Source organism: Equus przewalskii, chromosome 13, assembly GCF_037783145.1.
Source record: "Equus przewalskii isolate Varuska chromosome 13, EquPr2, whole genome shotgun sequence".
NCBI lineage: Eukaryota > Metazoa > Chordata > Mammalia > Perissodactyla > Equidae > Equus > Equus przewalskii.
In genome coordinates this window covers 55666895-55785000 of record NC_091843.1, presented here as the reverse complement: position 1 = coordinate 55785000, position 118106 = coordinate 55666895, and the positions used below count along the sequence as shown (strand labels likewise).

Sequence of the window (118106 nt, the reverse complement as noted above, 5' to 3'; positions counted from 1 at the left end):
GTTCTGTTACTCCATTTTACTTTTTCTTGCCTTAGGAGTCTGGAATCCTTCAAAGAATTGTCCAGAGGGTGGTAAGACCAATGATTGACTAGCTTCATATCTGTGACAATCCCCATCTAACAGTGACCTAAATCCAGAGGCCCCTGCCTGCTTAGCAGCTTACAATTCTGGCAGCCTGACTTGTGGTAGGTTATACAGAGAGCAATAGAAAGAGCTTCTGGAACTCCCTCAGCTTACATGGGTCAGAATGGCTATAATAACTAAAACAAAGAACAACAAATGTTGAAGAGGCTCTGGAGAAAAGGGAGCACTCATACACTACTGGTGGGAATGCAAATTGGTGCAGCCACTATGGAAAACAGTATGGAAATTTCTCAAAAGATTTAAAAATAGAACTACCATATGATCCAGCTTCCCCACTACTGGGTATGTATCCAAAGAACTTGAAATCAATGATCCAAAGAGATTTATGCACCCCTATGTTCATTGCAGCATTATTCACAGTAGCTGAGACGTGGAAGCAGCTCAAGTGCCCATCAACTGACAAATGAATAAAAAAGATGTGGTATATGTATACAATGGAATACTACTCAGCCATAAAAAAGACAAAATTATCCCATTTGCAACAACATGGATGGACCTTGAGAGTATGATGTTAAGCAAAATAAGCCAGACAAAGACAAACACTGCATGATTTCACTCATGTGGAAGACAAAAAATACATGGATAAAGAGAAGAGATTAGTGGTTACCAGAGGGGAGGGCAGTTGGAGGGTGTGCAAAAGGGACAGAGGAGCACATATGTATAGTGATGGATAAAAATTAGACTACTGGGGGTGAGCGCGATGAAGTGTATTCAGGAACTGATAAACAATAATGTACACCCAAAATTACACAATGTTATAAACCATTATAATCCCAATAAAATTACTTAAAAAAAAGGGAAAAAAAATAGGCATGCCAAAGCATAAACATAAGCAACAAAAGTAAATAGTGACACAAGATACAAAGGTGAAATTTCATCTGGGTAGCATATAAAAGGCTTGGATTATTGTTTTAGCTTAGGATATCTGAACAGCAGAGATTTTGGGTGGAATAGTTCTTTTCGTGAGGGGCTGTCCTGTACATTGTAGGATATTCAGCAGTATCCCTGGCCTCTACCAACTAGAAACCAGTAGCAGCCCCTGCAAAGCTGTCACAAACAAAAATGTCTCCAAACATTGTCAAATAGGGGAGGGGGCACCAAAAGCACCCCCAGTTGAGAATCACTGCTTTTGCTGATCTGAATGGCAACTAGATCTTCTGAGCAGCTCAGTAAAAAAGTTTCTTTCTGGGGCCGGCCCCAGGATGGAGTGGTTAAGGTCGAGCTCTGCTTTCACGGCCCAGGATTTCGCTGGTTCGGATCCTGGGCACGGACATGGCACCGCTCATCAGGCCATGCTGAGGTGGCATCCCACGCAGCCCAACCAGAAGGATCTACAAATAGAATATACAACTATGGGGGGTGGGGGGGAGATTGGCAACAGATGTTAGCTCAGGGCCAGTCTTTAAAAAAAAAAAAAAGAAAAACATTTTTAAAAAGTTTATTTCTAATTTTCTAGTGAATGTTTTCCTGATGACTGATCTATGTCCCAGAATGACTCTTTCAGTGAGATGTCAAACATTTCACATAATAGTATTTTCCAGTTTATTTATTATTAACGTAAGCATGACTAAACTGATATACTATTTTGCAACTTCTTTTGAGTGACATTAATGACTTGGAAATATTTTCCCTTTTAATAAAATATTTAATTGCTGAATCATTTGGTGTGATTTTATTACTTTGAAACTCTTTGTATGGTAGCCAACCTCTATTTCTTTAATGAAATTAGAGAAATGGAATTAAATACTCATGTCCACATACACTTTTCAGTGGAATTTCTTATATAAAATTGAGGAGAGGGAAACCTCTAACATGAATTTGAAGTAGTTCTGTTACTCCTTTGATTTTATTTTTTCTTGCCTTAGGAGTCTGGAATCCTTCAAAGAATTGTCCAGGGGCTGGTAAGACCAATGATTGATTAGCTTCTTATCTGTGACAATCCCCATCTAACCGTGACCTAAACCCAGAGACCCCTGCCAGCTCAGCAGCTCACAGTTCTGGCAGCCTGACTTGTGGTAGGTTATGCGGAGAGCAATAGAAAGAGCTTCTCCTCCCTCAGCTCTACTCAGGATCTTCTGGGAGTGATGCATGTGGCCATAATTATATTTAAACGTGACTGTTCTGTTTCTGAAGAAAGCAAATCAAACCTGTAATCAGGAAACTGGTCCGCAGATTACAGCACAACCACGTGCGTGAGCCTGGAAGACAAGTCTCCTTGCTCTTCTCTGAGGGTTTTTTTTGTTGTTGTTAATGTGATTAATTTCAGTTCAAGGAGCAGGGAACATCACATTTTCCAGGAGAATCATCTTGGTTTACCCCGTCTCTCAACTCAGGTGGAAGGGTTTCCTCAATCGGAAGGGAGATACAGTTCAAAGCAGGAAAGCGAAGACCGTTTTATGACTCCGACGGAAAAACTCTCTTCGTTCTGAAAAAACCGAAGGCGTCTAAAGACAGGATACGCTCAAATAAATCTTCAGCCAGCAACAGGATCTGTAACCAACCTGTCCTGCCTCTTCCCCAGCGCCCGCTGAGTGCTTGCAACCCTGTTCCCAGTTCACCCAGCGGGCGCGTGCGGAGTCGGCCCTCGGCTCGCGGGCGGGGGAAGGCTCCCAGGGCGCCCGCTAAATAGCAAACAGATGCCGGACACGCCGGAGATCTCACGGACCAGGGCACCGCCGCGGAGACGAGTTCCAGCCCGGAGGCTTCCAAGGGAAAAGGCTGGCGGCCGCCAGACTGTCTTAGTCTCTTTGCTTGAAACGGGCTAGTTTTGAAAGCAGGGCGACCTTTTTCCCCGGGCAGGGGTGCAGAGAGGCAGATCCGGCTCCAGGACTGGAAACCGCATCCCAGCTGCCGAGGAGCTAAGTGGCGGCTTCCCGCCTGGCCCCTTCCCGAGGTAAAGCGGCCGTTTCCTTTCCTGCACCGGGGAGACCCAGACGCCACGCTCCCTGGCTTTATGTCGCCCCCTCCTCGAGCCCCACTTCCCAATCTCTGAAAGGCTCCAGGACTCACGACCTTGTTTCCCTCCTCGCGCTTGCTGCCTGGGTCGCGTGAGTCCCGAGCTTCTTCGGGAATTTAAGGCCAAAGGTTTGGCTCTGAAAGTTAGTTTTGACTGCGCCGCTGTCCCTCCCAGGGTCATTTCAGAGCGCGCCCCCAAAAGTCCTGGTGCTTAAGCCCCCACCGCACCCCCTAAAGCACGAATCCCCGGGGTGGTGGCCAGCAGGTGTGCTGCCGGCAGCTCATCACGGCAGTCGAGGAGCTGAGGATGCTCTGTACCTGCCTCTTTTCCGACAACACTTGAAACCGCCCCGGGGCACACCCAACACATCCCATGAATCCAAATATCCCTGACACAGGTGTCCGAATTCGAGTTTGGTCCGACCCTCCCCTCCCCGCGGCGACGCGGGGAGCCTCTTCTGCAAGGTCTTTTCCTTCGGACCCGAAGGGGCGCGCGCTTCGGTGCGCTGGGTCCACCTCTTCCCTAGGCTCGGGCGGGGGCGGGGGTGGGTAGGCAGGGACCTGGATCTGATTAGCTGGGAGCGGGAAAGCCGTGGGCCCAACTGCTCTCTCCTGTCTGCCGGGTTCCTCGAGGAGGAGGAGGAGGGACGGTACAAAAGAGGAGGGGCAGGGGTCCCATGCCTGAGCGCCCGGGCCTGTGGTTTGAACCGCCGCCGCCGTCACCGGGCTCTCACCTCGCCCCCGCCCCAGGCCCCAGCCATGGGGCCCCCTTCCAGCTCCGGCTTCTACGTGAGCCGCGCCGTAGCCGTGCTGCTGGCCGGGCTGGCTGCCGCGCTCCTGCTGGCGCTGGCGGTGCTGGCAGCCCTGTACGGCCAGTGCGCGCGCGACCCGTCGTCGGAGATGCAGCACCGCGGGGGCCCGGGCGCCGCGCCGGTCCCGCCCCGCAAGCAGAAGGAGCAGCCGCCGACCCCGAAACCTGGCCCCGCTCGTAAGCCGGCGGTGGCGGCCACCCCAAGCGACTGGCGGCCCCCAGGACCCTGGGATCAGCTGCGCCTGCCTCCCTGGCTCGTGCCGCTGCACTATGAGCTGGAGCTGTGGCCCCGGCTGCAACCAGACCAGCTCTCGGCGCCCGCATTGCGTTTCACTGGCCGCGTGAACATCACGGTGCGCTGCATCGTGTCCACCGCGCGGCTGCTGCTGCACAGCCTCCTCCTGGACTGTGACAGCGCCGAGGTGCGAGGTCCTCTGTCCCCAGTCACTGGGGACGCCACCATAGGCCGCGTGCCCGTGAACGACGTGTGGTTCGCGTTGGACATGGAGTACATGGTGCTGGAGCTCGGCGAGGCCCTGCAGCCCGGGAGCCGCTACAAGCTGCAGCTCAGCTTCTCTGGCCCAGTGTACCAGGACACCTGGGAGGGGCTCTTCCTCAATCTCTACACAGACCAGGGTGAGCGCAGGTAAGGGCAGGTTGTGCGGGCCTCCTCAGCCCCCGCGCGGGCTGCGGGTCCACCTGCTTACATGCGTCCAGGTGCGCATCTCCCGCCTTTCCCAAACAGCCTCCAGCCCATCCCTCGCGACGTTTTCTTCCAAAGCCAGAGGGCGAGCGCCTCCTTCCTCTTCTTCCGTCCAGAGATTCTGCTTGGAAGAAAGGCTTCGAGACCATAGTCCTTCCTCTGGCCAGTTTTCAGCCCCATCTCTGCCCATCCAGTTTGTTTCTATAGTTGCCCCTTTTAAGGTCACTCTAAGTTTATCGTCCTTTTCAGAAAGCCCCTGTCTTCTCTAACCTGGAGTTTCTTCACCGCAGTGAACAAATCCCTTGCTACTCAAAGTTTGGTCCGCGGACCAGCAATAGCTGCAATATCTGGGAGCTTGTTACAAATGCAGACTCTTAGGCCCCACTCTCGACCAAGGGAATTAGAATATGCGTCTTATCGAGATCCTCCGGTGATTCACGGGCGTTAAAGTCGGAGCAGCGCCGGCCTATAGCACCCTTGCCCGCTCTGTTTTTCCCTCCTGGAGCGACCCTCAGCGCTCAGCTCTCACCTCTTTCCTCTGGGCTCTGTAATTGCTGCTCTTGCAACAAATAGACTCTCGTTGGGGCTGTTTGTTCTTATACTTTCTTCTTTTTGCTAAGGTTTTCCAAAACTTCAGAATCCCCTTTAATTCATCCTCCTCTCCCACCCCCTGCCTGGGTCCCGCGTCTCTTTTTGCTGGCGAGCAGAGGCATTCCCTTCCCCTCCTGGCTCTTTGAACAGCTCTGCCGAAAAAGTCGGGGGGCGGCGCTTTCAGGATTCCTCCTTTGGGAAAAAAAATAAAAGCGATGACAAGAGACCCCCGCCTCTGAGTTTGCAAGCTCACGTAGCGTACATGTGTTCTCTTTACATTCTTTTGAGATAATGTCTCCCACGTGGAGTGTTTCCAGCTTAAAAATTGCCTCTTTCCACGCTCTGTGATCACATTACTGACCTCGGGCGAGCGCCAGGGAAATGGTTTATGTAGAAGATAACTCTCTTTTCAAACTGGCGATCTCCACTCACGCACTGGTGGAGCATTTGCGGTTTACACAACTGCATGTACTTTGCCCTTTATTATTAGAGAAAATGTTCTCAGATGTTCTCTGAGGGGGGAAAAACACTAAATTACCCACTAAATCATCTCCTTCATTATTTTCAAAACTTCAGGGGGTTTTAAATAAGTTTAATAAACTTCCTTAGTGGATGTGTAATCTGTAACTTTTGTTTTTAAGGACAGTGTGTCTGGTTTTTCTCTTTCAAAAATGCATCAATGCTTGAAAAATAGTTTCGAGAAGTTTCTCATTAGGATGGTGTGTTACTGGATTTATAGGCACTGGAAACATTTTGAAATACTGTGTAGAGTTCAGGGCGCAAGATTTTGGGGAGGAAAAAGAAGACCACTCTCCTTGCACAAATATGGGGTGGTGTATTCTGCTATCAGTCAGTAAATCTTCATCTGCTCACCCTCTTGCTTCTTCCTGTCTTGATGGGGCTGTGGCCCAGACAAACTGCCCCAGCAAACATGGGAAAGCAAAGTCTCTTTCCAGTTTTCTATTGTGCTGGTGATTCTAGAGGTGACTAGAAACCAGCTTTGGAGAACATTAAAACTCAAACAAGCAGAAATCTTAATAAGTCCTGCAGGTGTTGACAGACCAAGGCAGAGCTCCAGAATCGTGGTATCTTAGAGGAGCAGTTGCCTCTAAGTTGTCTTCTAGGTCTCTGCTTCTGAAACCACGAGGAAAAGGAGTCTGCCGCTGCGTTTGAAGCCAGGATCACAAAGAACCTGGTCAAAATGACAACTTGTAGAGGAGCAGATTTTAGAAGCCCCGTAGGCCTGAGTTGGAACCTGAGCCATGTGACTTGAGTCAGTCTCTTCACCTCTCTGAGTTTGTTGTCTCATTCATGAAATAGTCATAGTAAGTGCCAGCCTGTACAGTGTTGTGAGAATTAACCCAGACAGAGGGGACGGTGACTGGTACACAACCTGTGGTACTATCATTAGCTCGGGGTATAATGGTTCGGAGCAGCCTCCTGTTATCTAAATATGGAACCTGCAACATTCCTGGAAGATATGAGTCTAAGAAGATTCCCAGATGGGAAGAAAGGGCCTATTGATTTCACGTTTTTCTCGGGGTGTTTAATACCAGCTGCAAAGGTTGGAACATGTTTAGCTCTCTTCTTTGGTGACCCCTTGTCAGAGTCTGGACAGGCTAATGTTTTTAAATAATTTTACTCAACACTAAGGGAAAAGAAAAAGAAAATCATTCCAGAAAATACAAAGAGCATCAGTGTCTCACATTTCTAAGGTTTAGGTTATGATTTTCTAGCTTCAGAACTTGTTTGGGATGCTTCCCACCTACGCTTGGCCTTTCTCTGCTTAGCACGTGCCATCACCTTCTGCCATATAGAAGCCATCTATGGATGCCTTGGACATGTGCTTCTGTGTGTCAGTGTCTGGCTCCCTCGTTTCATGTGTAGAAAGTTGAGAGCAAGATCCAAATGTTAATGTCCCTCAGAGCAGTGTGTTCTTCATTCCTTGGCATATCACTGTTTCAGGGTTTGCCATATTCACCTATCTCCAGCCATGTTATTTGCTAAAAAAAAGTTACTTGATTTAAACAAAAATATTAAGTAGATTTATTGAAAAGCAGCTCTATCCCATTGTCATAAATGGAAAACCACTTGCAATTTATAGAAAGTAATGGCACTAATTTGATAAAACAAAACAATGTTATTAAGTTCTATCTATATTACTGCCTGCTAAAGGATCTGAAGACTGAATCTGAAGGCTGCTGTCTCTCTGTTAAAAAGAGAAGGTAGAATTAGGTATTCAAGATAACACTGAACTAAGACTTTCTCTTGACCTAATCAGAATGGCTCATAAAATTGGAAAAGGACTGACTTTCTCATGTGTGAGTCAGATCTATATAACAGTGTGTCTGAGGGCGACCAAAAATCTTTCTCCAGCTATACTTTGGAAAATCCTAAATTAGAGTAGTGGTTCACAAACTTTAATGTGCATCAGAATCACCAGAGGAGCATATTAAATATGCAGATTCCTGGGGCACACCCTCAGAAATTCCAGATCAAAACCCTCATGTTCATACCAACATTATTCATCATAAGATAGAAGCAACCCCAGTGTCCATCGATGGATAAACGGATAAACAAATGTGGTATATACATACATTGGAAGATTATTCAGCCTTAAAGAGGAAAGAATTCTGACATATGCTGCTGTATGGATGAATCTTGAGGACTTTATGTAAGGAACCCAGACTAGCCAAATTCATAGGGACAGAGAGTAAACTGATGATTGCTAGGGGCTGAGGGAGTGGGGAGTTTTAGTTTTTCAAGAAGAAATGAGTTCTGGAGATTGGTTGCACAACAGTGTGAATGTACTTAACAGTACTCAACAGTACACGGTTAAGATGGCAAATTTTATGTGTATTTTACCACAATTAAAAATGTAAAAAGAACAGAAAATTTTTAGATCATTGAGTTTTGAGTGGGGTTTGGAAGTTTATATATTTTTAACAGTTGCTTCAGATAATTCTGGTGCCCACAATCAGTGCCCCATTTATTTTTCTATTATTTTGAAATCATTACAGATTCACATAAAGTTGCAAAGATAGTACAGAGAGGTCCCATGTACCCTTCATCCAGTTTCCCAAAATGATTATATCTTACATGATTATAGTACAATATTAAAACCAGGAATTTGACACTGATACTATGTGTGTATATTGTTCTATGTCATTTATTACATGGGTAGATTTGTGTAACCACTACTACTATCAAGATACAGAACTGTTCCATCACCTCAAAGGTCATCTTCATACTTTCCCTTTATACTCATACCACCTCTCCCCCCACCATCCCAAACCCCTGGCAACCACTAACCTGTTCACCATCTCTGTAATTTTGTCATTTTGAGAATGTTATGTAAATGGCATCATATAGTATGTGACCTCTGGAGACTGGTTATTCTCACTCAGGATAATGGCCTTGGGATCCATCCAAGTAGCATGTATCAATAGTTTGACCTTTTTAATTGCTGAGTAGTATTCCATGGTACAGATGTGGAGTTTGTTTAGCTGTTCACCTATTGAGGGACATTTTGGTTGTTTCCAGTTTTGGGCTGTTACAAATCAAGCTTCTGCTAGCAATTATGTATAGATTTTTGTGTGAATGTGAGTTTTTATTTTTCTAGGATAAATCCCCAGGAGTACAATTGCTGGGTGGTATGGTAGTTGCATGTTTAGTTTTTAAGAAATTGCCAAACTGTGTCCCAAAGTGTCTGCACCATTTTCCATTCCCACTAACAATGTACGAGTGAGAGAGTTTCTCTGCACTGTGGACACCATTTGGTATTGTCACTGTTTTTCCTGTTAGCCGTCTGATAGGTGTTTAGTGATTTCTCATTGTGGTTTTAATTTGCATTTCTCTAGTGGCTAATGATGTTGAACATGTTTTCATGCTTATTTGCCATCTGTCTATCAGTTTCAATGAAATGTCTCTTTGTGTCCTGCCCATTTTCTAATTGAATTGTTTGTTATTTTCCTGTTGAGTTCTGGGAGTTCTTTATATATTCTAGATCTAAGTTCATTGTGAAATACATGGCTGACAGATGTGTTCTCCCAGTCTGTAGCTTGTCTTTTCATCTTCTTAATAAGGTCTTTCAGAGAGCAAAAGTTTTTAATTTTAATAAAGTCCTATTTATCAATTTTTTTATAGATCATGCTTTTGGTATCATTTCTAAGAATAATTTTTTAAGGCTTTATTTTTTTAAGAGCAGTTTGGGGTTTACAACAAAATTGAGAGGGAGATACAGAGAGTCCTTGTACACCCCCTGTCCCGACACATGCATAGCCTCCCCCATTATAAAGATCACTCATCATAATGGAACTTTTTTTTCTTTTTTTTTTTACCAAGGATGAACCTATATTAACACATAACAATCACCCAAAGTCCATCGTTTACTTTAGGGTTCACTCTTGAGGTTGTATATTCTATAAGTTTGGACAAAGGTATAATGACATATATATCCATCATTACAATATCATACAGAATATTGTCACTGCCCTAAAAATCCTCTATCTGCCTGTTCATCTCCTCTCTCCCTGCAACCATTAATCTTTTTACTATCTCCATAGTTTTGCCTTTTCTATAATGTCATATAGTTTGAATCATACGGTATGTAGACTTTTCAGATTGGCTTCTTTCACTTAGTAAAATACTTTAAAGTTTCCTCCATGTTTTTTCATGGCTTGATAACTCATTTTTTTTAGGGCCACATAATATTCCATTGTCTGAATATACCACCGTTTATTTATCCATTCACCTACTAAAAGACATCTTGGTTGCTTCCAAATTTGGGGAATTATGGAAAAAACTGCTATAAACTCTGCATTCAGGTTGAGATAAGTTTTCAACTTCTTCAGGTAAATATCAAGGAGCATAATTGCTGGATTGTATGGTAAGTGTATGTTTAGTTTTATAAGAAACCACCAAACTGTCTTCCAAAGTGGCTGTACCATTTTGTATTCCCACCATAATTAATGAGATTTCCTGTTGCTCCACATCCTTGTCAGCACTTGTTGTTGTCAGTGTTCTAGATTCTGGCCCCTCTAATAGACATTTAGTGATGTCTCATTGTTGTTTCAATTTGCATTTCCCTGATGACATATGATGTGGAGCATCATTTCATATGCTTATTTGCTATCTGTATAATTTCTTTGGTGAAGTGTTTGTTGAAGTCTTTGTCCATTTTTTTAATTGAGTTGTTTTCTTATTGTTGAGTTTTAAGAGTTCTTTGTATATTTTGGATAACAGTCCTTTATCAGATGTGTCTTTGCAAACATTTTCTCCCAGTCTGTGGCCTGTCTTCTCATTCCCTTTATATTGTCTTTTATAGAACAGAAGTTTTAAATTTTACTGAAGTACAGCTTATCAGTTATTTCTTTCATGGATCATGTCTTTGGTGTAATATCTAAAAAGACATTACCATACCAAAAGTCATTTAGGTTTTCTCCTGTGTTATCTTCTAGGAGTTTGATAGTTTTGCATTTTACGTTTATGTCTATGATTCATTATGAGTTAATTTTTGTGAAGGTTGTAAGGTCTGGGTCTAGATTATTTTTTCTGTTTTTTTGCTTTGGAAGTTTGGCCCTGAGCTAAACTCTTTTGCCAATCTTCCTCTTTTTGCTTGAGGAAGATTAGCCCTGAGCTAACATCTGTGCCAGTCTTCCTCTACTTTGTATGTGGGTTGCCAGCACAGCATGGCTAATAAGTAGTGTAGGTCTGTGCCCGGGATCCAAACTTGTGAACCTGGGCCACTGAAGCTGAGAGTGCCAAACTTAACCACTACTCCATGGGGCCAGCCCCCTAGATTCATTTTTTTGCATATGGACATCCAGTAGTTCCAGCAACATTTGTTGAAGAGACTATCTTTGCTCTATTGTATTGCCTTTGCTCCTTTGTCAAAGATCAGTTGACTTTATTTATGTATATCTATTTCTGGGCTCTCTATTCTATTCCATTGATCTATTTGTCTATTATTTTATCAATACTACACTGTCTTGATTACTGTAGCTTTATAGTAAGTCTTGAAGTCAGGTATGTCAATCTTCCAAATTTGTTCTTCTCCTTCAATATTGTGTTGGCTATTCTGGGTCTTTTACCTATCACTATGAATCTTCAATGCCGTTTGTTGATATCCACAAAATTAGCTTGCTGTGATTTTAATTGGGATTGCACTGAATCTATAGATCAAGTTGGGAAGAATTGACATCTTGCTAATGTTGAGTCTTCCTATCCATGAACATGGTATATCTCTCCATTTATTTAGTTCTTCTTTGATTTCATTCATCAGAGTTTTCTATTTTTCCTCACATAGATCTTATACATATTTTGTTAGATTTATTACCTAAGTGTTTCATTTTAGGAGTTGCTAATGTAAGTGGTATTGTGTTTTTAATTTCAAATCCCACTTATTCATTGTTAGTATATAGGAAAGCAATTGACTTTTGTATATTAACCTCATATCCTGCAACCTTACTATAGTCACTTATTAGCTCCAGGAATTTTTTTGTCAATTCTTTTGGATTTTCCACGTAGACAGTCATGTCATCTGTGAATAAAGAGTGTTTTATTTCTTCCTTCCCAATCTATACACCTTTCATTTCCTTTTCTTGTGTGAGTTTTGGCAGATTGTGTCTTTGAAGGAATTGGTACATTTTATCAAGATTATCAAATTCATGGGCATAGAGTAGTTCATAATATTTCTTATTATCTTTTTGATGTTCATGGGATCTGTAGAGATGTCCCCTCTTTCATTTCTGATATTGGTATTGATATAGTTGGATTCATTTGTTGTTGTTGTTAGTTCTGTCACTAGATTTTGACCCTGTGTACAGCAGAGCAGAATTCTGGTCTTTTTGCACCCCCTCTCACTTCCAGTGCTGCATCAGACAATGCTCCAATGCTGTTCACAGGGTTTTCATGGCCATTTTTTTCCAAAGTGGGTGATCAGGACCTTCTTCCTAGTCTGTCTTAGTCTGGAAGGTCTTCTGAAACCTGTCTGCAATGGGTGACCCTGCTGGTATTTGAAATACTGGTGGCACAGCTTTCAGCATCACAGCAACATGCAGCCACCACAGTATGACCACCAACAGACTAGGGGTGTGGTTCCCTGACCAGGAAATGAATCTGGACTGTGGCAATGGGAGCACTGAATCTTAACCACTAGATCACCAGGGCTAGCTAGTTGGATTCATGTCTACCATAGTTATTACTATTTCCTATTTGTTACCCTTTTCCTTGTTCCTATTTTTGTCTTCCACTATTTTTCTGCTTTTCTTTACTATACTGAATCTTCCAATCCATAAATACAGAATGTCTGTCCGTTTATTTAGATTTTTGATTTATTTCCTCAGTGTTTTATACCTGTTTTGTTAGATTTACACCTAAGTATTTAATTTTGTTTGAGCAATTGTAAATGGTGGGTTTTGTTTTCGTTTTCGTTTTTTTTTTTTTTTTTTTTTTTGGAGGGAAAGATTCATCCTGAGCTAACATCTGTTGCCAATCTTCCTCTTTGTTTCTTTCTTCTCCCCAAAGCCCCAGTGCATGTTGTATATCCTAGTTGTAAGTTCTTCTAGTTCTTCTTATGTGAGCTGCTGCCACAGCATGGCAACTGACAGACAGGTGGTGTGGTTCTGTGCCTGGGAAGCACACCTGGGCTGCTGAGGTGGTGAGAGTGCTGAACCTTAATCACTAGACCATCAGAGCTGGCTCAATGGGGTTGTATTTTTAATTTTAATTTTAATGTGTTTGTTGCTATTATATAGAAATACAGAGTTTTTCTGTCTGTCTAGGACTTGCTGATCTCACTAGATCTAGGAGGGTTTTTTGGGTTCCTTGGGGTTTTCTGTGTAGATCATCATGTCATCTTCAAATAGAAACATTTTATTTCTTCCATTCCAATCCATATGCAGTTTCTTTTTTTTTGCCTTATTTTCCTGGATAAAATTTCCAGTACTATTTTGAATAAGAGTAGTAAGAGTAGACATCCCTGACTTTCTCTTGATCTTCGGGGAAAACTTTTTAGCCTTTTACCATTAAGTATGATGTTGAGTGTAGTTTTTTTGTATATATTTTTTATCAAGTTGAAGAAGTTCCCCTCTATTCATGTTCTTTGTGAGAGGTTTTTTTTTTAATTTATGGTGAATGGATGTTGGATTTTGTCAAACACTTTTTCTGCATCAGTTGATATGATCATGTGACTTTTCTTCTTTAGACTGTTAATATGTTGTATTGTATTGATTGATATTTGAATATGAAACCAGCCTAGGGTCCCTCGCTTTGATGAGAGCAGTTTCTGTATAGGAAGGGGGAATAGTGGAAAGCCCTTCCAACATGGAGAGGAAGGCTGGGAAGACAGGGAGAAGCCAAGTGGAGAGAACAGGTGTTTTTACTTTTTACACTCCTCCTTCTGACAGGGTATGACACTAAGACAAATTTTCCTGTGAAAGTAATTTCTTAGGAACTGATCCCAGGAAAAACCAACTGGAGAATGAGGAAGTATGACTGAGAAGGGAAGGAGGCCAAGCTAGGGTATGAGATCAATCAAAGTCCCATGGAGCAGAGTTCTGGAGAGTGTGTGAGGCTTTCCTCCAAATTGTCCCCATCAGGAGCAAGGGAGCAGGAGCATTTGTACTCCTCACATCTGTAATTCATTGATTACAGACTGGCCCTTGGGCCAAGTTAATTCTCAGGCCGTCTTCTCCTTAAGGGTGCAGGCAGTGCAGGTCCACAAGGAGACACAGGTGCTGACTGTTGGACGAGAGAGCAAAAATGATAATGAGATCTGAGAAGATATCACTGACATTACCTGCAACAGGGTAGAATATAATAAAGGGTGGAGGATGCAGCAAAAAATACTGAAAGAGTACATAAGGAAGATGTCAGAGCGGGAGGCTTGTTTTTTCTTTTATGGTCAGCATGGCTCTGCAGCCAGTGTGGCTTCTAATTTGTAGAATAGAAATGGCTTAGGCCATTGGGTCCTAGATAGTGCACATGGTTCCTGTGATTTATCTGAGGCCTCATGGGATCTAGAATTTCCCACATGGGCTGAGGATATTGACTATGGAGCTACAGAGGGGCCACCATGCCAGGGATCAAAGTAACTATTGCAGTGACTGCTGTAGGGTGGTTACCTAAGGTGTACTTCCAAAGGGAGTTGCAGCCAGGACTGGCCATGTGAGCTAGAGCCCAGGTAAGGGTCATGTCATCAGTGGGAACCACTGGGCCTTGACTGTTATGAAGGAATGGTTCACAAGTCATTCCAGTCAAGAGAATGTAGTCACACCAGTCTAGTGAATGCAAGAATTCCTTCAAAAGGTCTCTTTCTTCTCTCCCTTTTGCCCATCTGGCATCTGGGTATAGGAGGAAGCTTCTTAGTTCTCATGTCCTAAGGAAATAAAAGAGCCCTGAAAGGGAATTTGGACTTTGAATTGACTACCCCCTGCTCCCCCCCCCCCCCCCCCACAAATAAGACTGTTTTAAACTCAGTCACAATGAATAACCTTTAATTGGTAAGCTTTTGGGTTTTTCCCTCCACCATCAGTGAGAACATGGGTTCCAGAGTATAGTTAGTTATAAGACAGTTTTCCTTACACATCTGACTTCTGATAAGTAAATGCTGACTAATAACCCCCTACACGTAAAATAAATGTCTCATCCAACATGAATGACTGGAGTTTGTAACAGTCGAATTCATCCAAGGTTTCCAAACAATTGTTATCAAGGACTTCACAAAACATTATACTACAAAACCATATTTTTTACCAGTTGCTTCTGACCTTTGGAACCCATTGCAGATGATACTTATGCTAAAGGCTAGTTACTCAGCTTGTTGAGGGTCGCTTAGTTATCTGATAACAGGGGCACTGAGAAAGTAAAAAAAATGATTTTTTTTCTTGTAAGTACAAGTCACTCAAATGGCCCTGGACTACAGAATGGATAACAAGTTGTCTTTGGCCACTTTAAAAGCACAAGGAGGCTTTTTCTGAAATATCTTTCCCAGGGATAAAATTAGTTACGCCAGTACTGAGAATAGTAGAGGATGATGTTTCACTTGTAACCCTTGAAGATGAGCTTGACCTTTCATGAGACCCTTGTTGGTAGCGCTAATCCCAATTAATAAATATCCCTTGGAATCCCTTTCATTAGGGTGATATTGTACCATTATGAGTTATGAGAATTTTTTTTATATTTACCTCTTAATTAACTGTGTGAAAGACTTATATAAAGTATGGATAGAAGTGAGAAGCGTGGGATCTAACTCCATGAAAAACAATACAAAGTACTAGGGGCTGTCTCCTTTTCTTATTGACATAGTGGATTGAGAAGGTTTAGAATGAGATCTTTTAAGTTTACTGTAAAGAAAATGCCTTCCTTTTGTTTGAAAAACCTAAAGTTTTCAAATCAATATTAGAAATGCCAATCCCTGCCTAAGCTGCCCACAACATTTTTGAGAGACTATCTCTATGTAGGGGCCATGCTCTAATCCAGTGATCTTCTCCCACCTTCCTGTTCCAGCTTTCTTATGATTACTGTTTATACATCTTTTTTTATTCTATTTTTAACTTATATGTGTCTTGATATTAAAAGTGAATTTCTTACCAAAACACAGTGTTAGGTCTTACAGTCTGACAATCTCTGCCCTTTCATTGGGATGTTTAGATTGTTTACATTTGATGTAATTATTAATTTGGTTGGGCTTAGATGTACCATCTTGCTATTTGTTTTCTATTGTCCCATATATTATTTATCCTATTTTTATCTTTTGCCTTTTTTGGATTGAGTAGTTATTAACATTCCATTTAATCTTTTTTTTTTTTAAAGATTGGCACCTGAGCTAACATCTGTTGCCAATCTTCTTTGTTTTTTCTTCTTCTCCATAAAGTCCCCCAGTACATAGTTGTATATTCTAGTTGTAGGTCCTTCTGGTTGTGCTATGTGGGACACTGCCTCAGCATGGTCTGATGAGCGATGCCATGTCCGCACCCAGGATCCAAACTGGTGAAACCCCAGGCCACCAAAGCAGAGCATGCGAACCTAACCACTCAGCCATGGGGCCGGCCCCAACATTCCATTTAATCTTAACTCAGCTAATTAGCTATATCTTTTTGTGTGGGGGAAACAGGGCAGGAGGATTGCTCTAGGATTTACAATGTGCGTCCCTAACTTATCACAGACTACAGTTAAATGATATTATACCACTTCACATATTATATGTGAATCTTAGAACCCTATCCTTCCATTTTCCCTCTCCTTTGTGCTATAGTTGCTACACACTTTACTTCTACATTGGTTATAAACCCTATAATATATTGTTACTGTTTTTGCTTTAAACAATAACTTTTAAATAAATTTTTAACAAGATAAAACCTCTTTTTATTTACTAACATACATACCATCTCCAATGTTCTTCCTTCTTTTGTGTGCATCTAAGTTTCCATGTTGTATTATTTTGCTTCCACCTGAAAGGCTAATATTTCTTCAAGTTCACGTCTACTGTTGATAAATTCTTTCAGCTTCTATTTGTCTAAAAAGTTTCACTTTTCCTTCATTTTTGAAAGATATTTTGGCTGGATATAGAATTCGGTTCTAGGTAGATTTCCCATAAGTATCTTTGCTGTAAACATGTTTGCCACAAGAATTTTTGCCACAGACATTTTTGCTGCATAATTGGTCATAAGGCAATTTTGCTGTAAAAGATAAAATAATGAGTTAACCGTTTTTAGTTTCATTTCTCCATTGACGTCAATCAACCACCTTTGGCAGACTTAATGTATTTCAGCTGATTGTCAGTTTGGTTTTATTTACTTTCCATTGACAAAATTCTTGCAGTACTCCCATTTGTATATTTCCCACATTTCCCATAGAGTTCTGGAACATCTATCAATGGACATGTGACAATATTGCATTTCACAATGCAATTCAAAGCTCAGTTACAAATACGTATCCTAGTATTTGGAAACTGATATGTCTCTTAATGAAGGTAGAAACTTCTTTTGTGAAAAAGAAAAAGTATGATGGATGCCAAATGAGAAGAACAAACCAGGGTGTAGATTCATGGCAATACTGCACACACAATTGATTTTATTTTGTGGATTGTACCTAAGTACTTGTCTTCCAAGTCTTTCATTTATAATATTATACATTTTTTGTCTTCTTTTGATTTGCCTACTTGTAAGATATTTATTTATTTATGACAAAGATGTATGTATATCTTTTCCAGCAAAACTGCCGTAAAATTCAATAAATTCGGTGTTACCAAAAATTACCAAAAGATGGAAATGAAAACAAACTGTCAACCAGTTATTTTACCTTTTTTGGCAAAATTGTTGTATGGCAAATTAGTTATGTAGTGAAAATGTTTGCAGCAAAAATGCTTATGGCAAACATGTTTATGCTTATGGTGAAATGCTTATGGTGAAAATACCAGACAGAATTGAATTCTAGATTAGCAGCTTTATTCTTGTTGTTATTTTTTTCATTTCAGCAGTTCAGAGATGTGATTTTGTTGTCTTCTGGCTTGCACAGTTTCTGAAAAGAAGTCTATGGATTTTAATTTTTGTTCCTCTGTGTGTGATTTGCCTTTTTCTCTGTTTTTGAGACTTTCTCTTTATTACTTGTTTTCAGTGATTTGATTATGATTTGCCTCAGTATGTCGTCATCTGCTCATCCTGTTTGAGGTTTAATGAGCTTCTTGTATCTGTGGGTTTACAGTGTTAATCAAATTTGGAAAAAATTTCAACCATTATTTCTTAAATGTTTTTTTCTGTCCCCTACATTTTCTCCTCTTATTCTGAGACTCTAATTACCTATTAGGCTGCCTGACATTACCTAAAGGTCGCTGACATTCTTTTCATTATTTTTCAGTATTTTTTCATTGTGTATTTTATTTTGGGTAGTTTCTATTGTTTTGTCTTCAATTCCTTTGATATGTTTTCTTCTGCTCCAAGCTGCTTTTAATCTCATCCAGTGAAATTTTTACTTGAGGTATTGCATTTTTATCTCTAAAATTTCTACATTTTTATATCTTTCATTTTATTCCTCATTATGTTAATGTTTTCCTTTATATCCTTGAGCATATTAAGCATATCTGTAACTGTTTTAACACCCTTGTCTGCTAATTTTATCATCTCTGTCAATTTTTGTTTTGTTTGTAACTTCTTTTTCTCCAGGTTATAGTGCACATTTTCTTGCTTCTTTGTATTTCTATTAATTTTTAAACAACTTTATGGAAGTCTAATTGACATACAATACACTGTACATATTTAAAGTGTACAACTCAATAAGTTTTGGCATATGTACACATATGTTGTGGCGAAACCACCACCACAATCAAGATGATAAACGTATCCATCGCCTCCAAAATTTCTTGCACCTCCTTATAATTCTTCCTTTCAACACCATGCTGACACCCTCATCCCCAGGCAACCATGGATCTGCTTTCTATAACTATAGATTAATTTGCATTTCCTAATGTGTTATATGAAGGGTATACTGCAATATGTACTCTTTCATGTGTGACTTTTTTCACTTAGGAGAGTTACTCTGAGATTCATCCTTGTGTATATCAATTCTTTTTTATTGCTGGTAGCATTCCATTGTATGGCTATACCACAATTTGTTTATCCATTCACCTGTTAATGGATGTTTGGTTGTTTCCAGTTTTTGGCTATTATAAACAAAGCTTCTAGAAATATTCATGTACAGGTCTTTATGTGAATTCGTTTCTCACGAGCAAACAACTAGGAGTGGAATGGCTGGATCATATGGTAGGTGAATGTTTAATTTTTTAAGAAACTGAAAAACTGTTTTCCAAAGAGTTTGACCATTTCACATTTTCATCAACAATCCAGGAGAATTCTGGTTGCTTCACATCCTCACCAACACTTGGCATTGCCAGCCTTTTCATTTTAGCCGTTCTAACAGGTGGTTCTCATTGCAGTTTTAATTTGTATTTTCCTAATTATTAATAATATTGTGTATCATTTCCTATGTTTATTTGCCATCCATGTATCTTAGTAAAGTGTCTGTTCAAACCTTTTGCCCACTTTTTCTTGTTTCTTATTGTTGAATTTTGAAAGGGTCTTTTTTCAAATACGTGATTTGCAAATATTTTCTCAGTCTGTGCTTTGTCTTTTTATCCTCTTAACAGTGTCTTTCAAAGAGCACAAGTTTTTCATTTTGGTAAAATCCACTTCATCTAGTTTTCCTTTTATGTATCAGCTATATAGTATTGTATCTGAGAAAGCATTGCTCTGCCAAGCTCACAAAAAAATTTCTCCTATGCCTTTTCTAGTTTTATAGTTTTAGGCTTTATAATTAGATTTATGATCTATTTTGAGTTAATTTTTGTATATGGTGTGAGATACGGGTTGAAGTTCAATTTTTTTTTACATGTGGAAATTGAACTGTTCAGACACCATTTGTTGAAAAGTCTATTCTTTCTCCATTGAATTGTCTTTGCACCTTTGTAAAGAATCAGTTGTTCATCTATATGAGGGGTACATTTTTTGATTTTCTATTCTGTTCTATTGATCTATTTTGCATATCTTTATGCCAGTTCCACGCTGTCTTGATTACTATAGCTTTATAATAAGTCTTGAAATAAGGGAGTATTCATGCACTAACTTTGTTTGCTTTTTCAAAGTTGTTTAGGCTGTTCTGGGTCCTTTGCATTCTCCTATGAATTTTTAGAATTAGCTTGTCAATTTTTACCCCCAAAAAAGTCTACTGAGATTTTGATTGGGATTGTGTTGAACCTATAGAACAATTGGGGGAGAATTCAAATTTTAAAAATATTGAGTCTTCCAACCCATGAATGTGGTATGTCTGTTTATTTATGTCTTCTTTAATTTCTCTTGGTGAGGTTTTATAATTTTTACTGTGCATATTTTACATGTTTTATCAGATTTATCCCTATTTCATTTTTAAAATCTATTATAAATGGTATTTTTTTAATTCCAATTTCCAATTGTTTGTTGCTAGTTTTTGTCTGTTGCTCTTGTATGCTATAACCTTACTAAATTCACTTCTTACTTTTAGCAGCTTTTTTGTTGATTCCTGTTGTGACTTCGTTAAATTAACATTTGTTAAATAGAACACTGGGGTGTTAGATGGTGAGCCATAGTTCAACAAAAGACCACAAGGGAATTAAAATAAAGAAGTTTATTATTCACAGGTCCTGGAGGAAACTGGCATGCCTTGAGGGGTAACATGGGGAGGTCAAAGCAGGGTATAGGATGGAAGTAACAGGACCTGGGGCACATGCCTTTATTAGGGTCTGTGACTGGAGTGCTTTGGGGTTCCTGGGCTAAGGCCAGATTGGGCAATTGGAAGTATTCCTTTTTCTTTAATTTTCTGGAAGAATTTGTATAGAATTGACATTATTTCTTCCTTAAATGCTTGGTTGAGTTTCATCAATGAAGCCACTTGGGCCTGGAACTACTTTGTGAGATGGTTTTTAACTATAATTATATTTCTTTAATAGATATACGGTTATCTGTTAGCTTATCTATTTCTTCATGAGTGGGCTTTGGTAGCTTGAATCTTTCAAGGAACTTGTCCACTTAATCAAAGTTATCAAAGTTGTAAGTATAAAGTTGTTTAAAATATTTCTTTATTATTATTTTAGTATCTGTAGAATCTGTAGTGATGTCACCTCTCTCATTCCTGATTGGTCATTTGTATCTTCTCTCTTTGAGGAGCTGGAGCCTTGGTTCTAGTACCAACCCTGCCACTTACTAGTTCTCTAATTAGTTACATAAACTCCCAGGGCCTCAGCTTTTACATCTATAAATTAAGAGACGGGGCTTTCCAAGGTCTCTTCCACTTCTGATAGTCAATAAACTTGATTAGTCTGCTTAGAGATTTATCTACTTTATTAATCTCTTTATAGAACCAGTTTTTTGTTTCACTGATTTTCTCTATTTTAATTTTTTTATTTCAATGATTCATGCATTATTCTTTATTATTTCCTTTCTTCTTCTTACTTTGGGTGTTGATTTCCTTTTCTTTTTCTATTTTCTTAAGGTGAGTGCAAGGTCATTGATTTAAGATCTTTCTTCTTCTCTAATATAGGCATTTACTGCTATAAATTTTCCACTAACTACTGCTTTAGTGGCATTCCACAAATGATTTTATGTCGTTTTTTCATTTTCATTCTGTTCAAAATACTTTCTAATTTTCCTTTTGATTTCTTCTTTGGTTCATGGGTTATTTAGAACTATACTATTTAGTTTCCAAGTATTTGGGCATTTTCTCATTTTTTATTGAGTGCCTGACATATTTTATGTTGCAAGTGCTGCATTTTGTTATATTGCTTTAGTGAACGCTGGCCTCTTTTGGATAGGCATGTAAGTCATTTGGTGATCCTCTTGATCCTTATTTGATCTCTCGCGGCTTGTATTTAAGCCTTTTGAGAGCGGATCTAAAGTTGCCTTTAATCTAGGGCTACTTTAGCTTGCTATTCAGGCATTGCCCTTTTGATCTCTGTTGAAAAAGCCTTATATTCTGGAGATTTCTAAACTCTGGCTTGTGGAAATTTGAACAACTCCTAGCACTATGTGAGCTCTAGGGATTGTTCAGCTTTCCCCTCCCTGGTAGCTATTCTTTCCCTGACAGCTTTTCTTTGTGTGACTTCATGAAGTGCAGATTAATGTTTGACCAAAGACTGAAGGGGACTTCCATGTAGATTTCTGGATGTCTTTCTCCACCTAGCTACCTCCTCTCTTATACTCTACCCTGCAAATTCTAGTTATCCAGGTCTCCCTAAGCTCCAACCTCTGTGGCCTCAACTCAATGAGGTCACCAAACTCTTTATCAGTTCCGTTTCCCTATGCTGCAGTTCTGAAATTACTTCCAGGTAGGAAGACAGAGTGATCGTAATGTTTACCTTGTTTGTTTCTCTTCTTTTGGGAATCAGAGTCCTGTGCTTCCTGTCATCTAATGTCTGAAAACTGCTTGTTTTATGTATTTTGTCAGGTTTTTTAGTTGTTTTCTGCAGAAGGCTAATTCTGGCCCATGTTACTCCCTCATGGTAGAAAACAGAAGTCTCAATTTCTAGATTTGGTAATGCTGATAATTATAAAGTTAACCCTCAGTCATCTTCACAATATCCAAGTTTGCTTTTAGTATTTACTGTATTATGTACTTCAAAGCAGGCAGCACACTGGAAGGGACCCCAGACTAGGGAGCTGGAACCCTGGTACCAGAACCAGGTACCATCCCTGCCACTTACTAGTTGTCTAGTCAGTTGCATCAACTCCCAGCTTTCACATCTGTAAATTCAGACTGTGGGACTTCCCAAGGTCTCTTCTACTTTTGAAATTCAATGAAAGAATGTATAATCCCATTCTTGTTCAAAGAGTCTTTTAGGAGTGCTTCTTGCATTTCTGATCATACCATTTTCTTTATAAAAGATAAGACAGAATCTGGAGGTATTTAGAGAAATGAAAATAGAAAAATCAAGAGAAGGGAGTGGCTTGCTAGTGTGAAATGGCTGGAGAAAATTAGGATCTTTACTTGGATCAAATTAAGGTGAGAGCAGCGTGATCAAAATCAATCAATTTGTGCAGGTGAAGGAAAAGTGACTAGAGAATTGAGAAAGTCCTCCTTCCATCGCTGTTTATGCTGAGAAATCTGGCACAGTCCTCAGGGTGTGACACACAAGAGAGAAATTTGAGTAATATTAGGAAAGAATTTAGAAGTCTCAAAACAAGGTCAATGAACTCAAGTGCCAGGCACAGGATGATTTTGGTGTCACAGAGAAAAGAGGTCATTTCATTATCCTAGAGAGGTGTTGAACACACATATTTCATGTGGCTGAGCAGTTTTCTCTATGGGATGGTTTTGCTTGTTAAAGATTTAGATCCTATATCTTTTAAAAACAAGTGTAACTAGCATATTGAAAAAGCATACCTCATAGTTCAGTAAAAAAGCAACCACGTTTCTCCCACTGTCTTTTTACAGTTTAGTCTCTGGGGTAATCTTTCCTGCTCCTGCGTGAATACTCTAGCAGCCTACAATTTCCTGCTCATTCTTAGGTGACAGATGATCTATGGTCACTAAGTCACAAACACTGTCCAGATGCAAAAATTAGAAAATTCAGTCCTGTGTGATACTCAAAACTTTAAACTTAATTTACTGGTAAATCTCCCTTTCTCCCCCTCTACCCTCACTTCCCCAAGCTCAGGCTGGCTTCAGGATAGCCTCAGCCTGTAAGGTAAGTGGTAGTGGTCCTTCCGTTTCTCCACCTCATGTTTCTAGTCCTCCACTTCCATTTGAGAGCTGCTGCTTCAACACCCCTGGTGCAGTGCGACTAGAGGAGACAGGGAGTGGTGACTCATAGGGCAGTTCTTACTTGAACCAGTGTTCTTGTCATTTGGTCTCACTCTGGTCTAGCAGATGCCTTTTTACTTCGGGATGTTATTTTCCTGGACTTTTCAGAGTTTTCTCATTATTTCTCTTTCTCCTATAATTCCCTCGACCCTGCAGATGTTTCTCCTATTTCTACATTCTAATGGTCACTTGTGACTCTTTCCTCAGCCCCTAGACATTGAGTTGTGCATCTCCAAGCTCCTCTAGCTTGCTCCAGGTGGCTCTATTGAACAGAACCCAAGACGGTCTCCTTACTGGCTTTTTCTTTGTCTCAGGGCCCACAGCTCTTCCAAGGAACACTCATACGTCCCTTGCCTGGGACTGACGTGGGTGCCAAGGCAGCAGCACTCTTCTAGTTCTGCTAGTCAGTTCTCTTGCCTTTCAGTTTCCTACCTGGCAGGAGTTAGACTCCAGCCAATGTCAACGTCAGCTTCCTCAAGAGTGAGGTGAGCACCAGCCTCTAGGTCTCTCCGCCTCAGGAAACACTTCTACTGCTCTCCAGGGGTCTTCTTGCCCAGCTCAGAGTTAGAAGCTTGCACATGCTCCCAACTCCCTGAGAGTATGACGGCTTGGCAAAATAACACCCCTCCCCCACCAAGAAATCTCTTCTCTGATCTCTTTTGTCTCCATTCCTTGACTCTTCTTCTATGTCCTTGATATAGCTGAGAAGCCCCAGAGGGGCCCACAGGTTCTCAAGCCCGTTTACTTTGAAAATATTCATAACATGGTCTGGCACCTTTCTTTGGAATTTTGCTCCTATTATATTTTGTTGCCTGATGGAAACTTCCATTTTAAGATCCTATTACACAAGTAATAAACAAACATGATTCAGGGGCCAATCTTTAAACCACAGGCCAGTGGTGTAACATCTGTCTTTACTATAGAGATTTTGATTTCTGAGTCTGTTATTATATTTAAAAAATTGGGGGGACAACTCTCCAAGGAGTCTTATTTAATTCTTGACCAGCTATGTTATTTAGCACTTATTAACTAGACCTGTAGGCATACAGAGCTCATAAAATAATTTGGAATGAAATACCTTACTGAGTGGATGGATCCCCAAGGGCATCATGTGCTCTTGACTGCTAAGACCCCTTCCAGCTCAAGAAAGTAGTGAGTCCGTGATTCTCTGGCTATTCAAGAGGACAGGAAGATGGCTTTGCAATACTGAGCCGCTAGGAGACAAAGTCTCCCAAATTAACTCCCTTGCTGGCTGACCACTCTAAACTTCATAGGCACCATAATAGCATGTTTCAGTGAGGTTTGAAGGGAGGAGAGGGCGGTGGATGCTTCTATTTTCTGAAATCAGGATATTCTTACAGGGTTGCTTGAGTCCAAAGCAGAGAGAGATGGGAAATAAATACCAGCCTTTGGTCTCCTGATGTGGCAAAATCAGATCATGCGTGCTGCTTTCTGGCCCAGATCTTTGCAGTTAAGATTGAGTCCAGAAAGGCTGTGTCTTGTAGAGAATTTTCCCTTTTTGTTTGTTTGTATAAACCAGGGAGAGAAATAGTTGAGTGAAATCCAACAGAGTTTCTGTTATTTTTTTCTGGAGACCTGAGTCACGGAATTGGAAGGCCGTGCTCGGTGTTTGATTTGGTAAAGTGGTGACTCTCAAAGCTGATGTCTCTTAGACTTTTTGAACCTGGAGTCCCTTTCAATGAGCACAAAAGTTTCCCACTTCCTTGAAGAGTCTGATTTTCTCCCTCCTCCCCGCCTTGCAACATCCTTGAGATTCATCTGCTTTGTGAAGTCATGGCAGCGGAGAAGATATTACCAAGCTTTACTCTCTTTAGTTTCTGTTACAAAAACAATAGGCATTTTTTGGCTTTCCAAATATATAAGCATGTATTATATAATTGAGTGTGCTTTTTCACTCTACACTACACTTTTTTATGCTAATATATTGCCATGTGTACAAAATGTCCTATAATTTCAGAGGGCTCATAGACGTCCTGAAGGCTGTGCATGAACTTCCAAGGGGACTGTTTCTCCCAAGCCTAGATGACTCAGCCATGGCCACTTCATGGGCTCATTTTTCCATCTGTTGGATGTCTTTATCCCTGTTAGATTGGTTTTAGAGCTGTAAGTGAATTTAGAGATCATCTAGTCCCATCCCTGTACTTTCTAGAAATGGATGTCTGGAGGGTTTAAGCAACTTTCCCAAAGTTGCACCACCGTATTTAGACTGCAGATCCTGAGCAAGAACTCAGGTAACTCATTTCCCTTCTTTCCTCTATCTTGTCAATTGCTTGACTCTTCTCTACTTTATCCTATACTTTTTAAAGATAGCAACCACTACTACAAAACAAACAAATGCCAGTTTAACAAACTCTGAAAAATACTTTGTATTCTTTTGAATATACTAATATCAAGCTGCCTTTATTTTAGAAAATACTTATTTAATTACTATGAACTCATATTTTTGCCAAGTATTATAAACGATACAGAAGAAAAAATACCTAACCCCTAACTTCTGGTAGTTGAAAATTTATGGAGGAGACAAACATGGTTCATATTCAGCTTGTGGTCAACTGTGACTTCTGGGACGGTTTTAAATGCATTTGTAATTAGGGATTTCCAACCCTCCACTGCTACACTGTAACTTATCCCTCTTCGAATTCCTCTCTAGTTCATCTATACCAGGAATGATTTGTGAGGTTGGAAGGAATATAAGAGAATACAAAGGTAATTTATTGGTAAATTTAGTTACTAATAAAATGAAAACTGAAACAGCTGATGAATAAATGAAAAGCAATAGGATATATTGGAGTACATGGGGAAGCCATTTGGTTTAAAACTAACTTGGCCTGACCTTGTTTTTCCAGAAATGCCTGGTATGGCCTGCTGAGCACGCATCGCACATCTGCTTTAAACATTTACAATGTCCCAAAGCCAAGAATGATGCCCTTAAAGATAGGGATGTTGCCTCCCCCGTATCAGCATTTCTTTAAGAATAAGCATTTCTTCCCAGAAACTAAAGATTAATTACTGACCTACTTTAACTCATCTCGTGACCGTTGACCTGCTGACCACCAGCTTGCTGTGCTCACCTTGCGACCACTGACCTGCTGTGCTAGCTAAGCATCTTGTGACAGTAGTAAAAGAGATATTCCTGTCACATGTGTCATATTCCTGCCTTTGTTCCAAGACGGTATACAACCACTCTGTATACCCTACTTCTTCGGAGAGCTCCCTCTCTTGTGGAAAAGTTCTCCTGGGCTATAGCCCTCAAATTGGCTTATCATAAACTCACCCCAATTTTGATTTATAGATTGATTATGGATTATTTGTGCTGATACAGCAATAAAAAGCTGATAGTGTTGTTATTTTCTAAGTGAGGAAACTGAGGCTCAGAAAGAATATGTCACTTGTTCAGAATTGCTCATTTGGTAGTAGATAAAGCAGTCTTGCAGCCAAAGTGGCTGATGTCAGAGCCCACGGGCCTCCTTCAATCCATGCAAGCAATAGTATAATAAAGTGGAAAAAGCAAATAAGACAAAACTGACTTGTTGAAAATTATAGTTTGTTACAGTGAAGTTATGAGCACCTCTGATGAGCTGACTGTCAGAGGTTTGGGCCGTGCTGACTGTTCTGTGTGTCCTTCCTAAAGCTGTGTGAGCCTTTATGTGAGCGGGGGCCCCATCCTGAGGGAGAAGGGATTCACAGAGGTGGGTGATCGATGGGCTGTGCTCTCTCAAGATATCTTTATTGAATTTGCCTTTTATTTATCTAAGAATTGGGCCTGAAGCAAGAATAAATGCATCAGAGACACTAAACCTCAGGACCTTATAAGGAAAAAGGAATTTAGCATTCACAAGTGTCATCTAAAAACAGTTCCTAGGGCACAGAGTCTTGAAAAATGGGATAGTGAGACCACAGGTTTATTTCGAGGAAAAAGTTGTTTGCTAGGACTCAGGCTCTTGTCGGACTTGGGGGATGTGTACAGAGGGTGGACTTGACAATCTCCTTGTTTGCTCGGGGTATTCTTGTCTCTAAGCTTTCCCCTCCAAATCACAGGTACACGGTGGGATGATGTCACTTTTCGTATTTCTCCATGCAGATCGGGGAAGGAGTGGTAGAGATCTGATAAATCTATCCATAGGTAAAGGAAAGTTGTTTATTTCAGTTGGCATGTACCCATGTTGTTTACCCCCAGGGGTGTGCAAAATAAAACTTTTTGTAAGTTTTCAACCAGGAAGAAGAGGGAATATGTGAGAAAAAGATAAAAAATGTCACCATTCTTCAGCTGACCTGCACTTTGGTGGAGGGCAAAAGTAATAAACCATTCGCAAAGAAGTCATCCTGGTTTAAAAGAAACTTGGTTCTCAAAAGCCTGGCAGTGCATATTGGTTATATTTGTTCTTATTTTGTTTGTAAAAGGTTTTAAAGATGTATGAAATAATGAAGTAAATGTCATTTTGTAATTGAAAATTAAATAGTTCTTTCGTATTTTAGATCTTAGAAGATTCGAAGGGGCAGTAAGACTTAAGTGGGAGTGTGTGTAATGGGAGGGTAGCGAGGAAGATGAAGGGAAAACATTCTAGCTCCTTCCTGTATATAATTATGAGCCATAATCGCTCAACCTATTTTTTTTTTTTTTTTGCTTCCATTGGTCTGAGATAAAAATAAATAGATTTTTCCCAAAAATGTATTTCAGGGCACTGTTAGCATCTCATATGGAACCAACATTTGCCAGGTATGTTTTCCCTTGTTTTGATGAGCCAGCTCTGAAGGCAACTTTTAGTATTACAATTATTCATCATTCAAGTTATGTGGCCCTTTCCAACATGCCGAGGCTAGGTAAGTAATGTTTCCTGTCCTCTCACATATATGTATTTTTCTACGTTAATTATATATATATATATGTATATGTATGTATGTATACATATATATCTACATTTACCTCTATAATAGCTTTTAGAGCCAGCCCTGGTGATCTAGTGGTTAAGATTCAGCACTCTCACCGCTGCGACACTGGTTCAATTCCAGGTCAGGGAAAAACACCACCCATCTGTTGGTTGTCATACTGTGGTGGCTGTGTGTTGCTGTGATGCTGAAAGTTCTGCCACTGATATTTCAAATACCAGCAGGGTCACCCATGGTGGACAGGTTTCAGCAGAGCTTGCAGACAAAGACAGACTAGGAAGAAGGTCCTGGCCACCCACTTCCAAAAAATTCGCCATGAAAACCCTATGAATAGCAGCAGAGCATTGTCTGGTACAGTGTTGGAAGGTGAGAGGGTGGTGCAAAAAGACTGGGCAGGGTTCTGCTCTGCTGTACACAGGGTCGCTATGAGTTGCAATCAACATGACAACACTAACAACAGCAACAAAAATAGCTTTTATAGCAGTAGCTTTTCTAGGCAATGTGTTTGTAGCGTATTATCATTAGGGAGAACAGTCACATGGGGTATGTATCAGCAGCCACATCTTGGAGATGGTAAATCCTGATCTTTTGTAGTAGACGCTGGGGCCATTATACTGTTCCTTTACATTGGCAGCCTGTCAGCCCATGAGTTTGGGCTTCAAGTATTGATCATTAGCGATGACAAGCTAGTGGGCTTAGTCTGAATCTGGTGCACAGATGTGTTGTATTTGGTTCACATGACTTTTTTCTTTTGATTGAATTAGTATCCAACTTTTAAAAATTCAGAGATTTCTCATAAAAGTCAAAATTCTTGCATCCTTGGAAACTCAGAACATCTAACAACACTGGGCCTGCAGTTCCTATGTGACAGCAATAGTCACAGCTAAGAAGTGATGGTCAACTTGACGAGTTATTTCAAAGGTAGATATTATTGCTTAGGTTCACAGTAATTTGGACTAAAATCAATTTCCCTAGGTCAGTCTGAAAAAGAAGATGTGAATGGAAGCAAATGGACCGTTACCACCTTCTATACTACACCCCTCATGCCAACTTATTTAGTCGCATTTGTCATATGTGACTGTGACCATGTCAACAGAACCGAAAGGGGCCAGGAGGTGAGTAAGGAAGATTCTGCAGGTGAAGGTACTATTTGGATGGCTGCAGATTGTTCATCCACTCTTTCTGCATCCAGGGGTTATTCCATGTATCCCATCGCCTCCTGGTTCTCGCTCATACTTTTCCCAAGCCCTGTTAAAACCCTTAGTGTGGCTTTGCAGAATGGGACACAACAACTCCCGCTGCAGCTCTATGGAGGGGTCTCTGTGGAAAGGCTGCACATGAAGCCCACTCAACGCAGGTTCTGAGCCCCTCTTCCCGGGCTGTTGCTGCCTTTCAGTGGACAGGAGAGAGTAGGGCCAGCTGTCGCACTAGCACCTTGAAGCTCAGGATTCCCTGCTGTTTACATACCCACACTGTTAATGCAGCCTTGGAGCTGGGCTGGTGCTCAAAGTGTCAGCAATGAGCATGGCACAGGCCCCAAACAACCAAAACGGACACCAGCCGGGACAACTGCTGTGGTCGAAATGGTGCACGCGGGTTAAATGTCACCCCCATCTAGAAGCAGGGCTGCTGAGGTCCGAATCTCGGCATGCAGCACTTCCCCAGAGTGGTATAAAGTAGTGCTCTGTCCTGAAATACCTAGTTTTCACCCAATTATACCCTCATTACATAATAATCCTTTAGAAAATATCAAGGTTATTGTGGCAGCACTTTATATACTGGTTCACTCCCTATACCAGAGTGTGGAGGTAAGTAAGGCCAGTGCCTGAGGCCCAGTTCCTTCTAGTCAGATCGACTTCACGGAGCTGAGGAAAATCAGGCCTTACAGCTGCCTGAAGCTCTCTGCTGGGCTCAAGATCTTCCAGGCTTGTACCATGGACTTGTGGGGACAAGAAAGTTGTGGATGAGCCAAGTCTATCACCAGAGGGAGAATCACTCAAAGGTACTCCTCCTAAGGGTAAATAAATAAAAATGTGTTAGATGCAAACAACAGCTTGTTATTGTCCTCAGCTGTTGGCTTCAGCCCCTGATTTTCCTTATTGAATAATCACTGGTACATCCTTGAATATTCACAGAAAGAACACTGGCCAAGTCAAATGTTCATGACACATTGATAAATCTTCTCAGGCATGATTTGGAAGCACATGCTTTGTACCTGGCAAGAAATGGGCCCAAGAGCTAAGGGGTGACCCAAGGTGACCTGTCAGCATCCACATCTCAAGTGGCTTATTGCTCTCAATCCTGCTGCATTGTGAACAATTCTTATAAAAAGGTCATATCTGTTGCTTCATGAAAGATCACCCTGAAAAGAATGCCAGCTGCCGTAGAAGCAAAGCGGAAATGGAGCATGCCTAAGAAAATGATGTTCTTAGCCAGAAAATAGAATTTTGGGATGAGTTTATCAGTGGAATGTTGCATTTGGCAATGGGTCAGCTCTACAAAGTGAAGGAGTCCACCATATACTCTACAAGGGAACCAGAATGTACTCTTGGAATAGAGTCCAGACTATACAAAAATTGCTCATGAAGTAAGAAATAAAAATTTAGTGAAATTGAATATGTTGTTAATGCAGGGCATGAGGATAAACATAGGAAACATACAACAAGATAGGAAAAAATGTATTTTGAGTAGAATTTAGCACACATGGGTAAAGATATTCATCTCTTAGAGGGTGAGCTCTGCTATGTCTCGGGAGACCTGAGAACACACTGGTGCACCAGGTGGGATTTCAAAGGAAATTTATGGCTGTATCTCCAAAATGTTTCTCACTGGTTTGTGTTCCTTGCTGGCCTGCCAGGGGCCACCTGCCTCTCCTACCCAGCTTGAAATCTCCATTTTTTGCTTCCCGTTTGTCTTATAGAAGGGTAGTTTTATAAACTGAAAATTAACATATGAATGTTAATTGTTATTGCCCTTATTTTCCAAAAGGCTTCAGTTGAAATGCAGACATTATCTTCAATGTGGGGAGAAGTGTCTGATCCATAATGTGTGCTTTGGTTTAGCAGTCTTCCTGTTCCCTCAGCAGTTGGGACTGGAGTTGGGGAGGTAAAGTGTAGTTCAAGGGCAGGGCTGAGGCCTAGGCCTCTCTTTCCCAGGATAATGAGGCCTCTGCAGCATGGGGGCAGCTGACAGCAATGAGATCAAAGCAGCAGGCTTCAAAAACAGATGGTTGCGTTTTGTGAAACGGGAGCATTCCTGAAGACTTCACGTAATTCCAGACAAATTTTCCAGCAAACATAAAAGCAAAGTAAGGTGAACATGTTCTTGGAGTGCAACAGTCTGCAAGTATTGTTCTGCTGCTTTTTGTTTCCTTAGCATTTTCTCTAATGTTTTGCAGAGAGCTCTTTCTCAAATTCATGGTACTCACATCAGAACAATTATTTTCACTCCCTCATCTCTAACTTTCGTTCCAGGGTTATTGAGTTTCATGCATGTTCTTTAGCATTAACACCAGCATCTCCATTTAAAAGTGGTTAGATGGTGGTGTTGTAGCGGATAAAATGATTTCATGGTAAAATAATGATAAATGTTAAAACAACAGCAAGTTAGTCACCAAAATCTCACAAATAAGTTCCCAAGTGCCCAAATAATAGCACCATTACTTTCACTTACAGTACACGGCAGGGATTTCTTTTTACCTAGTAACGTGAAAATGTCATAAACAGAGAATATAATTCACTTAATTTAATAACTGTAAAATCATAAGACGTTTGGTGAACTTTCTAAAATTAGGGAAATTAGCCTTATTTCAAATTTTGAAAATAAGATGGGACTATTAATGTTTTCATTAAGAAACCATTTTAAACTTGTATGATTCAAATTTGCTTCATGTGTTCTGTAGGGGAGGAAGACATTTCCTCTGCCCACTCTAGGTCCTTCTGGCTGGGCTATGAATTAAATCCACGTGAGAGAGAATAACAGGAGAAAATTAAACAAAGGTTTATAACATGTATACATGGGAGAGACACAGGGAAACTGAGCAACTTGCCAAAATGGCCGAGGTTCTCATCTTAAATACCACCCTCAGCTAAAGACAAAGGAGGATGTTGGGGGTTGAGGGAGGCAGTTATGGGAGATTACCAGGAAAGTACAGGAAGCAAGAATAAGGTTATCATGCAGATTTACATCCTTGCCTTCCACATTGATAAGAGTTTCTAGAGATAAGGTCATCCCCCCTTCTTCCTGGTACAGAGGGGGACACCTTTACAGATGGAGATTTCCCTTTCAAATCTAGATGTGTCTTACAAAGGTTAACTTCTACTTTTCAGAGTTTCTCTCATGTCTGCAGTTTTTAAAAGTAACCAGCCCAAAATAATCCTCATGCCAAAGAGACATATCTTGGGGTGGCCAATTCCAATCCCCCACAGTACCATACTGTGTAACCCAACTGCCTGTACAAATCTGTTTTGGCTCATTGGAAATATGTCCTAAAGAGGGAATCAAGGGTCCCAGGTGCCTTTTACTCTGACATAGAGTCTACATTTTCTGAGGAGGTAGATACGACTCCAGGAATTATTTTTGAACTATATTTTGAGTTATACTTGTTATTCTAAAAGATTGAAATAACACACTTTCAGAGAAACCACTGTTCACAACCTAGTGAGTAGCCTTCTGGGGTTTTCTCAGTCCATATACACATTTAAACAGTTTAGTACGTAGCTGCTTCTGAAAAGCAAAGGCTTTGGCTCTAGAGCATCAGGGAATTGGAGCAGGGAGGCTGCCACTTTCCAAAATCATTACTGCTTTTCCTAATCACTGCCTAATTGTTTTGATTTAGATAAGCATCTGGGCCCGGAAAGATGCCATCGCCAATGGATATGCAGACTTTGCTTTGAACATCACAGGTCCCATCTTCTCTTTTCTGGAAGACTTATTTAATATTAGTTACCCTCTTCCAAAAACAGGTGAGGTATTTCCCCTTCCAATGCAATTGGTTTTCTTTTATGGGGCCCTGGGTTGAGGTCAAAAGGTATCCAAATGAGCCTCCAAGGACCCATTGTCACCGTTTAGCTGCTATTTCAGAGTTAGCCCCACTGGCCTCTCATTATTATGTCCCACACCTTCCTGAACACACAGAGGCCCATCTGCTCTTTCTCTGTATGGTGCCATGTGCCCAGCACATGTTCAGAGAGCCCTCAGGCTTTAGATCCCTCCTGGGTAGTCACTGACAGCCTCACATCCTCCAGACCCTACCTTCTTTCTTGCATTCTGTCCTTTACTTTCATAACACAAGTGTGCAATGCAATGTTCTGGATCCTTTTAGCAAGCCTGTGTGAGTTACATCAGTTCCCGTTAGTAAGGTTTTGTTAGTTTTAAAAAAAAATTCTTTAGCCATAAGTCAGTGGATAGGACTTGGCGTCCCATCTGTGAAGGTTCATTTAATAAAATTGGAATCATGAGTGAACTTAATATTATCCTCAATAAACTATGTAAATATCTTATCTCTAATAGATGTGTATGGTACGTCCTTAAAATTGTGGGGCACTCAGCTCAGAAAGTTGTTCAGAGTTTTTTCTCTCTAAACTGAGGGTATCATGTAAATGTATTTTGTTTCTCTGACATGTTAGTTGAAATCTTAGAAAAAGTATGCTCTGCCTATACTGGTAGACGGTGGAAGAAGGTGGGGAGTAAATAAATATGTGGGAGCTCAAGCCTCATGAATTCCAGGAAGCCAAGGGCTCTGCAGCTTGAGCCTTCTGGTTAAGGAGGAATGGGGACTGAAGGAATGGGACCCAGCCTTGGTCCACTCAGAGATCCTGGAGGTGATAGCTGTCATATTGGGAGTTGGAGGCAGCAGGAGCCTAGGCATGGAGACCAAGCTTCTGGCACTTCTGTGGTTGGAGGTTCTCAAGATGACCCATGTGTGGCAAGAAAAGTTCCATTTATCTTTATTTAGATGAGAAGTCCAGAGTTATTCTTGATACTTTGTTCATGAAAGCATCTCCTCCGTGCAGTTAGTCACCTCCTTTTTATGTCTACATCCATCCATTTCTTCCCATCCCCCTAGTTCTCCCTAGTTTGCATCACTAACATCTCTGCCATAACAGCCCTCATCTGGTTTCACCTCTAATCTACTTGCCCCCTCCAATCCATTTTCCACACTGAAGCCAGAGGGATCTTTCCAAAGTAAAGTCTGATCATGTTACTGTCCTCTTTAAAACCTCTTTGTGGCTTCCCATTACCCTGAGGATAAAGTTCAAACTCCATACCCTGTCTTTACAACAGTGCGTCTCTTGCCAATCTCTTGGGGCTTTTGGCAGTCCCTCAGAGTGGGAAGGATGCTCTAGTACTGTCTCTGTCCTATCCTACACTTTCACCTTCCTCTCCTCTTCTTTAGGCTCTGCACATGCGTTTTGCACATCCTGCAATGCCTTTCACCGAACTGGTTGATTCTTGTATTTCTCAACTCAGTGCCACCTCATCCAGGAAGCTTTCCCTGACTCCCTTTCTCATGCTTCCACAGCATCCTGTGCACCCCTGCATTCAAGCCCTTGACCTACTAGATCCTAGTGGTCTTCCCCATTAGGTCAAGGGTAACTTGGGGTCAGGGTCTGGGTTGTCTCTTTGTTTTGTACCCTCAGAGCCTATGACAGCGATTCTCTCATAGTGGTGAATAGTGAACTTTTTTTTGGTGGGGGGAATAAATACATTCAATTAGTTCAGTAATTCCATGTAAATTCTGGCTAAATTATCACCTCCTGGGAGTCAGGGTTGTTTCTGGCATTTTGTTGGTATCCTTCATAGCACCTCAACCAACGTTACTCTATGAACACACACGGGAGGTGCTCAATCAAAATTGTATTTCGATAGAGAGGTGATTAAAATAAGGAGTTTCTTTATTACAGGATGTTTAAGAGACAGATATATTAATGTTTCCTAGTTACTTTAACTCTTGGTTGAGTCACTTAAAAAAATAAAAGCCCCAAAAACCAAACCTTACCTACTAGCATTTCCCACAGATGCGATACTCTTACTCTCAGTGAGTCGAGTGAAAAGCCATTTTGTTTATTTCTCCCATGTTGCTCTTGTAGCTTATCTTCTTGTAGCTTCTCAATGAATTCTAAGTCTTAGAATCTAAACCATGTTTATGTACCTATTGTATAGAACAGCCTTTTTTCTGATGTTGCTTCCATCTTAATTCACTCTGTTTAAAGTCAAAAGTGGACTGAAATATCAAAATATTACAGAGATTGGTAGAGTTGGCTGTTTGAGTTGTTATCAGTTTTGAAAGAATAAGTGGCATGCTGCTTTTAGGAATAAATGTGGGCATGTAAGATTTGCAAGCTTTTAAAATGGCAACTTCCCTTTTAAGTTTTGATTATACTTTTAATTTGTATCAATAGTACAAATTATACATCCAAGCATGATTTGTATTTTTGTAGCAATAAAGCTCAAGTACAGTATAACTCATAAAGCAGTAAAATAATGGCCAGAATCAATGAGAATCTGAGTAAATACTAGTTACCTATGACTTTTCTAGGTGCTCTGTGAATGCAAAAGAAGTAGATGGCTGAGGCTCCGTTCAAGTAGCTGAGTTAGGGAGATAGCTTCTATATGTTAGAAACAAAAGCGAGAAATTACGAAGCAAGAGATAACGTACCAGCTAAGTAAAAGTCTTAAAAGAAAGAGGATTGAGAAGTGGTCATTGGAGTAGCCCAGATATATAAAGAACACCTACAAATAAATAAGAAAAATAAAATAGATAAAACAAATAAAGGATATCTGAATAGATATTTTACAGAAAAGCGAACACGTGGCTAATACGCTTGAGATATTTAACTTCATTAAGTAACCTGAGAAATAAATATCCAAAGCCACAATGAGACACCATTTTATACCTATTCAGTTGTCAAAAAGTAGGCATTCTGACAAATGCCAAGTGTTAGAAAGTGACATTGTCAAAGGGAGTATCAGTTGTTACAACTTTGAAATGTATTTATTATCTTTCAACGTTGATCATTAGAATAACTTAAAACCCAATAATTCCATTTCCAAATATATCCACAAGAGGCATTTGAGCACATATGTACCAGAAGACATGCAAGAGTGTTCATAGCTACACTTTTTACAATAGCTCCAAAATGAAAGCAACCAAAATGGTTATTGATAGGAGAATGGATAAGTTGTGGTTCATTCACACAATGGAAAAGTATATAGCAATGAAAATGAAATGCTTTCTTAAGTTAAAAAAAATACCTAAACAATATCATATCTAAGCATTATGTGTATATATTATAGATATTATAGATATTTTATATCTATAATATATATAAGCAAGGGAATGATAAACACAAAATGTAGTCTAGTGGTGAAACTCTGGAAAAATAGGCTAAAGGATCAGTTGAGAAGGAGCACAGAGAAAGACTACGTCAGCTGTTCTCAAACGTTAGCATGCATTGGAACCCCCTGGAAGGCTTGTTAAAACACAGATTGCTGCTCCTGACCCCTGAGTTTCTGATTTAGTAGGTCTGGGGTTGGTCTCAGAAGTTTCATTTCTAATAAGTTTCCAGGTGGTAGTGATGCTGCTGGTCTGCAAATCACAGTAAGAGTTATTAGTAATATTCTAAATTAGGGGTTGGCAAACTATCAAATCCGGCCCATTGCCCATTTTTGTATGGCCCATGAGCTAAGAATGGTTTTTACATTTTTCAACAGTTGAAAAAGATCAAAAGAAGAATAATATTTTGTGACATATTATATGCTAGAGTTGAAGATGCAACAGAAAACATGTAGCCCACAAAGCCAAAAATATTTACTCTCTGGCCCTTTACAGGAAAAGTTTGCCAACTCCTGTTCTAAAGTATAAGTGCAGATTTATGGGTATTTATACTATTTTAAAATAATGAGTTAATCATTAAAATAAAACTGGGTCATGTGTGAACCAATAATGATGGTTTATCAAGAAACAAGAATTTTGTTTATTCCAATTCTGTGCATCTGAAGTGTACAAAAAAATAATTTTTTAAAAATACTTATCAGGTTATCAGGTTAGTCTGAAATGACTTCTTAGAATTGGGGAGACTGGACCACAAGTATTGGTGGCATTCATAGATTGAGCAGAGGATTTCCTGGGAAACCAAACAGCTTGAGCAGAGAAAGGCTCAGTGGTTGCAGAGAACAACAGTGTTTGTCTTGAGCAGAGCAGAGGAGTTTTTTGTGAGAAAAGTGGGTGGGTTTGTGGGTGGGATGGGTGTGGGTGAAGGAAAAGGAAGGCTAGAAGAATGGGAAACTTAGGCTAAGGCAACTAAATACGCCCAAAGTTAATAGAGCATTAACTGGTGGAGGCCACGTAGTAACCTGGGTAGGCTTTACTACACACTGTCAACTTCAACCATGTGTAAAGTCAACTTAAATTATTGAACATAGCACAGTGTAGAACATTCATTAGGCAAATGTAGCATGGATTATAAGAACAATATTTCTTTCATTAGCAAAAGACCATAGAAACGTTTATTGTTCTTCTAGCTATAAAGGTAATAAATGATCACACGACAGAAAATCGTGGAAAAATAAGGAAAAGCACAAAAAAAGAGAAGAAAAATCTCCTGAAATGCTACTATGCAGAGATAACCAAGGCTAACATTTGGCGTATATTGTCCCAATGTCTGTTTTAGTCCCACTCTCTGTGTTTGTCTATTTTCTTCTTTGTTTTTAACAAAGATGGCACCATAGAGTTGACATTGTTCTTTGAATGGCTTTTTAATTTTTTTAGCTTAACAGCATGTAGCAACATGATCCAGATAACTAAATGTTGTTTTTTATTGCCATTTTTAAGACATAGAATACCTACATATCAATTCGACAAAATATTTAATTCTCAGTGGTTGAACATTTGGACTGATTCTACCATTTTGACGGTGGAGGGGGGGCTACTTTTAAAATGCTAAAGAAAACCCTTATAATGAAATGTTTACAAATATCCATGCTATTTGCCTGGGTACAAATTCCAAAAGTCAAAGAGTAGGAAATTAATTTTTTTATTGTGGTAACATTGGTTTATAACATTATATAAATTTCCAGTGTGCATCATTATATTTCAATTTCTGTGGAGACTCCCTCATGTTCACCACCCAAGACTAATTACCGTCCATCACCATAGGCGTGTGCCTTGTCACCCCATTTGCCCTCCTCCCTCTCCTATTCCCTTTTGGGAGCCACTAATCTAATCTCTATATGTGTCTGTTTCTTTGATGTTTTTGTTTTTATCTTCTACTTATAAGTGAAATCATGCAGTTCTTGACTTTCTCTATCTGACTTATTTTGCTTAGCATAATACCCTCAAGGTCCATCCATGTTGTTACAAATGGCACAATTTTGTCTTTTTTTATGGCTGAGTAGTATCACATTGTATATATATATATATATATATATATATATATATATATATATACACACACACACACACACACACACACACACCAGATCTTCTTTATCTATTGGTCCTTTGAGGAGCACTTAGATTGTTTCCAAGTCTTGGCTATTGTGAATAATACTGTGATGAACATAGGGGTGCATAAATCTCTTTGAATTGTTGATTTCATGTGCTTTGGATAAATACCCAGTAGTGGGATAGCTGGATCATATGGTATTTCTGTTGTTAATTTTTTGAGAAATCTCCATACTGTTTTCCATAATGGTTGCACCAGTTTGCATTCCCACCAGCAGTGTATAAGGGTTCCCTTTTCTCCACATCCTCTCCAAAGCTTGTTTTTTCTTGTCTTGCTAATTTAGCCATTTTGATGGGTGTGAGATGATACTTCATTGTAGTTCCTATTTGCATTTCCTTAATAATTAGTGATATGGAACATCTTTTCATGTGCCTGCTGGCCATCTGTATATTTTCTTTGGAAAAAATGTCTGTTCAGATCCTCTGCCCATTTTTTTTTTAAAGATCAGCACCTGAGCTAACATCTGTTGCCAATCTTCCCCTTTTTTTTTCCTTCTTCTCCCCGAAGCCCCCCAGTACACACTTGTATATTCTAGTTGCAGGTCCTTCTGGTTGTGCTATTTGGGATGCCCGCTCAGCATGGCTGAATGAGTGATGCCATGTCCATGCCCAGGATCTGAACTAGTGAAACGCTGGGCCACAGAAGCAGAGGGTGCAAACCTAACCACTCGGCCATGGGGCCGGCCCCTCTGCCCATTTTTTGATCAGGTTGTTTGGTTCTTTGTTGTTGAGCTCTATGAATTCTTTATATATTTTAGAAATTAACCCCTTGTTGGATATATGATTTGCAAATATTTTCTCCCAGTTAGTGGGAGAAGTCTTTTCATTAGTTCATGATTTCCTTTGCTGTACAAAAGCTTTTTAGTCTGACATAGTCCTATTTGTTTATTTTTTCTTTTGTTTCTCTTGCCTGAGTAGACACAGTATTCGAAAAGATACTGCTAAGACTGACATCAAAGTGTACTGCCTATATTTTCTTCTAGGAGTTTTATGGGGTTTCAGACCTTTAATCCATTTTGAGTTAATTTTTGGTATGGTGTAAGATAATGGCCTACTTTCACTCTTGCACGTGGCTGTCCTGTTTTCCCAGCATCATTTATTGAAGAGAGTTTCCTTTCTCTATTGTATATTCTTGGCTCCCTTGTTGAAAATTACCATAGATGTGTGGGTTTATTTTTGGGCTCTCTATTCTGTTCTATTGATCTGTGTGTCTGTTTCTGTGCTGTCTTGATTACTATAGGTTTGTAGTATATTTTGAACTAATGGAGTATGATACCTCCAGCTTTGTTCTTTTTTCTTAGGATTTCTTTGGCTATTTGGGCTCTTTCATTGTTCCATATAAATTTTAGGATCGTTTGTCCTATTTCTGTGAAAACTGTCATTGGAACTTTGATAGAGATTACATTGAATCTGTAGATGGCTTTAGGAAGTGTGGAGATTTTAACTACATTAATTCTTCCAATCCATGAGCACAGAATATCTTTCCATTTCTTTGTGTCTTTGATTTCTTTCAGCAATGTTTTATAGTTTTCAGTGTACACTTCTTTGGTTAAATTTACTCCTGGGTATTTTACTCTTTTTGTTGCAATTGTAAATGGAATTGTATTCTTAATTTCTCTTTCTGACATTTCATTGTTAGTGTATAGAAACACAACTGACTTTTGTATGTTGATTTTGTATCCTGCAACTTTACTGTATTCACTTATTATTTCTAATAGTGTTTTAGTGGATTCTTTAGGATTTTGTATATATAAAAACATGTCATCCACAAATAATGACAATTTTACTTCTTCCTTTCCAATTTGGATCCCTTTTATTTCTTTTTCTTGCCTGATTGCTCTGGCTAGGATTTCTAGTGCTATTGTAAATGTGTGGTGAAAGTGGGCATCCTTGTCTGGTTCCTGTTCTTAAAGGGACAGTTTTCAGGTTTTCACCAGTGAGCATGATATTAGCTGTGAATTTGTCATATACGGCCTTTATTATGTTGAGTTACTTTCCTTCCATACCCATTTTATTCAGAGTTTTTATCATAAATGGATGCTGTATCTTGTTGAATGTTTTCTCCACAACTGTTGAGATGATCATGTGATTTTTATTCTTCATTTTATTGATGTGGTGTATCATGTTGATTGATTTGCAGATGTTGAACCATCCCTGCATCCCTGGAATAAATCTTACTTGATCATGGTGTATGATATTTTTAATGTATTGTTGTGTTCTATTTGCTAGTATCTTGTTGAGGATTTTTGCATCTATATTCATCAGTGATATTGGCCTGTAATTTTTTGTGTGTTTGTTGTTCTAGTCTGGTTTGAAAATCAGGATAATGTTGGCTTTGTAGATTGAGTTAGGAAGCTTCCCCTCCTCTTGAAGTCTTCGAAAGAGTTTGAGAAGGATAGGTATTAAGTCTTTGAATGATAGAATTCACTTAGGAAGCCATCTGGTCTTGGACTTTTGTTTAGGGGAAGGTTTTTGATTACTGTTTCAATCTCTTTCCTGGTGATTGATCTACTCAAATTTTCTTCTCTTCTCTATCTCAAATTTCTTTTTTCCTGTGAGGAAGATTGACCCTGAGCTGACATCTTTTGCCAATCTTCCTCTTTTTGCTTGAGGAACATTGTCGCTGAGCTAACATCTATGCCAATCTTCCTCTATTTTGTATGTGGGATGCTGCCACAGCATGGCTTGATAAGTGGTGCTGGGTCCATGCCCAGTATCCAAACCTGTGAACTCTGGGCTGCCAAAGCAGAGTGCTGAACTTAACCACCATGCCACCAGGCCAGCCCCTCAAATTTCTTTTTGATTCAGTTTTTGAAGGTTGTATGATTCTAAGAATTTATCCGTTTCTTCTTGATTATCCAATTTGTTGGCAAATAGCTTTTCATAGTATTCTCTTATAATCCTTTATATTTCTGAGGTATCCATTATAATTTCTCCTCTTGCATTTCTGATTTTGTTTATTTGAGCCTTCCCTCTTTTTTCTTGGTGAGTCTAGTTAAAGGTTTGTCAATTTTGTTTATCTTTTCAAAGAACCAACTCTTAGTTTCATTGATTTTTTTCTATTGTTTTTTCAGTCTCTATTTCATTTCTTTCTGCTCTGATTTTTATTATTTCCTTCCTTCTACTGATTTGGGGCTTGTTTGTTCTTTTTTCCAGTTTCTTTAGGTGCACTGTTAGATTGTTTATTTGAAATTTTTCTTTCTTTTGAGGTAAGCCTGTATTGCTATGAACTTCTCTCAGTATTGCTTGTACTATATCCCATAAATTTTGGCATGATGTATTTTCATTTTCATTTGTCACCAAGTACTTTTTGATTTCTCCTTTGATTTCTTCATTGACCCAATTGTTGTTCAGTAGCATTTTGTTTAATCTCTACATATTTGTAATTTTTCCAGTTTTCTTCTTGTAGTTGATTTCTAGTTTCATACTGTTGTGGTTAGAAAAGATGTTTGGTATTAATTTAATCTTCTTAAATTATTGAGACTTGTTTTATGGCCCAATATGTGATCTATCCTGGAGAATGTTCCATGTACTTTTGAAAGGAATATGTATTTTGTAGTTTTTGGATGGAATGTTCTGTATATATCCACTAAGTCCATCTAGTCTAATGCGCCATTTAAGGCCAATGTTTCCTTATTGATCTTCCTTATGGATGATCTATCCATTGATGTAAGTGGAGTGTTAAAGTTCCCTACTATTATTGTGTTACTTGCTATTTCTCCTTTTATGTCTGTTAATAATTGCTTTGTATATTTAGAAGCTCCTGTGCTGGGTGCACAGATATTTACAAGTGTTATGTCCTCTTGTTGGATTGTTCCCTTTATCGTTATGCAATGCCCTTCTTTGTCTCTTGATGCAGTTTTTGTTTTAAGGTCTATTTTGTCTGATACAAATATTGCTACCCCCAGCTTTCTTTTCATTGCCACTTGCATGGAGTATCTTTTTGCATCCCTTCACTTTCAGTTTCTGAGTGTTTTTAGGTTTGAAGTGTGTCTTTTATGTGCCACATATATATGGGTCTTGCTTTCTTATCCATTCAGCCACCCAATGTCTTTTGATTGGAGCATTTAATTCATTGACATTTAAAGTAGCTATTGATAAATATGTACTTATTGCCATTTTGTTACTTTTTTCTGGATGTTTTAGTAGTTCTTCTCTGATCTTTTCTTCTCTTGCTCTCTTCCTTTGTGATTCGATGTTTTTCTTTAGTATTATGTTTGGATTCTTTTCTCTTAATTTTTTGTGCATTTATAACAAGTTTCTGGTTTGTGATTTCCATGAGGTTTATATATAATAACCTACATACATAGCAATCTCTATTAAGTTGATGATCTCTTAAGTTTGACTTCTTACTAAAAGCCCTACACTTTTACTCCACTCCTCCCACATTTTATGCTTTTGATATCACATTTAACCTCTTTGTGTGTGTGTGTGTGTGTCCTTTAACTTCTCATCTTGGAGGTAGATATTTTTAGTACTTTTGTCTTTTGGCTTCATATTGGCTTGTAAGTGGTTGATCTGCTACCTTTACTGTATATTTGCTTTTCTAGCGATTTTTTTCTTTGCTAATTTTCATATTTCTATGTGTGGTCTTTTCTTTTCCACTTAAGTCCCTTTAACATTTCTTGTAAGGCTTATTTATTGATAATAAACTCCTTTAATTTGTACTTGTCTGGGAAACTCTTTATCTCTCCTTCCATTTTGAATGATAACCTTGCCAGGTAGAGTGTACTTGGCTTTAGGGTTTTTTTCCTTTCAGCATTTTGAATATATCATGCCATATTGGGCCACTCCTTTCTAGCCTGTAAGGTTTCTGCTGAGAAGTCAGCTGATAGCCTTATGGGGTTTCCTTTGTATGTCACATGTTGCATTTCTCTGATAGCTTTTAGGATTCTCTCTTTATCTTTAATTCTTGACATTTTAATTATAATGTGTCTTGATGTAGGCCTCTTTGGATTCATCTTGTTTGATGCTCTCTGTGCTTCTTATACCTGGATGTCTGTTCTTTTACTTAGGTTAGGAAAGTTTTCAGCTATTATTTCTTCAGACAGGTTCTCTGCCCTTTTGTCTCTCTCTTCTCCTTCTGAGACACCTGTAATATGGATGTTAGTGTGCTTGATGTTGTCCCAGAGTTACCTTAGACTGTCCGTGTTCTTTTTAATTATTTTTTCTTTTTTCTGTTCACTTTGGGTGATTTCCTCTACTCTTTTGTCAAGCTCACTGATCCATTCTTCTGCGTCATCTACTCTGCTGTTGATTCCCTCTGGTTAATTTTTCATTTCCATTATTATATTCTTCAGTTCTGATTGGTTGTTTTTTTATATTTTCCAATTCTTTGTTGAATTTCTCACTGTGTTCATCTTTTCTTCTCCCAAGATCAGTGAGCATCCTTATGACTGTTAGTTTGTACTCTTTATCAGGTAGATTGTTTATCTCTTTTTCGTTTAGTTCTTTTTCTGAGAATGTGTCCTGTTCCCTTACTTGGAACATATTCCTTTGTCTCTTCATTTTTCCTCCTTCTCTGTGCTTTTATCTGTGTATGAGGTAGATCAGCTATGTCTCCCAATCTAGGAGATGTGGCCTTATGTAAGGGATGCCTTATGGGGCCTAGCAATGTGCTTCCTTCTCATCACCAGTTCCAAATGTTCCAAGAGTGTCCCTTGTGTGGGCTACGTGTGCCCTTCTGTTGTGGCAGGGTTGTTCTTGCTGCAGGCACATGGGTTAGGCTAGACTGGGCCCCCTGGCCAGCTGGTTGTAAGACTCAGCCACACGTGGCTGCTACAGTCACTTTAGTCATTTTATTGGGCAGGGGGAGCCCCAGCATGGCTGGCTACAAGGTCTAATAGCACATACCTGCTTCTGTTTTCCTGTTAAGTGAGTAGGCCCCCAGGGTGGCTGGTTGCTAGGCTTAGGAGCTCACAATTACTGTAGGCCTCTGGCCTGCAAGGCTGTTGTCAGCTGTCTCAGGATTGTAGCTTTGTGGGTCCTGCCCCAAGCTTGACAGCACACAATTGTTTCTGGTATTGGAAGGTGAGGCAGATCCCCTATAAGGCTATTTCAGATGGCCAGTGGCACAAGTCTGTTGCAGCTGATCCACCCCACTGCTCACAGGTCCACACACCCCACCAACACACTCCTGTCTGATGTGCATGCCCTGTCCCACCAAGGCAGACCTTCCAGCCCTGCTGTAAATGTCCCACACCCTCCACCTACACAGGCCAACAAATTCCCTGCAGGCTTGCTGATGGGTGGGGCCAGTCCGTAGGGCAGGCTGCCTACCCTGGCTGAGCTGGATTAAATTGGTGGGCAGGGAAAAACTCTGGGCTAACAGGCCAGAGGAAGAAATCCAATGGTGTCTGCCAGCATCTGTGTCAGCACTCATGTACTAGGTCAGAATAATGGCTGTTGCCAGTGTCTCCTCCCTGGGGAGGTGAGCCCAGCCACCTTCTACCTCTCTGAGATGTACTCAGAGCTTATCAGATTAGTCTCTTCTACCAAAGGACTATGTGCCTTTCTTTCTGGTGATTTTGTGTTGATTTCCAGAACGGGCGAATCTGTGTTGGGGCCCTTTGCTTAAGAGCAGACTTTTCTTTCTCTTTTGTTCAGTAGCTTTTCTGGGAGCATTCCCCATTGGTTTTAATAGCCAGCAAAGCCAGGTATTAAGGCACTCATCTTGGTCGTGCTGAATTCAAAGGCATAGCTCTCCCTCTCAGATCCTCTGCTTCTGCAGGAAAAGTTTAGCATCTTAAGATTGTTCCTGGCTATGAAGCGCCATGGCTTGAATGTGGTTTTTCCCTCAGCAGACGATGTTTCTGCCTCTTCTACCTCTGTCAGTGTTGTTCCCTGTTGTCGGGGCTCTTTTTATCCAGTTTCCAGTTCTCTCTCAGAGATAATTGTTCCACAGGTAGTTGTAGATTTGTTGTGTTCATGGGAGGAGGTGAGTTCAGAGTCCTATGCCACCATCTTCCCAGCATTCCCTGAAGTTGAACATTTTAAATGCGTTTTGACTGTTTGAATTATTTAGTGAATTTCTCACATTTTTGTTTTTTCTTTTTGATTTGCCAGAGTTCTTTAAATACTGAAAAAGTATTGTCTAGTTGCGATAGATGCTGCAAATATTTTTCCCAGTTTGTGCTTTGCCTTTCAAAGTTGTTTGTGATGTCTTTTGATGAACTAAAATATTTAATTTTAAATAGACTTTATTTTTTAGAGCAGTTTTAGCTTTACAGAAAAATTGGCAGAAAGTGTAGCATTCCCATATACCTTCTCTCCCTACCCCCACTCCTCCCCTCCCTCCAGTTTCTGCTATTGTTAACATCTTGCATTAGTATGGTACATTTGTTACAATTAATGAACCAATATTGATACATTATTACTAACTGAAGTCCAAAGTTTACATTAGGGTTCACTGTTTGTATGGTACAGTTTTATGAGTTTTGACAAATGTATAATACATGTATCCAACATTTCCGTATCACACAGAATAGTTTCACTCCCATAAAAGTCCCCTGTGCTCCACCTATTCATTCTCCTGCTTTCTCCCAAGTCCCTGAAAACCACTTATCTTTTTATTATCTCTGTAGTTTTGCCTTTTCCATAATGATATATAGTTGGAATCATACTGTGTGTAGCTTTTCTAGACTGGCTTCTTTCACTTAGTAATATACATTTAAGGTTTCTCCATGGCCTTTCATAGCTTGATAGCTCATTTCTTCTTATCACTGAGTAATACTCTATTGTATGGATATACCATGACTTGTTTATCCATTCACCAATTGAAGGACATCTTGATTGCTTCCCATTTGTGGCAATTATAAATAAAGATGCTATAAACATTTGTCTGCAGGCTTTTGTGTGGACATAAGTTTTCAATTCATTTGAGTAAATACCTAAGAGCTCAGCTGCTAGACTATATGGTCAACCTGTGTTTAACTTTATAAGAAACTGCCACAGTCTCTTCCAAAGTGGCTATACGATTTTGCATTCCCACCAGCAGTGAATGAGAGTTCCTGTTGTTCCACATCGTTTCCAGCATTTGGTGTTGTGTTTTGAATTTTGGATGTGGAGTGGTATCTTATTGTTTTAATTTGCAATTTCCTAATGACATATGATATTGAGCATCTTTTCATATCATATGCTTATTTGCCATTTGTATGCCTTCTTTAGTGAATTACCTATTTAGATCTTTTGCCAATTTTGTAGAGTTGTTTATTTTCTTATTGTTGAGTTTTAAGAGTTCTTCGTATATTTTGTATATACGTCTTTTATCAAAAGTATTTGATTTTTATATAGTCAAAATAATTTATTTTCTGGCTTCTGTCTTTGATACCAGTCTTTAAAGCCTTCTCTCCCTTCAGGCTATTAACAGTCACTTGCATTTTCTTTCAGTAATTTTATGATTTCATTTTGAGAAATTTATATCTGGAAATCTCAAATTTTTCAGAAGAGATGATTTCATTTTTCCCTCCATTTAAATCCACTTAGATATAATTGCCTTGCCTACTTTTGACAAACGTGCAATGGAAAATTGGGGACTACTGATGTTCGATGAGTCATTATTGTTGCTGCAACCAGAGGATCAGCTAACAGAAAAGAAGACTGTCATCTCCTCCATTGTCTCCCATGAGATCGGACATCAGGCATGTGGTAAAATGTTTTCTCTTATTTACATGGAGATATTCTCCAGCTGCTCTACCAAAAATAGCAAAAACAAAAAATGCTGCGGTATACCAAATTTTTAAAAATTATTCAAAAAGTGGGACAGTGAGTAAAAACAAGGAAGGATGTATGTAATCAAATCCTCGGTGGATTTGAGCTATTGGGTTTGGATCATAGTGATGAGAACTTGCAGTCCATTCGAGGGTCAGGTATTTACATCCAAAGATTAACTTTTCTCCACAAAGTCCTCTTAAGAAAACGTAAGCCAAGCAGAGCTTTGATGATTTGTTTTCATTCCATCTTAAGATAAGGGATATTGTGGGGTTGACATATGGCCGAGTGGTTAAGTTCACATGCTCCTGCTTCGGCAGCCCAGGGTTTCACCAGTTCCCATCCTGGGTGTGAACCTAGCACCTTGCATCAGGCCATGCTGGGGCAGCATCCCACATAGCAGAACTAGAAGGACCTACCACTAGAAGATACAGCTATGTACTGGGGGACTTTGGGTAGAAGAAGAAGAAGAAGAAAAAGATTGGCAACAGTTGTTAGCCCAGGACCAATCTCCAAAAGAAAAAAAAGATAAGGGATATTGTAAAATGTCACTGAAAGATATCCACACTTCGTCAAGATTGTGATAAACTTGGATTTTTTTTTGTTCTTTTTGGAGAGAGGTTAAAAGGATGTAGGCAATATTAGTGTCAGTGAGATGAGCAGTAATTAATCCTTGAGCTGCATCCCAAAAGGCGCTATAAAGAAGAATTCAGTTCATTAGATCTGTATGCTTTCATGTTGTGACTTCAGAAGTTAAGTTTTTTGATTTGATGGAGATTCTCACATCTGTATTTTGACCTCCACTCCATTAATACAAGTTTGTCAAGAAAGAAATCTCCAAACTGTGAAGTGATCTTCTTCTTGTGTGGGTCCGTAAGAAGTTTTGGGAAAGAGTGATTTACTGGGATTGAATAACACCCTATTACACAGTCAACACACACTTTCACAAGTTTTGAGCAGTCACCCAAAGTGTCATTTTTTGTTAGAGCCTAAGTAACATGTCATTTGGAATATAAGCGCTGTTAGTACAGCACAGTTGTTATAAGAATTTGGTTAAATACCAGGATGTGGATTTGTTAGTTTTGGAAATTATTGTGTTTTTCTTTCCTGATTCAATTCATCATCCGTTTGACACTTTCTCTCTGTTAAGCTCAAATAGAAAATAATTATAGCTGGACCACTTAGCAGAACATATGATTATTTGAGTGATTTGTGCATAATGCACATCAAATCATGTTCTTAAAACATCATAACTTCGTCCAGCGAAATCCTGACGTAGTCTGTTTAGTGTATAAGATGCTGTAATTAGTAGGTGTTAAACGAACATTCAAGACTTCTGCTTTTTTAATTTAACATAACTTTTGGGCAAAGTGGACAGTTTAAGAAATGCTGCTTTAGCTTACCTTATTTTTGAACATCGCAGTTTTAAAACAAAAATTACTCTCAATCATTGGCTGGGAAGTAATTACTTCAGAGAAATGCATCACTGATATCTCTTCATGTTAAAACAGCAACATGCTTTTTGGCATCTTCTTTTCAAGTTTTATTATTGATGGCAAATAAAGTTTAATGATGTCTTTCACCTCACATTTATTTAACATGCAATTACAGTAAATATTACTTAAATTTAAGGGAGCTCTTTTTTTTCCAATCTCCAAAAGTGGTTTGGAAACATGGTTACCATGGCTTGGTGGAACAACCTCTGGCTCAATGAGGGTTTTGCATCTTATTTTGAGTTTGAAATAATTAACCACTTCAATCCTAAATTCCCAAGAGTAAGTATTCTGTTAAATTTATTTATAATTTTTTCTCCTAATTATAAAAGTAATGCATATTCATTGTTGAAAATATATAATACAGAAAAAAATGCATGGAATATTAAATTATCTGTAATCCCAGAGATGATCAGTGTTATCTTTTGAAGTGTTTTCTTTTTCCATGGTTTTACTTATTGTAAATATTCATAAAAGTGGGACTTACGCAGAAATATGTAACATCTTTTCTACTTCATATTATATCAAAAGCATTTCCATAAATCATTAAATGATTTTTGAAAACAAGATTTTTAAGATTTTTTAAGAACCTAATGTTTTATTATATCACCTTATAAGGTATGTGTATATTATCTTTCCCTATTGTTAGATTTTAGATTATTTTAACTTATTCCTATCTAAACTAAATTTTAAAGCAGTTAAAATCAGTAGTCTATCACTTTAATGATAAGTAGTATGCTATATTATATAAGTATTGTATATTATATTTTATAAAATAGAGCTGATATTATATGCATATTATAGCTGATATTATGTTCTCCCCTCTGAAGTTCCTATCTCCCATCACCTCTCTTGCTCCGGACTGCTCTGCCTGGTGCTGTTTGCTGGCTCCTGCCTCGTCTCCCCTCCCAAGTGTTTCTAGGGCTCGATTCTTGGCCGCCTCCTCTTCTCCCTACACCCACCCGTTCAAAGAGAGTATTGATATTTGAAATGCTGATTTCCACTAGCCAGATATTCCTTACAGGCCAAATTTATTCACTTTGAAGGCGATTCTAAGATTATGTTCCTTCTATTATATCAGTAGTAAAATTTCCCTTCTTTTATGAAAGGATGGTGATAGGAGAGAGATGATATTTGTCTTGGCCCCACAGAAACTTTAAAAAAAAATGTTTTTCCATCTGTTTATGAAATCAGTTTCTGGGAAGCACTCATGTAGCAGCCTTTTAATGCCCCAGTTTCATGCCGCCCTCCCTACCCTTTGCAGACATCCTATCAAACGCCCATCACCCTGCCGTCCAGCCGCTCTGCAGTGCCTCTGCTCTTCCTCCCCTGGATTGGACATTGTTATATAGATCATGGGAATGAAGTATTGACAGGTTAAGTGACTTTCCCAAGGTCATTTGCTTGATGGAGTCAGAACTGTGATTATAACCACGTTGTCTGGGTCTAGTCTGATGATGAGGATCACGATGACGATAACAAAAGTAATACTGTATTGGTAACAACAATTTACCATTCACTGAATATTTAGGTCTTAAGTGCCAGGTGGTATGAGTTCTATACATACATCATCGTACTCAATCCTCGAAACAATCATATGAGCATAGTTGTTATTTTTTCCATTTTATAGTTGAGAAACTGAGGCATAGAAGCATTAAGTTTTTTAAGGTCTCTCAGTTATTAAACATCAGAGATGAGATTCAATTCCAGGTTTTTCTGTCTGCAAAGCCCATGCCTTTAACCACTGTGCTCTACAGAGAAAACACCTGGCAATGTAATTATTCTCAAGGAGCTAATCGGGAGTGTGTGTGTGTTCATTATATGACTCTTTTCATATATATAAACTTTATATACATACAGTAAATCTTAGTTGTCTTCAAAAGTCCTTTCCATATACTCTGTACTTACAGAATTGTTTATACCTCTTTTTTATGAAATAGAATCTACACATGGTTGGTGTCTTCTATAACTGATTTTGAATGCATTTGGTTGTATCCCAAATTAACTTTGTGCTTAGAGTCCATTAGGAAAAATTTCCATTCGCATAAAACAATTAGAGTCCCCTCTATGTTCTTAATTGAATAGAATATATTGTTAACGTTAATCAATTACCTCTCAGTGCAACTAAAATGGCTAAGATATTATCACATCTGGGAAAACTTGGTGAAAACGTATTATTGGTATTTTTGAAACTAAAACGGTAAGATTAGCCCTTTTTTGTACCATTTAGTTATTTCTTTTTATCATTGGTTTCTTACTCACTCTTTTCTGTGTCTACATTTCTCAATCACTTGCAGAGCTAAGTGAATATAACCCTTGCCAGAAGAGTATCGGATCCTGGCACCTGAGAAAAAGTGCCCCAAGCTTTCTGTTTTAAAAGCTTGAGACCTGTTTCATTGATCTTTGAGAGATCAAGAACTTTGGCTTCCTTTGAACTAGGGAATCAAAGAACCATATGCAGAAACACAATTCTATTTTTTCTATTTCTTGGTCTAATTTTCAGCTGAAAGTCATTAAAACATGAAATGAATGGGTCATGGTCAAGAATTCAGAATATTAAGGACCAATTGGTTTTTTGTTCTCTGAAGCTCCAGCTCTGACATTGCCACTCACTGACTCTTCTCTATCTCTCTTCTTCTGCCTGGTCCAGGGAAGCAGCAGAGTTGGGGGAAGGGAAGGGCACATATGGACCTTGCAGCCAGTCAGATCTTGTTCTGTTTTTATGATCATTTTAAGTGGAGGCAAGCAGTTGCACACCTCTGAGCTTTAGTTCCTCATCTGTAAAATAAGTTTCGTGCAGTCATTCAACAGATTATGGAGTATCCACTAGATATCATTGTGACAACTACCATTTACTAAGCACTCGCTGTGTGCTTATAGAGTATTATAGACATTATCTGATTCAACCCTCAGAAGAAGAAGGAGGAGGAGCAAGAGGAGGAGTAAGGAGTGAGAGCGCTGGGAGGGAAAGTGGGGTGGGAGAGAAAGAGGTAATCACAGTCGTGGTTAGCCCTTATGGAGCATGTCCTATTTGCCAGGCACTGTGCTAAGAATTTTATGTAAATTAATTTAGTCCTGATAATAATCCAGTGAAGACAGTGTTCCTTCCCCCATTTTCAGATGGTGAAACTGAGTTTCAGAGAGATAAAGTTCGTTGCCTTTTATGAGTCACACAACCCCTAAGAGGCTTCAGGTAGGATTCAGACTCAGGCGACTTGAGTCCAAAGCCTGTGCTTTTAACCACAGTGACATTCCACACAAATTTATTATAATAAATACAGTTGTATTTCTTAGGATAATAATCGATTTAACAGAAATCAGTCTTGTTCTCTGGGAGATCTCACAGCTTGCAGGAAGAAAGGGATGGTGAGTGCACAGTCTCTCTTTATCCAATCACTAAATGCAGTGACTAGATAAGTTATTTTAGAAAAGCTAACATCACTTTAAGTTGTGTTTCTCTCTGGCAGAACAGCAACAGCCTGGGACAAGCATCACCTTATGTGAGGCCCAGAGTAGAAAGACCTCACGGATGTTGAGGAAGAAGTGTTTGCCTCGTTCATCACAATTACCTTGTGTGATTCGATGATACCGAGAAGGTTATGTAAAATCTTATTCCAGGCAGGTAGAAGAGAGACAGACAATCCATTCTAGGGGCAAAAACCCCACAAAATATGGAAAAGGCTATGTGTACAAAAATGTTCATTAAAACATTGTTTATAATAGCAAATAACTGGAAGCAACTTAAATGCCTAACTAATAGGGAAATGATAAAGTCAATTATGGTCCACCAACCTGATGGGGTATTATGCAGCTATGCATTTATTTATGTTAATGTTTTACTTTTGCAAAAGTTACATCTGCTGTACTTTGAAAAGAAGAAGATCATCTTTGATTTGGCCATCTTGTGTAATCACTATTAAGTTTTTGTTTATTTCCTTCCAATTTATATGTGTTTCATTTATAATGCAACAGCCATTATTAAGAATAGTTAAGAAGATGAGATAGCAAAATTTTTAAGTGAATGCTATAATTAGTAAATGAGCAGGTGTAGAGGAGGAAGAACTCTTCCTCTACCCTCTAGATTCTTCTGGCTGACCTAAGAATTAAATTGACATGAGACGGAATAACAGGAGAAAATCAAACAAATTTAATAACATGTATACATGGAAGAAACTCAGGAAAACTGAGTAGTTCACCAAAATGGCTGAAATCGCCACCTTAAATACCATCTGTAGCTAAAGACAAGGGAGGGTGTTGGGGGGTAGTGGTTTGAGACTTCAAAGAAGAGGAAGGCCATTCACGTGGAGATGGAAAAGCAAGTGTTTGGTAAACAAATGTTTGCTGGGCCATGGCCTTGCTAAGTGCCTTTCTGGCTACCACACCTAGAGTCATCTGTGATGATAGCTCCTTCCTGAGACAGGCCTTCTATTTTAAATTCTTTGAAACGGTTAGGTGGAAGGTCAAAGATTTTTTGTTCTTTTTTTTTTGAGTCTTTTGTTCTTAAAAATAATCAAGCCAAAGAGACACATTTTGGGGTGGCAAATTCTATCCCCTCCACAGGATAAAAAGTTTTTACAACTGTGAGAAATAAATAAATACATAGGAAAAAAGATTGGAAAGAACTGTACTAACATTCTAATGGTCATTATTGTAGGGGGTATTTTCTCTATTTTCTTCATGGTGCTTATATGACACATGGGTCAAAAGTGAGACACTACCAAGAACTCTTGAGTATTAAACTAGTAAAGGCCATACTTAAGAAGATCAGACTTATGCAAATGTCTCCTCTAAATCCTTGCTACTCAAATTGTGATTCTTGAACTAGCAACATCAGCATCATGTGGCAGTTTATTAGGAATACAAGCCCTAACCCAGACCAAATGAATTAGAATATGAGTTTGACAAAATCACCAGGCAATCCTTATTCACATTAAAGTTTAACATGCATTGCTCTAGATGACAGACTTTCTCATTTTTGGAAGAGCAGAGTTTGATAGTAGCCTAATCAATGGCAATAATAAATCTAAACATAATGTGCTCATAGGAGAATGTTGATTGGAACATTGGCAAATGGAAACTGGGGAGAATTTGAAAGTTTACCTGACACTGTTGAGGGTTGAGAGAGTCACTTGGGGACCCCAGAGAGAATCACTAGGGAGTTGAGGCTTCATGTGGATTATCAGGGGCTCGCGCAACTCTGCAGGGTATGAATGAGCTGTCCCTGAAGCTTCTCCCCTGCCCTTTCTTTGACTCCCATCCCACACACCTCTTGGCTATCCTTTGGTTTTCCTTCCAGCATTTCTTCAGAAAGAAACGGCCCTTGTTGTGTGTCTGAGAGAGACGGTCTTTTGGAGAGTCCTGTACTTCTCATCAAAATATAATCAATTGCCTTCTCTTAATGCATGAACTATAAACTGTAGTATCCAGTCTGTGGATTTATTTCCAGTTACAAATTATTTTATCAGCATCCTTGTGAATTTGTAAATCTGGCATGCTTTTGCTTCATACATGCCCATATAAGAGACATTGATCAATTTTAAAGGGTTACTAATGAAATTCTAGAAGATTAAAACTGTCTTGAGATGCTATTTCTTGGAGGGCCCTGTCTGGGTGGTCAGGGACCTCCTTAGGGGAAATGTAAATAGCTCTCTTGGAAACCACATTAACTTTTGTAATTGATTTTTTAAAAATTGAGTTAAAAAGGATACCAAATGGGAAGGAAAGTATCCTAGACTTTTGTTATTCAAGGAATCTTGACTTATGTGGCATATTGCAGCTCACAGAGCCCTTCTCAATTACTGTTTTTCCCCTCTTCAGTGTCAGTTATTGAAAGTTATTTTAGGAACATTGAATTTTGTGTTTCTGTGACACCTCAGCAGTTAATGGTGGCTCAATCTTTTCCTTTTAGAATGAGGTCTTTTTTACTAACATTTTATATGGTGTCCTCAAAGAAGATCACGCCCTGGTATTTAGAGCTGTATCCATGAAGGCGGAAAATTTCACAGAAACGGGTGAAATAAATGAGATTTTTGACTTATTTACTTACAACAAGGTAAAATCACTTAGATCTTTCCTTTTATTCTGCACTCTTGAAGAAAGTTGCATAAAATGGATTGTAAGGGTCATAGACTCATATGCTACTGTACAACTTTTGATACAGATAACTTTAATTTTTTTCAGTAGATGGATTTCAGAAAATGTGATTAAATTGATTTTTATCTAATAAATATTAGTCAAGCCCATATTGGGTGCTCAGTACTATCCACCATTATAAATAGCCTTAGACAGCTTGCTACTTTGAAGGCAAACACGTCTGTTTGGTGGAAATTTTTCTTGCCGTGTAATTCAATTTAAAAAAATTTGTGTACTCTGAACTCTCTATATGTAGGACATTGGCTCACCTTTTATCTACTGATTAGTGACAGTCTACTATTTTATTAGCATACTTTGGGATAACACCAACATTCGACTAAAGTGCATAATACAATCAGGAGCACAGCCCAAAATATTGCATAGCAAAATGGACTATGTCAGTATTTACATATCGAATTTTGTTCAAATAATGGACAGCTTTTTATGTCTTAGGGAGCGTCTATGGCCCGCATGCTTTCTAGTTTCCTGAGTGAGAGTCTGTTTATCAGCGCACTTAAGGTGAGTTTACAAAATCGTTACTGGAGGACAGTAAACATAAATTGCTTTGGCATGTTATTTATTTTAACCTTAACTTTTCTATTTTTCAGTCCTATTTGAAGATATTTTCTTTCTCAAATGCTGAGCAAGATGATCTATGGAGGCATTTTCAAATGGTAATTGTCCAACTTCCTGACGCATTTTCCTGAGTTGTTTTGTGTGATATAGTACAACAAAATCAGGAGGCCAGGCATGTATGGCGATGCCACAGGAAAGCAATTTTGCCTTGTTTGTGAAACTCCCTTAGGTCAGAGGTTGTTTCTTTAGTCTTCACCACAGTATTCCCAGTGCCCAGAACAGAGCCTGCACGTGTTAGATCCATAAATATGTGTTCAGTGAATGAATGAATGAGCTAAGGAACCATTCATATGGAGAGTTGAACAGAGTTCTGAATTTGGCCTAGAATATCACCCACTGGAAGTTGCTATATAAATGAGGAATAGAATAGCTATGTGGGTTTTTTTAGGAGATTGCTACCTTGAAAGATTTTGATGATAAATAACTGCTTTTGTGATGATTTTTTTAAACAGGCCATAGATGACCAGGGTAAAATTCTTTTGCCAGCAACAGTGAAAAGCATAATGGACAGTTGGACGCACCAGAGTGGTTTTCCAGTTATCACCTTAAATGTATCTACTGGCGTCATGAAACAGGAGCCATTTTATCTTGGAAAGGTTAAAAATCAGACTCTTCTAACCCACAAGTAGGTAGATTTGCTCCTCTGTGTTCACCTTCCTTGAGACTGAGCTCTGATCAAATGGAAACCAGCCTGTGGACGAGGAGCATAACCCCTGCTGGCTACACACCTTTCTGCAGAGTGACTCCGGGATGATGACTTAGTGCTGCAGGCTGGCTGTTACTGGGGTGCCGGGATGAGGTAGAGCCCCTGATGTCCTGAGCAAGGCCAGAGACCTGCATTTGTGAAGTCAAGGCAATGCCCCTCCCCTGGGATTTAGGGTAGCACTAGCAACCAAAGCTTTGGGTGTTATGTATTCCTTTTTGTCCTTCAGACAGAGGTAATGAATTACTCAGGATTCTGGGTGAGAAGCAATCGGATTGAGCCATGGATGGCCTCATGTCAGTTTAGAGAAAAGGTGATCCTGTTGCAAGGTTGTCTTCTCTTCCTTAGAAACAGAACTGAATGGTAACTGCATCCTTGGGGAATAGTTCTGTGCGTGTCTGCACATGAACATATGTGTGTATTTGTAGCCATACTTATATTAGAATTAGAGCCTTGAGATTCTGTTAGACCTGGGTTTAAATACTAACTTCACCAAAATTCAAACCTTAGGAAAGCCTTATTTAAACCTCTGAGTTTCAGTTGCCTTATCTATGAAGTAAATGTAATAACATGTGTCCCAGGGGATTGTTGTAAAAATGAAAGGAAATAATGAGTATAAAGTGGTTTAGCATGCATCTCTTTCTCCTCTTCTCTTCTCTTTCTTAACTTGTTAAATAATTTTCAGCTGTTTTCAATCCTCACATCTCATTGTAGTATCAGCACAAATGAGGAATTAATTTTCAAATACCACCACCAAAATCTTCTGGTCCTCCTACTCTTTCTTTAAAACCCCCGGGGAGAGGAACAGGAGACCTGGATGTTTCTTGTCACTATGACATTCTGTGACTTTTGAGAAGTGTGCCTTAGCTATCAGATAAACACAGAGCAAAAACTAGACCCGTGAGCAAGATTGGAGCAGACATTTGAGCAAGACTGGAGCTATTGCTGAGACTCCAAATAGTGTGTCTCTTCAGATGACGAAGCCCTCCCTGTGGTCAGCTACTTCATCTGGGTCACATCCACCAACGTGGGAAAATGTGAATAATCTGGATGATTTGCGCTGAACACTTTTCAGATGGGGAGAAAACTTGAGGTGGAAAAGCGTTATGAAATGTTTGAGGCTTTTTCTTCTTAAATTCCTCTTCCCCTCTCTTGCCACAGATGGGTTTGGATCTGTCTGCCGCATTGGAATGACCCTGGACTAAGCTTAGCTGGCTAAAATTTAATATGAATATGAATATGAATATGAATTAATATGAATAGGTCTTTAAAGCTTCAGATACAAGATAGTCTTAAGAGCTGCTTTAAGTTATAAGAGGAAGTAAATCTGTAAGACATAAGAAGAGAGAGTAAACAAGTAGCCAAAGCAAAGCTGGCTTGTAAAAATGACAGTGAATAATCCTAAGAGCAAGTCCTGCACTTCCAGAGGGAGAGACCAAAGGATTTGAGTCCGGTTGTTTTATCACCTCATTGAATATTGGCTCAGAGTTTATATTCTTATGTGTGAAAATTAACTGAATTTTTAATTTTTTTTCGATAAGTGACACATGGATTGTACCTATTCTTTGGATAAAAAATGGAACTACACAGTCTTTAGTCTGGCTAGATAATAGCAGCAGTAAGTAACAAATTTCAAAAATATCTTCGCATATCTATATGAATATAGTTTTATATATATATATATATATATATATATATATATAGGAAGAGAGTAAAATCTTGAAATGTCTACCTTTTGAAAAGCTATCTTGTTTAAAACTAAAATATTATATCATTCTTGTTCAACATTGAGCTTTAAAGTTATAAATCAAAAGCCATTATGTGTGAAAAAAATAATTATATGGTAAGATTGGTATATATTTTAGAATTCATTTACTTTTTGTTTTCTTGGGTTTATTATTTAGAATTAAGAGGATATAGTATAAACATGTATTGAATATTTTAAAAATACACCATTTCAAACTTTTCACATGTTCCTTTGTAGAAGTATTTCCTGAAATGCAAGTTTCGGATTCTGAGCATGACTGGGTGATTTTGAATTTGAATATGACTGGATATTATAGAGTTAACTATGATAAATTAGGCTGGAAGAAATTAAATCAACAGCTTGAAAAAGATCCTAAGGTAGGGTTAATTTTTTATACCTTTTATTAAATACCATTGATAATGTGCTGTCCAGCCTTTCAGAGGTTGAACTTTCATAAACCTGGTGGTTTATAGTGGATGAGGAGAGACGCCACCCCCATTGCTGCCTCTCACCCCAAGATGTACTGGATTTTTAAATTTTTCTTAGAAAGGGGAGATTTTCGTTGAATGTATTATGTTTTTGAACATTAATCTTGCCTTCCCACAACAATTTTACCTTTCTAAGTAAAAATCAGAATACAAATTAACCATTAGTTTTGTGATCTTCGGCAAGTTACTTAAATATTTTACTTCTATTTCTTCATTTTAAAAATGGGAATAATATCATATTTTTCTTATGTATGTAATAAGACAATGTAGGTAAGCATATACTTAAAATTTCTAAGCTCATAATGGATGTGCAGTGTATGCTAGAATAGAGTTTTTAGAAATTCTCACTCTCCCTCATAGCAGAGAATTTAATTAATAAAATATCAATAATAATCCAATATCACTTTAAATTGTAAAACAACTATAAATCATTATGCAATATATAAATATTAAAATGTTGGCTAGCTCTAGTCAGTCAGATTTTAATTGGTTGAATTAAACCAAATCTCCGTTGGTGGAAATGGATGCTACCTTAGAAGTCTATCAAGTTGGCTCTGCTGTGAAGCCTGGCCCAGTTCAATGAGACTCCATGCATAAAAGCAGAGTGTTGAACTAAAAGATATCCTAGGTGTCTCTCTCTTCGAAAGTTCTCGGAGACACGCATCAGCCTTTCTAGCAGAAGAGGCAGTACGGCATTTTGGTCCAGAGCTTGGGTTCTGGGTCAAGTAGACTTGTGTTCAGATTTTTGTTCGTTTACCAGATATGTGACCTTGGGCCTCTTATTGACCAGTCATGCCTCAGTTTCCTTATCCATGTAATAATGGGTATAATAGACCTTATAATCTTATAGGTTACAAACAACCCTAAGAGCTGTTGTGAGGATTAAATAAGGTTATGTGGGTATCATGTTTAACAGAGGCCTGACAAAATTCAGGTGTTCAGAACATGTTTTGTAATTTTAAAAAATTATTATTGGGCTTTTGAATAAAGCTACAAAACCCACTTATAATAATATTTTCTTCTTAAATCTTTTCAGAGTAGCTGAATACTTATTAATTGCTAAGGGTACTCTTGGCCTTGGAAGCACTAGGTCATGCCACTACAATAGTTGTAGATTTACTTATTGAAAAACTGAGGTCAGTTATTCCTACAACATAATTGGTGAGCAAATAAAACACTTCTATTATTAATATTAATCTAGAAAATGTAAGTGCTGTTACGGCCAGGAAAGAAATGAGACTACTACCAAGGAAAGACTGGAGCTTGGCCTGGTCAGATGCTTGAAGGGATGTTGTGAAGATAAATCTTCTGGGACCACAGAAGTGGACGTGCTGGGAGGTGTTGGAGGAATGCTGTAGGGGAGTTTGGGCACCCTCAGGGCACAAGACGAGACAAAGTCCTGGGGTCTGGCAACGCCAAGGAGCTCAAACAGAAGCCTAAGGAGTTAGGTTGGCAATTGACCCCTGCCTTTCCGTGTTTCAAAGGGCTCTGTCAGTGGTTTTGTGTCAAATTAGTAAAATCTCGAGAAGACAGATGCCATTTAAAAGAGTATCTGATTACTGCCAAAAATAGTGGTAAATAATATTTATTTAAGGCTTCACATGCTTCAAATTCCCCTGACAATAATTTTGACATTGTAATACAGTTTAATATATATTTCTGTTTTGGAGAAGCCTTTTAAACTTGGCTTCTTGCTTTATTTTTTAACACACTGTTTTTCAGGGAGTATTTTGGCAAGACTCTTCACCATATTTAAACCTTATGATTGGTGTCCTGAGGGATCATTTATCAAAAAACAGATATATAATAAATAAGTTATGGAAACTATCTTTAGAAATTGTTATTTCTCTGCGCATGAGATAATTCACATGAAAGTACTTTGTGAGCAGCAATGATCTTTAAATGTTGTTATTATTTTGAAAATTATTTTCTTACTAAAAATGTCTTCATCTTTTCCTGAACACGCTTGGATCTAATTTGCAGGCTATCCCTGTTATTCACAGACTGCAGTTGATCGACGATGCCTTCTCCTTGTCTAAGTGAGTACATGTTCTTCATTCATGGTTTAGAGTGGACCTGAAGAAATTTGTAAACATCATAACCTCATCACTGTAAGGATGGTTCTTTAGTATATACAGACCCTAACTTTTTAGATTAGGATCAAATTCTGTAGTTATAGTGGAATTTTATAATATATGAGTTGCTGAAATATGCAACAACGTAGATGAATCTTGAGGACATTATGCTAAGTGAAATAAGGCAGTCATAAAAAGACAAGTACTGTGTGATTCCACTTATATGAGGTACTGAAAGTAGTCCAAATCATAAAGACAGAAAGTAGAATGATGGTTGCCAAGGAGCTGGAGGGGAAGGAGCAATGAAGAGAGATTGTTTAATAGGTATAGAGTTTCAGTTTTAAAAGATGGAAAGAGTTATGGAAATGGACAGTGATGATGGTCACACAACATTATGAATATATTTAATACCACTGAGCAGTACATCTAAAAATGGTTACTATGGGGGGTCCACCCTGTGGACAAGTGTTAAGTTTGTGTGTTCTGCTTTGGCGGCCTGAGATTCACCAGTTCAGATCCTGGGCACGGGCCTAGCACTGCTCATCAGGCCATGCTGAGGCGGTGTCCTACATAGAAGCACTAGAAGGACCTACAACTAGGATATACAACTATGTACTGGGGGGGCTTTGGGAAGGAAAAAAAAAAGAGCAAGATTGGCAACAGATGTTAGCTCAGGGCCAGTCTTCCTCACCAAAAAAAAAGAGGTTAAAATGGTAAATTTTGTGTTTTGTGTATTTTGCCACAATAAAAAAAAATTGAAAAAAGCCAATTCAAAAAAGTCATATCAGGAAGAGCAATAACATCTACTGCTATTAGAAATGAAAGCCAAAAAAACAGTGTTTTTTACAACAACTTGAGAAGAAGGAATATATTCTTTCTCAAGTCAAAACTTGGCTGTCAGTTATATCAAAGTCCAATATATTTTCAGTCAAATTTACTTTGGTATAATAAGATTTAAACTGATTATGGAGAATTTTTTAAAGGATCATAAAAGAACAATAAAGATGATTCACTGTCTTAAAACAAAGCCCTTGAAGGAAAACTTTTAAAAGGATGCAGTAGAGGAGATATGAACAGAAAAAGATAATGGGGTTTCAATATTTATAGAATTATTTTTAATAGTATAGGAATCATTATTTTTAAAATCTTAATCAAGAATAAAACTTAAGTAAAATACAAGTGATTAGGCTTTTTAAAATCTGTTAAATATTAAAATGGATAAATTTAGGAAGATTGTAGAGGATGTATTCATATTTTTCTATACTGTTGGAAGTCAAGGAGATAAAGTAGCTGACGTATCAAAAAAGAAAGAGTTGCTGGAAATAAATAGACTATCAATTAAGTTTTTTTTTTTTTTGAGGAAGATCATCCCTGAGCTAACATCTGCTGCCAATCCTCCTCTTTTTGCTGAGGAAGACTGGCCCTGAGCTAACATCCATGCCCATCTTCCTCTACTTTATATGTGGGACGCCTGCCACAGCATGGCTTGCCAAGTGGTGCCATGTCCACACCCGGGATCCAAACCAGCAAACCCTGGGTGCCAAAGTGGAACGTGCACACTTAACCACTGTGCCACTGGGCTGGCCCCTCAATTAAGATTTTGAAGTGATTTTTGTTACTCAAGGGTGATGGCTGTAGGTATAATTTTAATGAGGCTGTAATTTAGTATATTACAGAATTATTGATTTTATCTATATTGGATTTACTCAATATAAGCTATACTTCTAAATATTTAACCAGGTAAATTAATATATGTTCAGAATTTAAATTTTCAGACAATAAAATTAAGGGGTATACATAATAAGTTATCCAGTGTGCTCTCTCTTTCTTGGGCCTGTCATATTTCTTGAATGAATGTCTGCTTATGTTATCCTTCATTCTCCACTACTTTTTCCCTCTGTGACCTGCGGCACATTTCTTTGCCTCCTACTTTGCTGAAACTCCTCTCTAAGGTTAACATGACTCTGATATTGTTGACCACATCCTCCTGGAAACTTCTTTTTTTGGCTTCCTGAAACTCCAACGTGCAAACCTGGTTCTCCTAATATATCTGACTTCTTCCTGCTTCTGTGAGCATCCTTAAGACCAATCATGGTTATGTTATTTTCTGCTGTCTTTCCTTTGGATAACTCATGTATTCTTATGGTTTCAGTGATCATTTTATTACATACATGTGCAGTGCCCAGCAGATATAAGTTCCTCAACAAATGTTTGTGGAAGGATATGTTGATGACTTCTAAGTCAACATCTCTCCTTGTCTCCTGTCTTCTGTTCATCCTGTGGTCATTTAAATTCAGTACCTTAAACACTGAACGTTATTTCTGTCTCTAAATCGCTCCTGCTATCAATTTCTCCCTCTCTGTCAAAAGTGCTACTATTCTTCCCATCACCCAAACTTGAAACATCAGAGATATCCTTGACTTCCTCCTCTCTCCATCTCCCAAATAGTCACCATGTCTTATCTATTCATTCTTGGGAATGTCTTTTGGATTCTCACCTTGCTTACTACCTTCACTGCTTGCATACAAAACCAAGCTTTCATCATCCTTTGCCTGGCCTATGGCATTAGCTTCCAGCCTCATTCCTTTGAATTCCATTCTGTCTTCTTTAGCACAAGGCAATGGAATTATAAGGCATCAATTTCATGATGTTACTTCAGTTGTTTAAAAACCTTCCCACCAAATGTAAACTCTTCATCCCGATATTCAAGGCTCTCCACAGATTTGATCCCCCTCATCTATTGGGCCCCACCTCTTGCTATGCACAAAAGAAACCCCCTGCCTCGGTGAGCTTGATCTGCCTATCACACTAATTCCCACTTTATCTTCTTTGTTCCAAGCTGCCTTCCCCTTTCTCTCTACCCATTTCAATCCTACCCATCCTTCATTGCCCTTCTCAAGTTTCTCCTCTAGGAGGCCTTCCCTGACTTTTTCATCACGTGCACATGTTTTCCTTCTTTGCTACTTTATTGTATTCTTTGCCTTTTCTAGGACCTTTCATTAACAGATTCTTATACGTAAGTTTCAACTCCTCACTGAAGTAATGAGCTCCTCAATGGTAGGCAGGAGTAACATCCTATGTACTAGTTTGTGTTCTTATTAGTGGTCAGCAAAGTATTAGATAAAGAATGACTTTTAATTAATATTTGTTGCATGGAAATTATACTCTCATAAGAATCATACTAAATGCACCAATACTCTATTGCTTGATAATCAGTCTAAGGTTTGGCCTGGATTTTCTATAGCCTCCAAAAATTTGGGCACTTGAACACACCAAACTGAAATGGAGGGTCTGTCAACATTGCTTGGATTCCATCTTAGAGAGAACTTTACCCTCTAGCTTCCTGATTTCACATACCTTATTGAAGTCAGGCACTGAAGCAGGGAACGAATATGGAAAGTATGCAAATTATTTAGCAAGTAAAAGTTTTTTGAGTGTACTTTTTTAAAAACCAAACAGAAACAATTATATCGAGATCGAAACAGCACTTGATTTAACCAAGTACCTTGCTGAAGAAGATGAAATCATAGTGTGGCATGCAGTTTTGTTGAATCTGGTGACCAGGGATCTTATTTCCAATGTGAACAACTATGATATATACCCATTATTAAAGGTAATTGCATTCTTTGTTGTGTGGTTTTGAAAAAAATCTTCTCTTCCTCTTTCCATGTTCTAGACAAGCATCTGTGAGACAGGTCTTTCCCAGAGTAATAGTCTATTGGTTCTGTATATATTCATTCTCTTCACAATGGCTGATTATTGTTGGAAGAAAATACCTTAGTCATAGACCTGTCTAGGAGATGAGTGTGAGTGAAGTTTGGAAAGGTACTTAATTTGTGGCAAAGTGACACTGTGTCCTGAGAAACCAGAAGTGGATGGAAATGGTATGCTTTTTTTCTTATAGAAGAAGATAGTATCTATTAGCAACTGGTTCCTTAAAAGATTGTTAGTCAAACAGCATGACTTTTAACAACTCTATATTTATAATTGAAATACTCTGATTTACAGGACCAGCACTTAAGTCCAGAGAGATATGTTCCAGAAAAAGTAAAAGTTTTGAAGCTGCTTTTGAAAGAAAGAAGAGACAAGGGGAAATTAGAATTAATGAATGAAGAAATGACATGCCATCATGTCATTATAAAAGGGGAAAATAACATAAATAACACAATATAAAAGGGGAAAAGTTCCATTATTAGATCTTAAACAGTGGTCATAAAACAGATGGCACAGGAGAATTGAAAGCAGAAGCTCATGAGCAACCCTTCAGAGAGCTGGGGGCCGCAGACAAACCGGCAAGTAGGTTAGGCAAGGATTCCAAGTGAGTTTCTGGGGCAGCCTGTAGGCAAGATCACAAATACCTTGGGTTCCATATTTTCTTTTATCTGGCGTCCTATGTGCTAATGGGCACTTACTTGAATATGGGGATGATGCCCAATAAAAGAGGCGTTTAATGTTTGTGGGGTCAGGGTGGCTTGTTGATAATATCTGATGACTGGTTCTGAGTAAAGTCAAAACTAATGTTTGTTTTTAAGAAGAATTTCTATGAATTGCATCTGGTTTATTCTTAGGAATGTACTGGTACATGTATAACTTTCATAATCTTATTATTTACCAACTGATAGCTAAATTGAAGAAACTTTATTTCAGAGTTGGGGCTTAAATTTGTCAAAGGCATAAGTCAATTCTCCTTATTTTCTTGGAGGTAGATATACTAAGATGGAAGTTTTAATGTAGAAGGTTTAATAGTTTTATATTTTTCCCTTTTTTTCTCTATTTTGAAGAAAACTGGAAATGTTTGCAGTGATAGTGAATGATAATAATAGCTAATATTTACTGAATTCTTCCTGTATGCCACGCGGTGTGCTTGTATACTTTATATTTTACAAATTACTTAGTATAAGGAAACTGAATCCAGAAAGGTTAAAAAATAAACCAGTTACACATTTAGTAACAAAGATCATTTCTGAAGAAATATCTGTCAGTTCTCTATTAATGTCTTTTCAGGCAAAGAGAAATACAGTGAAAAATTCAGTGTTGTGAACCAGAACTAACAGTATATTTTCTTTATTGTTTATAGAAGTATTTATTAAAGAGACTTATGTCAATATGGAATACTTATTCGACTATAATTCGTGAAAATGTGGCAACATTGCAAGATGACTATTTAGCTCTGTAAGTATTTTTTGAGCAACGATAATTGAATAAAATGATTCATATGAATAGATAGGCTTCCAGATTCATAAAATAAGATCTGAATACCTCTGATTCGCTGAGAGATTTTGTATGCTACCTGAGAACAGTAGCTTTGGGATCGGTGAGCTACACATATCCTAATGAGAAATAATAGTTTGAGATCTTAATTTACCTGCAAAGCACATACATGTACATACAGGAATTTATAGCTCTACATTCTCAAATCTTAGGCTACTGGTTGAAATTATAAGTTTGTCCTACTGTTGTTAAAAGGTTGTATTAAGCAAAGCCAGCTATACCAATGAATTGAAGGGCATGCGAAGGCCATGGGGAAAACGTCTCTGTATATTATTGGTGACAGCAATTCTACCATTATGCAAATATCACGAGGGAGATTGAGAGTGAAATATATCAGTCATTTGTGTATGAGCATGAGTAAGTTCTGCAAATGATTTTCACATCATTGGTTTGGTGAGGGGAATAAGTATGTTGTCGTGATGGCCTGGGAAGGGGGTGAAAGGCAAGACAGGGCTGTGGTACCACTGGCCTCCCTATGACCCAAGGTTTGTTTGTTTAGGCTGGACTTGTAGATTTAGGGAGGGAACTTGTGACCAACAATGAATGTTACAGGGATTATATTTACAGCTCTAGTCAACATCAAGCTAAAATAATTAGACCAAGCAAGAAATACCAAATCTACAAAATGTGATTATACTCTCTGAAGAGTATCCTGAGAAGAGATAAATTTTAGTGCTAGGGCGTGACTGGATGGACAAAATGTCGAACAGACAAGTAGATGGAAGGCGGAGGATAGAAAGTGGTTAGGCAAGTTGTGTGAATGAATAGGAAGGCAAAAGCGTACTCAATCAGGCAGCACATACGCTAACCAGCCATATCCTTGGCTCTCCTAAAATGAATTGAAATGACCTGCTTTTTTGTAGCATCCTGGGGCCAGTTCTTCTCTTCAGAGCAACCTTGGGGAGTTGGACTGTACTTCCAGAGCACTTCATCTTGCTGCAGCCAACTTGGGATGGGTGGGGAGAGGGAGTGTGTATGTAAAGGATGCCCAGAACTGTCTCTCAGAGGGCCTCCACCCTTGGACATTCCACTTCTGCTTATCAGGAGGTCAAGGCAGGCTGGGTTGAAACTGGAGGGTGGAGCAATGGAGATTTGGCTCTTGCATTTTCTGGAAACTTATGGACAGTTTCAATTCTTTTACCTCTCACTCCAAACTCAGAGAGTGTAGGGAGACACACCTCAAGGCACTGCTTATCTGGATTTATTATCTGGATTCTTCACTGTATCCTTTTGAATTTATTTTGTTTGGAACCATAATGAGTACCCCTGCCCAGCTATAAAAACCTCTTTTTTTTTCTGGACATGATTATAATAGCCAGGAGGAGCAGAGGAAGGAACAGAAGCTCAAGCAATGAAGGCGTGTTGTCGAAGAAGAGAAATAAACCATCCTTCTTGTTTTCATGTATGGAAGAAGAACTTTATTTATTTTTTTCAAGATTTTATTTTTTCCTTTTTCTCCCCAAAGCCCCCCAGTACATAGTTGTATATTCTTCGTTGTGGGTCCTTCTAGTTGTGGCATGTGGGACGCTGCCTCAGCGTGGTTTGATGAGCAGTGCCATGTCCGCGCCCAGGATTCGAACCAATGAAACACTGGGCCGCCTGCAGCGGAGCGCGCAAACTTAACCACTCGGCCACGGGGCCAGCCCCAGAAGAACTTTATTTTTAAGTGTATTAGATCAGATACTCTAAAGTCATTTTTTTAATCCATAAGGCAATTATTATAAAACCGAGGAAAAATAAATTGATAACAGATATGGCGTGCATGTACACCCATGTGTGTTTGAGAGAGATGAAGGATGGCAGTAATTTATTTCTAACCTTCAAAAAATACCAATTTTGGGGCTGGCCCCGTGGCCGAGTGGTTAAGTTCGCGCCCTCTGCTCAGGCGGCTCAGTGTTTCGTTGGTTCGAATCCTGGGCGCGGACATGGCACTGCTCATCAAACCACGCTGAGGCAGCGTCCTACATACCACAACTAGAAGGACCCACAACGAAGAATATACAACTATGTACTGGGGGGCTTTGGGGAGAAAAAGAAAAAAAATAAAATCTTTAAAAAAAAAAAAAATACCAATCTTAGAGCTTATTTGATGCCCGAGATCCTCTCAGCAAATATTTGTCTGAATCTTAAATACGTTTGCCATCTACAAAAGCTGCTTTTTTAACAAAACTGATGTTATTGGAAGGATGTTTTAAAATACCTTTTCTTTTATGAAACACGTATTCTTGGAGGCAGAAAAAATAAATGTAGTAATGCAAGATATAATGTTTCTCTTTGACTTTATCTTCAAGAATGTCACTGGAAGAACTCTTTAGATCTGCGTGTTGGCTGGGTCTTGAAGACTGTCTTCAACTGTCAAGAGAGCTCTTCAGAAACTGGGTGACCCATCCAGAGAATGAGTAAGAGTAACATTGTAATTGCCCTTGTTTTTGCCCTGTTTCAGCACCAAAAATTTCTCTACCTTTTTGCTGCTCTCGCTCTGGGAGTGACCCTTTCATTTTCACTTGGTTAATCTCTCTCTCCTGCTATTTTTTTTCAAACACCCTTTTAAAAAAACAATTGTGTAATGTAGGTCTGTGCATAACAACAGATTAGAATTAATACACTGAATTGTCAATCAGGACCTCTCGTGGCCAGTGCTTTCCCTAATAAGCACTTATGTCTATTTTGAGTCTTATTTATGTTGTGCTTTATGCTTGTTTTTTATTGTTATATATATATATGTGCTTCAGAGCATCTCTTTCTCTGAGTTTGCAGTCTCACTGAGAGCTGAGACTAAGACTCTGTCATTTGGTGTTACTGTATTACCTTTAATATATCACCTCAGATGACAGATGGACTTTTAGGAAATGCTATAATAAGATTTGAGACCAAACTGAATTATCAACGTACACTGTTCTATTCTAACTTACTTCTCCTTTAAAACTTCTTAGTTTCTAAACTAATTTGATGATCTCTTCTGATGATATTAATGCAAATGGCAGTTCCCACAATTGCTTGTCTATTTTTTATCTTCGTATCTGAGATCTCAAACATTTTTTCTAGATTTATACTTCTAAATATATGACAACCTAGGTAAACATATAGCTTAAGTACTATGAGAAATATCATTGCATGTTATACCTTACAGAATACCTTATCCGATTAGAAATGTGATTTTATGTTATGGCATTGCCTTGGGAAATGAAAAAGAATGGGACTTTTTGCTAAGTATCTACAATAACAAAACAAAAGAAGAAGAAAGGATGCAACTTGCTTATGCAATGGGCTGCAGTAAAGATCCATGGATACTTAACAGGTAATTATTGTCAACTTACATTGAAAGTTCCTGGTGAAGGAATGCAATTAATGAACCAAAGGGAGAAAAATAAAAATGAGCTAATGTAAGAATTAATACTATACATATTTGTGCATCAGCAGCTTAGAATCATACGGAATTTTAATTCCATTTATTTAAATTAACTCTTTCTATTGGATAATTTCTACATATTCATTTTCTGCAAATGCACTTTTGCAGATATATGGAGTATGCCATTGCTACGTCTCCGTTCACCTTCAATGAGACAAATATAATCCAAGTTGTGGCGGAATCTGAAGTTGGCCGGTACATCGCAAAGGACTTTTTAGTCAACAATTGGCAAGCTGTGAGTGAAAGGTAGGAAGGAAATGTGAGACGTCTTCTTTCATTTAGGTCATTGGTTTGGTGCTAGTAGCTCAGCTTTAGTCTGGCTAGGTCACAAAAGTCCTTTGCATTGACTAGAAAAGTGATAATTTTTCCTGCATTTAGTCTCACCACAAACTGATTGTGTTCTAAAAGAGAAGAACATTTATCCTCAGTTTTGGCTGTCTGTATGTGAATGGATTTGCATGGGATACTTATCTACCTCAGTTTCCTCATTGTGCCCACCAAGAATCTTGTCTTCAATTTTTTAGTATGTGTGTACATCACTCATTCATTTATTTTGTGAAATACATCACTATGTCTTTAAGAAACAACAACGCTCATTACTAACATCAGCCTGGATGCGGCTTATGTCTTTTATGTGTCATATTCCCTTTATACATCTGGGTTCCATATTTTTTAACTTTTTATGTTTCTTGCCTTTTAAAATTAAATCTGCTTACTTCTTAGCTCCTCTGTTGGATAAAACATACATTGACATGGAAAAATCAGACAGCATGTCCTTGGTGGTTGCTCTTTCTAGAACATTACCTAACCACACATTCTTCAAAGCCTAGAATAATATGTCCTACAAGTATTCACATAGAGTTAGCAAATACAAAGTAGCCAACAGTTTAGGTCCTTACACCTGTAAAATTGGAAGATACTTCCTGTAAATGAGTTTATCCCTTTAGAACAGAAAGTATGTTTAGAATATCAATGTTTAAGAATGTGAATATCATTCTTTTATAGGGAAAAATAATGGAATCTTTTTCTTTTCTAGACATTTATTGAATACCTTTAAAACAACATTTATTGAATATCTTTAAAACAACAAAAAATGTGTTTTTAAATCAGAAATTAAAAACATGTAGATAAAAGTTCATTGATACAGTATTGTTTTTTTTCTGGCTCATCAGTGGAACACATAGCTTACTTACATATTGAGAAAATTGTCCTTATCTCTTGTTTTAAATTGTCTGTCATTCTAGGTTCATTGCTTCAGAGGGCCTTATGAATTCCTTAAATTTCCTGGGATCCCTAAGACCTTGAGGGTAAATGGTGTCTTCCATTTTTGCTTAAGTCATTAAAAAGAATTCCCTCTTTCCTAGATCCTACCTCCCACTGGGAATTTTGGAGTTGGGATATAGTAAATCAGAATTATTTACACAGGTCTCCTTGTTCTTTGAGGTTTCAGAGATTCTAATCTTACAGGGTTGTAGTTTCTGCTCTCTTCTTGGAGCTTGTAACGACAGCTCTGTCCCCAAGCAGATGAGCCTAAGCATAAACCAGACACTTCCTAATGTAGCAGAGCTTCGGAATCACCTGGAGTGGCTATAAACCTTAAGACACCCAAGCCCCCTTTAAAATCAGAATCTGCCTGAATAGGGAGGGAAATCTGTACCTTTCGCTAGCTCCCCAGGTGACTCCAGTATAGTTTAACAGAGCCAGTTGACGCTGGATTTAAAAATTATCTAAGGCTGTGCTGCTCAACATAATAGCCACTAGCTAACATGTGGATATTTACATTTAAATTTAAATTAAATTAAATTAAAATTCAGTTTCTCAGTTGCACTAAACCCATTTTAAGTGCTCCATGTGGCCAGTAGCTACCATATTGGACAGCTCAGCTAGAGAAAATTTCCATCATTGCAGAGAGTCCGACTGGACAGCACTGCTCTAAGGGGTAAACCAGCCCCTCAATTCACTTTTTCCTCTCTTCTTTTACCATACACAGAACACGTGCCAATAAGCCCCCAAAATGGCTTTCAGCAACCATGGGTAAGATTCCTCTTAATTAAGTGACTCTAAACGTGTTTTAAGTTTCATTCCTCGGAAGAACTTTTTTCTGCATTTAGAGAACAGGAACATGTTAGCAACTCTCTGAAAAGCCCACTGTCTAGCAATTTATTCAAATGATCTACAAAACTGTATTAAATAAGAGTATAGAAGGGATTCCTTTTTTAAAAAACTCTAAATGAGTGTTACGATTATCTCCAAGAAGTACCTAGTATTATAAATGCATGAACTTATAACTATGGCTTGAATATTTTTATCTTTTATCCACAGAATTCTATGCTCATAAAATAAATGCCTATTCTATTTATGGTAAATTCAGTTCACTCCTCTTGCACATTCTGCTACAAAAAGTCTTTTGGACTCAAATTTGCTTTCTTCATCTAATATTTTTATTTTTCGGGTTCAATTTATATTCACCAGTCCCGCTGAATTTTGCAAATCATTTTGTTCAAATAGGTAATCATTATTTATAGATTGTTAGAAGGAAATAAATATTAAGATTAAGAATTAAAATGTTACATACACTAAAAAATGGCACAGGAATGCTCACTTAATTCTTTATACATCAGAATATTGAATTATTACTTATTAAACAGTTACATTTGACATGAATATTTGCATGTCACCAGTCCTCATGTGATGATAAAGATAGTATCAAAGTGTAAGTAAACAAATGCTTATGACAAATTAAATTTTACATTAATTATGTGGAAAGGGTTTATTCTGAATTTGCTAAGATGTGGCTGATCACTGTCAAGTTAGCACTGAAATTAGTGTTTCTCCAATATGTTCCACTGAATGTTATTCATCGAAGCTGTTGACAAGCCTTCTTTACCAAGGGACACAATAACCCAATTAGTTTGGAAACTGTTTTAACCTCCACTTTTGCAAATTCACAGTATGTGTTAGCATCGTAAAGGCTCTAAGAAGTCCTGTAGAAGGAAATCTAGAGTTTTCCGTACACCTTGCCCAGCATCTTATAGCTGTAATCCTGTTATGTACCATAGATGGTAATGTAAACAGAGTATCATTTTCCCAGTAGATCAGTTGTTCTGGGAGAAACACGGATGAGAAACTAAATTCTCCAACCCTCTCATCTGGAACTGTAACTAGAACATCTATTTATTGTTTGCCTATTAGTTAACATTTAGGCCTTAGTTTCCTCTCTATAAAATGAAAGACATTGTATTTGATCAATTCTAAGGTTCCTTCCAGTAATAAAAAGTTTTGGTTTTTCTATGCCAAGGCACAGTTAGTTCAAGCTGTTGTTGGGGATATAAAGTGATTGGGACGTGATGTCTGATCAATGCTGGAGAGGGATTTGGGGATTGAAAGGGATTTGAACAGTCAGAGTTGGAAAAAGTCATCTACATGGAAGGCCTGAGAGGCTGCCTTGGGTCTGGTCACAGTAGCAGGCTGGAGCTGAGGACGCTGGAAAGGAGGAGAGAGGGGTGGTCAAGAGTTAGAGTTGAGTACACCGCCAATAGCAGTTCAGGAACATCTGGTCCCCTCATCCAGGCCCAGAATTCTCCTCAGGAAGCCTAATCTGAAAATACATTTTCGAATATGTGATTGAGTGAAACAACTTTGGCTTGGTCCTGCCCCTCACTCCCATGTGCAAGGCACTGCACTGGTTGCTGTGGAATAATCAGTTCATTCTTGGGCCAAAGATGATCTTTTGAGTACTGATCCCAATGAGGGAAACTCTGCAGGCCATAAAGACATCTTTCAGGTTACGGAAAAATCAGTATGTACATACAGTTATGGATAGATCCTGTGAAAGAATGTGTGAAAAGAGATGAAGCAATAGGATTTTTTCTGACTTTTTATTGTATCTTGTAGAAAGGGTATTTGTGCTCTTATCAGCCTTGTTAAGTTGCTTCTGGCTCTCTCAAAACAACATAGCCTTCACAGCCTATAGGGAAAACCCTAGTTTTGGGGTTTTTTTGTTTTTTGGTGAGGCCCTGAACTAACATCTGTTGGCAATCTTCCTCTTTTTGCTTGAGGAAGATTGTTCCTGAGCTGACGTCTGTGCCAATCTTCCTCTATTTTGTATGTGGGATGCTGCCATAGCATGACTTGATGAGAGGTGCGTAGGTCCGCAGCGAGATCCGAACCTGCAGACCCTGGGCCACTGAAGCGGAGAGTGTAAACCTAACCACTATGCAACCACGCCAGCCCCAGGAAAACCCTAGTTTTATCTGAATATAGAAGACAAGGTATAATCACTTTCAAACTCAGCTGGTCCAAAATGAGTCTTACCGTCTTCTTGATTTCTTCTCCAAATACTGTTATATTGGCTAAACTCTCTTAAGCTTGAAAACTTGCACTCATTTTCGCTTCCACTCTGCTGTATTTCATGATGGGGAACACAGAGTTGAAAGGGCTAAACAGGAGCACAAGGGAACTAAGAGAGCTGAGAAGGTATCGGAGGGGTGTGCCCAAGCACTGGAGGGCCCATTCCCGCCAACTGTCAATGGACAAGGCTGGATGCCTTGGTGTCCCCATGTTGCCTAATGGCCATGCTTATCACAGGAAGTCAGACATGGCATAAGAAGGGCTAGGAGGGGAGGGGAAATGGGAGAAAGGAGAGAGACAGAAGGCAAGCTAAACTAGAGTACCAAAATCACTGTGCCCACACCGGCATCGAATGTTACCAATTTTTTAAGAGGGTAACTCTCCTGACACAAATTGGCTCTTGTCTTTATATTAATTAGAATGCATGTGAATACTGGTAGGATAAATTATTTGTAATGTATATGTTTTGTTCAGTAATGCTTCAGAGTGTTCTCTCTCAACAAGAGTGACAAGTCCTCTCTGTCTCACAAACATCTCCTCTTGAAGCTTGCAAGAGCGGGGGGAATGAAGTGTGCTGGCTGCTCTGATAGGTGCTTCAGCATCCATTATCTCATTTAATCTCCAGAAAAGGCTTCTAACTGTGTGTTAGTCCCCATTTTTACCATTTATAAGTTGCCCAAGGTAACTTCAAACCCCACTCTGCCTCTTGGGGTAAACTTTCTCCTGTGTCTGGTTGAAAATCACATAGTTAGCAGCCTAGGTAGCTTTCTACTTTTTATTTTAAGGTTGGAATTCAATTTCTTTGCAAATTTTGCCAAACATTTTGAGTCATCTCACAGGCTTTTTATATCTGGCCAACAAAAATCGGAGGAGTAAGAAACATTTCCTCTTTCCTCATAGAAACAGGCTTGCTTGCCTGGATTACATGTAGACTGTCTCTTGTCCTCCGCTCTGCTCAAGTAGACATGACTTAAGTTACAGCTGGAAACTTAAGAACAAAAGTCCTGTTTCCTCTCATCTCTGTATGTTATGCCAAGGTTAACTCTTACAATTTTTAATTTCAAGTATACGTTTTTAAAGTAAATCAATTGTTTATTACCTATCAAGGCAGTTCAACCATTTCTTATTCGGTCCCTTATTTTATTTTCAGTCCCTGAACTCTATTTTAATTTTTCTTTCTTTTTTAATGCATCCAAAAGTCTTTACTTTTTTAACTACAGCAACGCTTTGGGCAGGTATGTATCTGCTGTTTCTTTGTAGCAATGTTTCATGGCTTTTCTTAGATGATTCTTGTTGGGTATTCAAGGACACTAACCTAAAGGGGAAGTGTCGATTACCATGTTCGTTTGAGGGACCATAAGCAGAGCCAGGTTCCTAGCCTTCAGTGATTGCCAACATTTTGAGAATCTCAGAAGATAAGGATTTTCTCTTTAAAAAGCATATACAAGTACAAAATTTTACATAAACTTTCAGGGTATTTTAGTCAGAGTTTCTGAAATTGATCTCATATTAACTGTTGTTTTTTAAGGAGCATAATTTGCATATTTACTTTCTTATAAATTTTCTTAATTTGAGGTATGTGACATCTGTTCTAACCACCTCATTTAAAGTGATAAAAACAGTTGTTATTTTTTTGAGAGCCTTTTACATTTAAATAAAACTTTAAAAACTCTGTATTATACAAATCAGTATTTAACTATAAATATTTCTTTAGTGCTAATATAATAGATTTTCTATTAAAAGATGAAGCTAAACTAGTTCATATATGTTTTTGCTTAGATCTGGGAGACAGGAATTATTAGGGGCTGCACACTTAGCATTGATCTGCTATATAAAATATAGCTTTATCTTGCAAAACATTTTCCACTCCTGATTAACATCTTGTTGCTTTGTAGGTATGGAGCACAATCGTTGGTTACTCTCATAGATATAATAGGGAGAACCATAAGTACGGATTCACAGATCGTGGAGGTAAGTACTTTAGATATTGTGAATTATAATGGTAATTTGGAAGCCCCGTTTTATGTAATTTGGAGTTGCTAAGTTTAAAAATAATATGCTTATCTGAATGATTATATTCTGTGCTCCCATTGGTGCTATTATCACTGTGCAGAAAATGTTTTTAGTTATATCTTGCTTCTGAAATAGAGACCATCCTTGTTTACAGAGGACTGGACTTTATTCCTTCTTGCCTGAGGGAAAGAATAGTAGTAGACTCTGGCCTGGGCTGCCTGCCCCAGGCTGGTCTTCCCTCCGTCCATCGTCCACATTGCTCCCAGCTGCCACCCTGCTCCCAAAGCTTTGGTAGCTCATCGTAGTTTTTAGAAGAAACTTTAAAATCTTTTCATTCTCATGTGAGGCTCTTCGTAATCTGCCCCTGCCTTGCTCTTTAGCCTCATTTTTACCCATCTCACCACCGAGTGTCAGAGAACAAGAGACACAGACACCCCCAAACACTTTTCCTCTAGTTGTACTATGCCGCTTACAGATTTTCTTAAATTATCATGCTGTGTCACATTTCCCAGGTTTCGGAAACACTCTACCTTCTGCTGGCGTGCCCTCCCCATGCCTGTCCTTTGCTGAGTAATTCCTAATCGTCCTTTATGACTTTGTTTCTAGGAATTTTTTAATTAACTGATTTGCACTCTCACCTCCTCCCTGCTCCCAAATCATCCTATGGATATCTTTATCATAGTGCTTGTCACATTATACGTAATCATGTGTGAATATGTCTACCCCCTGAGGCTATCTGATGAGTTCCTCAGGGACTGAGACCACACTTTAATCATATCTGTATCTAGAACCTAACGTGGGGCTTGCCATTTCTAGGCTCTGCTTTCCTCTGGGCTGAATTTCTTCTTAGATGGGCTTTCTCTACATGGAGGCAAGCATGGCTCCAGGCTTCCATGAGCTGGAATCCTTTCTCAGCCAGCTTCAAGTTCAGCCCTGAAGGAGGGACTCTGGTTGGTCCTACTTGGGTCACAGGCACCACCCACTGTGTCCAGGGGGAATGACATACTCTGATTGGCCTAGCCTGGGTCATGTGCCCACACTTACAGCCAGCCCCACCCAAATCACAGGCACTGGGATAGCAGAGGGGTAGTTCTGGAAAGAAAGGGGGATCCTATAACCAGAAGGTAAACTGAAGGACAAAAGTGAATGTCTACAAGAAAGCCACACACACACAAAGGAAAACAAGAGTAAAATATAAATACAACCTGTACACACTCAGTACCATAGGTAAAATTAGAAAGATTTACAATACCAAACGTTGGCAAAGATATGAGGCAACTGGAACTCTCTTATCCTCCTGGTGGGAATGTAACATGGTACAACTACTTTGTAGAACAGACAGTTTTTTAAAATGGTAATTAGTGTCGACGAAAATAATCCATAACCAATCTGTAAATGAAAATTTGGGTGAGTTTATTCTGAGCTGAAATCTGAGGACCATGGCCCGGGGTCTTTCTTCCCAAAGGAAGAAAGGGCACCGAAGAAGTGGGGTGCACAGACTGGTTATATACCCCCAAACAGGGTGTTTCACATATGATTGAAATGTCCCTCCCACAATAGTCACAAGATTGCCCTGTCGGCACAGCACTTGATGGACACAGCAGGTAGTGGGTCTGCTATCTCAGAGGGCGTAGCAGGAGGCAAGTCTGTTGTCTCGGATGGGCAGTCACAGGTGAGTGCAGCAATCACTTTCTAGCCTAAGGAAAGATACTTAATCCTTAAGGAGATGCCAATGTTGGGAGGGGGAGGGAAGTTGAACCTTTATCTCAAGGGCGTTTGTTCTTGCCATAGGGAATATCTAAAGCAGATATACAATGCATGCTCAACAGCCACGGTCAGGCCCTTTTGGAAAGACAAAGTCAGGCCGAATTAGGTTTGTACCAAATGGCTTCCTCCTGTTCTCCAATATATCCTATTGCTTGCCATTTTTATTTGTCATTAGAAACCTATGGCCTAAAAATTCCACTTTTAGGTTTTTACTCAAGAGAAATGAAAACCTATGTCCACACTAAGACTTGCACATAAATGCTCATAGTAGCTTTATTCACATCAGCCAAAAACTAGAAACCATTCAAATGCCCATTAATAGGTGGATGGATAAGAAAAATGTAATTATCCACACAATGGAATACTACCCCCCAATAAAAAAAGGAACAAGATTGTGTAGCAATGTGGAAGAATCGCAAGATGATTATGCTGAGTAAAAGAAACCAGACGCATTCTAGGAAATGCAAACTAATGTGTAGTGACAAAGGGCAGATCAGTGGTTGCCTGGGACAGACGGAGGGATGGACTATACAAGGGCCTGAAGACACTTCCGTGGGTGGCAGAAATGTACTTTATCTTGACTGTGGCTGTGGCTTCACAGGTGTACACAATGGTCGAAACTCCTTGACTCGTACACTTGAAGTGGATACAGTTTAGTATGTGTAAATTGTATCTCAATAAAGTTGATTAAAATTGTTTTTAAATTACGTGAGAGCAAATTAAACACAAAGGCCTGGAACTATATTAATAAGGACAGAAAGCGCCTGTTTAAATAAGAAAGGAAACTCAACTCCTCTGCCCCAGCAAAGAAACAAATAAATGTGTAGTCATAAATGCCTGAAATTTGAGCCTGAGCAAAAAAAACAAAAAGCAGCAGCCAGTTACGTAGTTGTTATTATGAGAGAGAGGGGAGGAACCCGCATTCCTGAAGGAATCATCATTGTTTGGGTTTGGCCTGCCTCGGGCTGAGCTGCCAGGACCTGATTTATGAGGGATTCCCTGACAGGAGTGCAGGGCACACCCAGCATCTCTGGAACAAAGCTCCTAGATCCCCGACTGGGTTTGTGTTTGTATCTTCTGAAGCGCCTCCGGTCATCTTTGTCTCTACAGAACCTGGGAAAGTTTTGTTGTTGTTTAACAAGCAAATGAAGTTTGTATAAATTTAGCAATCCTCAAAGTTCCAAAACTCTATAGTCACTGATAGTTTATTAAAAAAATGCAAAAATGGCTTTAGCACTGGTTAAATTATTGCAATTTTGAAAACAAGTAAATTAGCTACTATGAATATCCTTGTCAAAAAAAGTGTTAATGCCCCACAGTCCTACTATAACATTAGAAATTCACATGCTAGTATCGATAATAATTACTACTAAAAAGGAAGATGAAAGTTGCGTGAATCCCTTCTCCCTCCATCCCAGCACAGTTTCCATACTCTCTCTGAATCTCTTGCTCTGGTCTTTATACTCCACCCCGCTGGAGCCTGGCCTCCTGCTCTCAAGCACTCATGAAGCCCCGTCTACAATCCCACAGACCGGACTCGTCTCCCACCCACTGCAGGCACAGTTGTGGGCACATGACGAGTAGTATGGGGCCGTGGGCATGTGGCTCCCACTCCATGGTGGGAGCGGGCAGGATTGGGGAGAGTGGAGGTTAGTTCCTTGTTCCTTAACCTACTTCTTCCTGGAACCTTACTTCTCTTTTACATTGTAATTAGGCTTGATAGCCCTATTACTACTTAATTTCAAGTGCATTAGAGTTTAAGTGACCTTTTTGTGAGCTGGTATGGGTACATTATCATCTTATAGTAACATGTGTTCTGAATTCTAACCCACTGACACAGAAATAGACTATTTGAATATAACTTATTAGTCACTTGGGGTCTGGCTTATATGTAATATTGTGGCAAATGTTCCCATATCTGACGCTTGACCTGACTCAATGAAGGAATTTAGCCAATGGACAAATCCACTATAAATATTCTTAAATAAAAGATAACATTTGTAAAGACACAGATAGTATGTCCAGTTTTGAGCTGTGGAAGTTGCAAAGTTTCTTTTGAGATAAGAAAATGTGTCCTTGTATCTCTCCCCACGAATCTTGTATGGTGTCCAATATGCATTCAGGAAATCCTTACTGAGCACCTGACGTGCACTGGGGATGAGAGAAGTGAATAAAACAGGTAAGTTGCCACTTCCGAGCTTCCAGTCTACATCTGATTCTTCGGGGCAGGTGTGGTCTTCAGCGCATGTTCTCAGTCACAGTCTCCCCAGGGACACACAATCTTGGGGTTCACATTTCTACTCATTCCAACCATCATCGTCCATTTGCAAAATCACGTTGCGACTTAACATGAGCGTTCTTGTTGTGTCTACACAAGAAGTTAGATGGCACCAACCGCTGGGCTCTTTGTCCTTCCAGATGCAGCAGTTTTGCAGTAACGTGTTGGAGGAGCACCAGAGGCTCTCGATTCATGCCAAGTTACAGACGATAAAGCAGGAAAATCTGGAAAAGAAGAAGCGAAATGCCAGGATAACTGCGTGGCTACGGGAAAACACATAAGTTAGCGGCTACTTCCAGCTCGCCTCTTGCATATTATAATGTAGCTTGCTCACAGTTTGGTTTTCCCACACTTTGTGAGTCTGGAAAACCACATGTTTTGTTATTTGTATTTCAGTACACTTACTACCTGTTCTTCCCTTCTTGTCACATTTGGCCCCAAGGCTCAGCCATTGCTGAGGATTTTGCCAACCCTGCTGTATTTCCGGGGAAGATTTCACTTCATGTTGGGCTATAAAACCACAGAATTTACTTTAAATGCCTGGTAAAAACAGTGGAGTATGAAATAAGTGGCTAAATGAACACATTCTTTTCTGAGGGAAATACAGATTTGCAATACTCTAAGGCTTATTTAGTTCAATATTTAAAAGCTCAATGAGCAAATAACACAACAATGTAAGGAAACAGAATCCAGAAAAATAATATTCACTAGAAGACAGCAAAGCCAAAGAAAATCAAGTTTTAAAAAGAAGGAGCAGACAATTTTATGAGCCATATTAAGTGCCCTAAAGGCAAGAAATGTGTCTTTTCCTGCCCATTTCTCTCTCCCCACAGTGGCTGCTGCATCGCACCACATTTACTGGCTACTGAACTTTATGGAGTCGCAAAAAGACTTAGGATTGTAGGATCCGTGAAGTGCCCTTGGAATCGCTGTTGTGGAGGCCAGAGTGGAGGGGAGGGCTCTGCCCTGGAGCTCGACTGTGCATTCATCTGTGGGATGGATGCTCTTTCAACCAGTTTATGAGCAAAATTAATGACGTCAACAGACCGTAGCAATTATGGGCTAATCTTCAGCACAAAGGGAAATTGTCAAATAAGTAGAAATAGAACTAAAAGGCTAACCAGAGCATAATCTTTACAGCTTTGCACTCAGGGGAGTAAGTTTGAAACGTGGTTTCATTTAGCCAAATTGAACCTACTTGTAGTCTGGACAACTTTAAAAATTTTGACCCATCACAACTTATGGAATTAGCTTAGTTTTGTTACACCTGATTAAATCAGGACAACTAAGGCACATCATCCTACCCTAGACTTTGTGTGTATATGATATAATTCTGTTTTAATTTTGATTTTGTTTTTGTAGAATGGGGGTAAAACTACAGATCTCCTATCTACCTCAGAGCGATATTGTAAAGATTAAGGAATCCGTCAATTAAAAGCCTTTAAATGTGTTATGTAAACTCATGGCAATGTGATCTAAGGTTTCCCCCTATTTCTTGTATAAGTAAATGTGGCCACAAATTAAAATGCAATACACAGTTCACTTCTGTATTCGCTTCACAAGATGCTTCGAGGGTGAGTGGGAAGCTATGGGACTTGGCCACGTGGAAAAATCATGGGTCATGGGTCAGAGTTTTCTTTAAATTTAGAAATTTAAAATTTAAGCAATAAATTATCTCCGTGTCTTCAAATTGTTATGTGTGAGATATCTCCTGCCCTTTCTTAAACATTTATTCTATATTTCCTGTACTTTCTCTGATCATCAGTCTGATCTTTCCATAGCCATGTCGCATGGCCTCTCTACTGCCTTTCTCCTCCCGTTCTTCCTGTCCTCCATTTCCACTCCCTCCCTTCTCCCTTGGGCTCTCCTGTCTTCCTTCTCCCTTTCCAGTAACCTCTGTCTTCCTTCTGCCCAATTGGCCATGTCCTCTCTCCTTGGTCTTCCTGCCCTGCTGTGTTCTCAGTCCACCAAGTGCACATGGAGGCTGAAAGTGGGCGCCTGAGCGGGCACTTGTTACCAGGTGATGCCAAACACAGGCTGATTCTACCAAAAGAGCGCGTAGGCAGGGCTCTCCAGACCATTTGTTGAAAATTAAAGTCCTGTGATATCTTAGATTCTATAGTAATTAAACAGCACTGAAAGTGTTTATCCAAAATCAATGCCCAAATATTTAATTATTAATATTTAATTAATAATCCTTCCTCAATATTAAAAAGAATTGTGAGTGATATACATTTTTCTTACATGGATGAAGCCAGTTACTCCAGATAAGCATTACATTTTATTATACCATATCTTGTACTTAGCATAAAAAGAAGTAATTGTTGATTGACTACTGTGATGGCAATAAGTCGGGCAGTGACATTAGGCAGATTCGTCTAAAAGGTGTAAGTATTTTATTAACCAATAAACCAGCTTATCTATTAGCACCCCAACTAGAAAACAATTTTTCTGACTCCACTAGTTTACTTTACAATGTTCATCCTAAAACATGTTAGCAAAATGTACAATGTATTTATGATTGTTTTTCCATTTGGTAATTAGAAATGAAAGTTTTCCCCACAATTTTATGCTTCTTTCCTGCTCAGATCTATTCCATGACTTTCCATTGTTGGCTTTGAGTGAGAGAACAAATGCCTTAGTCTTGAAGACTCAAGATCCTCTGTAATTTAGAGCTCGGGGGCCCAGCTGTACAGCAACTTATTCTGAAGAACAAATGAAGCGGCAAAATGAGATGAGATTTAAAAGGGAGCCATACTTGATACTGTGCTTGTTTCCTCCAGTGAATGCTATCTTTTTTCCGTCCAACCTGTAGCAGGATTAATATGTCAAAAGCAAAGCCTTAAGGGGGGCTTACAAATAAGTACAACACAAAGCATTATGTGTTCCCCGTACACACAAAGAATTACGTAGCATAGCCAGCAGCTCTTGAAACCATACCTATATGGTATTGTCTCCAGCTCAATCTTCTCTCTAATTCAACAACATTCAGCAAGGATATTCTTTGCAGCACACATATTTAGGAGTTATTTGGACTCTTCCTCTTCCCTCCTTTTATAAACAGCTCAGTCCTAGAGATGAGGCAGAGCAAGGTAGGCTCCTACACCAGTGGGAGCTGAGAGGGAGCTGTGGTGGCCTGTGACCTGGAATGGGGTGTAAGAGCTGGAGTGGGACAAAGAAGGAGTCCACACAGCAGGGAGCAGCTGGCACAGGATGTCAGAGCCCAAGAAGAGTGAGTAGGGTGACCACACAGTGCAAGGAGCCGGGTTTGGCAGGGAGAATCAGAGCCAAACAGGATAAGGAGGATGTCTATGCAGAGGGACCACCTAGCATGGGCAGTCAGAGCCCAAATAGGGTGGGATTGAGGAGTCCAAGTCCTAGTGGGTGAAGAGGAGGCCCAGACTGGGGATAGGGTGGCCCAGCATGAGGTATCAGAGCCTGAGGAGGGTGAGGAGGGCATCCACACGGGGTGGGGGAGAGGCAGAGATGGGAGCTTGGTTACTGCAGGGGTATAGATCAAATAAGAAAATATACAAATGATAATAGGACCCAGGTTTCTCACTTTTGGAGAAGGGAGTTGCCGACATTCAAAAGGAAGAAACTAGAATGAACTCTCTGTTGTTGGACTGGAATTGGAGGTATTGGTGTGAATGGTTCTCACAGTTGCCAATATACAGATAGAGTTATACATATAGATGTAAATGTGTGTTTGTAGACATATCTTGCTCTTTCTCTCTCTCTCTTTAGATATAGCTATAGGTATATGGACATAGATATAGATATACAGATACAGACACAAATACAGATACAGATAGATAGAGATACAGATGTAGACATGTACCCTAGCTTTTCAACTGAGCGGGCCTGGGTGCAGCAACATCTTAATAACAATGAGCACAGCTAGTGCCCAGATCTTGGCTTCTAAATGCCATGCTCTGCTACAAGAACCAGGGCTCCTTGGAGAAATGGCTGATTTTAGGGCTGGGGCAGGAAAGGGACTATTCGAGATGGAACATCTTTTTATACCAAAAAACAAGGAAGTGTGTAAAGAATGATGGGGACATATGAAGAAGTACAAAAGCCAGCTTGAAGGGGCGCCTACTAGTCAAATCGGGCAAAATTTGAGCATCATAATAAATAAAGACAGTAATGGAATAAGATAGGGACTCATGAATCTATACCTTATATGTCTAAATAATGAAAAATTGAAATTTTGGTGAGGAAAAGACATATGCATAAGTTTAAAGTAACTTTCCACAAAATACTGAAAAATTGCAAAGGGAAAGTGAATAATTTATAGTGGAAAAAGCCGGCAGACATCACCTTAATTAATCAATGTGAATATCGTCACAGTGGGATAAATAAAAAATTTTGTTCTACTTAATAAGATGAAATGACAGAAATACAATATCACTTTTGTTATATCCCTGGAAAATCTACATAACATGAATCTAATCATGAGGAATCGTCAGACAAACTGAAATTGAGGTACATGCCCCAAGGCATCCTTCAAAGTGTCAAGGTCATAAAAGTCAAGGGAAGATAGAGGACTGTTTTAGACTGAGGAAGATTAAAGATACATGACAACAAAATGTAACATACGATTTTGAACTGGATCCTTTTGCTATAAAGGACATTATTGGGACAATAGGAAAAATTTGAATGAAGTCTGAGAATAGGTTACTAGAAATGTATTAATTGTGAATTTTCTGACGGATGGTTGTGTTGTATTTATGTAGAAAATATCCCTGGTTATAGGAAATACACATCAAGGGGTGAATGGGGCCTAAGACGACAACTTACTCATAATGATTGAGAAAAAAAATTTTCTCCTATAATTCCAACTTTTCTATAAATTTGTGATTGAATTAAATTTTAGAATAAATGTTTTTTGATTAGAAGTGCAATGCACTTTCTTTGAAACCATTTTTTCTTTCAAACTTGCTAACGGCCACAGCCACAGCCCTGAAGTTAGCTACTCAACATTTCAGTAAGCACAAAGTACAAACACAAGTTGTCCCAAAAGACTTAATTTCTTGTTTCAGCTAATATTTTCCATCTTAAACCAGAGGGACTAAAAGATTAAAATAAAAAATTTATTACTCAAAATTAACAAATCTATATAAATGTAAAATAAATGTAAATCATTAAACTTTCAAATAAAGTTTGTTTGAAACTTGTAGGTAGGTTTGTAGCATTTATGATTCTGGAGTTATTAAAACTTAAAACGGAACTAAATCTTTTGGAAAAAACTTTATATGGATGAATGTAACCTTGAAGTCACTGTGGTAACAACTTGACCTAATCTATGCTGTAGCAATGCCTAAATAATATATTGCCATTACACACAACTAGTGATAAATGGCATCGAAGTCTAGAAGTTGTGTAGTGTACAATACCCGCTATATAGCTATGTATTCTTAAGTATTATAATCTTGATTTAATTTAAAAAACTCTGCGAGGTACATATACCAGCTGCTTTCATTATTTTCTTCCTTGGAGAAAACCTAACTAGATGAATAAAAATTATTTTGACGTGGGTGTTCTAACATGACTTCAAAATTCTAAACGGGATTTAGAGGTAAAGAGTGAAAAATTCATATATGGACTTCTGCTCTATTTTAAAAAATTAATATCCTTGGATCAGGATTTTCAAAATAATAAGTTGCAGACATTTTATAGAAAATTTTCCCACTCAAGCTGTATCCTTTCAAGTGCACTATAAGTTATTATGTTTGCTAAAAGTTTATTTTTTGAAAAAAAATCTGTTTGTGTATGTGTGGGTATATTTAACCTGCATATGGATTGTGTATGTATAAATAGTATGTGTGTGAACACCTGCCTGTCCTAGGCTGAACTGTACATTGATTCCTTTGATTCCCATGGGAAAGAAAAAGCAGGATATTAGGTGAGATGAGTCAAAGTTCTCCTCTCTTTACTCTCTCTTGCAAACGATGCCAAGCTGCTGAAAGTGGGCTATTTTGATGACGAATCTTGGACCCTGGGAGTCCATACGCATATATCTGAAGAGTAAAATGGTGCTAAGCATGGGGTTTGCAGGAGTTTCTTCTTTTCTGTCCTCAGTGCAATGATCACCCTATCATTTATAATGGCCCTTCCATCTTAGCATATCTTACTTAGGATCAACACAGTCTGTTAGTTCCGTCAGTCCCTATGAACCTAAAGAACCTTCGTGATGCCGGGAGTCTCATTTAGCAGACTGTCCTAAGAATGCCCCGTAACAGAATAGGTGTGCTTCCTTTCAGAAAGTGTTTCTTGGACTTAGCAGCAGTGAGCAGAAAGCTTTCCTAACCACCAGCGCTGCAGCTGGTGGCTTCCGTGTTTATGAGCAGGATGAGGGTACGTATTTCTTCATGAGGTTGATGCTCTCCTTCATCTTTCTCCCACCAACACAGACCCCAAATTTTAGAGAAAATGTACTCATTTTACAATTAAGTTCAGAGAGAAGTTATCACCTACCCAACTCAAAGTAACACAATATAGTGGAGATAGATGTGGTCAGCAGGAAAAAAAACTACTACCTGTTTGTTGAGTGCCCTCTGCCTATGACAAACCGAACTACATGCTATCTACGCTTTCTCTCTCCTCAAAAGAACTCTATGAGGCAGTGTGTCCTTAGGCTCCACTCAGAAAAACAGAAACCAGACTAGCTACTTTTTTGTTTGTTTTACCAAAGAGGCTTTAATGTTAGGGATTTATTAAACAGGTTAGAGAAGTTAAAAAGCAAAAGACGACCCCCCAACTTGTGGCCCAGGAAGTAGTTCTCCCCGAGGGCTGGAGTTACTAGAAAGCAGAGCTTGGACTAGGGAGCACCCGATTTTCTGTTATGTTTCGATGTCCTCATTCCAAATCTCAGGGTCTCTCTCCTTCCCAATCAACATCCTAATTCTACATAGAGACTTGGGAAGGCTGTGAATTCAACTCACACTGTAATGGTGCATCCTGCAGAGCAGCTATAAGAATCAAGAGGTTCTTTTAGAACTGGCTTTGAGGTTCTCTGGTTCTCTGACCACAACTTGATCTGGTCATTTTCTTCCTGTAAGCGCTCCAGCACGCTCAGAAATAGCCACATCCTTGTAGTCAGTCACAGTGGTGAAACACAGCAGCCGCTGGGTCTCCAAAGGTACTTGCTGCAGTAGGTATTTCACTGCCATCAACTAGTGATAACCTGATTAATTGTGGTGGCACTAGGGGTCAGTGCTGTGTTCAAGGCCAAAGGCGAGATCAAGCCTCATCTCAAAATCCCACCTCGAGTCTGTTTCCTGGGAGTCTGCTGGTATCAGTCAGGGTCCAGTCAAGAAAACAGAAGCTGGACCAGCCTTTTTTGACTGAGAGAACATATTATAGGAATTGGTATCTAAGAAACTGAAAAGGCAAAAGAGTAACACTGAGATAACACCAAGACAGGAACTGCAAGAAACAGTTAGCACTCCTGTGGTGGTGGCAGCAAAGGGAAGGGTGGGTTATTAGAACCTAGAAGCTGGTGCTGCTGCCCTGGAAGCTTAGAGGAAGGGCCAGGCAGAGCTGGGATCCAGACCTGGAGGAGGGGGTTGACTTGACTGGTGCTGATGCCTCAGGAACTCAGAGGAGGGCCTCTTGGAGCTGGACCTGGACCTCTGAGGACGGGGTGCTGGCTAGGTGCTGGTATCTCTGAGGGGACACTATAGGCCAGGTCTGGAAGACTGCCCTGGGTAGGAGGGAAGGCGAGCAATCCCGAGAACTGGAATCCAACAGCCGCTGTCAGGAGGAAGAACCATTGCTGAGGTGATGCTGGCAGAAACAGGAAGCAAACAGGAAGCAGCAAGCCCCTTCTCCCTCCGCCAGCTTTCCTGTATCCCCGAGCGCCTCCTGTTGGCAGAGCTGGCAAAGTTGAAACGTGGTTTGCAGAGTCCTAGTCCTAACATCACAGATCAGAGAATAAAAAGATGGATTTGGAACTGAGAGACAATGGCTTGCTAACCAACTCAGGTCAGTATAATTGTTTTGATTTTAACACATGAGGAAACAGAGGCTTAAGGCCACAGTGCTCGCAGAGTCAGAAGCCAGCATTTAAGACCAACTCTGTTTACCGCCAAACCCATTTACTTTGGGTTTTTCTTTTACTTGTAAATTTAGGACACAGTTAAGAAAGAGACTACTATATGCTGGGAAGCCTCATCTGAAAGCTTTTAATCCACACACATCTAGTGTGGACCAGAAGGATAGGGTGTCAAGTAGGCAGCTCTTGGAAATAACAGGCAGTGCTTTCATGTAAACATTGCCATTCAAAACAAAAGAAAACTTTCTAAGAATGATTTTTAAAAGAAAGTTAAATTTGAACTTGTATTGAAAAGAAACTTTAGGCAAGTGCATTTAAATAGGTTGTTGCATCTACTTTGCAAACATAATTTATGACAGATTTTTATGAGATTGCAAAAGTTCTAAAATAGCTAGGTTCATGCTTTCAACTCATAATTGCATTTAAAAATTATAGATTATACAGGAAGTACAGCCTAACAACATTTTATTGATATAAATAAACTGTATTGATATAAATATAACCCAAGAATATGCTTATATTCCTCATGAAAGCTAGCTTTAGCTGAAAGGCTGAGTTCACATAGTTTCCATAAACCATATACAACCATAAAAAGGGTTTAAGTAAATCCTGAGTCAAAAATATCAGAAATTTAATTCAATATAAATTCTAAATATGGATGTAAAATTTGTGAAAAATCTTAGTGTTGAATCTCTTGATGCATTTTGAATGTCCTTAATTGATTTTTACCTTTAATAACAATTAATGATTTTTTTTTCTTTTTATATATTTTTCCATTTCAAACCAGAAACTCTCTTCCTCTGAGCATCCCTTTCCTCAGTGGGAAAGTGAAAGTACTGCATTACTGGTTTTTCCTAGGGCTTCTTGGAAGTATTTTATGAATTCCATAGATACTGATTAAGTAACCAATTCGTGATCATGTCAGCCACCAGGGGGATGGGGGTGGGGAGCTTGGGCAAAGAGAAGACCCAGCATGGTTCTTGTCCCCAATCCCCACGTCAATTAGGTTAGCTCCAGTGTTGTTGGTTTCATATATTAGGATTTATTTAGAGAAAAATATCTAAAAAACAATGTTTGAAAACTGATGCACTATATGATCTCTGAAGCCCTTTCCAGGCATGACATCACACTGACATCTAGCTTGTCCATTCCTCAAGAATCTTCTACACAAATCCTCTTGCTCTGCAGCCTCTGTAGGTCCCACATATGCCCTCTTCAGAGGTCCCTTATTCACCTCTGAAATGACTCCTTTGACTATAGAAGAGGTCAAACAAATTATATTTAATGGATATGAAAATTCCAGAGTCAGTGTCCATTTTGACTGATCCTTGGTCACTAAGAAACATGCCCTCCACATGGCATTTTTGAACTAGTAAGGATTGTTTTAATCTGTTGTAATTCTGAGTTAAGGTTTTTGCGCCACCTGCTGGCCAGACTTATTTTGCACATACTAGGAGAACTGTACATTTATTCTCAGAAGTCTCTCTTAAAATACTTATTAATACTTTAAAAAATAGTAAAATATATGTCTATTACAGGAAATGTGTAAGTGTAGGAAATAATAATGGATAAAACAAAAATCCAGAGATACTTACTGTCAAGATCTATCGGTATTTCCTTCTACATACACAAGAATATGTTATCTTTTAGTTTGGGTTTGTGTTAAACAGAAATTTGAGATCAATGCTATAGTGACCAGGTTACGGCAGCATTAAAAGAAGAGGACATCTTGCAGAGATGAGATTCATGGGAGGGACTGCTCTCTGTCCCTGTCGTGTGTGTGAGCCTTGAGGTTTGCTTTGCCTACTCTGCAAGGCAGGAATCTTACGTTCCAATTTAACAGGGGAGGGTGGGATAGAGGTAGAGTTGAGGCAGTGGGTTAAACCCTGGTAAAAGTGCCTTATATTGCTCAGATTCACAGGAAACAGAACCCCAAGTTACCATTTCCTGTGGTAAATGTGACTTTCTGTTAGCAGATATGCATTGAGCGCCAATGATCTAGTTGCTGTGACACATGCTATAGAGTGAAGAAATCTTGTAGATGCTGCTTTGAAGTGAAGGAAGTCTAAGAAGGGAGACAAGAAGGTAAATAACTACAATATCAGCTTGGAAACGTAGAAGCAGGGGTGCTTTTCCTAATTGGGCAACAGGACCGTGAGGAAAGCATGAGTGGGTGCTGGAGATGGGAACATTCCTGGCATTTAGGGCCAGGTTAATGGAAGGATGCAAGACAATGAGGCTGGGGAAGTAGTCTTAGGTCACACCATGGAAGGCCTGGAATATCCTGCTGAGCATCACAGAGCACCACCAAGGTGCTGGACAGGAAAGTGACACAATGTAACAGGATTTGAGGAAGATAAAACCGTGATTGTGTTGTGTGAAGATGTGAAGGACTGAAGGCAGAGAAACAAGGTTAGGGCTGAAGCTGGCCTGGTAAATACGGGGTGCGGGTGAAACAGAGATGAAAATTCATTACTCAGTGCACCTAGCAAACAGCACAATCTGAAAACCACAATCATGAATAATTACTGCTAAATAAAGTAAAACTTGGACCCAATTGTGAAAGAAATCTTAGAGCAAATATACAGTTTTATGGATCTTTAACTATATGCAGAGCCTTCCAAAATTAAGCAGCACACCTTGAGGGAAACTGGAAACCCTTTCCTTGGAATTGCAAGCCTCAGACAGGGTTCCAGCATGTCTCGGGGCCTGAAGACATCACAGAGTGACAGAGAAAATGGAACAGAATGTGGAAATGCACAGACAAGCCACCTCTGCTGTTGGAGCAGTAGGGTAGGGAAATAGGGTGGGTGCCCATCAGCCCTACAGGTACTAGTCTTGATCAGTAAAAGGACCAGGGACATTGCAGGCTTAATTGTAAGCTAGGAACACATGTGGAGCCTTGGATGGGGGCTTATGACCAGAGCAGGGGGTTTGTGGGAAAATTTCCAAGTCAACATACCTCTACTTGCTCTCCCAGTTCATCCCTTCAGTCCTTTTTTCCATTATCCTTCAACAAATAGCTGTCCCAGAAAGAATGGCCTGCATGCATAGATCACAGATAATCAGAAAGGATCAGAATGGGACCTCTACAAAGGCACTGGGCAAAAAAAAACTGATAAAAAATATACAGCAGAACAAATATACCATAAAGCAGAAGAAAATATGCACAAACTTCTCTATGGAATAAAAAAAATAGAAAACATTTCTTCTTTGAAACAAGAGATCAAATCAGAGATAGGAGTCAAAAGAGATATGATGTAAGGGGGGAAATAGATCAAAAGTAAAGTAAGTTGGCAGAGACAGACTTAATGAGATTTATTTTAACAAGTGCTTATATTAGGAAAAAAAACAACTAAGGAGCTAATCATACATCTTAAAACAATAGAAAAATACCATTAAAATATACCCAGAATAGAAGGGCATGAAATAGAAAAGAAAAATGCAAGAAAGAAAGACAGGGAGAGAAAGGGGACTGGGGGTAGGGAGGGCGGTGCGCAGGGAGGGAGGAAGACAGAGAGAAATGGGGAGAGAAGGGGAGAGAGAGAAAGGAGAGAGAGAGAGAAAGGGAGAAAGAGAGAGAAAAGGAGAGAGAAAGAGACAGAAGGAAAGTTTTCTTTGGCAAGATGAAAAATTGGAGAGAGAAGGCACAAATAGTATCAGGAATGAAAAGGGAGACATAACTACAGATGCTGCACACACGAAAGAAAACATTATGATATTACGAACAAATTTATGTCAGTAAGTTTGAAAATTTGGAAGAAATGGTTAAGGTCCTAGAAAAACGTGATTTAACAAAACTGTCTCAAGAAGAAAAAAAAAAAACCCCTCTAGATTCTCATTTGGAATCTGCTCTCTTTTTTTTTAAACTTCTGCTCTGTGTATGCTTTTTTTGGTGAGGAAGATTGGCCCCGAGCTAACATCTGTGGCCAATCTTCCTCTTTTTTTTTCTTCCCCCAAAGCCCCAATGCATAGTTGTATGTCCTAGCTCTAAGTCCTTCTAATTCTTCTATGTGGGACGCCACCACAGCATGGCTTGATAAGTGGTGTGTAGGTCCACACCCAGGATCCAAACTAGCAAACCCTGGGCCACCAAAGTGGAGCATGTGAACTTAACCACTAGGCCACCAGGTCAGCCCCAGGAATCTGTTTTCTTAACAATAAAGTGCATACATCTTTCTTCCTGATAAAATGATACTGTGGAAATATTTCCACAGTATCATTTTAATGCCTACATTGTGTTATATAATTTTGCTTGATAATCAAGTTGTTAAACTTTTACTCTCCCAAACTAGTAACTCTATAATCTAGCAATTAATACATGATGCTAAATTTTTGCAAAGAGTTTTATCTTTCCTTGGAAGAAATTCCCCAAAGAAGAATTGCTGGTTCAAAGATACCTATTTTAAACCTTTTTGTTACACACCAAATAGCTATAATTTTTTTTTTTTTCTAAAGATTGGCACCTGGGCTTACAACTGTTGCCAATCTTTTTTTTTTTCTGCTTTATTTCCCAAACTCCCCGAGTACATAGTTGTATATCCTAGTTGCAGGTCCTTCCAGTTGTGGGATGTGGGACGCTGCCTCAACGTGGCCTGACGAGCAGTGCCATGTCCGTGCCCAGGATCCGAACCCTGGGCTGTCTCAGCAGAGCACTCGAGCTTAACCGCTCAGCCACAGAGCCAGCCCCCTATACTTTTTTTAAAAGTGTGATGGGAAGGCATTCCTGGAAGAGAAAATAACAGGAACAAATTTAGATACAGCAAATACAAAATGTGTCCTGCGAATAGGAAGTAGTCCATGAAGTAATAAGTGTAGTAGGACATTAGTAAATCAAATTAGTGAAGCAACATTAGCATGACAGTTATGCTACTAGTAACAGTGAATAATGGTAAATATACTATAGTAACAGTAGTAAACATAATAGTAATAATAGTAAAACAATTCATTCTTTTAAAAACGACGGCTGTTCACCTGCACATTCTATATACTTATGCTGATCTCTGTTCAGGTTAGAAATTGTGTAAAATTATCTTAATGGTTTTCCAAAACGGAGCTGCTGGAGGTCCTGAAATAGCATAACTCCGTTTACTCTCCTCCCCCTTGCATTATTATTTCATCTGCCACTCCATTTCTGTCATTAGGAATGACATTCTTTAGAGTCTATATAAATACACAGATGCTATTGCAGTGCACTTGGGGTTCAGCCTTATCATAGCCTGGACAACCCCCACCTCCTCCCACTAGACCCTTCTGAAATATGCAGGCCTTCCCCACATAAAGCTCTTGCTCCGAGCAGCTCCATCCGCCGAGAACGCCCTTCTCACTCCCTCTCTACCTGGGTTTCCTTGTTCCTTTTTCAAAGTTAACTCAATTGCCACCTCTTTTTGGAAGCCTTTCTTGATACCTCCCTCCCTAAGAAAGCCACTTGTCCCTCCACTCTCCCCACTGGCCCTGGCAGTGTCCTGAGCACTTGCAATGCACATCTTGTATTTATTTGATTGCATATCTCCTTCTACTAGACTTGTGAGCTCTTTAAGGAGAGGAACCATGTCTTCTTTGTCTTTTTTTGGTTTTTTTTACACAGTGCCAGGGCAATAAGAGGTATATAATCAATGCTTGCTGAGAGAATGATTCGAAGAGTTGTGGTAATAGACAACCTTGAGCACTTCCGGTGATGGAGCCACTGGTTGTGCTCAGGTTATCAGCTCCATTTTCTTCTGGACCTCCATGGTGATTCCCACTAGGAAGTCTGCCTTTTCAAAAGTACAACTCATTACAGTTTCATAATGTAACCGCACTTTAATCAAACAGTAACCACAGACAAACTGCAGTAATAGTACCCAAACAATAAGGATTATTCTTATCTGGATCTTTCCATTGGAGGATTGAATAAGCCCAGTGAGAGTTTGTTCAGTAGCTGCTGAGAAGGATGCTAATACATTAAGGAAGATAAACTAGAGAGTTTCCTTACTGCAGCAGCCCCTAGAGGCTCATGTCTCTCAAAGCCAGTGACTTTTTATTTTGTAAGCCACACCCTACATCATGTTGAATTTATTAAACTTATTTGGCTACAGGTAACGGATTTTATTACATCTCCTTCTTTCTTACATGAAGGGTAGTACACTTTCTTACTTGAAGGGTAGATACTTTTTTGTACTCTAATTTAATAATATATTCTAGAAGTCTCTATCGCTCTGTAGAGATCTTCCTTATTCTTTTGTCACAGCTGCATAGTACTCCATGTTTATGGTACATGTGGATATATGATAGCTTATTCAACCACTCCCTTGCATATGCGCATTTCAACATTTTGCAATTATAAACAATGTCACAATAAATAAGCTTATGAGTTGTGTTACTTTTAAAGTACAGTATACATTACAAATTAATATACAGATGGCTACAAACTAATAAAATAATTTAATACAACTCATAAGCAAAGATTCGTACTCTCCAGGAATTAAGAGGTAAACTGAGGAGTGTTTTACTACATGAATCCTTCATTTGAAAAAGCAACCAATTTTAAATTACATCAATTTGTTCTCTAGGAAAGCTGAGAACATCTGAAGAGAAAGAAATATATTTTTCTAAGTAAAAGTCATGTATAAGTGCTATAAATTCTGGACTAGTAAATTTAGTGAGGTATTAACTTTGAAAAATTCTCTTCCATCTTTTAAGATTAAATTGTTACATGTTTTAAAAATAATGCAAAGTTCTTCTGAAGATTTGCAAGTTACACCGTTAGTTTGAAGGCTATTAGACTTTGCTTGAGAAACTTGGAGATAATACAGGAGGATTATTTTGTATGATTCATTTTCTGTTTTAAATTGAAGAAATGAGGGGAAGTAACTTTCAACTCTGTGGTGCCCTATTATTTCTTAGCACTTTAATTTTTTTTAAAAGTTTACAGTCAGGTCTTTTCTTGGCTGACCACAATTCTTATCCTTTAGGAGATTTTCCTCTGTCTAGTTCTAGAGGATTCCAGCCCTTTCCCTTGGCCCTTGATGTGTTTGTTCTTTCTGTAGCATCTTGGGTGGTAAGATCAGTGAAGAGCACCTTCTCCTGCTGATTGTATAAGAACAAAGGCAAACGTTGGCCAAAGAATGTATTTTTGTAAGGTGTGACTGACTGTGGAAAAGTCTGGTAGGATTTTTACCTGCTTTGAGGTTTATCATTCCTTAATTGGCAAGATGGAATTGATAATCATTAAATGGCAAGATGGCAAACTTTTGATTTGCAAAATTTACTGTGTAATTTCAAAAATACAGCAGTTGCAGGGAGGAGCAAAATGGCGGGGTGAGCTGACCCGGGATTCTCTGCCCTCCAAAATACAACAAAAGATTGGAAGAACTGAATTTCAGAGAATAAACATAATGCCAGCTCGTTAGAGACCTACAATACCAAGAAGGAGGAGATCATAACCTTGCTTACACCCTCGGAGGTGCCGGAACGGTAGGAGAGAACATCGCTCCCTGCCCTAGAGTCTGCGATTGCTGCGGTGCGGGTCGGGAGGGAGCGGGGGAGGGGCCGCGCGACCGGGGGATCATCCAAGACTCCTGCCGCTGATTCAGTGGAGACCCGCTGACGGGGGGGAAAGCTTACGTCCGCGGGGACCCTATAAATCAAGGGCCTTGGGAGACCAGAGAACAGAACTGATCTGAACCCAGACCGGCGCATGTGAGTAACAACCCCTCCCCCCTAACAAAGCCAGTGGGCGCAGCCATCTTGCCCCAAGGCGGAGAGCTAACACGCCGCTCTCGACCCCCATCTAGTGGCGACAGGCTGTAACTGCAACTGAATTCTACCACCATGAGAAAAAACCGCTCCTCTACCATCCAGCAATTTATAAAAGCCCCAGACCAGAAGGAAAACAATAAAAACACAGAATTAAGTCCTGAGGACTTGGAATTAGGTAAACTAAGTGATAATGAATTCAGAGCAGCTATAATCAAAAAACTCAATGAGGTAGAGAGAAAGAGAAACAAGCCGAGTTCTGGAGTTACTTCACAAAAGAGATTGAAATCATAAAGAAGAATCAAACAGAATTACTTGAGATGAAAAACACAATAGACCAGATAAAACAGAATATGGATTCCCTGAATGCCCGTGTAGACAACCTAGAGGAGCAAGTCAGCATAATCGAGGACAGACAGGCTGAATGGTGCCAGACAGAGGAAGAAAGAGAACTAAGAATTTAAAAAAATGAGGAAAATCTCCGAGAGATAATGGATTCAATGAGGAGTAAGAACATAAGGATCATAGGAATTCCCGAGAATATGGAAAAGGAAAATGGAGCAGAAAGTGTGCTTAACGAAATTATTGAAGAGAACTTCCCAAATCTAGGGATCGACGGAGAAATGTGTGTAGAGGAGGGTTTTAGATCTCCTAGATTTGTCAATGTAAAAAGACCCACCGCAAGGCACATAATAGTAAAGTTGGCACATAGGAATGATAAGGAAAGAATACTCAGGGAAGTAAGAAAAAAAAAAGAGAATAACCTATACAGGAGCCCCTATCAGACTGTCAGCGGATTTCTCTACAGAAACCCTACAAGCTAGGAGAGAATGGAGTGATATATTCAAAGCTTTAAAGGATAAAAACCTTCAGCCACGAATACTCTATCCAGCAAGAATTTCCTTCAGATATGAGGGAGAAATTAAATCTTTTCCAGACAAACAAAAGTTAAGGGAATTTGTAACTAAAAGCCCTCCACTACAAGAAATCCTCAAGAAGGCTCTCATACTTGAAAAAAGAAAAAAGGGAGAAAGGGAACACAATCCACAGACTAGGGAGACCGATGGATAGAACCAGAACAGGATAGCAAATATTAAACTATAGCATTAGGGTAAAAATAAGGAAACTACCAAAACAAGGACGATCTTAGCACTCTAACTACAAATTAATAAGACGAGTTGGAATAAAAAATGAAAATAATTATTTAGGAGGGGAAGAGCAAAGGGTCTAAATCAGTATTGGTCGAGTAAGTAAGAGACCACCAGAGAATAGACTATATTATACACGAGATTCTAAATACAAACTTCAAGGTAGACACTAAAATAAAGTACAGAACAGAGTCACAAATCATAGATAAGGAAAATCTAAGAAACCCAGCATAAGAAATTGCAGTATTAAATGGGTAGTCTAAAGCACACAGGAAAAGAAACACAGGAAAACAAGATAATGAGCGACAGATTGACAGCATTAAGTCCACATGCATCAATAATCACTCTCAATGTGAACGGATTGAACTCTCCAATAAAAAGACACAGAGTGGCAAAATGGATTAAAGAACAAGATCCAACAATTTGTTGCCTCCAGGAAACACACCTCAGCCCCAAGGACAAACACAGACTCAGGGTGAAGGGGTGGAGGACAATACTTCAAGCAAATAGCAAGGAAAAAAAGGCAGGTGTTGCAATTCTCATATCAGACCAAGTGGATTTCAAAATAAGACAGGTAAAGAGAGACACAGAGGGACAATATATAATGATCAAAGGGACACTTCATCAAGAAGAAATAACACTTATAAATATCTATGCACCCAACACAGGAGCACCAAGATTCATAAAGCAACTATTAACAGACCTAAAGGAAGATGTTAAAAACAACACAATAATAGTAGGGGACCTCAACACCACACTCAGATCAATGGACAGATCATCCAGACAGAAAATCAACAAGGAAATAGTGGAGCTGAATGAAAAACTAAAACAATTGGACTTAATAGACATATATAGATCACTCCACCCTGAAGGAGCTGAATACACATTCTTCTCAAGTGCACATGGAACATTCTCTAGGATAGACCATATGTTGGGAAACAAGACAAGCCTCTACAAATTTAAAAAAATTGAAATAATAGCAAGCATCTTCTCAGATCATAGTGCTATAAGGCTAGAAATTAATTACAAGAAAAAAGCTGAGAAAGGTACAAAGATGTGGAGACTAAACAACACACTACTGAACAAGCAATGGATCATTGAAGAAATTAAAGAAGAAATAAAAAAATACCTGGAAACAAATGAAAATGATAGCATGCCATACCAATTCATATGGGATACAGCAAAAGCTGTATTAAGAGGAAAATTCATCGCAATACAGGCACATCTTAACAAACAAGAAAAATCCCAAATAAGCAACCTTAAAGCACACCTAACTGAACTAGAGAAAAAAGAACAAATGAAGCCCAAAGTCAGCAGAAGGAGAGAAATAATAAAAATCAGAGCAGAAATAAATACTATTGAAATGAAAAAGGCAGTAGAAAGGATCAATGAGACAAAGAGCTGGTTTTTTGAGAAGATAAATAAAATTGACAAACCACTAGCCAGACTTACAAAGAAAAAAAGGGAGAAAGCTCAAATAAACAAAATCAGAAATGAGCGAGGAGAAATAACAACAGACTCTGCAGAAATACAACAGATTATAAGAGAATACTACAAAAAACTATATGCCAACAGAATGGATAACCTAGAGGAAATGGATAAATTCCTGGACTCCTACAATCTCCCAAAGCTCATTCAAGAAGAGGCAGACAATTTGAATAGACCAATCACAAGGAAAGAGATTGAAAGAGCAATCAAAAACATCCCAAAGAATAAAACCCCAGGACCAGATGGCTTTCCTGGGGAATTCTACAAAACTTTCAGAGAGGATTTAATACCTATCCTTTTCAAGCTATTCCAAAAAATTAGGGAAGATGGAACACTTCCTAACACATTCTATGAGGCCAACATCATGCTGATACCAAAACCTGACAAGGACACCACAAAAAAAGAGAACTACAGGCCAATATCACTGATGAACATAGATGCAAAAATTCTAAACAAAATTTTGGCAACCAGAATTCAGCAATTCATCAAAAGAATCATACATCAGGATCAGGTGGGATTCATACCAGGGACACAGGGATGGTTCAACATCCACAAATCAATCAACGTGATACACCACATCAACAAACTGAGGAATAAAAACCACATGATCATCTCAATAGATGCAGAGAAGGCATTTGACAAGATCCAACAGCCATTTATGATAAAAACTCTGAACAAAATGGGCATAGAAGGAAACTACCTCAACATAATAAAGGCCATATACGACAAACCCATAGCCAACATCATACTCAATGGGCAAAAACTGAACCCCATCCCCCTGAAAACAGGAACAAGACAAGGATGCCCTCTATCACCACTCTTATTTAACATAGTACTGGAGGTCCTGGCCAGAGCAATCAGGCAAGAAAAAGGAATAAAAGGAATCCAAATAGGGAGGGAAGAAGTGAAACTCTCGCTGTTTGCAGACGACATGATCTTATATATAGAAAACCCCAAAGAATCCATTGGAAAACTGTTAGAAGTAATCAACAACTACAGCAAAGTTGCAGGGTATAAAATCAATTTGCATAAATCGGTAGCATTTCTATACTCCAGTAATGAACCAACAGAAAAAGAACTCAAGAATACAATACCATTCACAATCGCAACAAAAAGAATAAAATACCTTGGGGTAAATTTAACTAAGGAAGTGAAGGACCTATATAATGAAAATTACAAGGCCTTTCTGAGAGAATTGGATGACGACACAAGGAGATGGAAAGACATTCCATGTACATGGATTGGAAGAATAAACATAGTTAAAATGTCCATTCTACCTAAAGCAATCTACAGATTCAATGCCATCCCAATCAGAATCCCAATGACATTCTTCACAGAATTAGAACAAAGAATCCTAAAATTCATATGGGGCAACAAAAGACCCCGAATTGCTAAAGCAATCCTGAGAAAAAAGAACAAAATGGGAGGCATCACAATCCCTGACTTCAAAACATACTACAAAGCTACAGTAATCAAAACAGCATGGTACTGGTATAAAAACAGGTGCACAGATCAATGGAACAAAATTGAAAGCCCAGAAATAAAACCACACATCTATGGACAGCTTATCTTTGACAAAGGAGCTGAGGGCATACAATGGAGAAAAGAAAGTCTTTTCAACAAATGGTGCTGGGAAAACTGGAAAGCCACATGTAAAAGAATGAAAATTGACCATTCTTTTTCACCATTCACCAAAATAAACTCAAAATGGATTAAAGACCTAAAGGTTAGACCTGAAACCATAAGGCTTCTGGAAGAAAACGTAGGCAGTACACTCTTTGACATCAGTATTAAAAGGTTCTTTTCGGACACCATGCCTTCTCAGAGAAGGGAAACAATAGAAAGAATAAACAAATGGGACTTCATTAGATTAAAGAGCTTTTTCAAGGCAAATGAAAACAGGATTGAAACAAAAAAACAACCCACTAACTGGGAAAAAATATTTGCAAGTCATATATCTGACAAAGGCTTAATATCCTTAATATATAAAGAACTCTAGCAACTCAATCACAAAACATCAAACAACCCAATCAAAAAATGGGCTGGAGACATGAACAGACATTTCTCCAAAGAAGATATACTGATGACCAATAGGCACATGAAAAGATGCTCATCATCGCTGATCATCAGGGAAATGCAAATCAAAACTACACTAAGATATCACCTTACACCCGTTAGAATGACAAAAATATCTAAAACTAATAGCAACAAATGTTGGAGAGGTTGCGGAGAAAAAGGAACCCTCATACACTGCTGGTGGGAATGCAAACTGGTGCAGCCACTATGGAAAACAGTATGGAGATTCCTCAAAAAACTAAAAATAGAACTACCATACGATCCAGCCATCCCACTACTGGGTATTTATCCAAAGAGCCTGAAGTCAGCAATCCCAAAAGTCCTGTGCACCCCAATGTTTATTGCAGCACTGTTTACAATAGCCAAGACGTGGAAGCAACCTAAGTGCCCATCAACAGATGAATGGATAAAGAAGATGTGGTACATATATACAATGGAATACTACTCAGCTGCAAAACAGAACAAAATCATTCCATTTGCAATAACATGGATGGACCTTGAGAGAATTATGTTAAGTGAAATAAGCCAGCAAGAGAAAGATAATCTGTGTATGACTCCACTCATATGAGGAATTTAAAACTATGGACCAAGAACAGTTTAGTGGATACCAGGGGAAAGGTGGGGTGGGGGGTGGGCACAAAGGGTGAAGTGGTGCACCTACAACATGACTGACAAACATTAATGTACAATTGAAATTTCACAAGGTTGTAACCTATCAATAACTCAATAAAAAAAAAGTGAAAAGAAAAAAAAAAAAAACAAGGACCCTGGGGTCCATAAAGCACCTCCCTGCAAAAAAAAAAAAAAAAAAAAAATACAGCAGTTGCTTAGTGGATATAAAGTTCAGGTCAATATCCTTACTTCTGGAACCACCTTAAGGTTTTGCATCATTGCCAGATGGGGCGCAAGCTCTTACAACTGAAGATTTTGTTTCCTTTCCTTGTTCTTTGCAGCAAAAGTAATTAGGATTGAAATGGCGGTTTTTACCCTATAATTCACAAATGAGTGAGGCAGGTATTAACCTGCGGTGAAGTGGTTTTAATGACTCACAACACAATATCTGAGTCCTAGTGGCAAAGGACAATTGTTAGAGGGTTATAATTTAGAGATTAGTAAATGTCTTAGACACAGCTTATAAACGTGGTTCAGTTTTCCCTTGGGACAACATAGTTTTTCTTAGATTTTTTAGCTTAAAAATAAATATATATATTGTGTGTGTGTGTGCGCGCGCTATTTACACTGAAGTACAAAAATAGCCAGGGGGCAATTTGATGTTAGTATTAGTTGAACATTTCAAGTCAAGATATGAAACTGAGCAATAGAGTCAAAATGTAAACTCTAGATTCATTGCTTATTGCAAATGGAAGATGGGTGAGCAGATGAAGGATCGTTCCCTGATTTCGCATGATTTTAGAACAGACTCATGCTGGAAGAGAGAGTTAATGATTACATCCACCCCCCAACCCCTCTGCTTTTCCACCTCTCCTCCTCTCAGCCATTATTATAAAAGCGTTAAATTATAAGAGCACCTTAGAGGCCTCATCACTTTTTCCCTAGAGAGTTCTATGGTTTCTCAGCAAAACAAAGGAAACAAGGCAGTACAGTTTCTCTTTTTTCCCCAGTATTCTTTCCTTCTTTTTCATCCAACTTAAAGGTATGTGTACTTTCTTTTTACCACCTACTGCTTCAGCTTGACAAGGCAACTCTCATTAAAAAGTGGGAGTAACAGAACTGTGGAAGGTCATCATTGGAAAGGCCCTGCTTCTCCAATGATGCTTTTACACTTGACTCCTTCTGAGGCTAGTAGAGAGAGAAGAGGCAAAAGCAAGTCAGCAGATGCTGACTCTGAATATATATTGCCATATTAATGTGTTGTAGTTAAGAGTCGAAGAAAATTGGGGCTCTTTTGCTGCCGTGTGGCCTGAAATAAAAATTTAAGCTAAGAAAGGAGCATAAAGGGGCCCTAGGGATCTGCAAAAAAGATTCTCCACACTTAAAATTTGGGATGAGTGGTTTTGAAGTATTTTTATCAGGATAATGCTGAAAATGGCCCAGTCTTCAGGCCTCATAGAAGAGTTTTCTTTCTTCTCTTCTTTCCATTGATGGGGCAGAGTAAACAGGTTTCTGTTTTTCATACTCCTTAAAATTGCAAGGAAGAATTAAAATATATAATTCAAGAGATCCAGATTCTAAATACTGTGTGAGCAGAGAGGCCCTCATGGCTGCCGCCCTGTAACTGACCCAACGGGCCCTTCAAGGGTGTTGGTTTCAGAGCGAGGCCAGGTGGCAGCCTTCCCGGCATTAGCAATAACAACTGCGTGGTTGCATTGCGTTCCACAGCTTATCGAATTCTCCGCTGAGTGCACTTTCAAATTATTTTAAATATATGATATTTGTTTACGTAATATTTTATACTGAGCCACAGAAGGGGCGGGGGGTGTGGTGTGTGTTGGAAAATACAGCAATAAAAGTATCCCGAGGATATATATTTATATATTGTAAATAAGGTTGTTTCTAAAGCATTAACATTGTTTATCTAAAAAACACTCAAAGGCTTAGATCAAAATCACTTTTAATTCTTATGGACAAATGGCAATGGAGATTTTGTTAGAGGTTATTGAACAGTTCTGTGGCTTTAAAAACAGCTGAATCAGCTGGGCGGGAGCAGTAAGGGAATGACTTAATTGATCATCTGCCCAGCAGTTGTTTCTCTTTATCAAATGTGTCCCTGGTGGGATCTGACTCACCTGTCAATATCTCAGTGAACTGTCATTTTTAACAAGTATAGGAACTACAGCTTGAGACAGAATGAGATTAAAATAGCTTTACTCTGTTGTGATTGCTTTTAATGGAAACCTTTTGATTAAGTCCCTGCTACATTACCCATCTGAATGTTCTCTGCGGATGTCTATGTGTGTATCTTTTACTTGTAAATATTTCCTGAGGGGTGTCTTACAGAAGGTATCTCTAAAAAAACTGTTTTATCTGCTATTGAATGAAAGTAGAGACCGACTTTTGATCTGGAGTTTAAACTGAACACTTTTCTTGCTTTGATAATTTGCCGGTGTCCTTAGGGATAAAGGTAGAAAAAATACTTATTCTACCTTAAGCAAGACACAATTACATAAATTCAGCTGTACGGTACTTTAGGGCATCCTAAAAGACAAGTATAAATGATTAAAGTATGAGGCACTTTGCCTGCATTCCCTTCGATGACCTGAGCCTCAGAGGGAGCAGGAAGTTGGGGATCTGAACCTGGTGCTGTTTGTAGGGTGACCTAGTTCCTGAGGCCTCCGTAGCCAGGATGTGTGACTCTGAGGTTTAAAGGTAAACATAATTTAAGCATAATGGCTCGTATGTGTAAGCCAACTCTTCTTCTGATGCTCTACCTAGGAAATAAGAATCCATTTCAATGCTGGAGAAATGCCTGTCTTCATAGGACTATTCCTATGCCGCATTTACTGAAGGGATTTTTAAAGGTAATTTTGTCTGTATGTGACTTTCTTCTTTCATGCTGACTTCGGAATCCAATCCTGAGGTCAGATGTGGCCCATGTGCCTGAGGTGGGAGTCTTTTCCAGCATTACCTTTGAGATGTGTGCTCTGACAGCAGAGCTGGAGGAGGCAAATTGAGATTATCTGAAGTGTGCCCGCCCCTCTTTCTTCTTCAGGCCTCTTTTTGAAACGGCTCTGTGCGGCTGGCGCTGATTACATCCCATCCCTCAGCAATGTACTGTATAGAGATGGTGGTCATCATTAAAACAAACCTTAAGCAGTGTAACACCCTGAGAAGGGCTTAGTTTTGGGGGTCAGACAAATCTAGGTTTCAAAATCATGCAGCCTGCTAGTAACTATGGGGCATAAATGATCTCTCTGGGCCTCAGTTTTCTCATCTGTAAAACAGAGATGGCCATATCTAACTCAGAGTGTTGCTGTGGAATTAATGAAGTAATAAATGTAGAATGTTTAGCAAAGTGCTTGGCACATAGTAGGTGCTTAATAATTGGCATCCATCCATTAGTATAATACTCATGAGCTATTTATTGAGCAGTAACTAGGTACTAATTCTAGGCTCGCTGGGGGTAAAGAAATGTGTGAGACTGCTTCCAGAGCTAAAGACCTGATAGAAAGAGGCACTTGCCTGTGAAAATTGAGCTAAATACAGAAGGAAGGTGTGTTACGGCCAACATGTACTCCAGGGCTCCTTGAGGTTCCTGTTCATGGTGAATCAAGGAGTTTGGGCCAGAATGTAAATCAGTGAACTGCTTTACTCCAGGAAGACAGCCTTGCTGTGAAGCAAAATGTCCACTGAACTACCCAGTGTACTTAGTGAAGCAGTTGATTTCCATTTTGGCCCAAGTCTGGCCCTAAAGAGTTGTCCCATCCTTGGGCCATGCCTTGAGAATCCCTGCTGTTGGAGTCTGTGTTATGTCTGCCACTTGGGGGAGCCACTTCTCTTTGGGCTAGACTATATTTTGGATCTTTCACAGACAATCTGACATAATGTCGGGACAAAATGGAGAGTTTGTTAAATTTATGTCAGACACTTTGTGCTCCATTAAATGTAATAAGGCGGGATGTAACCACATTGCTTCCAGCCCTGTGCTTGAAGATGAGCATCTTCTATAGCCAGAAGCTGTGTCTCAACACCACGATCCATGGCAGTGGCGGCAGTGCGTTCTCCTGCCTCTTTGCAAGGGTTCTTAATCATATTTTTTGTGTCACGGAACCCTTTGGCCAAATGTTATATCTATGGACTGTTTCTCACACAATGATGTTTTTAATTGTATAAAATAAAATCTGTAAGGTTACGAAGGGAACAAATTATATTGAAATACACTTAGCAAAATGTTAAAAATTGTGGTAGTAATATATGTGTTTCATTATTCATGTATCAAATAAGATCTAGCAGCAGGTCTAAGAGCTACCATCATTTTGAAGAAGTGATGAGTGTAAATAACATTTTGACATATCTACAAGTGAAAACATCTGTGTTTTCATAGGTAACAAAGTCACAAGTACTGCTAACACTATTGTGGTTTGTTGGTTGAATTCTAATAGAAGGAAATGCCAGAGTTTCAGTTAGAGCTTAGTGAAAATAAATATGTATTCTTTACTCATCCAAGTTCAAGGGCCCCCTGTATTCATTCTCTGGTTAAGAACCTCTGTGTTGGGCATACCAAGCAGGAGAAAAAGGGGAGTTCTGAACCTTTTTATTACTTTTCCTGGGACAGATATTTTGGGCTCATAATAAAATCCAATTATAATTTCAGTCCCTCGTGAAATTCTATTATAATTTCCTTTTGCTTTATTTGGAATACAAAGGAGCAAGTTTTCCCCCTAATCTATTTGTGGAGACCTACATTTCACAAAGGACTTAAACAAAGGCATCTCAGGCAGAAGATTTGCATAAAATATTCATTTCTCCCAATGTAATTAGATGGATGCCTTTTCAGGAAAAGTTCTTGCTTGCAAAGATCATCATAGGTCATATCTATTTCCAAGAGGAGGGAAATTTGTTATGTGAAGAAGCTAGAGAGTTTAGGGCCCCTTGGGGGTGGTGGGGGGGATTTCTTGAGGAAGCTCCAAACAGAGCCCAAGAGAGAAAGGCAACTTCAAGGACTAGGGTGATCAGAGGAGGCTTCTTGGAGGGAGAAACAGACCAGAGTTCAAAAGGGAAGCCTTGAGTTAGGTAAGAGATGGGAGGCGTGTTAATGGGAGTGGTGAGATCAGGTAGCTTTGGCCCAAGTGAAGCTGTTCAGCGAGTCAGTTTGGACAGGAAGGTGGAGATGGTTGTGATGGACCTTCGCTGATAGGCTGGGGGTATGGGATGTTACTGGCAGAGGGGAGTCATTGAAGTCTTTTAATAGGAAGGAGATAAAGAAATTTCTGATTTTGGAATATCAACGCAACCACAATGTGTGGATGAATTGGGACTGGGAAGAAAATATGGACAATAGTTTTAGGACAGATGGCAAGACTGAATGGAGAAAATTACACCTACTTTTCCTATCCTTATGTCTCCCATAATTGCCTAAGGATAGGATTCACCTGGAGAGCTTATTAATTATACAGGTTGCCAAGATTCTCCTCTGCAAATTATAACCCCAGTAGGTCTGGGATTCGACAGGGAATTTCTTACTTTTAAAACAGTTCCATGTGATTTTATCTTCAGATAAGTTGGCAAACACTCCACAGGAATGCTTGGCTGGTCAGATGTGAAATTGTATACGAGGGGGTCAAAGCAAAAATTGCACTGGACACAGTTAAATAGACAGAGAAGACTTTGTTCAAGGCTGTCATCATAGGGGAGAGGAACCAGAACTCAGTCAAACTCAACGCCACTGAAACAAAGGGCAGGAAGAAAATACTAGAGACTTTAGGGGAGCGATTGATCCCTGGGATGTGTTGAGCAATTGAGTTCTTCCCAAATTTGCAGCTGTTTCTCTCTGATCAGGCCACCTGTGTTTGCTAATTGGCGCCCACCAATTAGCAAGTGAGGCCTCCACCTTCCCACAGAGACTCTCAAACGGGAGCACTATCTTTCTGGTTGATTAGATCTCACAGGCTTCTAATCCTTGAGAAAGACACTCCTGGGTTGTAAAACTTGCAAGAGGCTGGAAGAAGATTTACATCTCAGTGGGGGAAAGAAAGAATTTACACTTCCAGGTTTTCTGAAGTAAATACTCTAAGAAAAGGGAGTCGGGTCTATAGTGAGGAAGATGCCTGTCTAAAGTTTAGTCAAGCTGACAGGAATGTTAACGCCATCGTGGTCAAGGATAAGGTACTACCACTGCTGCTACTACTCTCTTGAGGGTAGATTCTTCCTGATAGAGAATGGAAAGGAAGAATCAATGTTAGGAATATTAGGAAAGAAAAATCAACATGACTCCTAACCTCATGTTGGGAGTTGGTGAGGGGGCTACAGAAAAGTGAGCAATCAGTGTCTAGTGACCCTAGACATGGGAAAATGAGGTGCAATGACAGAAATGGAATTTCCAGTTGGCAGGCAGAGTGCTGGTGCCAAATGACCCAGGCCCACTTGGTAAACCGTAACTCTTAGGTTCCTTTGGTAGAAACAGCACCTGACCGTCAGCTCTGGTAGTTGACGGGAGAGAGTGAAAGCAGCAGGGCTGTGGAAGCCTCCCCTGGAGCGTGGCCCTTTCTGACAGAAACTGCACAGCAGCGTGCACTGTTCGTGAGTGGTTCACACCCTGTGTTAGCTTCACCTGAGTCACACACACACACACATAGTGACACCCCGTATACATACTGAAGTATTTCAAAGTAAATTACAGGCATTTTAGCAGCTGAGTTTTATGGAAAACTGAGGACTTTCATTTAGCTCAAGCTGTATTTGAAATTTTTGAGAAAACTCGAGTGAGGAGGTCAGAGCTTTTAGAGACAGCCTGCGGAATGATCTCTGAAGAGCGGACAACGGAAACCGTGGAAATGGATAAGATTTCCACAAAGTTACTGGGGATGTATGACATTAATGTCTTTCTTTTTCCAAAGGAGTAAATGTAAAAGGGGAAGAATGGAGGTCTAACAATTCACAGTCCTCTAAGCAGGAGCGGATGGCCCCAGGGTTGCCTGTTCCAGAGAGGTCTCTGATGCTAAGAGCTGTGAAAGGTACAATTGATTTGCTCTTGGAACACGCAGCAGAGAAGAGCATCAGCAAAGTGGATTGGGCAAGTCAGATGCAGGATGTAAGAGGGAATGGTAAAACAGAAGCCAGGAGTCAGGAAGTCTGGCTTTGAAGGAAAGTAAGATGTAGGGAGAGAGCAAGCAAGACACAGGATAAGTTTACTGGGGACGTGTGATGTTAATGTGTTTTACTTTTTTCCAATTGCTTTCTTTAGTGCTCAGAAATGAGTGAACAATCAGAAAAAAACAGTTCTACTCCAGAGGGACACACAGGTCGAAGTTCTCCTGAGAAAAACTGTCAAATCGGACAGAAGCAACTGGTATGGCATATGGATGTTATGATTCCATGGTGTTCGCGGAGTTCCCAGCTTGGGAATCTCTGATATGCCCTGGTCTTGGGTGGGAAGGTGGGCTCAGTCAGGACTCCAAGGGAGGGTCTCTGCTCCCCCGTGTTCCCCCATGCTCCCCCTCCTCTTAACGCTGCTCACCGCTAGGCTGGTCTCCCCTCACCTGTCTCCTCTCAGTCCCCTGATTTTCAGCCCAGTGTACTGTGCAGTAAAAACCTGCCCTTTAGGAAGAATATTTGTAGAGAATATAGTCAAGTGTTTTTCTTTAACAAACCCTTGGTTTTTTTCCTATTACGTGTTAGTCATGGTTCTAAAATTTTGTATATAGTCATGCACCACATATTGACGTTTCAGTCAACGATGGACCACATATACAACAGTGGTCCCGTAAGATTAGAACCATATAGCCTAGCTGTGTAGTAGGCTCTACCATCTAGGTTCGCAGTGAGTACACTCTACAATGTCCACACAATGACGAATCTCCTGATGACACGTTTCTCAGAATGTATCCCCATTGTTAAGCAATGAACAACTATATATTAATTTACTTAATCCTTATCACAAGATATTATTGTTAACCTCTTTCACAAAAGGAGAAACTGAGGCTTAGAGAAGTAAGAATTTGCTCGAGGCACATCATTAACGAATGGCAGAGCCAAGATTTGAATACAAGTTCAAATAGTAATAGTAATCTATAGTAATAGATGGTAGTAAGTTGTACTTATTTCACAGCTATACCTAAACAGAATTGTTTCATAAGGTTAAGTTTGTAAAACAAACCCATACACACACATCAGAATGAAATTTTAAAGAAACATATTTACGTTATTTTAGACCAATTATTATTAAACTAAATAGACTATAGAAAAGTCTGAGATTCTGTTACTAATTTTTTACATTAAAATTCGTACATTAAAAGTTTCCCTTGTTTCCAGGTGTAGTATTTTCATGTATATGTTACCCTGTATGTTTTGGGGACACTCAGATTATTTTCTTCTAAAATCCTTCAAAAGAGCATTCCTTTCCCTCATGACATGTGCCTCGTGTTCAAAATAAGTTACCAGGATTGATTGGAGCATCTTTGTTGCTTCTCTTTCCAAGGAGGCCTCATTTAATTTCAAATTGTAAATATCCCCAGAGACCTTTGAAAATTTCCACTAACACTCCAGAAAGTCATTCTAGCAAGATTTTCTTCTTCAAATGTGGCTTTGACTGAGAGTGGATCCTTCATGTGGCTGTGTCCTGCATCGGAGCCCTGATGGAGTCCACACTCCCAGGGTAGTGAGTAGTTCAGAAACCCGCCCCAGAGCACTGAAAGGGAGGGCTGGTATGCTTTTGGGTTCTCACTGTGGTTTGAGATACTTTACCTGGGCTTCTTCAGCTAACAACTGTGGAATAGCCTTTCCTCCCTGTCCTACTCTGCCATAATAATGCTAATTCTGACTTCCATCCCCAATAGATTTGAGAAGGCGACTGGTGTTTTGCAGATATAAAAGGAATTCTGTTCCTGATTGGTTGGTTCTCACATTTTTATTATATGAGTTTTATACTATGTATTTATTCAGAAAGAATGACATAATTTACATCATCTTTTGAAACTTAATCAGATTAAACTGTTTATTTCTCTAGATAAAACATCTATCGTTTCATGCCATTATGGTAAAAGTTATAGAAAATTCCTTTTGATACAATGTAAAATTTGGTTCTTATACTAATAGATTTTATTTGTTTCATAGCAACAGATAGAACGGCAGTTAAAATGCTTGGCGTTTCAAAACCCTGGACCACAGGTAGCAGACTTTAACCCCGAAACAAGGCAGCAGAAAAAGAAAGCACGGATGTCAAAGATGAATGAATATTTTTCTGTAAAACACAAGTAAGATCATGATTTATTACATTTGATCTGTGGGATTATAAAATGCGTGAGTTTTCCTTGACAAAGTAATTAAAGGTTGCCTCTTTTCATGATTTTAAAATATCTTTTCTAAAGGATAATATTACCCTATAATAGATTTTAAATCTCCTTGTCTGCTGACACCTGAATTTCCTGGTGGGTGTGGGAGATCTCATTCCACAGATGAAATGCTTCAAGTGTAAATCCTCATTGGAATGCATTCTCACGAAAGTGTGATAATCAGGCAAGCAGACATAATCGTCCTCAATCTTCTCTGCTTTCTTAGGAGAGGGAAGAGGATGGAACAGCATTATTTAACTGAACAGAAAGTTAGCAAGTGTCTGGAAGTTAGCAACTTCAAGAAATGGACTATAATTCCAAAGTAGGAATCAATTTAAAAAAAAAAGTCTTCAAAATCCTTTGGCCTAGAGTAATAGCTTTAGTAGGAAAGATGATTAAAAGTAAGAAAGTGTATCATTCAAAGGAGAAATAATATAACCATGGGAATGGATTCAGGTATCAAGCGGGCACAGAAGTTTGTGAGTACAATGATTGCTCGTGCACCAGAAGTATAAACTAAGCAACCATAAAGGAAAAGTTTGATGAATTCAACTGCATTAAAATTAAGAATTTATGCTCATTATAAGACACCCTAAAAATAATGAGACACAAATCACAAGGTGGGAGAAGTTATTTACAATTAAAAAAAATCAGTATCCAAAATATAGTGAGAATCCTACAAGTCAATAAGAAAAAAGGTAAACATCCTAAAAGAAAAACGAACCAAACTCTCTATGAAATAAACAGATATTTCATAGAAGAAAAGGTTAAACGTTCAGGATACTAACCCTCATCAGTACAGTATGGGGAAGTGCCCCACTCCCCAGATAGGCCAAGAGTTTAGTCTGATGACATCAATATTGATGAAGCTACAGGACACAAACTGAGTGCAAAATGGTACAACCACTATTTAAAAACAGCTTGGCATTAGCTATGTCCCTTACAACCTAACATCTTGGCTCCTGGGTATATGTCCTAGAAAAACTCTTATACATGTGCAACAAGAGACATGTTCAAGAATTTCCTAGCATCACTGCAATAGCAAAGAAAATAAAGTAGTAATAATCCAAATGCCCATCCATATTGGAAAAGCTAAGTAACTTGTATATTCATACAGTGGAGTACATATAGAAGTGAAAATATTTGAATACAGCTACATGTAGCATCGTGGATGAATCTCAAATCATGAGGTAGAATGAAAAAGCAAATTACGGAAGGGAAAAATGAAATATGATTGGAGATACGTAGACATGTGGCATAAGTAAAACAAGGAGATGATTTTCATACTATCAAGGTGAGGTTCCTCTCGGAGGTTGGGGTAAAGGGATGCAATGGGTGGGGCACGAAGAGGACCTCAAAGGTGCAACACTCTTTTATTAAGCTGGACCGTGGGCACATGGACATTTCTTTTCTTCTTTTTCTGTGCATGCGTGCTCTGTACACTTTCGTATGTATGATAGTTCAGAATTTTACAAAAGATAGCCTCAGATGGGCAGGAAACTATAAAATCTGTGTCTTGATGTCTGAGTGAAGGCAAGGGAGAAGGACAGAATCTGATCTGTGTTCTCTGTTGGCTTCACCACCACGTACTCCCATCATTCCTGTAATAGATTTTAAATCTCCTTGTCTGCTGACACCTGTATTGCCTGGTGGGCGTGGGAGCTCTCATTCCACAGATGAAATGCTTCAAATGTAAATCCTCATTGGAAGCATTCTCGCTGAAGTTGATAATCAGGCAAGTATACATAATGGTTCTCAACCTTCTCTGCTTTATTAGGAGAGGAAAGTGGATGGACTGCATTACTTTTTTTTTTAAACATTCTTTTTTTCAAAGATTGGCACCTGAGCTAACATCTGTTGCTAATCTTTTTTTTCTTCTTCTCCCCGAAGCCCCCCAGTACATAATTGTATATTCTAGCTGTAGGTCCTTCTAGTTGTGGCATGTGGGATGTCGCCTCAGCATGGATTGATGAGCGGTGCTAGTTCTGCACCTGGGATCTGAACCAGAGAAACTCTGGGCTGATGAAGCCCAGCGCACGAGCTTAACCATTCGGCCACGGGCGGCCCCCTAGGGACTGCATTACTTAACTGAGCAGGAAGAAAGGAGGCCTTATGCGTGCTTGGGGATCAAAGGTGCAGAAGTTCATAGTTCCACCACTAGCTTAGGGCTAGCCTTTTTTGACTTCAACTGGTAATAATAGATACAAGCTGTACAGAGGTACTTTTGTCACTCTAAGGCTTTCAAGCAGCTCAATTTTGAAGGATTTATTTCAGAATGGTTTGGCCTTGAGAGGGTGGTGGAATTCTCGTGAAAGCCTTTTGCCTTCTGGACATGTTGTAGAGGCTGACAGTCAGTGTGGGAACCGAAAGCCGGGTGTAGACTCTGGTGCTCTCCTCTGGCACAGAACTTCTTGCCTTCACTCAGAGCTTACAGCGAACCCTACCATTTTGATCGCCTGCTTCCTCCCTCCACTCTGGGTAAGAAAACAGAAAAGAACAGAAACAAGGGCACCTGGAGACTGTTAGCAAAGGAGGTTTTGCGTTTAGTTTGTTTGTTGATGATGATGTAGTAACTGACAGTTCTAATTTTTGAGTCATTAAAAAATGTAATTGCATTCACTATAGTGCTGTTTCTTAAGAAAGAAAAAAAGTAATTTATTAGGGAAAATTCTATCAAGAACAGCTATATTTTAAAGAAAAATTTGGGGCATTCGTAGGAGGAAACTTTTGATAGCTTTTCATTAGTTATTCCTCATAATTTGCTTAGGTGGAATATTACACTCCCAAGCATGCTAGAAAAATGAAGTGTTACTCTTGATAACAAGCCTGGCTACATCGGAAGTTGGTGGCACATTGAATTTTCCAGGACATTGCTGTCAGAATATTCTGAAGGGTTGCTGGGTAATCTTTAGGGTGGTTTCCTCAGAGTAAAGGGATCATATTTATGAAGTTTGCTTCGTAATTATTTATTCTCGATGTCGAGGAAAATCGCACTGTCATGTAGTGTCATTCTTTTTCTTTGCAGGGCTATGAAGAAGTACGACAAAAGCGGCAGGCTCATGTGCAACGACGCTGACCTGTGTGACTGCCTGGAGAAGAACTGCCTGGGCTGCTTCTACCCCTGCCCCAAGTGCAACTCCAACAAGTGCGGGCCCGAGTGCCGCTGCAACCGGCGGTGGGTCTACGACGCCATCGTCACCGAGTCTGGGGAGGTCATCAGCACGCTGCCATTTGATGTTCCCGACTAGGAGCTTTTACATGTGGACTGATTTGTATCTTCTTCCTTATATTTAAGCCAACCTCTTTCTCTTGGATGAGTTTTAGGGGTTGGGGAAAATGTTGGAATAACATACTTAAGACTCATGTTCTCTGAAGCTGTAGGACAGTGGAGAATGGCAGTCATTCTCTAAACTTCTTACGGTGTCTTCTCAAATTCCTTCACTTGTAACCAAAGAGAGTGACAGTGAGTGGATATCAGCATCAACACCTCCATCTCTACTCTGCTCTCAAATTAAAAATCTCTTTTCTCTTTTCTGGTAGTTGAGAGTATGTAGTTTTAAGATTTTCAGGGGCTGCCCAAGTGGTTAAGTTCCCATGCTACGCTTTGGTGGCCTTCGGTTTGTCAGCTCAGATCCTGGGCTCCAACCCACACTCTGGTGGCTCATCAAGCCATGCTGAGGTGGCGTTCCACATAGAAGAACTAGAATGACCCACAACTAGGATATACCACTATGTACTGGGGCTTTGGGGAGGAAAAAAAAAGAGGGAGATTGGCAACAGATGTTAGCTCAGGGCCAATCTTCCTCACGGCTTCCCCCAACATTGCGCCCCCCCCCCCCCCGCCCCCCGCATACCTTAAAAAAAAAAAGAATTAAAACACGTTTGAAAAAGAACGATTTTCAGAATTCGGTACACATCATCAGTTCTAAATCAGTATTGCTATTTGGATTTTAAAAAACCAAAACCTTGTAGCTTTGAACTGTATATCTGTAGTCTTATTTTTTATGGTTAACATTTTAATAGCATTAAAATTAAATTTGGTAATACTTGGCAGTATTTTTGTTAAAACTTGTATTTTGCTTTTAAAATTGATTAGAACTTGAGTTTCCTAAAAGCCAGAGTTTAATTTTTTTTTTTCATTTCAGGATCAGTATTTCAGAATTTTTTTCAAAAGGAAATTTAAGTTATTCTATAAAAGCATGCTGGTGTATGTTTGCTAATTGAGTGTATCGATATGCAGTTGGCTAGATACCTGATGTGTTTTTTCAGTTGTGATACATTGTAGGAGGTTTACAGAAACTTGAACTCAGCCTTCTTTGAATTTGTTTCTATAACAGAGTCTTGTTTACCCTAAGTCAGTGGTTCTTATACTCCCCTTTGCATCAGAATCAGCTGGAAGACTTGTTGCAACATAGATTTTTGCTCTCCCACACCCTGAGTTTCTGATTCATTAGGTTTGGGGCAGGGCTCAATAATTTGCATTTCCTGGGTGATGTTGATGCTCCTAGTGTGGGGCCCACACTTTCAGAACCACTTGTTTAAGTTATATTAGATAGACAATATATGCAAGTGTTTAAATGGAGTAATTTGTAAATTTTTTAAAAATTAAGGGCATTTGATTTTAAAGTAAACTTGAAATGTTATAAATAGAGTTTTCAGGGTTTAGTTCTTCTTCATAATCAGTTTCAAAAGCACTTATTTCTGCACAATCCATATGGGCCAGGGAAGGTTCCTAATAACTCGAGACTTGTTACTTGACAGTATGTTTTGGGACTAGAGAAACAAAAATCCTAAAAGTCATGCTGTGACTACAGTACTCCTGTATGGGTAGCAGGAGAACTTATTCTGTTTTTCATAGAATTTACTGGGTTTTCCAGATTCAACTCACTTTTACTGAGTATCTATGGTGAGCCAAACATGTACCCAGTGGTTCCAATTCATTCCCTTTAACCCTTACTGCCCCGTGAGGAGGTTATGAAAGCAAATCGCCCCGGTCAGATCCTTTGAGATTCTCACTGGAACCTGCAGCCTGAAACCAGTCAAAAAGAGGAGAGGCCTTTTTGGGTCTATATTTTGTTTTGTTTTGAGAGTAATTGTTATTTTGTAAATGGCTGACCAAATGAATAATTTTATTTATTTTAGGACCATAATTTTAAAGTTGAAAAGGAATCTTATAGGTTGTCTAACAGATTAGTCAACAAATATTAACCAAGAAGCTGCTCTGTTGTTCTCTGCTCTGTTGATCTAGGGGATGGAGCTGTGAGCAATACCCAGCTGGTTTCTGTCTTCATGGGGTTCATGGACATAAACCAGTCTTTTGGTTGTTTCATTATTTTTAGAACTGAGGAAATTTAGACCCAATGAGATGAAGTAACTTGGTTAAGGACATACAGACGAACTGGCAACCTTGGTGCTTTGAGCCCTAAGACTGGGTCAGTGTTCTTTGCATGACGCCAAGTATTTCCCTAATTTGCCTGATGGTAAAACTCATCCAGGTGCTTTTAGTAATACTCATTCCTGAGCCCCATCCCAAACCTCAGGGATCAGAACCTCTAGGGAAGAGGTCTGGGAGTCTACCCTTTCAAACAAGCACCTCAGGGACGTCCCACGATCGGGTAATTTTGAGAAATTCTGCCTTATCTCTAGTTGTCCAATTTTCATATTGAAAAGTAATTTTAGGCAAATTAACACAAAATATCTTTCCCTTTGGCTCTTGTCATTGTCTTAAATATTCGATGAGATAATCTGGTTTAAAATGATCTGGTTTAAAAAGTGTGTTGGCAATTACATTGGTAAGTATTTCAAGTAAAGCAAAAATAAAGTAAAAAAACTGCATAATTACTAAGCAGACACTTCATACTGCTTTTATGGAAACCTAGTAAAACATTTGATGAAGTGCTCTTTTAGAAATTAGGTTATTCATCTCGATCTAATGCCAATTCAGTGAGTTTTTAAAACCTCCTGCCCTAAATGATTATCGCAAAAATAAATTTATGTGAATTGTCAGAAACTTATTTTGCAAGTGTCTAACTTTATCACAAAGTGAACAAAGCTCTTTAGTTATTTGAGCTAAATTCACATTAACAAGGAATATAGCTATACTATCTGGTTACATTAACTAAGGAAATTGTCTTATCAGTGTAATAGAATATTTCTCTTTCTGTTTGGCTGTCTTTCAATGCTGACCACGCATCTTCATGAATATGTAGGAGATTTTAAGGAAAGCTATTTCACAGAAGGTCGTTTAAATATAAACTGTTACATACTGAAGGATTACACAAGTTACCCTGTACCCATTTACGCAAGGATTTTCAACTGGTATCAGTTCGTGGAGTAACTTTCTCTGAGTCTATTTGTAAGAGTGAAAGAATATCCACACAGTTTCTGAACCCTTCTGCGCCCCCCTCCCCACCCCCGGCCAATACAGTATCCTGGATCCATTGCGAGTATAAACCTTGGGATGTAGCTCACAGAAAAATCATTTAACCTCTCCTTCATATATTTATTTGCCTTTCTGGAAAGTGAACAATGCTGACTTGTACATTTCTGTGGATATCATAGATTGTGGTTCTACAATGCTTTGGAAAAGTAAATGTTTATTTGAGCAGGGCTGCAGTGTTTGGCAGGCAGACTACTTGCTGCACACGTCCAGGGGGTGCCTGTCACATAGACTACACTGCCAACGATGCCCCCCAGAGTTGTACAGCAGTGTGGCCTGGCAAGCAGGTGCCATTTGACATGTGGATTTCTTGATTGTCTGGTATTTACTGGCACTTAGTATGTGCTAGGCATTGAGTGCCTTAGATTAGTTTATATTCTTGTATAAAGTAATGAAAAGAAAATCCTTACATCTTGTTCCTTGCCCTTCTACTTTTTTTCTTTTTCCCTCATTCTCCCTGGTGTCTCTACTGGCAGAAGATGGTTTTCAGGTTATTTATGATAGTGGTCCATACATCTGACCTAGTCTAAGCAGTTTTCAGACTTTGTTGCTTTCCCAGATTCTATTTGATCCTAGATTTGGAATATTCTTTTTCATATTCACAAATTTCCTAAAATTCTGCCTTTTCCACAGTATTTTTCTGCATTCTGTGGAAGGGAAATGATTCTTTTATCATCACTATCCAAGTCTAACAAGCAATTTATTTTGTGTTTATAGTTTGTCGTTTTAGCAGATTCCCCCCCCCCTCACTTTGTATGGTTGTCTGTGTCTTCTTTTCAAATTGGCTAATGAGATCAGGGACTGATTTTCTTTTTTGAGGAAGATTGGCCCTGAGCTAACATCTGCTGCCAATCCTCCTCTTTTTGCTGAGGAAGATTGACCCTGAGCTGACATCCGTGCCCATCCTCCTCCACTTGATATGTGGGATGCCTACCACAGCATGGCATGGCAAACGGTGCCAAGTCCGCACCCGGGATCCACCCTGAAGCAGAACCTGCGAACCCAACTGCTGCGCCACCGGGCCAGCCCCCAGGGACTGAATTTAATTGTTTTTCTTTCAATAGCCTTGCATGCTTAATAGATGGACTACTTAGTGACCCCTCATTCACTCATGCATTCCTTCATTCAGTACCTCCTATCTGCCAGACACTTTACTAGGTGCTAAGGATACAACGGGTGAGAAAAAAAAAGAGAA

At 39.2% G+C, this 118106-nt stretch overlaps 2 protein-coding genes and 1 long non-coding RNA gene across 7 annotated transcripts; 2 read left to right on the top strand and 1 right to left on the bottom strand.

The window, feature by feature from the left end:
- Positions 1 to 3676: 3676 nt before the first annotated feature.
- On the top strand, positions 3677 to 81707 carry LVRN (laeverin). Of its 3 annotated transcripts, XM_070569516.1 has the most exons (21): positions 3728 to 4556; positions 28231 to 28373; positions 29415 to 29554; positions 33277 to 33403; positions 47431 to 47585; positions 49317 to 49430; positions 55057 to 55200; positions 55734 to 55799; positions 55889 to 55954; positions 56369 to 56541; positions 58161 to 58237; positions 58604 to 58743; positions 60838 to 60893; positions 64389 to 64542; positions 66007 to 66101; positions 68492 to 68599; positions 69331 to 69498; positions 69718 to 69855; positions 70854 to 70916; positions 71600 to 71643; positions 75855 to 75930. In XM_070569516.1, the coding sequence occupies exons 1-19, from the start codon at positions 3859 to 3861 to the stop codon at positions 70912 to 70914; spliced, it is 2823 nt and encodes a 940-aa protein (XP_070425617.1). In that variant the 5' UTR covers positions 3728 to 3858; the 3' UTR covers positions 70915 to 70916; positions 71600 to 71643; positions 75855 to 75930. The 3 variants fall into 3 exon arrangements, with proteins under 3 accessions (XP_008505412.2, XP_070425617.1, XP_070425618.1); XM_008507190.2 differs by lacking the exons at positions 70854 to 70916; positions 71600 to 71643 and adding an exon at positions 80158 to 81707 and having other exon boundaries at positions 3677 to 4556; XM_070569517.1 differs by lacking the exons at positions 71600 to 71643; positions 75855 to 75930 and having other exon boundaries at positions 70854 to 71013.
- Positions 81708 to 86692: 4985 nt separating this feature from the next.
- LOC139075127 (uncharacterized) lies at positions 86693 to 95581 on the bottom strand. The gene is made up of 3 exons (XR_011525189.1): positions 95502 to 95581; positions 91039 to 91118; positions 86693 to 87935 (listed from the first exon to the last, which is right to left on the bottom strand). It is a non-coding gene; the product is annotated as an uncharacterized lncRNA (long non-coding RNA).
- On the top strand, positions 95580 to 116482 carry ARL14EPL (ARF like GTPase 14 effector protein like). Of its 3 annotated transcripts, XM_070569512.1 has the most exons (5): positions 95617 to 95756; positions 103919 to 104004; positions 108387 to 108491; positions 110255 to 110394; positions 113498 to 116482. In XM_070569512.1, exons 2-5 carry the CDS (start codon positions 103975 to 103977, stop codon positions 113718 to 113720), a joined length of 498 nt encoding a protein of 165 aa, XP_070425613.1. In that variant the 5' UTR covers positions 95617 to 95756; positions 103919 to 103974; the 3' UTR covers positions 113721 to 116482. The 3 variants fall into 3 exon arrangements, with proteins under 3 accessions (XP_070425614.1, XP_070425613.1, XP_008508522.2); XM_070569513.1 differs by lacking the exon at positions 103919 to 104004 and having other exon boundaries at positions 95580 to 95756; XM_008510300.2 differs by lacking the exon at positions 95617 to 95756 and having other exon boundaries at positions 103805 to 104004.
- Positions 116483 to 118106: the final 1624 nt, after the last annotated feature.

What these genes read in the sequence shown, in the direction of transcription:
- ARL14EPL (XM_008510300.2), top strand. Translation starts at nt 103,873, where the DNA reads ATGGCTCGTATGTGTAAGCCAACTCTTCTTCTGATGCTCTACCTAGGA. An exon ending in TACTGAAGGGATTTTTAAAG is followed by an intron (nt 104,005 to 108,386) that starts GTAATTTTGTCT and finishes TGCTTTCTTTAG; the next exon opens with TGCTCAGAAATGAGTGAACA. An exon ending in AAATCGGACAGAAGCAACTG is followed by an intron (nt 108,492 to 110,254) that starts GTATGGCATATG and finishes TTTGTTTCATAG; the next exon opens with CAACAGATAGAACGGCAGTT.
- LVRN (XM_008507190.2), top strand. Translation starts at nt 3,859, where the DNA reads ATGGGGCCCCCTTCCAGCTCCGGCTTCTACGTGAGCCGCGCCGTAGCC. An exon ending in CAAGATGACTATTTAGCTCT is followed by an intron (nt 66,102 to 68,491) that starts GTAAGTATTTTT and finishes TTTATCTTCAAG; the next exon opens with AATGTCACTGGAAGAACTCT. An exon ending in GATCCATGGATACTTAACAG is followed by an intron (nt 69,499 to 69,717) that starts GTAATTATTGTC and finishes GCACTTTTGCAG; the next exon opens with ATATATGGAGTATGCCATTG.